The sequence below is a fragment of the Melitaea cinxia genome, chromosome 2 (assembly GCF_905220565.1).
Source record: "Melitaea cinxia chromosome 2, ilMelCinx1.1, whole genome shotgun sequence".
Classification (NCBI taxonomy): domain Eukaryota; kingdom Metazoa; phylum Arthropoda; class Insecta; order Lepidoptera; family Nymphalidae; genus Melitaea; species Melitaea cinxia.
Window position 1 is genome coordinate 14,186,953 of NC_059395.1, and position 141,524 is coordinate 14,328,476.

The 141,524-nt window shown below is 32.4% G+C and overlaps 5 protein-coding genes and 1 long non-coding RNA gene across 6 annotated transcripts; all 6 read right to left on the bottom strand.

The window, feature by feature from the left end:
• Positions 1-3,234: 3,234 nt before the first annotated feature.
• LOC123661854 (protein obstructor-E-like) lies at positions 3,235-6,247 on the bottom strand. The gene is made up of 6 exons (XM_045596796.1): positions 6,187-6,247; positions 4,208-4,305; positions 4,010-4,130; positions 3,718-3,918; positions 3,567-3,636; positions 3,235-3,454 (listed from the first exon to the last, which is right to left on the bottom strand). Exons 1-6 carry the CDS (start codon positions 6,245-6,247, stop codon positions 3,295-3,297), a joined length of 711 nt encoding a protein of 236 aa, XP_045452752.1. The 3' UTR covers positions 3,235-3,294.
• Positions 6,248-7,603: 1,356 nt separating this feature from the next.
• On the bottom strand, positions 7,604-9,082 carry LOC123661862 (protein obstructor-E-like). The gene is made up of 6 exons (XM_045596804.1): positions 9,037-9,082; positions 8,616-8,707; positions 8,419-8,539; positions 8,072-8,272; positions 7,923-7,992; positions 7,604-7,805 (listed from the first exon to the last, which is right to left on the bottom strand). Exons 1-6 carry the CDS (start codon positions 9,080-9,082, stop codon positions 7,640-7,642), a joined length of 696 nt encoding a protein of 231 aa, XP_045452760.1. The 3' UTR covers positions 7,604-7,639.
• Positions 9,083-9,269: 187 nt separating this feature from the next.
• Positions 9,270-19,309, bottom strand: LOC123665388 (protein obstructor-E-like). Its single transcript, XM_045599704.1, has 6 exons — positions 19,133-19,309; positions 16,140-16,465; positions 15,850-15,970; positions 13,446-13,640; positions 11,763-11,838; positions 9,270-9,759 (listed from the first exon to the last, which is right to left on the bottom strand). The coding sequence occupies exons 1-6, from the start codon at positions 19,170-19,172 to the stop codon at positions 9,432-9,434; spliced, it is 1,086 nt and encodes a 361-aa protein (XP_045455660.1). The 5' UTR covers positions 19,173-19,309; the 3' UTR covers positions 9,270-9,431.
• A 3,234-nt stretch (positions 19,310-22,543) lies between these two features.
• On the bottom strand, positions 22,544-27,858 carry LOC123660836 (protein obstructor-E-like). The gene is made up of 6 exons (XM_045595870.1): positions 27,773-27,858; positions 27,038-27,447; positions 26,836-26,956; positions 26,406-26,600; positions 23,005-23,071; positions 22,544-22,912 (listed from the first exon to the last, which is right to left on the bottom strand). The coding sequence occupies exons 1-6, from the start codon at positions 27,819-27,821 to the stop codon at positions 22,642-22,644; spliced, it is 1,113 nt and encodes a 370-aa protein (XP_045451826.1). The 5' UTR covers positions 27,822-27,858; the 3' UTR covers positions 22,544-22,641.
• Positions 27,859-29,265: 1,407 nt separating this feature from the next.
• LOC123660847 lies at positions 29,266-29,686 on the bottom strand. Its single transcript, XR_006744258.1, has 2 exons — positions 29,649-29,686; positions 29,266-29,574 (listed from the first exon to the last, which is right to left on the bottom strand). It is a non-coding gene; the product is annotated as an uncharacterized LOC123660847 (long non-coding RNA).
• Positions 29,687-40,269: 10,583 nt separating this feature from the next.
• Positions 40,270-52,259, bottom strand: LOC123665405 (beta-1,4-glucuronyltransferase 1). Its single transcript, XM_045599721.1, has 5 exons — positions 52,095-52,259; positions 44,860-45,168; positions 44,581-44,713; positions 42,603-42,736; positions 40,270-42,474 (listed from the first exon to the last, which is right to left on the bottom strand). Exons 1-5 carry the CDS (start codon positions 52,248-52,250, stop codon positions 42,277-42,279), a joined length of 930 nt encoding a protein of 309 aa, XP_045455677.1. The 5' UTR covers positions 52,251-52,259; the 3' UTR covers positions 40,270-42,276.
• Between the last annotated feature and the right edge of the window lie 89,265 nt (positions 52,260-141,524).

Sequence of the window (141,524 nt, forward strand, 5' to 3'; positions counted from 1 at the left end):
TAACAGCATCCTGAAGTTATTTGCAGAAAGACTGGATGGGCCGACCATGGCGAGGTTTATCAAGTTACATGTACATGATGTGAATCAATCTCCCTGTGGTACAATTTATTTCTATTTTTTAATTTTAATTTTTTGTTTGTATTTTGTTTTACGTTAGTAAACAAAATACAAACATAGTTCTTAACATCATAGAACATAGTTCTTAAGTTGTACTAACCAACTATGAGCCTATGTTGCTTGACAATATGAGATTTTTATTATTTTTTTATTTTATTTAATTAGTTTAAAGCCACTTTGCACTTATAAGTAACACATTTAATAATTTAAATAATTAAACAATACAATAATTTCATAACTAAAAATTTACTAATACTACTTCATTTAATAAGTAATTAGAATTACTAAATAATGAGGAACTTAAATGCCTAACTTATATTGTGTTCAGTGCGTGTTAACTACGAGTAAGTTTTAAAATTCTTACTAACTGTGCCCGCGACTTCGTACGCGTGGAATTAAAAAGAAAAATATTTTTTAGTTCGCGGGATTACAAAATAACTAAATTTCTAAAATAAAAGTACCATGAGTACGTCCATATGCATTTAGTAAGTAGCGGCTATTTTAATATTATAAACAGACAGCGATACAGACGACAGATTAGCGATGCTTATTAAGTCAAAAGATATCAAATATCTAAACTAAATAAGATAATTCGAGCTTACTAGAACCTAAAAAAGTTCTCGGGACTGAATAAGGTTTAGGAAAATAGTATGTAGTTATAAGGAAACCTAGATCAGACTCTATACATTTAATTATAATTTAATTATAAATTTTACATACTAAAAAAAAATAGTCGGATTTAAATTGTGAGAGTTTTAATAATTCATTTATCAATGGCAGTATGTTTGAAAATAATAAAATGTAATACCAAGTTACTAATCAATTAGATTGTAATTAACATTAACAGAAAATTCATTAAATATGCAAACTTTCGTCTAACTTTTAAATATGGCTTATGAAACTGTTAAATTTTTAATATAATATTTATAAGTGTAAAGTTTAGTTGATTTTGTGAGTTTACGTAATGCTGTGTATTTCTATAAGATAGGATATAAATAATGAATAAATATCTAAAACATACATATACCCATTATTTTCGTGAATAATGTGGATTATTTTTATTTTTCATATTAAAATCTAAAATGTCTTTTATATTATTTTTGAGTCTGGGTACGGGAAATGCGCCACTATGGATGCGATCAAATACATACCTATACCTAATCTTGAACCGACCAATTCTTTCAGCTAAGCCTATACTTTTAATATGACGATTGAATTTATTTATAGGCAATTGAAAACCGTTTGTGAAAAGAGAAATACTTGCAATGAAAGATTAGACTTACGATGATAGATTAAAGAATCTACAACAGTAAATAACACTCTCTACATCACATTACGATACCTTTCTACTTAATTATAATATGATTCCAATACATTAAGAAAGAGGCATAATATGCCGAGCAGTACGAAGTTACAGGTTGAATCTGATCATGATAATATGAATTACACCTAAAGTAGTCATCATCATTACAGCCTATCACAGTCCACTGCTGGACATAGGCCTCCATAAGTTTACGCCAAAAATAGCGTGAACTCATGTGTTTTGCCCATAGTCACCACGCTGGGCAGGCGGGTTGGTGAGCGCAGTACTGGCTTTGTCGCACCGAAGACGCTGCTGCCCGTCTTCGGCCTGTGTATTTCAAAGCTAGCAGTTGGATGGTTATCCCGCCACCGGTCGGCCTTTTAAGTTCCAATGTGGTAGTGAAACTGTGATGTCCCTTAGTCGCCTCTTACGACACCCACGGGAAGAGAGGGGGTGGCTAAATTCTTTAGTACCGTAGCCACACAGTACCCTAAAAGTAGTATAAGTAAAGTAGTATAAGTAGTTAATTTTAGGTCTTTCCAACCAACATTATAAGGCTTTCTGTCAGTTAGCAGGCAGCAAAAAATATGATTAAAAAATAATAATGTATTATTTTAATATGTCAAACTTTTTTACGCATTTTATTTATTTTACAAATAATTGTGTTTGCTCGCAAACGAAAAAAAAACCGACTTCAATTACATCGCCGAGTAATACAACGTAGAACGACGAAAAAATAGTCAAGTAACAACGCATTATCAAAGATTACTCAAAAAGTAGTTATCAGATCTCGATGAAATTTAAATGTGACCACATGATAAACATCTGCTTTCGATTAAATTAAAAATCATTAAAATCGGTACACCTAATAAACAGTTATTGCGGATTTTCAAGAAGTTCCCTCGATTTCTCTGGGATCCCATCATCAGATCCTGGTTTCCTTATCATGGTACTAAACTAGGGATATCTTCTTTCCAACAAAAAAGAATTATCAAAATCAGTATACCTAGTAAAAAGTTATTGCGGATTTTCAAGAGTTTCCCTCGATTTCTCTAGGATCCCATTATCAGATCCTAGTTTCCTTATCATGGTACTAAACTTGGGATATCTCCTTTCCAACAAAAAAAGAATTATCAAAATCGGTACATCCAGTAGAAAGTTATGCGGTATAATACAACGTAGGTCGACGAAAAAAGCGTCAAGTAAAAACGCATTATTAGATATAGCTCGAAAAGTAGTTGTTAGATCTCAAATAAATTTAAATGGGACCAATTGGCACTCACCACCTTTCGATTAAAAGAAAATTTGTCGAAATCGCTCCACCCAGTCAAAAGTTCTAATGTAACATACATAAAAAATAAAAATACAGTCGAATTGAGAACCTCCTCCTTTTTTGGAAGTCGGTTAGAAATAATTGTGTTTGCTTGCAAACGAAAAAATCGACTTCAATTACATCGACAAATAATACAACGTAAGTAGACGAAAAAAATTAAGAAACGCACTAGTCGTCACTACGATTATCTCTCGATTTTTCTGGGATTCCATCATCAGATCCTAGTTTTCTTATCATGGTACACACTTGGAATATCTCCTATCCAACAAAAAAAGAAGTGTCAAAATCGGTTCATAAGCGACGAAGTTATCCCCGAACGGACGAATTGAGGAACCTCCTCCTTTTTTGAAGTCGGTTAAAAAACAAATAATATGTATTTTGTGATTATGTCCCAGTTTTTAATATCTAATTATTATTATTTTATTTTTGTTTATTTACGCTAATAATAATGAATTGAAACAGGTTGAGAAAAACATTGTAATAAATTTTACACTTTATTTACAAAAAAGTTGTAATACATTAAGAAGTAAGTATTAATTATTCAGAAAACTTGACTTCTAGCAAAACGCGCGTCGCAATTAACGCGTTCTTCGATATCACAGTGACCCTTGACAGCATCAAATGCGAATCCATCATCACAGGAAAGGACGCGAGCGTGTCCGTTCATACAAGAGTAGAATACGTTGCAACTACCCTCGTATCTAAATAAAAGAAAATTTACAATGAATTTTTATAGAAAAAGTGAGAAAATGATTATATTTTTCTAGGCATTTTTTTAAAAAATGAACATTGTTTTGGTACTCTTTATCTTACTTGTGATTGGTGACCATAGCGTTGCCCGATTTATCAACTGCAGATGGAGGACATTTGAATGAAACGTATTCTGAAATTAAACATTTACATTAAGATGATATTGTTTATACACAATTATATATTACATATTAACAATTAACATATGTATTACTTTCAGCGTTACATGATGGCACAAGTTCAAGCCAGTCGCAGCGGCCGGTATCAGGATTGAAGGCCAAACCATTGGGGCAGAACATTTCAAAGGGTTCACCACCACTACATAGACGGTAATGTCCACAGTCATTTTCTTTAGCTAAAGGTGATTTGAAGTAGCCGTTTTGACGTGGGCAGTTAGCGGTAGGCTTTGCTGGTTCTGGTAAAGAAAACAAATAATCATTCATAAAAAAAACCTATTCCTTTAGAATAATCGAGGACAGAAAGAAGCGATGTGCATTTAAACTCACGTCTTGATTTACGTCCTTCACAAGGGACGTCTTGAGGGTAACTGCAAGCGTAATTAGGCCATTTTGCTTCAGGATTGTAGTTGAGACCGTCGGGGCAGTCCATTTCATTTGGCTGATAATCCTGATGTGAAAAACATGTTAGTATCTTGACACAAATAAAAGGAAACTTCTTATTGCAAATAGTGTTATGTAACTTACCCGGCATTCAATGTAAGAATCACATTTTCCTTCCACAACTAAATACGCATTTCGTAATTTGCAAACAGGATTTCTCTCATTGTCATATTGTGGACTACCTAAAATTTGAAATCCAGTTAAATACATATAATAATAATAATAATTTACTCTTTATTGCACACATCAACAATTGTTGTCTATTAATAGACAAAGTAACATATTATAAATAAAGATCAGTGTACAAAGGCGGTCTTATCGCTAGAAGAGTGATATATACACATACATTTTTGACTACGATCAAAAAAGTAGTTGAAATAAATTGTTTAAGAACTTTAAAGTATTTGATTTAGTGCCAAAGTTTTCCATTAAAAATGATTAAAGTAATTAAAACTGTGTTGTATTATACTCACATGTTGCAGAAATAAGCAAAAATGCGAAGCAAACAAAGAATTTCATTGTGGTGAGCGTAGAGGCTACTGGAATTTACTACTTCAAATGCGACGAATATCATTATATTCGTGGATTTTATACGTTAACTAATTACGTTTAAATGTATAAATAATTATAATATAATATTTTGATATAAAATAATGAAAGTATTTGTTTTAGTACGTTAAGAGTATAATAGTCTAGTCAAACAAGATGTAAAGTGAAGCAGTTTTGTTCTTTATGAACTTCAAAAATAATTAAAACTCAAGATTAGCGCAGTAAGTTAATTCTTCAAGTACTGTTAACTGAAACAAAAGACAGATTGTTAGTTATGGTACTATAAAACTGGATCAATGCATAATATATTTAAAAATGTATTATAATTTATAAAACTTTAACGCTAGAAATTATTTTACCGAAGAACGAATCTAATAATATATTCTCAATCAGGTTTATTTTAGTTCAAAGGTGACAAACAAACGTATGGTCTGGCTCATGGTAAGCGGATACCGTAGTTTTTGGACGCGAGCAACACCAGGGGCACTGCCAGTGTGTCGCCCACCCTATTCCTCCCTTTCCAGGAGCGCTACCTCAACACAGGAACACTGCACTACTTGAGAGCGGCGGTATTTAGCTGTAATCTTCTATAAGGTTAAGGCGCTTTCCCAGTCGGGCTGCTCCAAATTTCAACTAAGATAAATATCCGACACGGTAAGTCGGAGACGCGGGTTCGAACCCCGCTGGAGCGGTCAATTTTTGATATGATATTCAAAATGCTTAGAATTCCTAATGTGGGTAACACAAAAATAAAAATCTTAGATATTAAGATAAATATGTCATGCTGTGCTCTACCTCAATAAAAATCATATAAGGATATCTGGATATTTTTGAGGAGAATATAAGGATATCCCTTACATTATTTTTTTTTTGTTTTTACTACCCAGTGGTCGAAATTCAACCATAATTAAAATTATAAGTTTGTATAATAATAAAAAATTATGTGGTGTCATGGGACACCAGGTAGGAACAAAGTTCCTTCGGATAGTATAGAAGCAACACAATTTGAAAAAAAAAATGATGAAATTTATATATATTTTCTAGTTCTTGATTTTTAACCGACTTCCAAAAAAGGAGGAGGTTCTCAATTCGACTGTTTTTTTTTTTTTATGTAATCATGGTACTAAACTAGGGATATCTCCTTTCCAACAAAAAAAGAATTATCAAAATCCGTACATCCAGTAGAAAGTTATGCGGTATAATACAACGTAGGTCGACGAAAAAAGCGTCAAGTAAAAACGCATTATTAGATATAGCTCGAAAAGTAGTTGTTAGATCTCAAATAAATTTAAATGGGACCAATTGGCACACACCACCTTTCGATTAAAAGAAAATTTGTCGAAATCGCTCCACCGAGTCAAAAGTTCTGATGTAACATACATAAAAAAAATACAGTCGAATTGAGAACCTCCTCCTTTTTTGGAAGTCGGTTAAAAAATAGGGTAAGTAATCAATTTGTATCCCTGTCAGGAAATAATTTTAGCATTGATGCTATATAATTTTGGTAGATTAACCTGTCACATTGCGCAGGTTTTGTGCACTACTTAATGGAACATTATTATTATTTAAAATCATTGCTTCTTTTACTAGTACCAAGACAATATTCGATGGGATATTTCTATTTCTATTCTATAAGAAGCATGTTTAAGTTATTTGTTAGAACATCTTTACTTGTAAAGAATATCAATCACTTTCCGTTCAAATTACAAATTATTAAAGTTAAATTTTAAGTAAATTATTCTTAATATTTCTATAATTTCTAAGATTTCCATAAAGTTAACGTCCTTATCCCTCCCTACCTATACCCTCGTACAGGGTTGGAATCTTTTATATCTTAGTTAATCTATACTTAAGCATGTTAATGTTTATGTATAGATATCTATAGATAGATATCTGACTGGGTTGTCTGGAAGAAATGGCTAATAAGCCATAAGTCCGCCCATTGGACGTCGCTGTCTATAACTATCTTTATGTTTTGTTTGTAGCATATTTGTGGTGTACAATAAAGTATAAATTAATAAAATAAATAAATGTAACATCATAAAACAGCAGGCACGCAAAGGTTTATCTTCAATATGTACGATTTTATTTTTGTGTTACCCTCATATTAGGAATTCTAAACATTTTTTTTTTTTTTTGAATATCATATCAAAAATTAAAAATAAAAATCATCATATCAAAAATTTCGCTCTAGCGGGTACATCGTTCCATAGCTTAATTGGCTAGAGCGCCGACACGGTTTATCTTCACTTTAAGAATAATTTTTCTAATAATATTTTTGGGAATCATAAATTGAAAAAAAGCCATACATTAAAACCACTTAAACTAGGACACGATGGAGAGGAACTTATGAGTCAGTCAGTGTAACATGTCTTTATACGTACGTATGTACCTACCTATATACTAATTATTTGTTCTCTTATCTTCTCTAAATTAATAAGCGTAGACAGCAAAGTTATCCGGAGATGATTTTTTACCACGCAAATGAAACTGTTTTAACATTTACTACTTTCTTTTTCGTACTATATTAACATTAAGTTTGGGATAGTACCAAGCTAAAATCTAAAAATAACTTATATTCTATATTATGTAGAACAGTTAAAATGAAATTAGCATGTTGTTACACTTTTATAATTGGAGAGAATTAACCATAGTAAGCAGTCTTTCGGGTCTCCCTGTCAAACTGCACCACTACAGTATCATATCTTACAGTATCATATACAGTAAGACAGACATCAGAAGACGCGCCCAAGCGACGATGTCATCGCATTAACACGTATCATCGACACCAAGTCCAACGCATATGCATGAGAGTACGCAACGATACCTCGCGGCGACCACTCACCTCGTATATGTCTGACGATGAAATTGAGGTTCCATGTAGGATACTTAGCTTTAATATATTAGGATAAATAATAATAATTTCACTTCGTAGTTACATTTTTATTTATTTTTAATTACAATGGATTAAAGTAATGCAACTGATTTTTTAGACACTTGAGCATCACAGTTAACGCGATCCTCGATTTCACAGCGGCCGCTGGTGACGTCGAACGCGAACCCTTCATCACAGGAAAGGACGCGAGCGTGTCCCTTTATACAGGAGTAGAAGACGTAGCAACTACCCTCGTATCTGAAAAAAAATAAGCATATTATTTCCATATCAACATGATCTAGCAGTATAGCTTGTTTAAATGGGTTGTGATTATAAGTATAAAGATTTAAAAAATTACATTATAGTAGATCTTACTTATGGTTGGTGACGATAGCGTTGCCTGATACATCGTAGGTAGGTGGAGGACACTTGAAACCAATGTAATCTGAAAAAAAAAATTGTTGTTCACATGTGACATAGATACATAATTTATAATATTTTAGATTCAAATTTGTGTATATTACTTTCGGCATTGCACGATGACACAAGTTCGGGCCAGTCACAGCGTGCATTTTCAGGATTAAAGGCCAAGCCAGCGGGGCAGTACATCTCAAAGGCTTCACCGCCATGACATAGCCGGTAATGTCCACAGTCGTTTTCGTTGGCTAGAGGAGACTTGAAGTATCCGTACTGACGAGGACAGTTAGCGTTAGGCTTCGCTGGTTCTGATAAAGGGAAGGAATTATAAGATAAGTAAATATAATATACATTAAGATATTTGAAGTTATTGACATAAACATTGTTGAACTAAATGTACAAATTGAGTATACGATTATGTCACACATATGGTTATATAATAAGATAAACTTACGGTTGGGTCTACGTCCCGCACAAGGAACATCTTGAGGATAGCTGCATGGATAAGCAGGCCATACCGCGGCAGGGTTATAGTTCAGACCATCTGGACAACTCGTTTCAATCGCTCGATAATCCTATTATATTAACTATGTTAGTACCCATTCGATGTAAAAAAATAAAACTTTGAAACAATATAACAATTTAACTTACCCGACATTCAATGTAAGCGTCGCATTTTTCTTCAATATTTACGTACTCGTTTCGCAATTTGCAAAGAGGACTTTTTTCAGATTGCCCGTTGCCTAAAAATGAATGAAAAAGTTTATAGCATGGAATATTCTTTCAAAGGCCTCGTTTACCAGAAAAAATTAATTTTACGATTCATAACTTTTAGTTAATACATTTTACTACATAGTCATGTTGATATTGTCGAAAAAACAATTGTGTGGTTTTATGAAACCACGATGCAAGTGAAATTTTAGTGAATAAAAAATTTTACATTAATACAAATATCAAAACACACAAATACCGAGCAACACTTGCGACACGCGACATGCGATAGATTAACGAAAAATTTTGGGGCGATAGAATAAAAGTTTCACTTTAAAAATATATTTTTAAGTCTACTTACAGGTCGCAGAAATTAACAAAATAGCAAAGCAAACAACGAATTTCATTTTTATGAATGTAGTGACTGTCAGAAGTTAATGTTATGAATGTGATGAACATCATAGTACACCTCGATTTTATACTATAACTAATTATCTATAATTGAAAAAATGCATTGGAATTTCTTTTGTGTGGCATTACGAGATCCATTAACCAAATCATTAATATAATGGAAAATAATAAAATACAGATAAATGTATTTTAAAATCAATTTATTCAAATAATAGCGTTAACATAATCAACTATACATTAGACAAGTAATATGAAATGAGAGGAACGACTCAATCGGATGACTTAAAATTGTAAAAGTGTATTTTTATATACAGTTATTAAAAACAGTGTTATTTTAAGATTAAATTAATATATAAGTGGTTGCGGTGTTTGAGTTTCGTTCTCTATGTTGTCTTGTCCTGGGTCGAAAAATGGCTCTTGCGTTGTTGCGTATTCATAGGTGTTCTTAGGAGCAAATCTGAGTTTTTCAAAAGCAGCTTGAGCTGTTAGTCTCTGTTTTTCCGCATCTCTGGATTTCTTCGCCTCGTTTCTAAGTTCTGTTGGACAATCTGCTACTTCATCGGCCGCGACACAGGATTCAGTTAATTCGTCAAAGGCGGAGTAACCACCACAGGTTAGCCGACGAGGCTTGCCATCAATACAAAGGAAATATTTTTGACAGTCGCTTGGAGATCTAAGAAAAAATAAATAGATTTTTTTAGTTACCTTGAATTGTGTATTTTTTATCAAAAATTTAAAATTATTTTTGGTAACTAATACTGAAAGTTTCTTTTAAAAATCTTTGTACGAAAAGTAAAAGTAGTAAAATTAAAAAAAAACTAAACTTTTTTTTGAACTTTTAAAAATTTCAAAGGCGTTGGATCAATTTGTGGTATTTTTATATTTGTGTCGTTTATCTGATGGGACAACATAGATTACTAATGAAAAAAAAAAAAAAAAAAACTGCTATCTGAATCCAAATAGATCTATCTAGAATCCAGATAGCCCAGATAAAAAAAGACTAAAATTGTATGAAAATTATACGAAAATTTTGGAATCCCTACTTCAAACACACAATAGTCTACAATATCTTCCTATACAAATCTTCGTACAATCAACATTTATACATCCAATCCATTTTATCATACAATCATCATTTGGAATTTTCACACATTATAAACTAATCTGTGATATGATTCGCCATTGTTATCTCTAATAGGACAGAGGTAGTGCACAGCAGGAATTTCTTGTTCAAAATATGGAGCAGCCCGACTGGGGTTAGTACCTCGACCTTACAGAAGATCTCTAAAAGCTACGATAATATCTGACCATCAGATGCCATACGATTGTTTGCCGACCTAGTGATATAAAAAAAAATGACAATAAGCCTTAGTGATAAAGTACCAATATCTCTAGCTGTTAGCTGCACATTTTTAGTGGAGATTTAATATCCATAATTTCTGATTTAAAAAACAAAACAAAAAAAACTTGAAATGTTTACCAAACGAATCCTTAAAATATCTCCGTTTTACCAAGAAAAGGAAGGGTGAAGTGAAGGTAGCGTATTTCACGTTACAACTAAGTAGGCAATAAATAATACACATCGACCATCAAATAAGAGACAATCGGCTAATTTCGATTATAGTTACTAGTAGTAAAATGCGTGAAAACACATCTGTAACCAATCTATATTAAAAACAAAAAATAATAAACTACGCATTTTAATTTATTTTACAAAAATAAAAAGCTTCAATTATTTTTTTATTTCCATTTGAACACATTAAAATTTTCTTTAATTTAGTCTTTATTTTATAAAGCTGGGTCAGATACTTTTGAAGATACTGAAGATTTTTAAACCGACCCTTTTCTTGGCGGTGTATGTAAATTTATATACATATATATGTAAGATAAAACAATTTGTATTTCTGTATAAGAAATTGTATAATCCGAAGGTCGGGACAGATGACATTTAGCCACGACCTACCGCTTGACCGTGCGTTAGGTAACCTGTTTTCGGCTGTCGTCTTAGCACAGATACTATAAGGTATAAACGGTTACTAATACTTAAATAGTGTGTTACTTTAAGTATGCTGTAAATTTGTGAAATTTATTATTCTCATAAGCGACAATTTCTCATAATACAAAGTTAACTAAAGCGTAATTTATTTTCCTAAAAACATAATAAAGAATTAAGTCTCGTAATACCTACAAATAAAAACTTAAAAATTAATACTAGTAAATATTTTTTATTTTTTTAATAATCTCGTGTTTTTCTAACGAACAAGGCAAATGTTTTTAAGTATCATTGATCTAATTATTTTAATTGGTAACTTCCTATCAAATGAAGACAAAAAACTCCTGTTTTCGTTTATAATCAATGTGCACAAATACCATTAGATATAACTTATTAATTATTATTTTAATTATATATGAGTGATACCAAATTTTAATGTCTCTATCGTTTTTGTTTTATATTGTTTATTTTGACTTCAAGTTGCACTCGATGATTTACTTCAAAGGAGGTCAACGGATGCAAATTTGTTTTTATCGTAGTTATTTAAATTGTTTTTCGTAGTAATAATCTTGTCAATATGAAAAAAATATATTTCTAGAATGTTTTTTAAATATAAATATTATAAAGTTATTAGTAAATATTGCTATTTTTTTTTAATTCTTAAGTTTTTAGAAGTCTTTTACCTGTATGTTCTGAAGCCGACTGGAGGTCCAAGTTCTTTTGAAATTGGTATTTCGGGACACCGGAACCCGAGGAAAGCTAAAAATTTAAAATAAAAATATAAATTTAACAAATAAATAATTATTTATCTTTTTAATAATCGAACAGAGTTTAAAGATTTGGGGTCTCGTATGTAAATATGCACAGCTTGTGCTACGCAGTTTTACTTCCATATCTTCATATTCAGATAAACATTCTAAAGTTTCGTATAAAAAAAGCTAACGTTGCATTGCTTTTGCTTAGCTTAGTTCAACGATAAGGCTTCCCATTGATCTGTCATAAGTCAGAAGTCATGGAGATGGGTCAACAAGTACCAGCATAATAGCTATTTGGACCTATTAAATAAAAAAAGTGCGTGCGTATAAAATACATATGTCAGAAGTAAAACTTCTTTGGTAAACTAATTTTTAAGTCTCGTTTATATCTAGTCTATACAAATCTAAAGCTTGAGATTTCCGTTCCAGCGCCATCGACAAAAACTTTGCCGTTTCATCCGTAAAAAAAAATACCCTCATGCACCTGAGAAGTTTCCCTTCAAAAAATACTCACTACTTCTCTTTTTTTTAGGTCTAAATATCATTATCAGTTTGTATATAAGATTGTATTAGTTTTAGTTGTTAGGTACTTTTTTAAAAGAAAAACCGGGTTTCTTTCCGTTTCTATTTAGAAGAATCGTCATTTGAATTCCACTATAATTAGATATATCTATCTATTTTATTTTAATTGCTGTTATCCTTAATGACTCGAAAAATAATTAAGTACCTACTATGATATTTTTCACACTTATAAATAATATTTTATTTTCCTACTTTATTATTAATTCATAAATCCTAAATACTTTATTTACCTTAAGTATTAAAAAAGCTTATTAGGGTTAATATCGCAATATTTTCATTTCGTATTACTTGAACAACAAACATTTCGTATACGTAAAACAAATCGTTAAAATATTCAAGCAAACATTTAAGAATAACAAGATATAAACTTGTATATACTTAATATTTTTTGTAATTCTTGTTTGCTTATGAATGCTAGCAATATAATTTGATGACATACCCTGGTTGCACACAGACAAGTTTACACTTGTATGTAAAAGAAACAAACAAAATGACACATAGTTTTATAAGAATTGCATATATCTATTAATATCATAGTATTTTTAAATTTTATTTTATTAATCCTCTAAAAATCAATATAGTTATTTTTATTTTATTCCGTTCTTTACGTTTCGCTACGGTTTCAACTTTGATCGACACAACAGGAACTCTAAACGCTGTCTGTTTTTAAATTATGAAAATTTTGAACAAGAAAGAGATTTCAAATAAATGTGAACAGAGAACTTTGGTTCAAATAATTTAATAAATAATTAGGATTCGACTAGCCCGTTGGCCCCTGCTTTCTGCTCTGATGGTTGTGGGTTCGATTCCCACCCTAAGTCTGGGTGTAATATAAATATTTATTTATATATTTATATATGTATTATTTAAATATGTATTATTTATAGTATATTTATCGAAAAAAAAATTAGCTACATACCAGTCGGCTGTTACCTATAACACAAGCATTAAGTTGCTTACTTTAGGAACAGACGACCGTGTGTGTATTGTGTATTTATTTTATAATTAGGAATAGTTTTGGATTAATACCTTCAACATCACAGTCAGCGACTTCATCAGGCCATTCGCATCGGTAGGTTTCCGAACTGAAGGCGAGGCCCTCAGGGCATGTAAAATCGTAACCAACACCGTTCACACAATTTCTAAAGCCACTGCAGTTGCGAGCGTCGCCAGTCTTAAAGTAACCGAATTGGTGAGGGCAAGCGTCTGTAGGTTGTGCTGGCTCTGAAAAAAGATTACAATTAGGTTTTTAGCAAAATTATACCAAATGAATATACCTCCTTCCGCTACAAGGAGAGAGTACTGTTTCTCGTCAAGGGTAGAGTTCATAAGTGCTAAAATACGGTATTCATTATTTTTAATTACAAGTCAGAAATAAAGTTTTCACTTCTAAATTTAAAAACTACGAATTTTTCAAACTAAGTTTTAACCTCTATTTTATCCCCCAAGACTATAATTTATCAAAATTATTTTTTAGCAGACCAATTAACTATCACGTTTCTAGCACAAACAACGATGAATTTTATAAGAACATGTCGTAAGAAGTGAAGTCGAAGTATTCCCCTATCACATAATCCGTTTTTAGCGTCTACTCACTACCCCTCTGTTTAATTTTAAGTTTATATGCTAATAAAAAATGAAGGACTTCTGTAAAAAGTTTTGGGACCTTTAGACCTCATAAATCTGACCTTATCGAAAAATCTGTTCTTAGCGTACGCCTACTAACTAGAAACTACCCCCCTGCCCATCTTAATGCTTCATCATTCAGCGGTTTTTGAGATTTCGTGATGAGTGAATGACTCAACGATTTTAAGTGTGTATATCGAACATAGAAACAGTTCGAAATGTTACTAAAAGTCTATTTAAAAATAGTGTGTGTTATCTGTGATAATTTGCTAAAAGTTTCAATTACAATTGACAATTTAATACCTATATAAAATACGGCATACAAAATGAGCCATCTCCACAATTTAAATACAAAATAAAAGAACAAATCCTAATAATACAATACACAAACGTTTAGGATTATATTATTACTGTAAGCGTGATTAGCTATTAATTATTAATTCAGCTATGACAGATACTTATATCTTCAATTAGGTACACCTATTTTGAGCCTTTTTAATTTATTCATTCCTTCTAAGCGCATTACGTGTCGAACATGTAACGGCAAACCTTTGCTATTGACTTTATCTAATGATACTAAAAGAGAGAAAATAAATTGATGCAAACTTAAAAATAATATACCTATGGAATGTTCGTCGTATTATATAATGTTGCTATTGACATCATAACCTATACATTTCACTCATTCCAATAAATCAGAAAGTTAAATTATAAAAACAACTTGACACACAGCTATATTTTTAAATAAAAATCAATTAAAATCATCCGAGATCGTATATTAGTTTGACCTTAGTCATGTAATGTAAATGTTGTCTAACATAATGTATAATATAATTTATTCTCAAAGACTTTCTAAAAATTTTGTATATTCACATTTTTATTTTATAAATGTATAAGACAAACAATAGAAATAGTCTAGGGTAAATTAGTTTTTAATATAAATAACATACAACTTAACGCATCACAGTAACATTTCTTTTGACATCAAAATGTGTATGAATTATTTATACACATACAACAGAATGTAAATTATATTTAACGAGGATACTGCTGAGATTCAAATATTTTATTTAAGTTGATAGTCTAAAGTATTTTAAAAAATAAATATTGCAATATTTTTTAACATATCGAAAATCAAAATCGTAGAGTTCAAATCCTTAGGGATCTTATGCAAGTGGTTTGAACCATATTCTAGAATAAAAAATAGGGTCATAGAATTCGTTTTCAACAGCTTTGAAGTATGTATAATTAACTTGTGATTTGATAAAAATATTTTACATCAGTTTTAAGCGTTACGATAAAAACATTCATAAAATATTATGATAGTCTGTAATTAAAAGAGCATTAGCTCATTGTTGGCATCATATAATTATTATAAACCAGTTATTGCTTTCCCAATACCTATCGCAATCTTCGAAGCTACTATTTAGGTTTGAAAAGTAGTAACTCTAAATAAAATTCTTTTTGGATTATTCGATGACACGCAACTTTCACAGTACAGGCAGTTGCGTTGAGGGTCGCAGGTTTGATGCACTCTCATGGAAATGACGTTTATGATTTTTTATTTTGTGTTTTACCGGAAATCCGACATAGCAATAAATCCTGGTGGGGCCATTAAGTGTGAGTCGTATATTTATTAATTAAAAAGTCTGTTGTTAAGAAAGGTTATATGGGCAGTGATAAAACACCACAACGAGACGTATTGGAGGGATTAGTGGGCAGAAATGTCAGCAATATAAGTTGCATCGACAAAACCAAGTGTTTGCAAAGAACTTCTGGTAAATAGTGAATAAAATTTTCAACTTACGTAACGCTGATCTTGCAAGGCAAGGTACATCGATAGGGTACTGGCAGGGGTAAACGTTGAATTTCACATTTGGGTTGTATCGCAAGCCGTCTGGGCATTGCTTCTCTTCAGCTGTACCATTCTATTAATTTACACAAATTATATATTTATCAATAGTTTTTTTAACTGTCTATTTACGAGAATTATAAAATATTTAATTTATCTATAATAATTGTATATATTAAATATTTTATATATTAAAAGGTAAATTTAAAATTTGATTAATTATTTCAAATACAGATGTAACTCACAAGGCATTCGATATATTTGTCACAGCTACCAGGTACGGCGTATCTTTCATTTTTTTCTTTACAAGTTGTAGGCCCTACAACTCTGGGAGCAGATCCTTCGATTTCCTGATCACGGATCGATTGATACCTTCCTCTTCTTTCAGAAGTGACGCTGCCAGTTGTTACTGCTTCTGCGTTATCATCAACAACCGCATTTTGACCATCATAGTAAATGTAGAAAGGAGTAGTTTGTTCAGAGTTATCTAAATTGCTTGCACTTTCATATTTATAAGGGCTGTATACAGTTGAAGATTCCAAGTTCTCCGAAAACAGTGATTGCGCGTACGCTGCAACAAAATTATGTAATGATTTAGAAAATATTAGTCGAAAAAAGATGAGCATGTTTATGTTTTCATTCCTTGACATTATTCATAATCAAAGATAAAATATTATTCTGAAATGTTACTTCATTATATAAAATTGTTAAAAAATATTTTGTAATACTTTATTAATAATTAATAGAATTTATTTAGCGGATTTTGTTTACACTTTTTAACCGACTCAAAAAAAGGAGGAGGTTAATATTTTTTTTATGCATGTTCGGGGATAACTTTGTGGTTTATGAACCGATTTTGATATTTCTTTTTTTGTTGGAAAGGAGATATCCAAGGGTTGTACCATGATAAGGAAATCAGGATCTGTAATTGGATCCCAGAGAAATCGAGAGGAATCCTCGAAAATCGTAGTGACGACTAGTGCGTTTGTTAATTTTTTTCGTCTACTTACGTTGTATTCGTTTGCTAGCAAACACAATTATATTTATTTTACTTACTTATAGAGAATACCTTAAATTTATTGTAACTGATTGATATCGTAACAATTATAATACAACTAATTAATGAAGCTTCTAGATTAAATAAATTAATGTACATTAAAGAGATATTAAATAATTAGCATAGTATGAGCAATTTAAAGTTTACGGATGTTGACTGATGGATTGGTCGTTTTAAATATTAATGAATTGATCTAAAACGAAGATGACATCTGTATGCTGATTTTGGGTAGTTATAAGTAAAGTTCAAGGTCGAGTGTCATGCATTATATATATCTAATTAACATTTTAAATTTTTAACCTTCAATTTTTTAAGAAGTTTGATCAACAGATCAATGTATCATAATTTAGTCATGTCCAAGCAACTTTAACTAATATTTCCAGTAGAAACTTCGTATTATAATCGAGTTTATAAAATTAGTTTATATGTATACATACAAGTCTTTCAACTTTGGGAAACACTCAATTTTAACCTTTTTGCTAATCAAAAATCTCAACCTCATTTTATATCTCAATATTTTGCGTTTACGATAAAGGAATAAAAGTCCCAATTTTTTACTTTCTATAATTTTGGTTAGACGACGATGAAATCAACAAAATACTAAACTAACATTGCATTTCGCTTTCACACAGGTTTCAGAAAATATTACACGTTTTGGTTTACACGGTATGCCAGTTAAGCAACCACTCAACACGATTTTTTACAACATCTTCTTCAATAATACTCGTATCATAGGCAAATTTACATAAAACCGAACCTTACACCCAAATATTTTCTATGAAACGATTTAAATTGGTTGGTCCGATACACAATAGTTGTTGTCACTAAAGGCATTTTATAGTTCATCGCGCTCAGACAGACAGGCAGGGCTTTTATTTTATATTCTGTACTCGTAACATTCGAATTACATAATTATAGACTTGATTCTAATCCAATCTCTAAGAAATGGTCTGTTTAAAAGATGGCAGAAATAAATTATAATATATTTTATCACATATATATTATATTTTATCAGCTGTGTGGCTACTGCGGTTAAGAGTATAGATACCACTTCTTTTCCCGTGGGTGTCGTAAGAGGCAACTAAGGGATAACATAGTTCCACTACCACCTTGGAACTTATAAAGCCGACTGATGGTGGGATAGCCATCCAACTGCTGGCTTCGAAATATACAGGCCGAAGACGGTCAGCAGCGTCTTCGGTGCGACAAAGCTAGCCCTGCGGTCACCAACCCGCCTGCCCAGCATGGTGAGTATGGGCAACACACATCAGTTCACGCCATTTTTGGTGCGAATTTGTGGAGGCTTATGTCCAGCAGTGGACTGCGATAGGCTGAAGTAATGATGATTTATCACTTAATCCCATACTTGATTCCGGGACAAATGCTAATACAATTTTATTTTAAATCAAGGAAGTCGTTTTAATTTTTGAAATATTGCAAGGATTAGATATTTTAAGATCATATAAGTATAAAAGGTATAATATAGCTTAAAATGTCTAATCCTTGAGATAATGTAATAAGTAATCAAATAATTATACGACTAAGAAAAAAATATTGAATCTATTGTTTAAAGTAGACGATGCGAATCGTGGAATAAAGGCGCTAAATAAGCTGTAGAGCATAATTGTATTTGATATAAAAGGTATTATATTATTTACGTAAATAACTTTATACTGAATAACACAGGATGTGTAGCAGATTAATATCTTGACATATAATATATTATTACATAGATTGAATTACAATTACATGAGTCTGCCTATAAATATGTAAATGTATTGGCTTATGTACCTATTTGAACAAGATATTCGAAATATTGAAATGGAGCTGACCAATCCTTGTCACATTATGCATAGAAATGAACCTTTTTGTAAGTTTGAGTATTTTTAGTAACATCATTTTTTATAAGAAATAATTCCAGTGTTATATAGGTTTTTAATTTATGTAATCAGGAATTCGAATATAGTTGAATTTTTATTAAAATTGTTCATCAAATATTTTCCTATTATATTTTATATGGGCATACTACTTGTGTATTGAAAACGCGCGGAAACTAAGTCGCGGTTTTTTACAAAAAAAAAAAATATAAATAATAATAATTTTAGTATCAATTAAAGAACGATTTGAGCCCTTGACAAAGTTTAAAATCGGCAAAAAAATTTAAAATTTATCGCAACTCACCAGCGGCGCATATACACGCCAAAACGACTAGATTCTTCATATTGGACACAACACGACTTCACGAGCTTAACACATATAATGAATGGCCGGAGATGAGCCGACCTTGGGGACAGACCGTTGAGAAACTTTGTCTCCTGCCCCACCTTACGTGACAAGGATTAACAGTTCGTCATATTCGCGACCCGGTCAGGAGAAACATGCATGTAGATGTCGCAACCGTTGCACGCCATTGTCACATGCGATTGTCTCTCTTTTGTTTTTAATATTTGTTGAATTTTGTATGTCAACATAGTTCACGCTTATTTCGCTTCCGTAATACTTTTTAAAGCTTTGTTATTTTTAAATACACATGGCACACGTACGTAAACAAGTAGATTTGCATCATTTATTTATTTATTCGTCAGCTATGTCTTTGTGTAGACTTACTAATAGAAAGTAGAGGAGTCAGAGAAAAATTATTCACGAAAGTTTTACCAATTACTTACAATGTTATAAGCAGGTATGACATAATTTTATTCTATTTCATTATCATCCAAGTTAAGTTTTGTTACGTTTCTATACACAGGTACATGTTTTAAAAGGACATCAAAAAGAAATACACTCTGTATTCGACGTATATATAATTTGTTTTGTCGGATTCTGGGTCGGTTTGAAGAATTTTTAAATTGTTTGGAAATAAACAGAATCTACAAGATTCAATACAAACATTGAGACGGTGACATCGCTCTGGCGTAGGGGCGCGTGTTCCGTGTAGGCGCTCACACACCGGCGAATGAGTTCGATTCCCGCTCGGGATGTATCTAATAAACACAATAAATGTTTTTTTTTTTTATATATTTGTGCAAATATTTCTTTTCGATCTGGTTGTTTGTCCTTGTTGGTCTCTTCATCGAAGATCAAGTTAAGCAGTCGGTTCCGGTTGTTATCATACCTGATAGTGATCGTTACTCATAGTAGGGAATATATTCGCCAATTCGCAGTGGAGCAGCATGGTGGATTAAGTTCCAACCTCTCTCCTACAAGGAGAAAGAAGTCTATGCCCAGCAGTGTCATGTTACAGAGTGAATCAGTTAATCCAAAATAGAGATTGTGGTTGACTTAAAAGATATTCGACTGTGTTGTTGTTCATTCTTCTTTTATGTTGGAATTAATTTGTTGTTGTAGACGCTGGAAATAATATTCAAAAATACTATATTAAACTACAAATTAAGGTGAGGTTCAAACAAGTATGAAATGTATTGTCCTCAATTTAATTTATTGTATTATTCTTATATTCAAATATTATTTCTTAAACTCACAAGGCTCTTAGAAGCTTAAGTATTATTACTATTTAAATAAATTACACAAAAAGTGATATTTAACTGTAAATTTAATTCCAAAATTAAACTAACACAACTGTTTTTACGGTCATATAAAACAATATTTTGGAATGTATAATACTGACATTATTTAAAATCATTACATCACTTAAATTTTCTTACTAAAACTTGCAGCATTGTCACCTATATTACATAATTGAGTTTCAACACATATTACTTAACAGAAAATATAGGTGCGTATGGAAATGTAGCTACGCCGAGAGGTGGCTGACCGGATTTGAACCTGTGAACCTTTAATTCTTACCTTTTCTATTCATTCGGTTAATAGCGCTCTCTTATAACAACTTTACTTAATATCAAAGGATTAAGGAAATATAAGTGTTATAACAAATTTAATTTTTATATAGTTCGATCACGATCAATATTCAGCTTGTAACATCCCACTGCTGGGTATAGGCCTCCCTCCACCACGCTGCTCCATTGCGGGTTGACGGACAGATTTATACCTACGAGTAGTTCATTATATTGTAAGCATATTTTATACATATGTACATCTCACTTCTGGCCGCAGCATTACTGCGTGGTTTTCATATGTTTATTTATAGCTTTATATCGCTGGTAATACTATATCTTAAGAGACATTTTAACCAACTTCAAAGCAGGAGGAAGTTCTCATTTTTTGTGTAACACAGAACTTTTTACTGGGTGGACCGATGTTGATGATGATGATTTCGTTATAAATACAAAAAGTAGACAAAAAAAATATTTAGAATTTTTTTATAAAAATAGATATTTCATATTGACTGGCGATATATCGAGGTACTGAGATGTACTTACAACGTAGTGGAGTTGTGAAAACTGTTTACCACTGCGCTGGAGGAAATTTTTGAGACATTGGATGGGGGGAGGGGGCATCAACAATGGCGAATACGTATCTCACCTTCGTTTCGGCGACGGCGTCGTCATCTTGCGGGGATGTTGGAGGAGCCAGGTCAAATGCTGGGTAGCCCCAACGAATTCTCCTAACATATGAATAAAAATAAATCCGGACAAAACAAAAGTTATGTTTAACAACCAAGTCACACTGAGACTAGTATCGGTTAATGGCACCCTTTTTTAAGTTGTTTAGGATTATGTCTACCTAGGCCATATCAGCCAAATAGGCCGCAACAACTACGAGAAGGAAGGTGGTGGACGGTGGACGGTGTTTTGCAGGCTTCGTCGAGTCTTCACTTCAAAGATTCCACAATGCCCGAAGACAAAAATCTTTGAGTAATAATACGTTCTGCCTGTTTTAACATACAGTGTCGAGACGTGGATACTGACGAAGGGACTAGTCTCAAAGTTTCAAGTCACTCAACGTGCAATGTAACGGGCTATGCTTGAGGTATCTCTCTAAGATAGGATCAGAAATGAGACTATCCACGAAAGAACGAAAATACCGACATAGCCTACAGAATGAATGAATGAATTTTAAATGAACTTAATATAATTATTTAATCCCAAATTAATTTTTAATTTGAATTGATTGTTTTTGCAATTATAGGATAAGGCAAACAAGTAAGTAAGCTTTTCCGTTGAATAACAATACCTAGTATCTGTTTGTGATTCATACATAAGTGTTAGTAATTTATTCGTTTCATTGGAATTTCTGACCGCTAGGAGCGCCTGAGGTTATTGTGGTATCGCTGTAGAAAACCTAAATAATTTCTGACGGACTAAAACTAAATGAAGTGTTTATTATTGTTTTTAAGTTTTAATTAGACTTAGATATTACGATTCACAATTCGCACTTAACGCCCCCCATTAGGTTTTGCTCCTGTGTCGGGATTCCGGACACACACACAATACACAACGCCCACACCGCGGTCAACATCTGTATGGTCAATACAAATGTATGATAATTGCGGTGATCAAAATCACAACCGCAAGCGCAACGGTCAACGGCCAGTCTTTGACCGTTGCGCTAACGCGTCGTCGAATGTACATATATGTATATTAGGTAGCGTCAAATTGACTAAAATCTGGCACGCGTTTGTAATTTTGGTGTAATAAATTATTATTGTGCCAAATAAAAAGTGAAACGATAAAGGAATCCTTACATAGCATTTTTAATCTCTGATACATATTTATTTTATGACTTCGATTTTTTTATTTATGAGTCCAGAGATTAGAGTTTTTAAGCTGTTTTTAAGTTTTTCTTGGGAATTTCGGCTCAAAGCTGAGGTCTTCAAATCTGTTTGCCACATAATCGTCTCTACCAAGTATTACATATTCTCCATTTGAATTAAGTGCTATAAATTGGCCAGCTTCATCTCTTTGCTGGTCTGAACACTCTCTCACTTTAAAAGCCGGAACACAAGTTTGAGCCATCTCGTCGTAAGCAAAATATTCATCACAAAATAAACGACGAGGTTTGTTATTTTTACAAGAGAAATAAATTCTGCAATCTGTTGGAGATCTGAAAAAAATGTTTAAATGTTTAACTAAGCACTAGTTCGTAATTAGTAGTAGTTAATCCATTACTTGCTTAATTCGTCTTTTTTATGTTACCTGTAGCCTTTTGAAATGTTCATGTTATTTGATTTCGGCTCTTCTGGACAACCATAATTGAGGAAGTCTGAAATTATGTAAATTGTTTTCGTTATTTCGTATGGTTACAATTATTTATATGTTGCATAATTTTGGTAAATATTTTATGTCACATAATATATATATATATATATATATATATATATATATATATATATATACAGGGTTATTTGTAAAACACCAGCATCCTTGCAGGACAAGATAGCTAACATCATAAGTAACAACATTTGTTCTATGACTTTTGATAATTTGTTAGATTTTACTTTCATACAAAAAAAATATTAATTTAATTTCCCGTTTGAATGTTATAAACTCTACGCGCATCCCAAATATTAGGTAAACAGTTACTACTTGCGGGCGTGAATGTGAGGGGGGAAGGAAGGGCCGGAGCGGCGCTAGTGCCCTTGAACTTGAACTATTTCGCTAGCCGAAGCAGTCGGTGCGGCGACTTTGATGCGCCCGCGTCATATGATTTTGTGTGCCACTCGTATTTATTTTACTCGTATCGATCGATCGAAAGTAATTTTATAACCATGGCGTACTGCTATTCTAATGTCGAATACACGGAAATGGTGAGGAATGAGGATGATTATTATCAAATGAAAACGAATTCGGAAGTGTTAGCACGTGTTTGTGAACAGCTGATTTTTAGGTGTGGTCTGTGTGTTGGTTGTGATGGTGACTATTTTGAACGCTATGTGCGCGATGTAGAGGTAATAGGAATTTAGTTTGTAAATATTATTTTATTGTCAATTATTTTTTTATTTTTAATTATTGTAAATACGCTGATTCCACTTTTTTAATTCGCCTGCATTAAACAATGAAAAGTGAATAATACCCAGCTACCAATATTTAATATTAATTTGGTTTAATTAAACTTTAGTAAACGGTAAAGAATAATAATAAGCTAAGTTAATAATTTTCACATATTTTGGATGTTCAGAATTCAGATAGCTAACTTACATACACATTTACCTAAGTCACTGCGACATACATACTGTGATACTGCCTACAAACCCACCAAGCAATTTATATTATTAACTTGAATTATTTTATTAACTAGAATTATCGGGCAGAGAAAGTGTTATTTATTATTATTATTAGCAGTGCATGCGCGCGCGAGCGTCGCGTCGTCCTTTCGATAATGAACGAATCAATGAAACATAGACTTACAAATGTTAGGACAGTACAGTAAAAGCTTAAAAAATTATTTTTAATTAATGTATTGAGTTATGTCAAAAGTCGTAGAACAAATGTTGTTGTACATAATGTTAGCTATCTTGTCCTGCAAGGATGCTGGTGTTTTACAAGTAACCCTGTATATATATATATAAATATGTTATGACATACACACACGGTCGTCTGTTCCTAAGGTAAGAAACTTAACGCTTGTATTATAAGTAATAGCCGACTGTTATAGCTATTTTGTTATTATACATAGAAATAATACGTATATAAATAAAATAATAATTAAAAAAAAAAAACAAAAAACCCGCCTGCGTGAAGAACAACTAATAAAAAATCAACTGAAAAAGCTGGAACAAGATAAAAATTCAATATGCACACAAAGTCAGCGAAATAAATAGAAACAATATCAAACATTTTGTGCTGTACATTTAAAATATATTAATACGGTAGTCTTTCGTAACTTTATGCAACGTCGTACATAACATGCAGTCGGAGACATGCACAAAGAGAGAATGATTTGACTTATCCTTCAATTTCATGCCTCCGACTGCATATTATCTACGACGTCGCATAAAGTTTCGAAGGACTACCGTATTAATATATTTTAAATGTACAGCACAAAATGTTTGATATTGTTTCTATTTATTTCGCTGACTTTGTGTGCATATTGAATTTTTATCTTGTTCCAGCTTTTTCAGTTGATTTTTTATTAGTTGTTCTTCACGCAGGCGGGTTTTTTGTTTTTTTTTTAATTATTATTTTATTTATGTCTTTTTAGTCAGACAAATTACGTAATCGGTTCAATTCATTAAAACAGTTTACATCATGTGGTTGATTAAGTAATTTTTTAGGGTCAAGAGAACTGATAGCAAGCCCGGAGAAAGATCTCACTCTGCTCAAAGCAATGTAAGCCTGACCTTTAGCAAATAGGTGACTGCTTCAGTCAACAACTATTAGTTTTAATATAATGAAATTATTATTAAAATTATTTGTTTGTATATGGTATTATGTATTTGTTATTGATTTTATTAATGTAATTGTAAATTGGTGTGACATTTATTAATTTTTATTTGTAATTTTAATTGTATGTTTTTTTTAACCACTGTATTTTATTAGAAAGGCTACACCCCGAAGTTGATCGTCGCCTAGGAGGCGAGTTTGGCATGGTATAGGCGTGGGAAATAGCAAAGTCCACATTTTTTAAACTTTGATATTGTATTTCTTTATTAGTATTACGGTAATAATAATCATGATATACCTTTTTAAAATCCTTGTATTGTGCCCTTCAATTTGATACCCATGTTGTAGTATTCGAGAAAAAAAATTTTTTTTTCATTAACTACAATGGCTTCGCGCAGCCTCCATGTTTGATTTTTTTTAATGTCACCTATCTAAGAACACTTGGGCAGCTAAGACGAACCTAACGATACCTCAATTATGTAAATCCGTTCAGTGGTTCTGTAAATATGAGGTAGTAAAGAATATTACATACAAATATACATACATACAAGATACGCGCGAAAAACATAACCCTTCCTTGGCAGTCGGGTAATAAATACAAATACTACACCTAGACTCGGGTGGGAACCAGCAATCCGGAGCAGAAAGCAGAGCCTACAAACTACGCCAACGAGCTAGTCAATTTAATATAAATCAAAGTTAATAATTGAATTAATAAGTTAATAATTTAATTTACGCCAGCTTATGGAGGCCTATGTCCAGCAGTGGACTGCGATAGGATCAAGTGTCGTATAAGTATCAAGTTAATAAGAATCGTATTTGTCACTATTTTGTTTTGGGCAGACGCAGTTAAAAGAGTACTGTATAAAATATTATTTGGTGTCTATTTTAGAAATTATGATTCTTTAACGCACTCCGTGTTTCCACTTACGTGGAGCTGGGCGGAGTAGAGCGGAGAAGAGCTGTAAAAAGTGGGAGACGCACGTTGAGTTAGCTATAAGCGTTAAGGTCAACCGGAAATGTTACCTGTGCAGATTGGCCTGCGCAGGTCAATTAAAAAGAATACATTTTCGATTTTGAGTCGTTCGCCTGCGCCGATCCAAAAAAGATGCATAGAACTATTCCCACGCACAAACTGATCAATCTCGACAAGCAAACCTCTCCGGTGGACTGTAGTGTATGGTTTCCATTAATGATGAAGTATAAAAAAATACCTTCGACGTCACAATCCGGTACTATATCAGGCCACTCACAACGGTAATTCAAAGTATTGAATGCGAGTCCATCAGGACAGTTGTACTCGTAAGAAATACCATTTTCACAAATCACAAAACTGCTGCAGCTATAGCTGTTTTTATTTTTAAAGTATCCAAACTGATTTGGGCAGTTTTTAGTTGGTTTCGGTGATTCTGAAAACAAAGGTTTGCGTTTTGACTTATGTCTTATACTAAGTGGTGTAGTAATATACTTTAAAACATTAAAAAACTCTTTACTCTTTTTTACTTTACTCTTTTAAGTAATGTATAAATGCCAGACACTTAAAGTATGCATACTTATATTTATATTAAGTCAAATAAATAATTTAAACAAATGTATAAACAGCTATTTGCATTTTTTCAAACTCAAGTCAAAACATCAACTTACGTAAAGTAGACCCTGGAAGACAATGGACGTCGACGGGATATTGACAAGGGTAAGCACCTAGCTTAACGTTATGATTGTAAAGCAAGCCGTCGGGACATTGCTTTTCTTCTGCTGTGCCATTCTGTAAGTATATTTAATATTATTTTTATAATATTGAGGTATTTTAATAACAGTATTATTTAACTGCAGTTCTTGAACTTACTTTGCATTCAAAATATCTATCGCAGCTACCTGGAAATGGATATCGTTCATTGTTTTCTGTACATGTTTTATTGCTCTTTTCATCTGGTTGATCACTGGATTTATTAGAACTTGTTATATCACTGTCAGTGTTTTCTGTAGTAGACCTTTTAATTTCAATATTACCTTCCTTACTGATTTCCTTATTAGTTATATTATTGTGTATAGTCGTATTATTGTAGCTTTCTTTACTGCTCATGATGTCATTATATATACTTTGTGTTTCTTTATGAACTTTATAAGAATCGGCAGGGGAGCTGATGTCAACAAAAACTATAATTTTGTCTGAATCTTCACTTACCAACTTTTTGACGAAACCAATGATATTAAGATAGCTTGTCGTTTGAATAGAAAACTGACCATTTACAAAGGCTGTAAATATATTAAAAAATATGGCAGAATATATAGAATATTTACTAATTAATTTAATTGATTTTCTAATCTTAAAACAATTACGAGGAAATTAGTACAAATATAAGCCTTGTGATAGCAATTAAATATAAATTGTAGTTCAAAAGATTGTTAACAAAAAAAGTTTGCATATTTTTGTTGCAAAACTTTGTATGGTTTTTCCTTTTTGTTAAGTACAACATTGATTGAAGTATTTATATTAACAAATCCTATCTAAGGTTTATAATTACGAGTATGACAGTTAACAAATAGTACGTAAGTATAAATAACAAATATTATTACTTACTAAATAGACAAATACAAATCAGTGACAATGAATTCAACATTTTGCACATAACGCGTCTTTACTCGCTCAAGGTTATACACCGACTGAAGGAATAAATAATTTTATTTTTAACTTAATCAGAAACTAGTTAAAAAGGATCACTAAGGTTGAATATAATTTTATTATGTTCGCTTAGTGATTCGCTTGTTTGGTCTTCGCTTTATTTGAAAAGAAAAAATATGTAGCATAAACTGCTTTTGCATGTAGGAAAAGCTGATTTAATTACCGTGGAAAGTGTCAAGGCATTTATTTGTTACGCTTATGCATAACAATTAAACGTCCATGATACAATATTACTCATGAGTCATTAACTTCTTAGCACTAAATACCACTTTTCGCTTAACTCACTCGCTGTCGATTCATATACATAAATTTTTAGTATTTAAGACATGTGAAGCTTGGGTTGTTGAGCTCCATCGAATCGAAGTGTGTCATTTTATAACCTTACTTATAAAAGAATACCAATCGAATTTAGAACCTCCACCTTTAAATTGGTTAAAATGTAATAAAATAGGCACTTAATTAATGCATAAATAGATAATACTTAAAAAAATATCTGTGCTAATATAAAGCGTCATCCATTACAAGTTTAAATAATTGTACTTGAAGTTGAGTAGATAAATAAAATTATTCTATTAACGATGGATAGATGGCTACTCGTAGTTATATCCTACTCCTACACGGAGGAAGAGGTCTATGCTTAGCAGTGGGATGTTACAGGCTGAATAGTGACTCGTATTATCATTCAGTAAGGAAACAATTACTGAGCTGAGTAATAGTGTATATTCATTTGTATACTACATGTGTAAACAAATGACTATACACTTGTACATTTCCATCAATATTGAATGAATTTTGAATACGTTCTGTGGACATCTCTAATAGTAGTAGCATTGCAAACTACCACAGATTCTCCTGAGGAGCTACTTGAGTTTGCTGAGTGTCATTTTCAGTCAAGCAGAATATTTTCTCCTGTTTCGTGCTTCAATCAAATTTAATAATTTTGTCTTTGATTACAAATAATAATAAAACAAACTTACTTAATTTTGCTTGAATCATTCTGATAAGGAATGTCTATTGACTGACGACTGACGCAGCTAGAAAATGTCAATTACGTGAACTATTCTATATTATACACGGGAGATTGGGCGAATAGTCATATAAAGAATTTGTAGAAAAAAGATCTACGAACTTTAATATTTAAGATTATACCACTAACATGATTAGACAATATGTATATATACGTTTTATATAAACAACGGTATATAAACCGGTATATAAAACAACGTTTTACAAGGTTTTGAAAACATGATTGTAAAGAATAATCTTAGCCCTAAACATAAATGGTACATCCTTCCATTTTCCTTTTTTTAAAAACAATAATAAATTTACATCATAATTACCTATTACATTACTTAGAACATATTTGAAACAAGGGAAAAAGGTAAAGCAAATTTCACTTATTGTTTGTTTATTTTATATTTTATTTTTTGATGAAGAATAATATCAAATTACAGAATTACTTTAGGTCGGTCCTTAAATTCAGTAAATATAATAGGTTGATCTCTTGTAAGGTATTCTCCGTTAGCTTTTCGTCTTATAACACTGAAAGCTATAATTTTTGTGTTTTAGTACAAGACATTACAAAATGTGCCGGAATGCAAGACTGAGTGCCCTCGTCAAAAGCGAAATACTCATCGCATTGTAAACGACGAGGTTTGTTGTTCATACATGAATAAAATATATTGCAGTCAGTATAAAATCTAAAACAAATTGTTTGAATTAAATTTGAGTTACAAGTGATGAATAAATTGACTAGGTTAATCTGAATAATTACACGTATCCTCTTAGAACATCGATATTTTTCAAGCCCGGCGGCATCTCCGGACACCGATAGTCGAGGTACGCTGAAAAATTCGAGTGTAAAAAATAATACAAATCACATGTTTTTAATTTTTGTTATTTATCTACCTTTACTATATAATCTAATTATATAAGGTCTTAGAGAGGAATATGTAGCAAATTACATAACTAGTAATACTATTTATAGAACATTTTTATTTTTTAAATACATTACATGTTTAATATTTGTGTGGTAGATATAACTGGATATAACTGGATTAGTAACCTCTGTCGTAAAAAGAAGGTTGTTATAAATTTGATGCCAATGTCTGTCTTTGTGTCTGTCTGTAGCTTCTCAGCTCTCGAGTGTATGGACCGATTTTGACGAGGTTTTTTATATGGAAGCAAGTCTCTTATTAGCTACGTTTGTTAAGAATCGATCTAGGTATTCGAACTAAGTATTTAAAGAGTATCAACACTTTTCCAAAATGATGTAAGGTGTTTTTGGCATAAAAAATACTACCATTTTATGGTATTCGTTTTTATTTCCATATGGTTATATGACTAAACGCTTCCTATAATTATGATACAATAATCAGTAAAATGATTATTTTAGAGAAACCTTGACCTGATGCTGCAACCAGGTTTACAAAATCTTTTAGACATATACCTCGGTTCATTAAGTTAGTTTCAAAGAGTAGTTTACCTAGTAGGTTACCTAGACCTGGTGCGGCAACCAGAAATATGGTCTGCAGATAAACCAAATTAGTATTTTTTGCGTAGGCCTTTTTCAAACTTTTAATAAAATTTATTTGCATTATTATATAACTTTTAAATAAACATCTTAAAAGTCACATAAAAATACAAGTGAATTTTATATTTTTTAGGAAGAGGAATTCTTTCTGTAGGTTTTTTTCGCATAAAAGTAAAATATTTACCGTAATTTTCGATCATTAACCTTTTGACCGCCACGCCTCAAAACCATTCCCGTGCCCTGTACGCCAAGGCATAAAATAAACAAAAATACCTACGAAAAAAATAGTGCTGCCAAGAGTCGTTATCGAGTACCACACAGTGACTTGTTTTTGTATGTTTTTATGCAATAAATGACTACTTATATAATCTAGGAAGGTTTATTTTTTAATATTTTTCTTGTGTTATCTTGCACTCGTTATATATACTTACAACAACATAAATAAAAAACAAACATTACAAAAATAATCGTAGTAAAGCACAACACTATTTTCTATCGCCATGACGTCATTGTCACGACTGGACGACAACGGCGCAGCTGACCTACGGTTATGAAACTCTCTTTAGAGACGTGCTGTGTCGCACGCAAGGAAGCCGCAGGCTATATATCGATTTCGAATCGAATCGATATATACATGAAAAGTAATTTAGAAAAAAATTAACCTAATTCAAATTTGTAATTTTTTAACCGACTTCAAAAAAGGAGGAGGTTACTCAATTCGACCGATTCGATATATATTTTATATTTTTTTTATTTATGTTCGGGGATAACTTTGTCGTTTATGAAACGATTTTGATAATTCTTTTTTTGTTGGAAAGGAGATAACCCCGGTATAGTACCATGCTAAGGAAACCAGGATTTTATAATGAGATCTCGAAAATCTGCATAACTTTTACTGGGTGCACCGATTTTGATGATTTTTAATTTAATCGAAAGCCGATGTTTATCATGTAGTCACATTTAAATTTCATCCAAACCCGATTACAACTTTTTGATTGATCTTTGATAATGCGTATTTACTTGACTATTTTTTCGTCTACCTACGTTATATTACTTGTCGATATAATTGAAGTTAGTTTTTTTGGTTTGCCTGCAAACACAATTATTATCTTATTAGATAATAGTTTATTATTTAAGGTTCATTAAAACAGTATTCCACTGTGCCCCGTTCCATAGTACCCCATAAGGCCAACGTTTTAAACGAGTTTTATAAAAACTTAGGTTATTTTTTTAACTTTCCACACAATTGTCTCAAATGATTAAAATTAATGAAAAAAAAAATATCATTTACCTATTCTTTAAACTTTTTTACTAAAAATAAAGTACTTTGACAAGAAATCTCAACTTTTGAACAAGAATAATTGTGTTTGCTCGAATACAACGTAGATCGACGAAAAAATAGTCAAGTAACTACGCGTTATCAAAGATTACTCAAAAAGTAGATATCAGATCTCAATGAAATTTATATGTGACCACATGATAAACATTAATAATAATAGTTAATAATAAATAGTTTTTTATATTAGCTTTCGATAAAATTAAAAATTATCAAAATCGGTACACCCAGTAAAAAGTTATTACGGATTTTCAAGAGTCCCTACGCGCTGTCATTGGTCGAAGCGTTACCACACGGATTAGTTTAGAATTCAAATTTTTATCGACACTGTTCCATAGTTCCACTGATCCCCAACTCAGTAGTTGATCCGATGAAGCAAATTAATATAATCGGTGCGGTCGATGCCAGCCTTAGTTTAAAAGAAATATTTACATGCGTTAAATATTTTTTTGCTTAGGTAGCAAATAGTACTAAAACAGTACTGAGTAAGTAGCAATATTTCAAATCAAATATTTCACGACACACGACACGACATGGGTCTTAGAAAAAAAGCTTTTATGAGAGTGGGGGTTAGAGATGATATTGATACTGCCAGATGATTTTGAGAATGAGAAAGAAAATCGTAATTTCGCTCTTAACCTTAGATTAAAAAAAAAAATTTTTTTTTTTTATTGTATATTATTAAAATCATCGACGCCTTCCAAAATGCGACGATGTTCTAAGGTATCGCTCGTCTTGCACTTCACTAGTTTTCTCGCTATTCGCTTATGACGTCATCAGCGTGTCGTCTATACTTGACAACGGCGTGTAGAGAACGGATTAATGACTACGCGCTAGAGATGCGCCAGATTTGAGATATCAGATTTATTATGGCGATTTGATTGATTTTAGTTGATTTGATTTTTTATTCCTTTGCTATTTATGTGTTAGCTGATGATAGTTTTATGTTTTTTACCTTTTGTTTTATTCAAATATTAAATAATTTATAGAAAATATAACACGTTTGAGTTGAATTTTGAATAGCTAATTTCAAAAATGACTTGTAATTATGATTTTTTTTAAAGTGCAATAAAGAATATATAAATCATCTATACCATTTTGACTAGCCCGTTGGCGCAGTTTGTAGTGACTACAGGTCAGCGGTGCTTTCTGCTCCGGAGGTTATGGGTTTGATTCCCACCCCGAGTCTGGGTATAATATATATTTATCTATATGTGTATTATTTATATGTATGCTTCTCAAAAAAAAAAAATAGCTATACCAGTCAGCTGTTACCTATAACACAAGCATTAAGTTGCTTACTTTAGGAACAGATGACCGTGTGTGTATGTTGTAAATATTTATTTATTTATTATTTATTTATACCTCTTGCGTCACATCCCTAGCGGTCAACTATAGACGACTTCGGCGTTCTGGACATATCATTTACGTGGAATAAAAATGCATGTTTTTATTTCAATGTTTCTCATTACGTGTAGCTCTAAAAGACTTGTTTTTTATACTCAAATGTTGCGGGGATATTCTATTTTCATAAATGTTGAATTAAAATACTAGAAATATTTTTTTAATAATTTTATTTAATATTTTTGTGGTCCGGGTTTTTTGTCACCTATAGACGTCGCTGGCGCACAAGACTCGCGAGCCCTTGTCAAGTATAGGTGACTACGGCGGTCAAAAGGTTAAAAGTTACTTTTTAATAGTTGTTTTCTTAAATAACACACTTTTAATTAACTGCATTATATGTCTACCCACACATTTATGTGTTAATATAGTTATTCATACATTTCAACCTGATTTTTTTATACTGTAATATATTTAGAATAAAATAGCAATGGCAAAGTATTAATACAAGGTTTTCAGTAAATCGATTAAAATACCTTCAACATTACACTCAGGCACTCTGTCAGGAAACTCGCAACGAAATGTCAAAGAACTAAAAGCAAGTCCATTAGGGCAAGTGTGGTCGTATCCAATGCCATTTTCACAGATTCTGTAACTGCTGCAGTTAAAACAATCGACAGTTTTAAAGTATCCGAATCTATAAGGACATATTTCGTTAAGTTGTGGTGGTTCTGAAAGAGACGTCATTGTTGTTATTTGCTTAATTGTATTATAAATATAGTGTAAAATTGTGAGCCACTGTTATACAAATATTAATTTGAAAACATCAAAATAATTTTTAAGATGCTTTTTATTTCAAATATATTTGTTTATGAAGATAATTTTATAGCTTATTCCTGGCAGAGAGACGCTGATAGAGCCTATCCACAGTCTTCGAAAAATAACGTTTGAGAGCGAACATTATTATGATTACATTTATTTATATGAATAGTATATTTATAGTAACCTAGTTAACTTACGTAAGGATGATCCTGGCGAACATTTTACGTTGGGTGGATATTGACAAGGATATTCATCTTATTTTACGTTATGATTGTAACGCAAACCATTTGGACATTGTTTGACTACTTTTTTTCCATTCTGGAATTGATATTGATAAAAATAAATTTAAAGAACCGAACTAAACTACATCTGTATAAATGTCAGTTGGAAAGCTGGTTAAGTCTGTATTTTCACATCGGAGAAACAATGAAGTTTAAACTTTCAAGCTGTTCCACTGGGTAGTGGTGGATAGTTCATCTCCCTCCTATTTTTACATATATCGCACACATGACAGAGAGCATCTATATAAAATAAAAATAATATTACATAAATCGACTAAATTAGGGTGGTTGCTAAACTGAGTCCGCTTCGATAACGTGGTCAGATGTATCTAAATCTGTTTTTTAACCATGCCCAGTATAATATAGTATTCGTACAAATATTAGTCAAGTACTTTTACTACTCATACACTACTGTAATACTTTTTTCGGGCGATTATCCAATTCACTATTTTCATCACCACAACATCAAAACGATCACAACGATAAGTGATGGATATATTGAAATCGAATAGTAATAATAAGATGCATTTCATTACTTACATAAAAGAGATAGTTCAAAGTTAGTTTAATTTGAATTTTACAATTTCACTTATACCGTTAAACGCAAATCGTTTCGACCTATTTCAGTTCACAGTTAAACATACTCGTAGACCTCATCAAATTCATTCTCGCCAAACATATAAGGTAAACGCAATTTTTAATTAAAATGGTATTCATTTCATAAGTTATAAGTTGAATCAATTATAATAGAACAATTTTGAGGGATAAAAGGTGATTAATTTGATTTGATTTGAAAAGCTGGGACTTAGATTACTTGTAAATTTCATGACAAGTTTTCCGTAAGATTGTTATTGTAATCGCTTCATTTACTCCGAAATAGACAATAATTAAACTTTGTTAGTTATAATACTAATACTGTTTTGTCCATAACATGAAATTGTTTGTTATTAAACTTACCTGGCATCTAATGTAATTGTCGCAGCTTCCAGGTATTGGATAGTGTTCACTAGTTTCTGTAAATATTATATTAACTATTTCATTAGATTGATCACTGGATTTGTTGGAAATAATTACATTAGTTTTATTTTTTTCTTTAGTCTTTATTATATCTTCAATAACGCTTTTGTTATTCGCTCCACTGTTTGAGTTATCGTCAGAAATGGGTGAAGTATGATTTGATTCGTCATTACTCATTACGTCATGTTTGTTTTCTATGTGCTCATTTTTAAATAAACAATTAACAATAGAATATATTTTATATATTAATGTACTAAAGTTAATCTTTTTCGGACCTTCTTTCATCTGGTCTTTGTTTAAATCTGAACTAAAAGAGCCCAAGGTGTGAATTTCATGCTGATCGCGGGCAAAGACTGCATTTTCTAAATTCGTGCAAAAAAAAACAAAGTTAATAATAGGATTTCTTTGGTGATTACTAAACTTATTGACGCCATTATTATTTGCTTTTGCATGTCTTATTATGTAATAAATTTTTAAGTCCTAAATAGTTATATTTATCATAGACTCGATGCTATTACTACTACAAATAGACCACAGGTAGGAACATATTTGAGTAATTTATCCTAAATAAAAAATAACTCTTAAAATCTAAATATAAAAGACAATTTTCTTACACAATTTAAAGCTATAGACTATTTTAACTCTATTAAGCTTTATTAGCTCTTCCACTCCTATGGCACGTTAAATAAAACGATTAAATATCAAGTCGTAACGATTGAGGAAAAATATCAGCTTAAATTAAAAGTTATGTTATAAATTCAAGTTCTCGAAGATTGAGACAAAAAAAACAACACTATAGGTACTTGCTTATAAACAGATAAAACAGAAAAATCGTTACTTCTTTTCGTTTAAAATATAGATTAAAATTCTAGATCATTTTTATTAAGATTATTGGTACTTGCGAAATACACCAAAGAAAACTAATGAAAATACAACTCTCATTTTAAATACGACGCTTCAACATGAATTTTTCATTGGTACTAAATGATAAAGCATTTTGGAAGAAGAGTCATTCAAGGAAAAAATTAAAGTTTATTTGTTTTTTTTAAGATGTTTGATCTTATATAAAACATTAATAAAAAAAAGTAGTAGTTACTATTGATTTTTTTATTTACATTGTTTTCTGTTTGAAAATAAATTATAGTTTTCAAATTTAGTTTAGATACATTTTATCAGTATTAAAAGTCGGTGCTTAGCCCAACTTAGGCTGCTCCAGATTTTGAGCAGGACATTTCTTTATGAGAGATATTTATTGGAACGAAATTCCTTACGGCAGGCTTGACATTTGGCTGGGCGACCGAACTGAGAAAAATGTGATACTAAAACCGTAAGAAAAATATATAACGGAAGTGACGTAATATCTGTCACACGACTGTATAATATGACGTTTGTCACACACTTCAGCCTATCGCAGTCCACTGCTGGACATAGGCCTCCCCAAGTTCGCGCCACACATGACGTTTGTAAAACTAGAATATTACTAGTAAACTTTTTTTAAATTATTTATGTAATTTTATACTGTCGACAAAAATAAATAAATAAAGACATGTTTTTTTATTTCACTTAATAGTTTGAATTATTATTATTATTATTATTTTGTTTGATTTATTTTATTTTACGATATTTTTTATTTTCTAAAATACTAAATTTCCTAAATACCTTTTTTCAACTAGCTGACCTGGCGAACTTCGTACCACGATTTATATTTTTCTTGATAATGATATAGACTTTTTGAAGTTTTCGTTTATCCAAACCTTGTCCTGACAATAACGGACACATAAAGTATTAAGCATATTTTTAACCGACTTAAAAAGGGTGATGTTCTCAATTCGATTATATTTGTTTCAAGTGTTACCTCATAACTTTTTACTGGGTGTAGCAATTATAATGATTCTTTTTTTCTATCGAAAGCGTGTGTTTGTTATGTGGTCCCACTTTTATTTGATCGAGATATTTTTTGAGTTATTTCTAATAATGCACATTTACTTGACTATTTTTCGTCGACACTACTTCTATTACTTGTCGATGTAATTGAAGTCCACCAGCTGACAACCTTTCCACCGAGATACAGTGAGCTGACATTAATAGTTTCATTCATAGTAACAAATAAACTATCACCAGGTAAATTTTGAGTTGAGAAGAAACCATTGCAAAAAAAAAAAATTTAATGTTCAAGCAACCAGGTGACGTATAATCCACCATTGTTAGCTGACTTTATTTTTCCTTCAAGATATTGGGTAAACTATAATTCGATAAATTTTAAAGTGGGAGGAAATTACTAAAAAAAACTTTTTTTTTCTCTTCATGCGTGGGAAGTTGCCACTGCCCACTTCACCCACGGAGTCAAAGCTGACGGTCGCCAATATTTATAATATAAAACCCTAATGCATTTTACAGTTTCGATTGGGGGGAAATAATTGAGCGAATTTGTACCTGGCTCTCGGACCATATATGTCGTTTAATAAAAAAATGTCTATAATTTGAACAAAAGTCTTGCGCTACATATTTTATAATATCCATTTTTAAGTTTGCGTCAATCATCCTGAAGGTTTATACAATATCTATTCTATCCACAACTGGAAAACCACAAAAAACATCATGCTATTGTTATATGTAGCATTATATAGAATGTAACTTCTTTGTTATTATTAAAGAAAATCTACATACATCTACATTTGTTACATATTTAACTTATAGTATGTGCAAAACTAGTACAAAACGCAACAAACGCTAAATAGTTTAATTATACTTTTGAGCTATAAATATCGCATAAATGTGTGAAACCGTATCTCGAGGAGAATGCGGCACACGTAATGTGCAGATCAACTTCCTTATCTCCACCGTGCCGCTATCTCATCTGTATTCAACTGCTGTACTGTCTGGAATGTTAGCGTAATTTGGGATTTCCAATTTTGTATCTGTTGATTGGTTAGATTTAATTTTTTTATGGTTCAAATTTCTTAGTACCTATCGTTTGAGTTTTCAATTACCTTAATTAAATTCTTCGTTTTATGAAACTATAATACTAATTTACTTAAGTACTAAATTACTTTAAATTTTTGTTAACACTAAAGTAAATTTTGTAATCTAGTTTAAAAAAAAAGGTAGTCTTATGTGAAGCTTGGTTGACTAATTGACAAAAAAATCTCTAAATTAATAGAAAAAAAACAAGACTTTTTGCATTATAAGTGTATAAGTTGAGTTATTAACTTAGTTATAAGCGAGAAAATGTTAAAATATTACGTAGAATTTTTTTTGTATTATTTTATTTCAATACTAATATTTTGATGAATTTTATTGATTTAGCAATAAATCGTCTTACATATTATATACAGAAGCTATTTGTATAAAATGATACGTAGGTCAGGGCAAATAAAATAGTGTGCGATAGATGCAATAGGGTAACACAAAGCAACACGAGTCAAACTAACTGGAATAACTACATTTTCTTTGAAGGTAACAATAATGATGATGATACAAATAGTGTTGAACAAAGTAAAACAAAAATTACAGAAGGAAAATTTACAATAGAAAAAGAACCTAAAACATCAAACGGTAAAAATATATGTGAGATGAATTCAGAGACTACGATATAAGTAGTTAAATAAAAAATAACGAGTGCAATTAGAAAAAAAAAAAGAAAAAATAATAATCGATATGGAAATTTTAGATTTTCCACCTGAGCTATTACATTACATTACTATTATTACTATTATAATTATTACATTACTTTATTAAGTGCGAAATTTATCTTCGTATTCTAACGATATTGTAGCCATTTTTTTCATTGTCTAAAACCTGGGATAGAACGACATCTTCTAAAAATAAATCCTAGCTAGATTTATTTATCTCCCCAAAAATCCCCTGCATGCTAAATTTCATGAAAATAGTTGGAGGCGTTTCCGAGATTCAGATTATATATATATTTCAGTATTTTTTTTCAGTAGATTATATATATACATAAGAATAGGTCGTTTAATAGTATTAGATATCATATATATTAATACGCTAAGGTTTAAGACGTTTGCCTCCCTTTTTAGAAAAAGCCTCACAATAATTCCACATAAATTATATGTCATTTTATAGATAATTGCTTGCTTTACCGGCGATAACAACTAAACAAAAAAATGTTATTGGTTCTGTTTATAAGAAAATTTTAATTTTGTAAAGTGATAATTATTATACTTCGCTTCAGCCTGTAATATCGCACTACTGTGCATAGGCCTCTTTCTTCATGTAGGAGAAGGATCAGAGCTTAATCCACCACGCTCCTCCAATGCGGGTTGGCGGATATATTCCCTACTATGAGTAACGATCGCTATCAGGTGTACATGATAACAACCGGGACCGACGGCTTAACGTGCTCTCCGAGGCACGGTGGGGAGACCCACAAGGACTGTACAAACACCCAGACCACGGTAAACACCTGTATGACCAATACAAATGTTTGTCATGTGTGGGGATCGAACCCGCAACCGCCAACGCGACAGGTACAATCTATGGCTGTAACCGTTGCGCCAACGCGGCGTCCTATATACGTATTATACTTATTTAGTGCGAATTATTCGCACAGGTATTGCTAGTAATTATATTAACACGCTAAGGTTAAAGATGTTTGCCTGCTTTTTTAGAAAAAACGTCACAATTAATCCACATAAATTATATATCATTTTACAGACAATAAAAATTTATAATTGCTTTTGTTTTTGTAAATTAATTATTAAAATTATCTATATAGATATAGAGACACAATACAGCAATGCTGCCATCTGACGGCTTTAATTTGAAAACGTCTACATGATTGATGGTGGGTAAATTTTTTGTTCAATTTCAAATCAACTAACGTCTACTTTTTTTTTCATTTTGTAAAGTGATAATTATTATACTTGTTTTGTGCGAATTATTCGCACGGCTATAGCTTTTAAATAGCATTCACTGTTTTTTTAAATTCTTTTAACGAAAAAACGAAATTTCGCATTAGCTTTTAGCATTTACATACACAAAAGTCAGTATATTTAATAGTAATATAAGTGAAAAAAGGTTTGTTGTAATAATAAGATTAGGACAATTTTAGATTCTTTATTTCCAATTATAATTATGTTACCTGTAGATTTTTATGAAAAAATTTCGCATACAAGGTAAATTCTTAGACGCTTATTTTAATAACTAGTACATGTCGATAAATAAATTTTCATAAATGATCACATTGAGAGACTGTATATAGGTTATTGCACTTAACCTAGTTGGCTAATATAAGCCTTGCAAGTGAAAACTCACCACATGCGTTTACCGAAACCAAACCCCATTTTTATATAACTAATAATGAATACTAGACAGAATAAAATATAATTTTAGGAGGCTATTCGTAATATATGTCACGCAAATAAGTTTAATCAACTCTTTCCTCTCTCTTAGTCACAAAATTGTAAAATCCTCGTTCTTATACTCTTTGCAATTTTTATTTGAACAAATAAAATCTCAATAGGTTTTCTTACAACTTTCATACCTCATTTCTGGATGGTCTCATATAGTATGGTCATATCGTAGAAATAGCACTCAAATCCTAGCACTAGTATTTGATATAAAGCTTTGCCTAGATATAATAAGTAGACTAAACCGCATACAAGAAGCACACATAAAATGATAGCAGTACTAATTTAATTAATACATTTATCACAATATTAGAGAAAATTCTTTAAAATTATATTCACGTTTTGAAAAAGTAATGATTAACTTTATTTGACTATCCGTTGCATTAATTTACAGTAAACTTACTCTATTTAATTAAGTAGAAATATCAACTCAATAATTGGTGACTTATAAATGACATACAGATGAACATAGAATTATTTCTTTTTAGAAACGGTCTATTAAAAAAATATTGATTACTTGTATTGTTCTTAATTTTAGATACACAGTGACAATTTACTCATTTTGTATTTCAAATACTTCGTTAATGACAGAGAAAATTTAGTAAGTTCGAATGTAAGATATATCGATAAAAGATCTTTACCAAGAACCAAGAAAAACGAAAAGTTATACTTACGGAGATTAAAATAAAAACTAACTACAACTAATGCATAAGCAAATATTTCGAACGTGGTGAGTTTCATCACTATTATTTATAATTATCACCAGTACCATAAGGCCCGTAGTCTTAATAAAACTAGTTTTAGGCTGTATATAAACTTTGAATAGGCATATCAAAGTTGCCTAATTACTACGTAATTATATCAGGCATAGAACAACTTACACCAGTATACATTAAATGTTGACTTACATGGATATATATATTTGGAACCACATTGCAAGCTTTTACAGTGACTTATATCATTAAAATGGTTATTTATGTATCTAATAGTAACTAGTTAATAAATATCGTTTAAAACAAAATGCATTTCAGGAATCGTTTTTATATAAATGATAATTCAAATGATTGTCTACCAAAAATAAAAATACAAGTCAACTAAAATAAAATAGCTTTAGGTACTAAACATTTTTTAAATTACATTTCTACAAATTATCAAAGAAACTAGAATAAAATAGAAAAAAAAGCATTAGACGACGTGTAACGTAAACTGGTTTCTGTAAAGAAGCACTTAAATATGAAAGTCAAGTGCATTCTTCACTTGCACCGAATGAAATAAAATAAAAGCAACTTAAAAGAACATAATTATATACACAATTTAATATTAAATATCATAACATTTTCATTTCGCGTTCACACAATTTCCATATAGACCTTTCGCAGGGAGAAAAGTGTAGGAAATTCGGTTTTACCACTTATTTTGGATTCATTGTCAGTATAGCGTTCAGTTTATACGAAAACACAGTTACAAAATATAATTTTAATAATAACAACGTCCAGGCACTGTGTTACTTACTAGCTTTAAAAGTCAAAGTGACACGGATTCAAATTCACTGAATTATGTCTTAATTTATATTAATAACAAAGTATGATATGTTTCGTTCCAAGTCGACCACATCGGTAAAGTTATATAAAAGTCAGGCGGATAACCACACTCGGATTTGAAGATGTTGCCAACTTTTGTTGAGTTTTCCCCTTTTCAAATTATATCGCACAGCCATTTCGTGTTCCAAAAAGAGCTTTCAGTTGGGGCATTATAACATTTTTTACGAATAGCGACTGTCTTCCAGCGATCGCGTCTCTTTTAGGATTCTTCACGTAGTGTTTTATACCAGGTTTGTGTATAAGAAACGCGTTATTTAGTATCATGAAGTCATAGTCCTTTACGCATAAGATATATCCCTGTAAAATTATTAGTATTAATCATACAGTCTATGATATTTCGTATTAAGTGAAAAGAAAAAAATAGACATTTTTGTTCTTTAAAATATTTTTTTTATACAAGAAAAATAGTAAAATTATAGTTATACCTGTGTCATCTTATCTTTTTTGCCTTCCCAGCTGAGACGTTCATCGTAGTACGGATCTTGATGAGTCCCGATAAATATTGGTTCCCAATGAACAAATTTTCCGCGTCGCTTGCCCACATGGAACACGTCCATTTCTAGAAAAGTAAAAAAAAAAACGCTATAATGTTTGATTCTGTAACAAGAATGTTATTCTAATATTGGGATTATCTTTAAATTAAGATCTACATTTATTTTAATACTAGCTGTACACTGCACGCGATGCTACGCTTTTTTCTTTTTATTTTTCGGTCGTACCAACTCAAAAACCTTTGTGGGCTCATGCACAACAGTTTGCTGAAAAGCGTGACATGTTCAAATGCATAATTTACGATTCAATAAAGGACACACAGACAAAAATTAATTATATATATAGATTTAATTTGTACGCGAATAGATTTGCACGCTGGTTTTTCATGATTGATGAATTTAAAATTGATCAAAAAAAAACATGAGTATGGCGAATCACTTTTGTTAATTATGTTTTTGGAACGAAGTTCCTTACGGCAGGCTTGATATTTGGCTGGGCGACCGAACTGAAAAAAATGTGATACTAAAACCGTAAGAAAAATTTATAACGGAAGTGACGTAATATCAGTCACACGACCGTATAATATGACGTTTGTAAAACTAAAATATTACAAGTAAACTTTTTTTTTAAAATAATTTATGTAATTTTATACTGTCAACAAAAATAAATAAAGACATGTTTTTTTATTTCAATTAATAGTTTGAATTATTATTATTATTATTTTGTTTGATTTATTTTATTTTGCGGTATTTGTTATTTTCTAAAATACTATATTCCCTAAATACTTTTATGTACTTAATTAAAAACTAATCAACAAAAAAAAAAAAACAAATCAAGAACTAGAAAATATACATAAAATTCAACATTTTTTTTTTCAAATTGTGTTGCTTCTATACTATCCGAAGGAACTTCGTTTCTAGTGTCCCATGCTTGTTTATTTGTCATTATAGCTGTCATAGAGAAAAAAGTAAACAATACTTTTCTAAAGATTGGAATAGGCAACCTTTGTGTACGCAACACTAATGTCATATATAATTAAAATCGTTGAAAAATCGAAAAGTTATCGATTGCATGTGCAAATATTTTATGTAACCATTTTGTTAACTAGTAGCTTATGAAAGTTTACAAATTGGCGTAAGAATCAATCCGTCCAGCGTACGAGGCGGTCATTGAACCATAATACGCAATTAGAATGCGCTTTACGACCACGCTATGCTCTTTACGGCATAAATAGCTCACGATCGACACTACGAGATTAATTGACGATGCATCGTAATTAGACACGCGAAAACGGGATCAAACTGATTTTGCGTCATATGAAAGCATCTGATTTTACGTATACATACACATTCGTATTCAATCGTGTGAACTAATTTACATGTATGTTTACGTCGCGACCGTGTTACACCGAAGTAATCACACGAAATCATGATTTTCTGTTATTTTTGCGAAAGAATTTGAATACGAAACGGCGTACTGAAATAAAAAGTATTTACATACGAATGTTCTGCTTCAAGCTTTAATCGAGTATTTAGAAAAAAATTGCTTGACAAGACAAACAAGACTTCTTTATCTTTAAGTTTTGAAATTTAAAAATAATAAAATATAAAAAATACGGTAATTTTATAGTTTTTAAAAACACGTTTATAGCGTGAGTACACTATTACTATTATATTATTAATATTCTCAGTGAAGTGGATAGCTTAGCTTAGTATTACGGACTAGAACATAATGACTTTTAGCTTGTTACTGCCCACAAGGTTGATTTTTTATTATTTTTATACCCACAGTGAGTCTTAAACTTTTATCTTTTGATAATGTGTCTTGTGTATGAAGAAAGAAGTAGAAATATATAAAAAATACTAATTGTATTTTTTACAATAACAAAATTAATGTTATCTGAATCCTTACGAGTGGTTTCTGATGCATTCATCCATTGTTGTCCTTGAGGTATATTGTGACAGTTAGGACAGACAAACTTATGGAACGGAATAGCAGTCTTATTAGCCAACATCCCCTGCAGTTCGGTTTTTGTCGTAGGCACCTGAAATTCAACAATTTAAAAATTAGATATTCAATATATATATATTTTTCAAATCATCAAATATCATTAAAAATAATAATTATAAACACGATATACAAGGAACGAAAAGTGTAGAAAAAAAGTTTAGCAAACTACAAAAAACTTACGTGTACTTTGGCATCGACTTCAAATATGCTTATTGGGAAGACTCTAGGTCTAGTGGAAGTGCTTAATGGCTTAGCGTTTCTGGCAATCATGTTTAGGAACCTGGGTACTAAATTAGGACTAGGATATAGCTCTATATCGGAAGGCAGTATAAAGTGGGTTACAGCAGCGTCCCTGGCGATGTTACGAGCAACGTTCACGGGGTAGAGAAGACTTTTCGCTTTCATAAACGTTGAGTTACTGTTCACATCGTACGGAGGCTTCAACGAGCAGTTGTACGGCGTTTGAAGAAACGTATCAGGATTTGGTATCTGCAATTAGTAAAGACATGATTAGACTCTCTTGTTGTTATTGTATAAGATAATAAAGATAAATCTTTATTATCCTTTATTATCATATCTTATAATCAAAATACATAAAATAATAATCTTATTTACATATATCTCGTATTAACTAAAATTTCGTATTTTTCGGCAAATTTTTAAATTGGTTAAGAGAAAAGTATTCAATAAAATTTTCATTACGAAATTTCATAGCCCGCGAATTTCTTCCGGAGGTTTTGGTATGAAATTAGATTCGATTGCTTGGTTTTGTTTATAAATAACTTCGCTTGGTGAGAAAATAGCAAATAAAATAGGTATATATTTTATATCATACGGGATATTCGAACAAAAACAAAAAAGGACGCTTATGCCTATGTCCAACTAAGTTCAAAATATTTAACACTTTCGGACAGCAAGCCCGCTCCGTTCACTCGATTCATGCATGCTAAAGACTAAAGTAATGTAACCTAAATAACGTCTTTTTTAGATCTCACTCCGATTAACTGTCATTACCAGAAAAGCACACATGCGTTAGGTTAGTCCGCGTGGAATTAAACAAAAAAGTTGTGTTCAGTTTTAACATCGAAAATACTGTTGAATAATGTATTTTAAAGTGAGCTGTAAAAAATTATTGTGCAAAACATCTTAGTCTTTCAGTGTGACCTAGACCTCGCATTTGCGCAATACGTTTGAGCATAGTTTACAACGCATTACGATTTCGCGACATTCGTTTTTTTTTTGTTTTTAATACAACTGGTACAAAAAGAAGTACACCTTCCTACTATACAATATACATACATACAAGACACTGCTACATACTAAGTATAACATACATAAATACAACCCATACATGATATGTACATGTACTAAACGACCAGAATAGATTTCAATTTGTTTATGTTGACTACTTTGTATGTTTTATCATATTTCCTGATAGTTCGTCGGTTTTACAGGAAACGAATTGGGAACGTCAAAATCATTATTATGTATATTATATTCATGGTAGGTGTGATCAATAAAAAAATCTTACATTTTATTATATTCAAAGACGCGTTGATGCAGCAATCACGACAGTAAAGTAAGGTTCTAGCAGTGCGGGTTCGATCCCTGCAGATAATAAACACGTATACAATATACTTGTATACGCGTTTGTGCTTAATTATTCTTTTCCCGAAATGGTCCAAGATCCCGAGATAGAAAACAAGTAACGTATGGAGGGCATAGCTCTTATTCTAAATCCCTGACAAAAGAGTCTCGTTCTACTACAGGTTGCTGAGGGTGAAGCGTTTATTATTAGCGTTTGATATAAATAATATTCATTACAGATTTAAATTAACAAAAGATGAAAACTATTTGTTTAAAATGTAAAAAAAATAAAAATAAATAGCGGACTTAACATATATAGTATAAATCATTTATATAATTATAATAATAGCAAATCAAATTCTAATTTAAATAATATCACCGAAAATATAAAAATTCTAATTTAAATTAACTGAAAAGACAAAACCTAAGTCTCGTTACATAAATATAATTCATCAAAATATACAGGTGTACGGTTGGTGGCTAGGCGCATGAAAATTAATTATTTTCTGATATTTATAAAATACATTCATTTTATATTTCCGAACATTGATTGAAGATACTAGCCGACCCGTGCCCACTTCGTTGGGCATTAATTATTATTGTTGTGATGCAAATATATGGTAAAGTTTTCATCTCGCTCGCATTTCTCCGACTTGATTTACATATACTATTATTTTTCACTGACTTTTATTTTCAAAAACAATAAAATATAGCCTATATCACTCCTAAACAGTTTAGCTTTCTGTTAGTGAAAGAATTTTTATGATCGGATTAGTATTTACGATCATCACTCCCTCCAAACAAAAAAAAAAAAAAACTAAAAACTTTACCTCCTTATAACATTAGTATAGAAGTAAAGATTTTTGAATTAATTTTAAAACGACATCTAATAACCATAAATACAATAACTATATTACTTTATTTCATTTATGGTTTTTTTTCGAATCGCTGTTACGAGATAATTCAGCTTCATTACTTAGTATAAAACAAAGTCGCTTCCCGCCGTCTGTATGTTTAGATCTTTAAAACTTCGCAACGGATTTTGATGCGGTTTTCTTTAGTAAATAGACTGATTCCAGGGGAAGGTTTATATGTATAATACATGTATAATATAGTAGAGGAACACTGATAGTTTTTGCAACCTTGCGAAGTCGGGGCGGGTCGCTAGTTTTATAATAAAACAACTTTTTCGGATTTAATCGCGGTTTATTAAGTTTTTTAAATGCCCGACGATTCCGATACTTTACAGCAGCCATGGGCACAGGAGGACTAATTTAGATTTATTTTACAAAGTATAAATTTCTCTTTTATTTTTGTATGAATGTGCTTGTACCCCACAATTACGCCTATATTGTGTCTCTCTCTTAATAAGATAATTGTGATAATAATTAATTTGTCTCACTTAAGTCTGTGATAAAATGAGACGCATTATTACAATGATGACGAAGATTATCTTTACCATTGACACGTCAGTTATTCGTAGTAATTTCTGCGAATGTGCAATGAAACCAGTATTGTTTTTGTAAGAGTAAAATACTAACAATGAGCGGCACAGGCGTGTTAAATCTCTCATTGGCTTTGGCTAGACGTAAGAACTGAAATCATAATAGTTAAATACTATAAGACTATGTAAAAAAAATGTATGCTATTAGAACTCTCTACGTGCCTTTTCATGGCCAAATGTACCATCACAAATTACCATGAAATAGGTCATTTTAACAAGAATGAACTGAATATGGGTTTAAGCATTTTACTTTAAAATGATAACATATAAATTTCACACTATTAGTTACACCTTTTTCTTATCAAAGATAAGAGTTAAGGTATAAACTACCACGTGAATTGACAGAGAATAATTTTATAATTGTGTTGGCTAGCAAACGAGAAAAACCGACCTAATTACATCGACAAGTAATATAACGTAAGTAGACGAAAAAACGTGCTGTGTGGTTTCGGGTGCTGTGTGGTTTCGGCACTAAAGAATTTAGCCACCCCATCTCTTCCCGTGGGTGTCGTAAGAGGCGACTAAGGGATAGCACAGTTCCACTACCACCTTGGAACTTAAAAGGCCGACCGATGGCGGGATAGCCATCCAACTGCTGGCTTTTTAAATGCACAGACCGAGGACGGGCAGCAGCGTCTTCGGTGCGACAAAGTCAGCCCTGCGGTCACCAACCCGCCTGCCCAGCGTGGTGACTATGGGCAAAAACCCCCATGAGTTCGAACCTAAAAATAAGGCCCTCAGTTCCCGGCAGCCCCACTATTCCCGGCTACGGCAGCGGCCGTGGTAACGGTGGGGTAGAGGGTGCTAAGAATCACCGGGGTACGGGAGGCTGCCATAGAAAAATATTCCTGGCTACGTATAATGGACGCACGCTACGGTTGGACCATCACCTCACCGAACTTGAGGTAGAACTTAGTCACATTAAGTGGAGCATACTGGGGTTGTCTGAAGTCCGAAGAGAGGGAGAGGACACGATGATCCTGGACTCCGGGCACTTGTTCTACTTCCGTGAAGGTGATGGGCTTTCCCAAGGTGGCGTCGGTTTTCTGGTTCACAAGACTCTCACTAACAACGTTGTGGAAGTCAGTAGTGTGTCGACCCGGGTAGCGTACCTTGTACTTAAGCTCACCGACAGGTACTCCCTGAAAGTGATACAGGTATATGCGCCGACCTCGGCACACTCTGACGATGAAGTCGAAGCCTTGTATGAAGATATCACAAGGGCCATACATGGCACTACTTCGACCTTCTACAGCGTTGTTATGGGAGACTTCAACGCTAAAGTGGGAGTACAAGGCCGCGACGGATCGAGCATCGGACCACACGGATTGGGGCACAGGAATCACAGGGGGCAGACGCTTGTCAACTTCCTCGAATCGGAGGGGCTCTTCTTGATGAACTCATTTTTTGAGAAGAAGCCCCAAAGGAGGTGGACATGGCAAAGCCCCGATACTGTGACGAGGAACGAGATAGATTTCATCATAGCGGATAAAAGGCATATATTCAGAGATATCTCAGTGGTTAACAGGTTTAACACCGGCAGCGACCACCGGCTAGTACGGGGCACTCTGAATATATGTCTCCGAAAGGAGCGGACCCGCTTGATGAAATCTACTCTCCGACCTACGCTGCCCCAAATACTATGTGGCTCCGAGCAGTTTCAGTTGGAACTCCAAAACCGATTCGATTCGCTGGAAACTACTAGCGACGTGGACGAGATAACCGACAACGTGGTGAAGACGGTGTGTACACTGGGTCGCAGGCACTTTCCACCAACAAAGCCAACGAAGCAGTCCAAACTTTCTCCCGAAGCCTTGGATCTGATGCGGCAGAGGCGCGAGTTGCCGGCTGCTTCGCCAGAACAGAGGGCTCTTTCCAAGAGGGTACGGAAAATTATTCGCCGAGACCTCCGCTGCTCAAATACGAGAGAGGTTGCTACTCTGATTGAGCAGAATAGGGGGTCCAAAGTTTTCCAAAGACCATTGGGGAGAAGCCTTCTTGCGAAGCTTAAAACAGCAGATGGCAGAACCGTCTGCTCTCGCCCTCAGGTCCGAGAAGAGGTTGAGAATTTTTATGGACAGCTGTACTCGTCGAGCGCACGCAAGCCTGCGACTTGGGACACCGAAGATCCACGGGCACCATTGTTGCGCCATTATTCGGAGTGTATCCCGGACTTCGAAGAGGATGAGATTGGTGCAGCGCTCGGGCAGCTTAAAAACGGAAGGGCCCCGGGGGATGACGGAGTTACCACTGAACTCCTTAAAGCCGCAGGGCGACCTGTCCTGAAAGCCTTGGCAAGACTATTTAACGCCGTCATCCACCGAGGTACCACGCCGGAGGCGTGGTCCAGGAGTGTGGTGGTGCTGTTATTTAAGAGAGGCGATAAGTCTCTGTTAAAGAATTACAGACCGATCTCACTTCTGAGCCACGTCTATAAGCTGTTTTCGAGGGTTGTTACGAATCGTCTCGCCAGAAGACTCGACGAATTCCAACCACCAGAGCAGGCTGGGTTTCGAAATGGCTACAGCACCGTGGACCACATCCATACTGTTCGGCAGATTATCCAAAAGACGGAAGAATATAATCAACCGCTGTGTATGGCATTTGTGGACTACGAGAAAGCCTTCGACTCCGTCGAGACCTGGGCTGTCCTGGACTCTCTGCAGAGATGTCATATCGACTGGCGATATATCGAGGTACTAAAATCTATGTACGACGCGGCGACGATGACCGTTCATGTCAATGACCAAAGAACAAGACCTATTTCCCTCCGGCGCGGGGTAAGACAGGGGGATGTAATATCACCGAAACTGTTTACCACTGCGCTAGAGGATGTTTTTAAGACCTTGGATTGGGGGGAACGGGGCATCAACGTCAACGGTGAATTCATCTCTCACCTTCGTTTCGCCGACGATATTGTCATCTTTGCGGAGACGCTGGATGAGTTAGGCCAAATGCTGGCCGGCCTAAACGAGTCCTCCCGACGTGTCGGTCTCTGTATGAACTTGGATAAGACGAAAGTTATGTTTAACAACCAAGTCATACCGATACCGGTATCGGTCGATGGTACCCTTCTCGAAGTTGTTCAGGATTATATTTACCTAGGCCATACTATCCAACTAGGCCGCAACAACTTCGAGAAGGAGGCCGATAGGAGGATTCGGTTGGGCTGGGCGGCGTTTGGCAGGCTCCGTCGAGTCTTCACTTCGAAGATTCCGCAATGCTTGAAGACAAAAGTTTTCGAGCAATGCGTCCTGCCTGTGTTAACATACGGAGCCGAGACGTGGACACTGACCAAGGGACTGGTCCACAAGTTTAAAGTCGCTCAACGTGCAATGGAACGGGCCATGCTTGGGGTCTCTCTCAAAGACAGGATTAGAAATGAGACTATCCGCGGGAGAACGAAAGTAACCGACATAGCCCACAGAATTAGCAAGTTGAAGTGGCAGTGGGCTGGTCATCTGTGTCGCAGGACCGATGGCCGTTGGAGTAGACGGGTCCTAGAGTGGAGACCGCGTCTTGGCAAACGCAGTGTGGGACGTCCTCCGGCCCGTTGGACCGACGATCTACGTAAGATTGCCGGTGTAGGCTGGATGAGGATTGCGGAAGACCGGGATGTGTGGCGCGAACTTGGGGAGGCCTATGTCCAGCAGTGGACTGCGATAGGCTGAAGTGAGTGAGTGAGACGAAAAAAATTAACAAATGCACTTGCCATCATACGATTTTCGAGGGTTCACCTTGATATCCTTGGAATTCCATAATCAGATCCTGGTTTCCTTATCATGATACCACCCTTAGGATCCTCTCCAACAAAAAAGAATTATCAAAATCGGTTCCTATACAACGAAGTTATCCCCGAACATACATAAAAAATATATACGACCGAATTGAGTAACCTCCTCCATTTTTGAAGTCGAGTAAAAATAGATTTATTAGGATTCCCATAATTGTTTTCAATGAAATAAAGTGATAAAAAGCATTTATACAGTTTAGCGATGATAACAGACTGTGTTTAACGGGTTTTCAAGTAAGGTCAATGTTTTTTATATAATGTGTAATCTCAATTATTATGCTATAGAATTATTTTTTAAATATGAATTCTAGTATCTTCTACGTTAGTCTAGTTTTAGAAATGAGACGAGTGTACTTTGATTACACGTTGTATTGGTATCATAGTATTTTATTCTTGATCGCACCGATCAATCGTCTTCTTGTGCACTCCATTGTACGTGACATTTTCGGAATTATCCTTACCAATTTGACATTAATATAAAGAATTCATCCCAATGAACGAGTGGATGGGTTTATATCACATAATACTTACTGTACTAGGTATATGTTTGTGTGCGAAGAAAATGTGGAAGGTAACGTACTGCTTGATAAGTTCGTTACCAAGGCAATCACGTAAGTATCTGATGCTGTTCACGGTTGGGGCCATGTCGGACCCGGGGGCGTGAATGGCGAGACTCACTGGAGCCATCCATCTGTAAAAAGAATAATGTAAAATTATAGTAATTAATAAAGAATTATAGAATAGTTAATAAATATTAACATTATAAGCTGTAATTATAACGGACTGAAAATATTCTTTTGTTAGACAAAGTTTTCCTTTGCCATGATATGGTGAAATAGAGTTAGAACCAAATCCATTATGCTGCTTAAATGTACATAAGTAGGCGAATATACGATGTAGGTACTTGTTTCTAGAACTTCATACACATGGAATGTAGCTTATATTCTCCTCAAATTATTTCTTTCTTAGCGACGACTAAGGATGGATTTGATAAATAAAATAAGCTTTAAAAGGTTATCAATGCTAATGGAATCCATCCACTACATCTGACTATTATTATGGTCAGTAATATTTTGCAAACCAGTACGTTATACACAGTAAAGTCAGATTCGCTTTTTTCTTACTGTATTTAATAGTAATAATTTATATTCGGCAGACTTACTGGGTATTAAAAATATTCAACTTTGGTTATAACCTAGTTAGAATAAAAATAATTATGTGTCTAGAAAATAATCAATTTTGTTTTAATCAATATAATGTTTTCAGTCCCAGGCTTGCGTGCCTAACGACATTCACGCCTGTTTTAGGTCGCTTGAACATCGCCAACACTAAGTACGCCCACAAATCCACCTGATTAGTTTATCAAATTACACTAATGCCCGATGACGGATAACGGATGTTGGATGACGCTACTTTTATTAAAATTTCTTAACCTTTTAGTGAAGAATTACAAAATATTGCAATAATTGTCGCATTATTTGACATTTTTGGTTATTTTTTCGCTCCTATAATGGGGCGAAAATATTCTTCCCTATAGACAAATAAACACAAAAAGTTAAACATTTAGTGCTAGATATAATTTATAGTAATGTTTATCTAGTGAATGCCCTGCGTTTTTCTATGTCACACCATAATTCTGTACTTTAGAACTAGAATGATCACCAGTTGACGGAAACTTAGCTTTGTGTTGTTATATGTAGCGTAATCGTCAAAATGCTTTGCATTATGATAGGTATATTAAGTATGGTTTCAACTGACCCATACAAATGTAATCAATAAGTTTTTACAAAGGAATTGTTATTGAAACTTCTTAAGGTTTTAGGTCAGGTGTTTGCAAGTCATTGATTAGTAGTAAATTAAAGTAGCATCGTGAAATATAAAGGCTTTTATTTTTTTATAATATTCCAGATTACTTCAATAATTATGAAAAATAAGCTATTATAATAAAATTTCAGTTTTTATTGTCAACGAATATAATCACTTTTAATTGCAATCCTTAAACTTTTAGTTCAGATAATGAGTCGTGTCACCGAAATGTGTATACGCGCGTAAAATCTAAGCGATTGCAACAAATTGAATCATTCTTCTTGTGTTCGTTATTATTAGGATAATTTTTTTTTGTAAAAAAAATCGATATATGAATCAAAAAATACGTAATTACGTAAGTACGTAATTACGTAAAGCTTAAGCCTGAATGAAACATTACACGAATAGTAAAATAATATATTCATAGGATTAAAATTAGTTTCATGACTAATATGCTTCTACTTTGTATTAATCATGAGTTCTACCTCATAATGTAATCCGTACCTATAATTACACGTATATACAACCTAACGACCCTTTTCATGTCTACAGCAACGCGAAGAAAAGTGTTTGTCGATGGAATAGCTAATGTAAATGTATAATGAAATACATATTACACACTTACGTATTTACTTTATTTTATATTGCACTCACTTTTTTACAAAGCCTGTGGCTAACAAAGTATCGAGTAGAATTTTTGTTACAATTAAAATTTCAAATAAAAATCTTCCATAATTCAACTTCGTCAAAAATAATGTCTAATGTAAATAATAATAGATTAAAAAAAAAAGATTTAAAAGCTTTTATATGAGCTTTTGTATCCTAATATTAACTCAATTCAAGTATAATTTCTTAGAAATATTGATTACGTTTTATGCAGACATTAACCAACATATTTTTGGAATAACAATAAACAGTTTTAAATTCCCAGTAACTCAGTGCTACTTCATTTTCTGGTTGTATTCGTATAATTCAATATGTCATTGCAAGGCATACAAAATAAATGTTAATTGCAATTCATTAGAAAATCGTGGGTGGATCTATTTGTTGCGTACAACTAATCGATATCAAAAGATGATTGTTAATCGCCAGATACAAAAGAAATTAATTATTATATACCTATCGTTTAAACGTCTAAGCCGATTATTCCATTCGAAGTTTGTGAATCATACATCAAATATTTTTTACATACATACTTTCCGAGTCCAAGTATGAATAGTCTTTGACAATAAACCATAATTATATTGCAAGTACATTCCACAAACAGTTAACTATACAGATACTCAAGTATATACTATGTACGTGCATTGTATTTATAATTAGTATGTCTGGAAAAAAGTCAAAATAAATTTTCCTGTTTTGAAACTTTAGCACAAAACATTTGAGTAAGAATCCTTGTGATGATGATTTTCCTTAAAACTTATAAATAACGCGCTTATCGTTTGTCCCTACTACAAACATGAGTCTCATGGAATTAATATTTCCCTGCTATAATTAATTCTATATAAGATATTATTATTAAAATAATATTCCGAAAAAGTTACCGATTCACTTCACTTATCTTCATCAGAAAGTTTTATACCTATATATTTTTATATAACGGCAAAAAAAAACGATAATAAACACGTAATCAAAAATTTAATTAACTTATACCTATATTAAATTTTATAGCGAATACATATTTATTAATACTTAAAATAAGCTATTTTTAACCTACTTCAAAAAAGGAGGAGGTTACTCAATTCGACCGCATATATATATATATATATATATATATATATATATATATATATATTTGTTTAAATGTATGTTCGGGGATAACTTTGTCGTTTATGAACCGATTTTGATATATTTTTTGTTGGAAAGAAGATATCCCCGGTACCATGATAAGGAAACCAGGATCTGATGAAGGGATCCCAGAGAAATCGAGGGAAGTTCTCGAAAATCTGCATAACTTTTTACTGGGTGTACCGAGTTTAATGATTTTTAATTTAATCGAAAGCCGATGTTTATCATGTGGTCACATTTAAATTTCATCGAGATCTGACTACAACTTTTGGAGTAATCTTTGATAATGCGTATTTACTTGACTATTTTTTCATCTACCTACGTTGTATTACTCATCGATATAATTGAAGTCGGTTTTTTTTTCGTTTGCGAGCAAACAATTATGTTTCTTATAGCCTTTGATTCTGTTGTCAGTTAGGTTCAAACTTTTAATTTAAATTAATTATGGTTGAATTTCGACCTCTGAGCGACCAATAGTTAGATTAACTACGTGCTATAAATTAATGTTTTATCAAATACTTGTCGTTATGATTGAAGTCGGTTTTTTTTCGTTTGCCTGCAAAAACAATTATTATTAAAATAAAGAACACTAAGTTTACGTAAGTTAATATTAAACAATTTCACATGTGTCTGCTAAAGTAATAACATCTGTGAATTGATATTTCACTTTCGCTTAAATTACCTTTATAGCTTTTAGTATTTGAGATAAGGTTATAAAATCATAAAAGTTAGGTTTTTCCACAACTTAGTATTAGTGAGAACATTTATGTTTTCATGAACTGAGGGAACGCAATGATACTCTTGCTAACTACCTTCTTTTTAATTAATTTTAGCGCTCCTCTTGATTACTGCATAATAAGATTTTTTTATAGTAATTATTTTAGTTAAAAGTATCATTGAAGGACATTATTTACAAATTTTTTTTCGAACAAAATGTAGGTATTTTCATATTAAACTATAGCAAAGCTAAGAAGCAATTATTTTGAAACTGTAATAAAACTTAAAATAAAAGAGAAAATTTTAGGCCTTTCACTGTATGTACCTTTACGTGTGTATGTTTATCCCTTAAAAGGTATTCTATTCTAGATATATATATAAAGTATACACATAACCATGTTACAGATAAACCACAACAGTTGCTTTGTAATGAAAATGCTAAAAATTTGTTGTCAGGTTGCTAATGGTTACAAGAATATGTAGGTGTATAATCGTTAATTAAAAACAGCACCTGAGTGATTCAAAAGTAGAGCAAAAGCAAGTTTAGTCGATTAAGCTATTGACTGCGCTCTAGTTCGCTACGTAATATCGTCGCTCGCGTGTCTTGACCGCACTTGGTCTACGATCTAATTCGGTACTTTGACTTAAGCAAATTCAGTTAACACGAACAGAGAAATACGAATTTTCATCCTTTTAGCTTTAACTTAATGTAAATGCAAATTGAGCATGCTCAAAATGGTATGTTTAAACATTAGTTGTGATTAGTTTAAAAAAGTTTACCGATATTTTTACACGTTTTTTGGCGTTTTGCTTCCAGTTGTACATGTTTTAATAATACGTAGTTACAATAGGAAACAAATATTTGATAACACACAGTAGTTATATGTAATAATTAATTAGTTTCATGTAATATGATAGAGCTTATCAAGTATAAATTGATATTTTAGAATACGAAGCACAACCTATACTAAAATCGTAAAGCGAAAGAGCTTGTTTGTTTGCTAGTAGGCTTAAGTATCAATGTATAACAGCGAGGAGTCAATAAGTAATAATAAATTAAATATATTGAAATTCCGAGTAGTAAAACCCGCGCGTTTCTATAAGTAATTTGTATGTATACAGTTTCTATTAATTAGCAGTCTGTAGCAGGTGGGGTGACTGTCGACCAGACGTCGCTATAGCTGCCTATAATGCTTTCGGGTATATTGTATGGAGTCTAGCTGTTAGATCAATAATCCGCACCTAGTTAATATCTTTTCATGAGGGTCGTTATTTTGTTGATACTTTTTAGAGTTCCAATTCAAACGTTGCTAACGAGACTCTTTAACCAAGTTTATCATCTATCTTTATTATTCTGTACTGGCTGTGCTCGCGACTTCGTCCGCGTGGAATAGTGACTTTACACGCACAACGTGATTTTTAAATTGGGATAACTTTTTTATTTATGAACCGATTGACAGAAAGCATACACAAAATTTTTAGCTTGCCACAATATATTAAAGTAGTAAAGACCACATCTAAATCGGATAAGCCGTTTCTGAGATTAGACAAAAATTCTGGCAATCATTGTTGTGGGTGCTATTTGTGTTGATAATGGTCCCAATAATATTTTTTCTCGTATATCTTAAAGGTGCAGACAGCGACCCGTTACTTTTATTATATGTATTGACAGATATACATAATTCACATTGATGAAACGATTTAGTATAAATAAATTTGGTATGGGTACATTTTTTTTCTGTGTTAACAGAACCTTTGTCTGATGCAGCAAATTTGTTAGTTAATATGATCTTACATCATCAATGATTCTTTCTCCAGTTCTTAGACATAGTGAGAATTAGGATATGATGGGGCTGGCATGTCTGTGTAGACATAAGTCCCTAAAAAAAATAAAGATTTAAAAAAAATAATTCACATTACTATGGCTGATGTAATTACTAAGAAAAAGGTGAAAAATTCAAGAGGATTTCCGTATATTTAAGTGTTTTTCGGTATTTTAGCGCATGTTAAAAATGTGTGTTATATGGTGAAGCTCGTTTGGTTGGGTTCTTACAAGTAGATTTTAACAAGATTAGATAAAGTCTGTAATAGTTGAAGCTTTTTGAATAATTAAAAAAAAAATACGTTTATTGCGACAATTATAAAAAGTTAATTAACAAAAAGGTTTTATTTTTTTGTTTTAAACGAAATTTATTTTTGCTATCGATGTCACACATGTACACATGTATGAAATTAACGTAATTATGAAGACAATAAAGTAGGCAAAGTATCAAGGACGCGTTATCTGTAGAAATTATTTACATAGATGAATTTCTTAAGCGAATATAATAAACGAATATTTAGGCGTGTTTTGTGCTTTTATATTTTTTCAATAGATTTTTTTGGAGTATATATTCTACTTATGATTTTTTTTAGTTTAAAATGGTTTTAACAATATATTTAGACTCTCCTTATTAATACATACTTATTTACATCCTTAGATTTGCGCATCCAAAAAATCTTCACATTTATAATACTAATAAAGATAACTAAAAAAACTATATTATAGTAAACGATGATAAATAAATGCCTCATAGTCGGCGGATTTTGGTAAATACTCATATATAGTATACGATATATAGTCAAGGAAAACATCCTCAACACAAACATTAACGGCAAAAGTTTTATAAATATGAAAAAATAAACGTCTGAGTCTCAATCGATTTCAGATTTTTGCTAGAATGTGAATTGTGTCTAGAAAATACGTGTTGGCAGTTCCGTCTCTATCATAAGGACACACGTGGCCCAGGACCCATGACCTTACGGGAGCCCCGGAAGGCTGATAAATTTACTTTTATACCTCAAACTTATAATACGTGTAAAAATCAAAACTTGATCCTAAAAGACAGCATTAATTTTTCAGAAATTCCGTTTATACTTAACATACGTAGTATATGTGTTATTATCAGAACGTCAATTTTTTTTAATGAAAAAGTTACAGGCACACATACGAAGGAGTTTAATTAAAAATAATTTGAAACAAAGGTCTAACTATCTACTGTATTCAACTCTTATCGTAAATTATAACATTTTGTCAATGATTAAACAATAAGGTGCATTTAGTGAACTTAGATTCACATCGTTAATCAATCGCAATAATCGCTCACACCCGTCTTATTGTTTGTTCGTAGTTGGTTATAGTTTGCTACTTATTGCTTTCTGGCAGGGCCCCAAATTTATGTGAGCCCAAGGGCCCCGACGTGCTCTTGCACGGCTCTGCGTGTCAAGTTCTCCTAGATACATGATTTGCACAACACTAATGCCAAGACTACGGCACACATCTGCGTGACCTTTTCAAACATTACATGTACGATACTTTTGATTATATTTATTTTTAATCTTTTGCATGTACCAACTACTGGTACGTCTCGAATTAAATCTAAATTTAGATCGGTACCTTTTCTTTTGTTCGTTAATTTTCTATCTAACCACGACAAAATTGTATCGATTATAAATTGACATGCTTAAAATTAATTTCAGGATAAGCACACAATTAATGTGCACGCGATACTCGTTCGAGTGATCTTATCAAAAAAATAATTGTTGTAATTAAAGTTAAGTTGTAATTTTAGTCGATTGTTTTCGCAAACGAAAAAAATCTACTTTAATTTACATCAAAAATTATTATAACTTAGGTTTTATATCACTAGGTCGGCAAACAAGCGTACGGCTCACCGGATGGTAAGAGATTACCGTAGCTTATAGACGCCTGAAACACCAGAAGCATCGCAAGCGCGTTGCCGAGACCCAATCCCCAATCCACCCCAGGAGCTCTGTTCACCTTACTCACCAACAGGAACACAATACTGCTTGAAATCAGTATTATTTAGCTGTGATCTTCTGTAAGGTCGAGATACTACCCCAATCAGGCTGCTCCAGATTTTGAGCAGGATATTCCTGCTGTGCCCTACCTCAGGTATAAGTACCTAAATTAAATACGCATTATTAGAGATAACTCAAAAAATACTCGTTAAATTTTGATCAACTTTAAATAGGAACACACGTCAAGCACCAGCTTTCGATTAAAAAAAGAATAATCAATATTAGTACACACAATAAAAAGTTTTGAGGTAACACAGAAAATATAGTCGAATTGGGAAACTCCACCTTTTTTGAGGTCGGTTAAAAAAAAGGCGACTCGCCATAAAAATCATTTAGATGTTTGTGAGAAAGAATAGATGATTGAATCAGTGTTTGTTATCCTTCACGATAAGGGAATTAGAATACTTATAATGAATATTTATCACAACAAATATATATAATTTATAACAAATTACTCTTGACCATGTTTTGAAGAACAAAAAATCATTAAGTATAGTAAATACCACTCTCGTCAAAAATATAATCTATACATAATACATGAAGCAAAAACCTTGTACCCTTTTTACGAAAATTGCGCGAACGGAGCAGTATGAAATTTCTCACATTTATAGTTTATATAGAGGAGAGCACAATGCAAAAAAAAAAATGACGTATAAAAATACATTGAATCAATAATAATAATAAAAACATTACACACACCACCACGTATTCGACACACACACATGCATATACATACATATATTCTTTTGTTTATTGTTAAAGTCTGTGGTTAAATTATGAACAATTTCGACCACTGGGCGACCACTAGTACACATATAAAGCGTAAATAAGAACTTACACGCTATTTGAAGTATTAAAAATACTCCAATAAAATACTACAATGAAGCGTATTTAAAAGAAGACAGACTGTAACCTGTCCTTATTCTATAAAAACTTCACACGACCCTTAGTTAGCGCTTCGAAACGGTCGTGGGATCGATGGAAAAATCAACAAGGCTATGTTTGTAAAGATTCAAGCATTGTTTCAACATTTAACTCCTCATAACATTTGTAACGTCACGAGACATGATGGATGTAGAGCTCTTTTACGATCTTGATGTGTTGTTAAAAAAATACAGACTATAAAAATTTACTGACGTTAACTTAAAATTACTTTAGAACTTATTTTTCTGTCAAATTTCAAGCTTGTTGTACAAAAAATGAAGGACGTCTACTAATTATAAGCTACCTCCATGCCAAATTTCATCTTTATGCGTCCTGCGGTTTTAGGTATTTCGTGACGAGTGGAAGACTCACCCGATTTCGCCGGATTTTTAAGATGAAAAGTAGCCTGTATGTTGCTCTACAACCTCCTCTATCTTCTAGTGAAAGTTCCGTAAAAATCGGTTCAGCTGTTCCAAAGATTAGCCAGGACAAACAGAAAGACAGACAGATAGAAAAAAAAATTAAATCGTTTGTTTGTGTTTAGTATTATGTAAATAATTATATGCACTTGAAAAAGCACAGTAATTCTGAAATCATAGACAGACACTTCGATTTTATTTATATGTATAGAAGATGAGCTTATGTGTATCTACCGCTTTATTTACCGTGCGATTTTTACGATAATATAAACTATTACAAATGCATTTAGCACGCAAATTTATTATTCAAGACGATGCAGCTATAAATCCATTTAACACCGATGAAGGTTCGATATATAGTTATTGTCAATGCCATCACGTAAGTCGGTAATAGCAAACATGCTTTTCGCGGCGTAGCCGTGGCGCCTAAATCGAATATTTTAAAGCGAAATTTCAGCAAAAATGTAAGCGAAATAAACATTATGAATTCACGAGTAGCTTGTTGTAATTTTTTTTAAATACTATTAAGCTGAGATTGACATTACAATATGTATGTATATTATTAATACTAATATTATGTAAAGAGCGTATTTTAGTAAGCTTATTTAAAAAACAAGTATATCTAAAAAAAAACGCGGTATAGTTGCAGAACTCAATCTTCTTTAATGTAACATGATACATAAATCTGGTACGCGCACGTTTAAGTACACGCTTACACATATTTGCTCTACTAATATGTCAATTAAAGTTTTTTCGTAATGAATTAAGATAATATTTATTTTTAATACAAATAAATTGGTGTTGACGCAAGGGGACTAAAAAAACGAAAATTAAAATTCGATAAATGTCAATGTCAATTTAATAATAATTAGTAAGCCTGTCATCCTCCAATCCCTCCAATCCAAGCCTGTCATCCTCCAATCCCTTATTAATTTATAAAATAGGTGTTATACCTGAACAGTAAATAATAATATCACGAGGAAACAGTGTAGTAAAAATTACTTGACTTTTACTAGAGATTATTTTCATTTACTCCTAAATTTAATGTGTTACAATTTATGGAATTGAAGTAAAAGATGGAAATGCGTTTCTGGCTAAAGCAATTAGCAGTAGAGAAGAAGTTAAAGATCTAAACGAGAATGTATGGTGGCTTCCACTTCTCTCACTCTCTGCTACGGGACATTTTTTATTATGAGTATGGTAATACTCTAGTTGACTTAACTGCGGTAAGCTCAAATACATGACACATGTTACTCTATATATATAAAAAAACTAAATTAATAAAAACTTTCAAACGACTGCTCTAAATTGGGTAATTCTTTTTGTTGTGTTCGTTTGTTGACAGAACATGTTTTGTAAAAAATATCGATATATATACACACTATGTGTGTACATATGTGCGTGTGTACATACACACACACGCACATATGTACATACACACACACACACACAAAATAAAAAGAAGACCGTACGATGTTTGCCGAATCAGCTAGTTTAATATAAAAATAAATGAAATTAAAATTTAGGTACATTATTTTTATGGAATCGTCGCTTTTTGCTCGATTTTTTTTTTGGTAATTTGTGTTTTGTTTGTTTTTACCCGACTGCCAAGGAAGGGTTAGGTTTTTCGCGCGTATCTTGTATGTATGTTTGTATGTAATATTCTTTACTACCTCATATTTCCAGAACCACTGAACGGATTTAAATAATTGAGGTATCGTTAGGTTCGTCTTAGCTGCCCAAGTGTTCTTCGATAGGTGACATTAAAAAAAAAATCAAACATGGCGGCTGCGCGAAGCCGTTGTTGTTAATGAAAAAAAATTTTTTTTCTCAAATACTACAATATGGGTATCAAATTGAAGGGCACAATACAAGGATTTTAAAAAGGTATATCATGATTATTATTACCGTAACACTAATAAAGAAATACAATATTAAAATTTAAAAAATGTGGACTTTGCTCTTTCCCACGCCTATGCCATGCCAAACTCGCCTCCTAGGCGACGATCAACTTCGGAGTGTAGCCTTTCTAATAAAATACAATGGTTAAAAAAACATACAATTAAAATTACAAATAAAAATTAATAAATGTCACACCAATTTACAATTACATTAATAAAATCAATAACAAATACATAATACCAAATACAAACAAATAATTTTAATAATAATTTCATTATATTAAAACTAATAGTTGTTGACTTAAGCAGTCACCTATTTGCTAAAGGTCAGGCTTACGTTGCTTTGAGCAGAGTGAGATCTCTCTCCGGGCTTGCTATCAGTTCTCTTGACCCTAAAAAATTACTTAATCAACCACATGATGTAAGCTGTTTTAATGAATTGAACCGATTACGTAATTTGTCTGACTAAAAAGACATAAATAAAATAATAATTAAAAAAAAAACAAAAAGCCCGCCTGCGTGAAGAACAACTAATAGAAAATCAACTGAAAAAGCTGGAACAAGATAAAAATTATATAAATAGAAACAATATCAAAATTTTTGATATTGTTTCTATTTATTTCGCTGACTTTGTGTGCATATTGAATTTTTATCTTGTTGGAAATCTAATTTAAATACGAATTACATATTGATGAAATATGAATTATATTTATGTGTTGTAACATTATTTTGAGAGCTAATCAAAGTAATTTTAGTTTGTATATTAAAACATGTTTATCGTATGCATTTGTTTAGTATTGTAATTATGTGTATATAAGCTATGAATATATATTATTAATATTTTAATTACGTTTTTCGACTTTCGTTTTTAAAATTAGTCTAGAACTAGACAAACAATATTAAAATTTTGAAATAACTATAAAATTATTATTTCTTTGAATTTAAATGTTATAAAAATTATTATTGTGTTGGAAAAAAAACAGAAATAAAAACAAGTATACTCTTGGGTTAAGCAATCTTACAACAACAACAATTTATACTCTTTTTTTTTAATTTACCGATATAAAAACGTTTACATACAGAGTCGTACTAGGACCGAGTATTATTATTTTCAAAAGTTCGTGCAGAAACAGGGGTCCACAAATCAATAGCAAAACTGATTACAATACTGAGTAGGTATAAGTGATGGATGGGGTCGAACCCTCTAAGCTTCAATACCTATGGGAATGCGGTCTTATGTATAAGTGACGTGTAATTAATATTTATCAGTCTGTCGTTCGTCTGTCACCGAAGCCGACCCGTAAAATTGGCAAAGAAACCTGTAACCATATTTGGTTTGAAAGACTTGCATCTAAAAATTATTTTCTTAAATAAGTGAATAATGTATTTACCTCATTTTAAATTTATCAAATAAGAAAAACATACGTCATATGTCCAAATTAATTACGTACGTAATCTATATTAATATTTTTAAGCTGAGTCGTTTGTTTCTGTGTTTGTTTAAACGCGCTAATCTCAGGAACTACTGGTTCGATTTAAACTGGTTCATTTAACGAGATAAGAACGACTATATTTTAATATGAATTTAAATCATAAAAGTCTAGCTTAAATCATTTCAATAATTAAACAAATCAGGAAAATGGAAGTCCGGACAGGCGTAATTGCATTTGTAATTTAAAACGCAATAAGCTAATTGTTCTGGACAAATGAAGAAGGTAATTTCATGTTCTCTAATAACAAAGCATGCGATATCTCAAAACGTCGCAATTAAGAGCGGAATTCTCACAAACGATAAATTTAATTTCACGTTCAAGTGTCCGACCTACATGAGAGACCGCAGTCTCTATGCGGATAACTGTACAGACATACTGAGATAGTGATTCCGTAATGGGAGCCTGCACTTGGCCGCGACTCATCTGGGTTGACCGCAAGGCCTTTCGCCCTCCTCTGTACACCTGCTCTTATGCATGTACGAAACGAACATCGCTCAACGGCTCAATATTCATCGGCCGTGTTGTCGAACTTGTCGACACGCATTTCGTCAGTTTCGTAAACATTTTATTAAGGTCAAAGGTTATTCATCTTCCGGTTATAGACGAGTCAACTTAAGGTGTAATCGTTTCGTAATTAATTTATTCATATATACCTGTACAAAAATATAAATTTCAAGGTTGATTCCATTTTTTTGTGAGTTAAAATTTCATAAAAGTTACATACCTACTAATTATTAAAACATGAAGTATTTACGTAATAAATGAGATCGTTTATTAGTGAGCCTAACTAACCCGCCTGGCCAGCGTGGTGACTATGAGCAAAACACATGAGTTCATGCCACTTTTGGCGCGAACTTGTGGAGGCCTATGTCCAGTAGTGGACTGCGATAGGTTGAAATGATGATGAAATGATGATTAGTGAGCCTGAATGTCGTAAAACAAATATATTTCCAACTCATCTTTCCAAATAACTTTTTGTAATCTCGTCTGTACAATAAAGACTTATTTAACCAACACCTATTATTATTATTATATAAAATATTTTATGATGTAGTGACACACATAAAACATAAAACAATTTAATTAAATTTTATTGTAAAAGAATCGAGCGAATCTAATATCACCCCGAGGTGTTTATTATTTATAATACTACTGTAATTCAAATAACCGTTAAACTTCATTTTCTTCGCAAGTATAGCAATGGTAGTTTGAAATATCTTGTCGAACAACGCTCGAAGCAATAGACACACGCGGTACCTTGTAATAGTTTCCTGTATCCTAAAATCAATCAAGTTTATTTCAGGTAATGTTGCGTCATTAGTAATCAATTATGGCGCATACAATGGTTGGCCCACATTGAGTTCATTAAAATAAAATATACATACATACCTACTTCAATTTCGAGCCATCTCTGGCGTCTCATTACTCAAAGTCAGTTAAGAGCTCACGCGAACCGCTCCTTAGCTTTCGTATTGCGGTTAGTTTCAATTCGTATCGTCTATTTCAGTGAACCAGTTTTTTTTTGCCGCCGATATCGATGTTAACTTACGCATGTTAACATACATCTTTCTGTGTCATGATAATGTACACAATTTTATTATTATTTTTTTATTATAATAACAACATTAACAACAATACCTTTTATTGTAGGTATACCAAAACAGTAATATTTCATAGCAAATTGATTTTAACAATATATCATAAGGTACAAAGGGCGGCCTTATCGCTGAAAAGCGATCTAGTCCCTGCAACCTAGGGGCAGAAGAGATGGTATTGTGTCAGTGAAGGTGTGTAATTATATTTAAAGCGAGACAAATGTGTAAACAAACTTACATGTCAGAAACATTTTTGAATATCATATCAAAAATTGACCGCTCCAGCGGGATTCGAACCCGCGTCTCCGACTGACCGTGTCGGCGGTAACACAAAAATAAAATCGTAGGTATTAATAATAGCATGGTGTCGTCTCCTGTCAAAGATTTTCATTGTAATATGAAACTTTGAATAGTTACGGGTCTCTGTAAAGAACTCACTATAGACGGCGCCACGGTTCGCTTAAACCGAAAATAAAAATCATCATATCAAAAATTTCGCTCTAGCGGGTACATCGTTCCATAGCTTAATTGGCTAGAGCGCCGACACGGTCAGTCGGAGACGCGGGTTCGAATCCCGCTGGAGCGGTCAATTTTTGATATGATATTCAAAAATGTTTAGAATTCCTAATGTGGGGGTAACACAAAAATAAAATCGTAGGTATTAATAATAGCATGGTGTCGTCTCCTGTCAAAGATTTTCATTGTAATATGAAACTTTGAATAGTTACGGGTCTCTGTAAAGAACTCACTATAGACGGCGCCACGGTTCGCTTAAACCGAAAATAAAAATCATCATATCAAAAATTTCGCTCTAGCGGGTACATCGTTCCATAGCTTAATTGGCTAGAGCGCCGACACGGTCAGTCGGAGACGCGGGTTCGAATCCCGCTGGAGCGGTCAATTTTTGATATGATATTCAAAAATGTTTAGAATTCCTAATGTGGGGGTAACACAAAAATAAAATCGTAGGTATTAATAATAGCATGGTGTCGTCTCCTGTCAAAGATTTTCATTGTAATATGAAACTTTGAATAGTTACGGGTCTCTGTAAAGAACTCACTATAGACGGCGCCACGGTTCGCTTAAACCGAAAATAAAAATCATCATATCAAAAATTTCGCTCTAGCGGGTACATCGTTCCATAGCTTAATTGGCTAGAGCGCCGACACGGTCAGTCGGAGACGCGGGTTCGAATCCCGCTGGAGCGGTCAATTTTTGATATGATATTCAAAAATGTTTAGAATTCCTAATGTGGGGGTAACACAAAAATAAAATCGTAGGTATGTCAGAAACAGTCGACAAGCTTGAAAAGTGAAAGATATAGTAAAAAAGGAAGAGGAATGAGAGGAAATTTCAAGAAGTAGGTAAGCTATCCTCAGAACGAAGACTACGATCATGGGAATTACTAAGGAATATAAATAGTTGCTTTATATAAGCGGGTGCAACAGGGTTAAATAGAATAAAGTGGGTTAACAATATGCGTATTCCTGCGAAAGAGAATTGGGAGCCACTTGAGTTTTTTACGGAATTCAGAAACATAAATTCTGGATGCGCTCAAGTTTACTAATCTGCTCCTCAGTAATGTAAAGATAACATATATCCACATAATCAATAATTGGTAAAAGAAGACTTTGTGCAAGAGCATTTTTAATGGAAGTAGGAAATAGATTAGGTACGCAGCATGCGAAGAGATCCAGCCAAAGCAAAAACCTAGGTGATTTCACATATCTGCGGGCCCCATGATAGATGTTGATCAAAAATAACGCCTAGATTCTTTACATTTTCCTTTTGAGTCAAGTCACTTATAATAGAGTTAAAATATATTTGAAGATAATCTGCATAGTGGTAGAGAGAAGATATAACATTACAAATGGAATTATAGAATGAACCTTTTGAAGTTGTCGAAGTCAGCGGCCAATAGTGGTAGTCGCCGGAGGAGAAGTCTTCCTCAAATCTTGCTGAAATTCACACATAGATACTTGGAATACACATTCACAGATAGATATTTCAGTCATAGATGACACTGTGTCCTTCAAGGAATCCAAATTGTCAGAGATGTTCTAAGAGTGATTTTTATTGAATTACTTGCTGGTAGGTAGCGGAGCTAAAATATCACAAATAAGCATAAGATGTGATGATAATGTGCTGTGTGGCTACGGCACTAAAGAATTTAGCCACCCCCTCTCTTCCCGTGGGTGTCGTAAGAGGCGACTAAGGGATAATAAGGTTCCACAACCACCTTGGAACTTAAGAAACCGACCGATGGCGGGATAACCATCCAACTGCTGGCTTTGAAATACACAGGCTGAAGACGGGCAGCAGCGTCTTCGGTGCGACAAAGCCAGTACTGCGGTCACCAACCCGCCTGCCCAGCGTGGTGACTATGGGCAAAACACATGAGTTCACATTATTTTTGGCGTAAACTTGTGGAGGCCTATGTCCAGCAGTGGACTGTATAGGCTGTAATGATGATGATGATGATGAAGCATAAGATTTTCAGTAATAATAAAAATCAATCAATCAATCATTACAGCGTTTAATAAAAATAACTTTTCTTAAATAATAAAAATAACTATTCTTAAATAATAAAATTCGCAGCATAAATTTTTGTCGTTGCTATTTATTTAGCACCTACATACGTAAAAAAAACTAATTTTTAAATGTAATTAACGTCCTTTAATTAATCAATAGTGGAAAATAACTGCAAATAAAAACTGATACTTAATTACTATTAGTTAACAAGTCGAATTAAGAAAAAGAAACAACTTTTAATTTATCACAAAACACAAGCGTTTAAATGACTAACAATTTAATTGTAGTCGAAATTATTCTGTTTATTTTCCATTTAGAACGTACCAACATACATATTCGATGCCAAGATAATCAATGTGAATTTTATTAGACTAGTGGTGAGACCATTTGGGCGTGCAATGCAATCGTGATTGTGAGAAAGCATAATAACATAGTCGTGGCGTTGCATTATTACATATAATTCGAAGCATCTGCTTGGTTCATTCTTTCTTAGAAAATACCTTTCTCTTTTACTCCTTTGCTATTAAATTGCACTTTGAATAAAACTGAATTAGATTTAAGGCTAATATGTTCTCTAATCTACTTCTCCACTTTGTCCTCTCGTTTTCTATCTCAGAGCTAATAGAAAGAATATCTAAGTATGATTCTTTTATACGAGTGTTGAAAAATATGAATTAGTATTGTTCCACTAATTTTTACTGTGCCGACACAATAAAATGACATGATACTTTAAAGCTTATATTACTTCTGCATAATGTAGCTTTATAATAGTGAAAGAATTATTTAAAAAATCTCGTTAAGCAGGTCCTTTCAAAATTAAATGAATACAAACAAACAACTATCTCTATAAAATTAATTCAATAATGTAAATAACTTACATAGATTGAGTTGTTTGTTTTAGTCGAATACAATAAAAGTCTTAGCGAAATTTATCTTTGCCGTATACATTTTAGCGCAGAGGTTAGCACAGTGGCATTTATATCCACTTCCCCGCTATTACACTGATTGAATGTAACAATTGGAACGTGGACAAATAGCCTCGAGCACGTGGCGTCATCATGGCCTAAACTAAATTCACTAATACTGCTATTTTTTCACCTGCTAAATATCACTAAACGATTAAAACAAATGATAATATATTTACTATAACTGGTACACGGTTATAGAATCATCAAATCGTAATTATAAAAATAACATATCGAATCGTTAGTCATGCAAATTAAAAAATCAATAAGAGACTTAAATTTTAATTTTATTTAGATTTAAATTTATATTGATTATATTTTTGTTTGTATTTAAGTTATGTAAGTTTGTGTTAAGACTTTACGTGTGTAAGTGATAATAGAACTATGTGTGCTGGATTGGATGTTGAAGGTGATGTAGCGAAAGTAGTTGATGCAGCGTTGTCAGACCTAGCATTTATATTGTTACATCACTTCGAATTGCCTTTCAACTAAGCTTTAGATTATGAAATAGGTGATTTCAAATGTAAGTGCAATATGTATCGTATCTATTGTGTGGATATATAATTTGATAAGTACAATACGAAAAATAAAATTATAGACAATTATCTAATATCTCTATAGAGCACGACAATGATTATGTTTTATTGTATTATTTGATATTTCACCTTTTAGCTCTATGTCTTTTATTTATAAATTACTATCTACAAGTTATGCTATTATTTTTAAAATAAGTGATAAAATCAAAAAACACGTAGATATTTTTTGCTGAAATACGGATGTAACAACGTAAGTTGGTCTTATAATGATTTAAAAAAATCTAAATTTGACATTAAATGTGAAAATAAGTTTTACGTAATAGGAACAAAGCGAAAAGAGGGCGTTTGCAAGAGATAACCAGACAGTTGATAGTGAGAACAATCCGGGCGCGCTAGACTCTTGTTTATTCTAACTGTATATATATAATGGTCGAAGCGTCGATGCAGGCATTTTCACTTTTCGTAGATAAATTCAAAGAATCTCACTCGAAAGCCGGTTTGGCCACCTTCATAGCTATTATGGTTTTTTCATAAAAAAGATACGCTTGCATATAATGCCCTCGATCGCCTGTTAATTAAATGATTCTAGATAGTAATACCTTTAGGGTATAGTAATTTAGTTGGAAACGCTTTTTAGTTACTTCACAAAGATGGATATAAATCTATTGAAAATAAAAGCTACATTAACTATTGCCGCATTACAGTCTATTTTGTCATATTACTCAAATAGTTGGTAAATGAGGCATCAAACCTGATGGCGCCTAACACTGCCAAACACCATTATCACCTTTGCAGTATTTTAATGATATTATCGACTTCAGTAGCAATGAACTAAATAGAATATAGTACTAGTATAGATGAAATTTAATAGATAGTTTTCTTATCTGTTACTCGCTGTTTTTTTTTTTTTATATCATTAGGCTATATAGGAGCCATCATCAGGCGAATCTTAAGCGTTTTGCCAACCCTACTCCCATTGTCAACACTGAGAGGAGTTATATTTGGATGTGCTCGTCTGTAAGGCGTTGTTCTTTAGTAAGCTACTTCTCCAGTTGTGCTACTTTTAATTTGAGATTTGGAACGAGACATCATCAAAAGCTAAAGTCACAGCTAAATAATACTGCTATCGAGTAATGTTGTGTTCCAGCGGTAAGTAAGGTAGCCAGAGGTCCTGTGGTCGGTGATGCGCTTGCGATGCTTCTGTTCTGGCGTCCATAGGAATACCATCAGGTGGGCTGTGCGCTTGTTTACCACTCTAGTTATATTTTTTTTAAAAATTATCCTGACAAACAACGAACAAAGAAACTAATCAGAAAAATTACGAACATCCATTTTCTAGAATTAGCCAGTTACAAAATATTGACTGATTCATATCGGAGTAGTCATGCATGAATCCGTTGTATGACGGCGCGGCGTGTTCAATGCAGCATTAAAAGGGGAACATTGTGCGCACGCGCATGACGTCCGTCGGGAGCCTGTCGTGTGTTTCCTAGTACTAGCATTCGACAACGATTATTAACACTGTTTTTAATTATGCTCATTACTAATGACGATAGAAAATAGTAACGGTTATGTTTTTAATAGTCGACTTCTGTTTGGTCAATACTGTATATTTAAATACTTACCAACAGAATATAATATTATAATTTTATTCTGTATAATTTCTAGATATACGTGCATACACTAATTACAGGTATATACATCAATTTTAATTAAAAAGGTTATTGACTGAGGTAGGGCACAACAGGAAATTTCCTACTCTTAATGTGGAGCAAACCGACTGGGATAGTACCTCGACCTTGCAGAAGATTATAGATAAATAATACCGTTTTTAAGAAATGCTGTGTTTCTGTAAATAATGTGACCAGAGCTCCAGGGGGAAATTGGGGATAGCGTCGGCAACGCTCTTGCAATGCTTCTAGTCTTGCAGATGTCTATAAGCTACGTTAATCGCTTACCACCAAGTGAGCCGTACGCTTGTTTGCCGAGATGTACAAAAAAATAATAATAAGAAAGATTGATTTTTAATCCACTAAAATGTACGAGTAAGTAGATTAGTCTTGTTTAGTAATTATATTTTAACAAAATGATATATTAATGCATAGATAAAATAAAGTGAAATATGTGGTACAAATTAAATATGCTTATACATAATACGTATAACCTCGAGAAACACTATTTTTAACCGACTTCCAAAAAAAGGAGGTTTTCAATTTGATTGTTTGTTTTTTTTTTTGGATGGTACCTCAGAACTTTTGACGGCGTGGGCCGATTTCATAGATTTTTTTAATCGAAAGGTGTTGCGTGTAAGTGGTCACATTCAAATTTCATCGATATCAGATGACCAAATTTTGATTCATCTTTGATAACGCGTATTTACTTGACTATTTTTTTCATCTACCTACGTTGTATCACTTGTCGATGTATTAGAAGTCGGGTTTGTTTTCGTTAGCGACCAAACACAATTATTTATCTAAATTAAGTATCGTTAATAATAAGAATTTTCTATTATCGGTTATTATCAATACATGATTATAATAAACATTAATTTAATAAAACGAAAAAAAATTAAATTCTGCTAATAATGACATAAGATAATATTTAAATAAAGTGAAAATTTTAAATCTCCGTGTCATATCTATTATATTATTTCCTCGTAATTATGTTTTACGAACGTGTTAGTTTGTTGTCACAGATGTAATCAGAGGTTGCGTTTATTACCGCAATGAGATTATTCGATAGACCCTTTGTTACGAACTGATGACCTTTCGATCGACAAGCGAGTGACCATCACCGTGTGGTACAAAGTTGAAATATAAAGACGTCCAAAGAACACCATATTGGATGTACACATACTCGTATATTACTGTGCTCATATTGCTTAAATCTAATAATGTTTAGTTATATGTTTAATTATTTCTAGATTTATTGTACTACGTTATAATAAATCTATATATATAATATAAAAATAAATGTTGGTCCTGATGAATGTCCTTTATAGAATCGTTAAACTATTGCATTTGATCATGCCGTGATCTTCAGCAAAGTGTTGTGCAAACAAACAAATCAAAGGTTTTTGAGTTGGTAGGACCAAAAAAAAGCGTAGCTACGCGCGCAGTGTACAGCTAATCAATAATAAATAAATATCTTATAACATTTACACATCGTCTGTTCCCAAGATAAGTAACTTAATGCTTGTGTTATAGGTACAGCCAGCTGATATAGCTAAATTTCATTGACTTCTTGAATATAACTTAATATTATTCCTTATATATCTCAAAAGTTATTTTGTTCTAAAATAGTGTGACAATTTTTTACATATATTGTTAATTAAATATGCGAATTTTATAGTTTTCAGAATATAATACAAATTATAAATATAATTAAAAAATATTTTTTTATAAGTTTGACTTAACTTATTACAGAATTAGCACAATGGACTACGTCTACGATTAGATTATTATTATATTCTAACAACAATTATGATTTATCAAAAATTTTAATATTTTAAATATTCTTTCTACATATTGAAAATATTGGCTTGTATGGAATATAAAGTTACTTGTTAAAATAGCAAAGGAACTATTTATGTTGACGGCCAACAACTTTTACCTTTGTAACTCAATCGACTTAGTTCAGTACAAGTCTTTACCGTTTGAATGATATAGTAACTTAGACGTTTTAAACTAGAAACTATAAAACATTTAACTTAAAAGCATTTTGAACTATTATCGCGTGTTTCCGAAACAAAAGCACTACATTAAATTCATATCTATATATTATTACGTGAATCAAAAACTTTGTACCCCTTTTTAGGAAAAATGCACGGACGGAGGAGTATGAAATTTCGCACACTTATAGTTTATATAGAGAAGGAATGCAAAATGATAATATTTTTTAATTAGCATTAAAAATATATTAAATGAATAAAAACACATTACAAACACTACCATGTATTTGACACACACACACACACGAATATATACTCTTTTGTTTATTATTATAGTAGTTATAGCCCTTGATTCTGTTGTCAGTTAGTTTCAAACTTTTAATTTAAATTAATTATGGTTGAATTTCGACCTCTGAGCGACCACTAGTTAGATTAACTACGTGCTATAAATTAATGTTTTATCAAATATCATTATTTTAAATAATAATAAAACTAATTACAATTTTATCGCTAACTATTATAATACATGTGTTGATATGTATAGTTTTTTTAGTCGTATGTAGATTGTGAGTTTGGACGATTAGCGGACATTTTTGGTCACTACTATATATTATTTATTGTAATTGTTAGTTACCGTGAAGTAGTTATTATAACTAATGTATAGGTTTATAGCCTTAGTTATTTAATATCCTTAGTTGGTTTAATTGTATTTAAGCTTTAAAAATCGTTTTTTCCTTTTTATTGAAAGACCAAATTATATTGTTACTATTTAAAAATGCTTAAACACCTAATATTTTTGCAAGTTTTAATTCTGTCAGGATTTCACAAAACTTTTATAATATGTAAATTTCACCTAATTTAAGGTACAGTTTTTAAATCCGTTCACTTTATCTATATATTCCTACTTGAAGAAAAAACTTTTTAAAAAAATTGCGCGAATGGAGACGTATGAAATTTCGCACACTTATATATATAGTTTATAGAGAGGAGTGCAGAATACTAATATTATTTTTAATTGTGCATAAAAATACATTAAATAAATAAATAAAAGCATTACACATACTACTGTATTTGACAATGACAACTGTGGTAAAATTAAGAATAAATTATAGATTAAAAAATGTATTTTTTATTTTAATAGTTTTTTGGTATTTTTATTTCACTTTTGTATAATTTGTTTGAAAAAAAAAAGAAAATTAGCAGTGTAGCCTTGGCGAAATCTCTGATTATAGAAGTATAGTCTTTGACAACAGTACCTTAATAATGCTCAAACTTATAATTTAAATTAATTGTCGAATTCGAATCTCGACCACTGGACAACCACCAGTTTTTAAGTTTCCAATTATATGTATAAATCGTACTCAATATGGCGAGTAATGTAATATGATATACCAAGTCAATTTGTATCTATACCGGAATATTCGGTATATTTTTTATGATTAAAATGTTGATATAAATTTAAAACATCCTCTCTTACATATGTGTGTTGAGTTCTGTAATAAATCTGCGCAGGTCATTACAATGAATATAATTTTAAAGTTAAGAAAAAATCAGTTATGTAATTAAATAAATTTAAATTAATATCTTATAACATACACTCACGGTCATCTGTTCTTACAGTAAGCATCTTAATGCTTGTGATATAGGTAACAGCCTATAGCTAAATAGTTTTTTTTGTGTGGTAAATATACATACAAATATTATACATATAAATACAAATATTACAACTAGACTCAGGCGGGAATCGAACCCGCAACTCGCGTAATATTTCCTAATTGTGTATGATAAAAAGTATATATTCAATAATATTAAAGCTAAACTAATTAATTTTTTTTTCTTTTATGTCTAAATCCCACTTCGTTAAAATTTTAGAATAAAATTAAACTTTGAGTTAGACAGTAATAAAAATGAATGTTGCTAAGCGCATAACTCGAGAATAGCTCGAGTAATTCGGCTTCTTTATTATTGGTATGTTTCGTAAGGGCCACGGAAGGTTTTAATATTAAAAAAATTAAAAAATAATCCGTACAGCTAGTACTAAATATTAAGAAGTCATTTTATCGTAAAACAAAAGTGAACGCCATAAAAATATATATAACATTTAATTCTTTAAATTTTAGATCAAAGTCAAGCTTAATTTACAGAATATAATTATGCTTATATGTACTGTTACCAGTTATTTTGAAATTTTTTATTTAGAGAATTTATTTCATCTTGTGTCAACCTAAAAGATAGGGTTTGCAACCAAATATTAAAATTAAAGAATCTTTTAAATCGGGACAATAACTTTCAAAATGTAGTGTTTCTGATGTATGATTTTAAACTTCATGAAAAAATCAATATGTTTCGAAAAATACAAAATTAATTCGACCTTTCACCGAGGGCATACTTGTTAACGTATTTGAAATGCTGTCGTTTGTAATAAAAACGTAATACGAGCGTATAGATGTTGCAAAAACGTCGCAAGCGATGTTTTAAGCTAACTCATGCTATATGTTATAATGATTGATTTCCTAATAATATGTAGACTCTTTCATGTAGGTACATCACGATAGTAGCCGCCATTATCAATAAAACCATTAAATACCTATAAGTATATATTTTATAGGCATGTATTATTATATTAACTAATAAAGTGAGAAATTGTAATTAATGAACTGAGCGTTTGTAACCCAAAAGCGGGTTGGGTTTGTGTTCCGGGCTCTAAACACGGGATTCACATACTGCGATGGCTATTGAATATAAAAAGTATATTTTTTTATTTAGTTTCAAATAAATTAAAACGTAACATATGAATTTTTGCTTAAATTCGATTTTGTTGATAGGAATATTAAGATATTGTCTTCATTTTACAATCTAAGATACTTTTATTCGAAGAAAATATTATTAAAAGAACATAATTGTGTTTGCTTGCAAACAAAAAAAACCGACTTCAATTACATCGACAAGTATACAACGTAAGTAGACGAAAAAATAGTCGAGTAAATACGCATTATTAGATATAACTGGAAAGTATTTGTTAGATTTCAATTACATTTAAATAGGACCAGATGACATGCACTACTTTTCAATAAATATATATATGTATATATATCGAATAGTGTTCTGAGGTAACTTAAAAAAGATACATTCGAACGTCATACACGTTATGTATCATACATGAGTTAATATACTACATTACATACCGTAGAAAGGCAAACACTACAAAAAATATACAATTACAACGATAAAAGCCAAGAGTTAATAGAGAGTACAGTAGAGTTAGGAGTTCAGTACTCTCCGATAATGATAGTATGTGGTTTGTTATGACTAATGACACGGCGAAGGAAACAAAGCTTAATTAGGTACCTTGGATTGCAATCTTAATGATACTTTGAACGTGTCGCAATAGCAAAACAAAAAAAAAATATCAACGAAGCCTTAACCGTATTTACATTTTTCTATTTCTGCAAAGAGGTTACAGTGTTTAAGCTTTTTAATCCTTAAACTATTCAAGTCTTATATTACTGATATTATAACAAATTATTTTAGTATTTTTACTAAGTAATATGTATGTGTAAATGTACTATTGACTTCACGTGCAAAAAGTCTTTAATTATGAGTAAGGTTCCATATAAATAAATAAAGAATAAAAGATCTATACAAATAAATAAAATTGGAGTGTCTGTTTGTAATTTTAAAAGAACCGCTTTTTACTAAATGCATGAGTTTGTTCCGGCTAATCTCTGAAACGTCTGGAACAATTATGACGGGACTTCCACTGACAGATAGCTGATGTAATAAGGAGTAACTTAGGCCACTTTTATTTTAGAAATTCAATTGTTTTATTACTCTGCAAATTGAGCAATAACTTTTTGGTTCAATTTCACGCGGACGAAGTCGCGGGCACAGCTATTTATAAATAAAAAATGAACAGCAAAACAATAAAAAAATGTTTTTTTGCAAATATTACTATTCAATAATAGTATAGCATTTATAAAATAATTCATCATTCTTATTCTATTAAATAATCGAAAAACACGTTTGAGAGTAAAGTACGCCATTAAATAATTCCTGCATTTAAACGACTTTGTGAACGACAAACAAGACGAAATAATTCGCGATTGAAGCTTTGAATTAAAATGAACCATTTAAATACTTATTGAGCAATCACCTACATACCGCCAACAGTAACCGATAAACTGATCTTGTTGACATTGTAAACGTACAATATAAAAATTTAGAACATGCCAATTGCTTGACTGTAATTCGCCTCAACTACATATTATAAAACTATGTTTCGATCGCAGAGAGGTTAATTGAGTAATGTAGCATATTTTGTTAACCAATTAAAAAAAAAGTAGGAGCTTCTCAATTCCACTGCATTTTTTATGTATGTTACTTTAGAACTTTTTACTTTGTAGGCCGATTTCGACGATTTAAAATTAATTACATAAATATTAATAAATAATAAATAAATAAACGAAGCATTATGGTCAGTATATTGAATTAACGTTTATCGACTTAATCGAATAAGAAATCTTTAATCATACAACTGTCTGGAAAGAGATAGTGAAGAATGTAGATGAAATTTTAATCAACCTTCGAAGATAATGTAATCTAACGAAATTAACGATAAGTTTTATACTCATGCTCGTAGGCATTGTGCACGTAGCTTGTCTTGAATAGTTAGACAAACCGACCGAGCAGTTAGTGACATTGAGTTTTATACATTGCTAGCCTATTTGTTGCTTAATTTTTTTTAATACAATTCTTATAATTTAACATAAAGTGAAGCTGGCTTATAGCATGGTTATTTACATAATAACAACAACATTCAAATATGCGTCGTTATATTACACGTTGTTACAGAATACGTTGAATAAATAAAGGTTCACTGCTCGTTCCCCGTAGGTGATAGCGTGATAATATGTAGCCTGTATGTTGACCCGACTTCTTAATAATATTCGTGCCAAATTTGAAGTAAATCCATGCAGTACTTTTTGAGTTTATTCCGGACATACATACAGACAAACAGACAAACAGACAAAAATTCTAAAAACTATATTTTTGGCTTCGGTATCGATTGTAGATCACGCCCCAAATATTCTTTAAAAAAAATATTTAATGTACAGTTTTGACTTTCCTACCATTTTATATATGTATAGATTATAAATGCGTTTCTTAAAAATTAAGTATACATTTACCCACTAAAACATTCACAAAACGATAATAAAAACTGTATCATCATCATTGCGTAAGTTATACACAATGTTAGAAGTTTATTGGCTGTGGTGAACCACAACGATTTTATTGATAAATAACTGCCCGGACAGACTTAGTTCTGTCAAAAGTTAATAGTAAAAATTATTTTTTTTTATTTTTTATTTTTTAATAAAACCTTCCGTAGGCCTTAAGGAACATACACAAAAATAAATAAGCCGAATTAGTCGAGCCATTCTCGAGTTATGCGCTTAGCAACATTCATTTTTATTTAAATAGATAAAGATAAAGACAATATATCGCTTCATATGAAGACTTTTTTATATCTTAATAGTTTATTTAGTTAATGGACTGATTTCTAATTAAATAAAATATTACTTTGCGGTATTATAACCTTGACTTACGATTCTTATCCAGTCTCCACTTTTGTTTACTATATTTATATATAGTTTTATATTATTTTGTTTAAAATATAATATAAACATTGAATTTTATAATTATGTTAGCTTATATATGAATATAGTATTTTTTTTAATCCGAGCTAAATCCTTTTTTTAATTCAGCTAAATCCTTCTAGAAAGTCCATATTTTATTTCTGTCAATAGCGGTTCTTGTAATTTTTCCTAACAAGTTTACAATCTAATACTAAATAAAATAAGCAAAAATTTTGCATTACTCAAGTGTAATGAATATACTTGAAATACAGATTTAAATTAACATAACGTCAAAGATTAACATTAAATTATAATTAGAATGTCTGCATGTAAACAGAACAAGTGAAGAGTATTCTCCATTTTGTGAAAGTTAATGACATACCTATTACGTCTTTATGACTTATCTTGAATTAAATTTTCTTTGTCATTAGACGATTCACCCAATTTACTCAAATTTATGTTTATTGTTTAACCATATATGTATATCATTCGGTCATAGATCGGTGATATTACTGTATATCGCTTCATTGCTGTGTGGGCGAGAAGAGTATGTCTTAGGAGATGAAAAATGCATTACTTAGGGTATAAAACTTTACATAAAACCCATTTATATTGCAAGAGGCATGCGTCGTCACTAACACAGTAAATACGAAAATGTAATGAAGCCACTTAAGTAAAAAATCTTAAAAGCCATTCGAATTCTTTACACATTAGAAGTCATATGTATACATATAAATACATGCAGAAACACACAACAGATGTACGCACACACACCAAACTTTACACAAGTGCTTCTAGAGTAAATATAGGATTACTTCGGGTATTAAGGTAATGGAGCTATTTAGCTTTTTAGATAAAATTCGCCATCAAGGTAAGGTTATAATAAAATTAAGGAGGTTATAAAAGTGGTACGCATCCGTATAATCATCATTCGACGGCGACATCTCGTTCAATAACTAGATGCTCATAAAATGTCTGAGGAGGTCAATCCGTGACAGTATGAACATATTATCTCTGCGATTTGATTCAAGTCGGTCACTATGCTGCGTAATGATTGTAGAGTGTACGATCATTGATGACTTGTAGTACATTAATGTTTGACAACCAATAATCTAGATGACTTTACAGTTCAAAGAAGCTCAAGAAATGCATGTTCGACTACTAGGCGTTACTTTTTATCCAGTTGTAATTATCATTACATAGTGTATATATATATGTATGTATATATATATATATATAAAACAAAGTCACTTCCCGCTGTCTGTATGTTTAGATCTTTAAAAAGGACTTTTAAACTTTACGTAACGGATTTTGATGCAGTTTTACAATATATAGAATAAAAGAATATATTCCAGAGGAATTTTTATATGTATAATACATGCATAATATAGGAACACTGATAGTTTTTCCACCCGTGCGATGCCGGATTAGGTCACTAGTTCAAATATATATATTATTATTCACACGTCGGACGATTATTGAAACTGCATCAAACACAAATGTCATGTTTTGTTATTAATTAAAAAGTAAATTGTTAACAAATAAAGGTCAAAATTCTATAATGAAAAAAAAACTTACGAGAAAATAAAGGTTAATTACAAATTGGACAATATTCACTTTCATTAATGATCGTAATAAATGAGCATCATGATGCTTCATTCGTCGACACGTTGACCTTTTATCTTAATTGAATTCGACGCTTATGTCTAAACCCATAAGGACTACGATAAGAAAACGTATGAGCTATGGCAAAAGTCAAGCATTCTTGTAGACGCGCTTTTGTCTCGAGTTTATTACTTCAGAGCTTGATGGAAAACGCTAGTTGTTTTTTAGTCTCCAAGCCATGTCTGAGTGTAATAAAGCTAATGAGTAAAAGCATATTCATTATTGTAAAAACTCTTTAACTTGTCTTAAAGACATATCTTACAGGCATATGCAACATTTTTAATATTCTTTGTTGCCGCTTGACTTGTAATTATAATTAAATTGAGATCAATATAATACTAAAAATAAAAAATAAGACAAAATAAAAGTTTTGTATCGTAAAATTGGTCTTTAAGTATTCTTCCTTCATTATTTTTTATGGTAGAGAATCCAATGAGCTACCTCATGCTAAGTGTTCTGTGCTAGTCATAAACACAGGAGTTGTAGAGAGTAATATATTATTAGCCATGGGATCTCAGTTTTTATAGTCCTCACAGGCCATTTATATTATTTCAAACAATTTTTAGATCCAACTGGAAAGTAACAATTAGCGACTAATTTTATTTTACAGCCAAAACAGTCACATTATTGCTAAAAAATATAGTTAAAATTGTTTTGAATACTTCATTATGTACCAGTAATATTTAAAAAATTCTAGTGAAAATACATTTTCCAAAACAAACTCTTGTAAGACATAAGTAAGTACAAAAGTTTCATAATGTTTAAATATAAATATGCAACGAAATTTATTGTAAAACATTAATGACTTCTGCATCGTATTGTATCAACTCGTCGTTATATTGGCTTTTAAAGAGCAATAGTCGTTATTTTTATGGAAGGTCGTTATTTTTTATGAACAGAAACGATTTATAGGTGTATTTGTTTTGTTGCTTTACATGCATTAATTCTTGTTATAAAGACATACGCAATGCATCGCAATCACTACCCGCAACTGGTCTCGTGTTACGTGTTACGCTAGCGTTTATGCTTGACCGGCCTCCACTTTATACTGATCAGTATCTACGATGAGACAAGATAATAAATCCAACTAAAAACCGTTGTTGTAAAGGAAACACGTTTAGTTTTAAATGAAAGTATCTTCGTTCACCAAGTTCTGTTTTACAAACAGTGTAACATTACTTACATTTTTATGTTAACTCCAGTTTTGTACGGCTATATGAATATTAGATGAGATAAACTACGGTCAATGGCCTTTAAAAGAATAAAATTTTTATGCTTCAAGTCAAATCATGATTCATGCTTTTTTTGTACAAAATGATATGAGGAATAAAAACAAAAAAATAAGAATGTGCTTTAGACTACAAGACTGAAGTAAAACTTTTTTAGCTCCATCTAACTTCTATCTCTCTTTCAACTTCCGTTCGTCTTGCCCGATCAAACTTTTCGCAACGCACTTGTCACGTATTCACCAGCTTACTCCCCAAGTAAAGCGTGCGTAAAGAGCTTCACTTCAAAAAAGTAATATTAGATATATGAAGGAATTAATGTAGTCAGGTATAATTTTATAACAAGATTTTTGTTTTAATTACAAATTTTAAATAAACAATAAAATACGGGTTGAGAACGCTAAAAAAACAGCTTTATTCAAATAGGCTCCAAGAGCACTTTCGAATCGTCATTTTACAAATTAAAACTTTAAAAATAAATTATTATTTTTGTAAAAGTAAAGCTACCACCGATTCGGAATACACAGACGAGATACATATATGTAGACGTTACATACACAATTTTTTTTGTTATTAGGTACTTTGATATGGTGTATTTCCTTATTCTTTACATATTTAATGGTTTTTATTTGTGTAAATGAAAATGAGCGCAGACTAATCTCTCTGATGTCATATGGAAAAAAAATTTAGCCATCAACTAAAGGAAGTGAAAACGTCAATCAAGTTGTTTGCATTTAAAAGTAGTTAGTCAAGTTTTAATGAGAAAGTTATGTATTTATAAACTGGCGTACATTTTACAACTGCTAAACCATGATTTTTATAAATTAACTATAGACCCGGAAAAGTATTATAAAAAAAGGTATAGTATTTTTAAATCTTATACAATATATATCGTGGTTGAGCCTTTCCAGTGAGTAGTCGTAGACACTCGTTTGGGAAATGTTTCGTTACTTTCTATCATAACAAAGATTATTAATTTTAATTTTGATACATTGCTAAGGGGTTCTTTAAAACGAAACGTAACAGCGGTAAATAATAATAATAACCTATACAGTCGGCTAGACAGACTTCAAGTACCTACTGTTGGTCGACAGATGGTACAAAAAGAGCGTCCGGTTATTCGGAAGGCCATAAAATAAAAATAAGCGTATGCGTATAAAACTGCCACATCGGAATCAACTGGCGGAAAATAGAGATTACGGAGATTATTATAGGCATGAAGGTAAACAAGTTACCGAATAAATGGTAGTTAAAGTGACTGCATTATACTCCGGTAAACTTGACATAATTCCATAGCTAAAAAAAAAAAACAGATTTGTAATGATTTATTTCCTTGAAAAATGGAATTGGAAATTCTCCTTACCTTTCAACAAGAGGCTGGACGTTGTCGAGAAACTCAAAACCGGCGTGAGTTGTGTAGGTGATGGATTCGTGGCACTGTATAAAACCGTGATCAGCACGAACGAAGTTTTTCAACACCCAATACTCTCCACGCTGAAGCGTTTGCGGCAACATATCTTTATCGTTGCACGCTAATAACGTGCGGAGGTACGCTAACGTCGCAGGATTCAATGCGTCCTCGTCATCAATTTCGAGCACTGAACTGTTAGCTGTTTCTAATTCAGGTAAAGAGCTAATTACTTTTTTTTCTAAATCAGGTATCGATGCCGTACTTGACGCAGTTTTATTCGTTGTTGGCATCGTTGATGGAGTTTTCTGCGATGTAGACTCTTCGAAATTTCGAACACTCGATTCCGGTGGCCTGGTATCCGTGTCGTTACGAATATCTTCTCTATTTACATATCTATATTCGGCACTTCTCTCTGAACCGTACACTGTCATCGGCACCCATTCTACACCCGGTGTACTACTACTCGATAAGTGCATCGCCGCGTACAATAGTACGACGATATTTATTACGATACTCACTCTAAAGATAAAATTGCGACGGTTATTCAGCATTATTATAGCAATTTAGGCACTTGTTCTTAGAAATACAAGTCGTTCACTAGAACGTCCTTCGTCGTCCTCTAGGACGCAGTTTTCTGTAGGGACCTGTGCGCGTCAGCATCACAATTTATTGTGTCATCAGCAACCGTGTGTATGTTGGCGCCGAGCCAGCGCCACGTAGTTTTTCCGCTCCTGTAACAAAAGTATTCGTTTTTAAACAACCTATAGATACAGCGATACTTTGTTAATATTTTACACATCAATACTGTCAGTTCAGCCTATCGCAGTAATAATAATATTAATACATATTTAAATAATTAAAACTTAGGTTCGTCGCTTGAATGTATGTACAAATTTTACTAACAGAACTGATGTTTGTTAGTCTATTAAAGTATTTATAGTATTGTTTTATAGTATATTAGTGTAATTGCGATGGTTTAAGAGTGTATTCTGTTGGTGACCGAATAAATGAAATAAAAATAAAATCAATTATAAAATAAACATTTACTATACAAGTATAAAATTTAAATAAGGATAGTTAATCAAGATGACTATCACAAAAAACGTTTTACACCAAAACGTTAAAAAGTATAAAAACACTATCGGGACTTACGCAAGGAAAAAAGCGAAGCACATCATGTTCATATGCTAATCATTATTTACGAGTTTTTTCCTATTTCACAGCTTGAATCGTACACGATAATAGAAACATGATTAGGTATTAAACTGTTTACGACCAGGTCACCTTGGACGCTTAAATGGTTAACTAATAGTTTGTTATTACATAACATAAAGAAATAAAGCATATAACAACTAAGAGAATATGATTAGGCTTGCTAATTTCCAACTGAATATTTTTTTCCCGTAAACGTAACTATTATTTTTTATTTATATATAACACTAAATAATAAAAATGTATAATCATAATAAAATAAATTACCACTCGGGTAGAGTCCGTATTGTTTCACATATTGTTTTCTAATGTTTACGCGAATTTCATTCATTATAATGAAACAACTTTTTCGGATTTTATCTCAGTTTATTAAGTTTTTAAATGTGACTATTGAAATTTAAAAAAACATCCAAATTTTAATAGAGATGAATGCTGGCGATTACCACCTCCTTGGGACCCCTTAATTAATAAAATTAAATCAAAAACCAAGCATAATATGCCAAAGATGAAAGACCCAGTTAGCACTTTCTGCATATAGAGGAATAATTAAAATATTGATGTATCATAGGGTAGTTTCGAATAACTTTGTAACGTTAGGACGTCTAACGCCTCAGCCCTCCCGTGACCATGGTTGCTGTAAAGTATCCAAACCCTAAAGAAGAAGTATCCGAAACCGAAAGTTGCTTCATTTTAATATGGGTAAAGTACAAGTTTCGTAATTAATGCATAATGGCATAAAAGGCTTACAACTCTTGATATTTAATTAGCGGCCCGTGTTGTGATAACCGCTTATCAGAGATACATACTTGTTACGCGATGAATAATCATCAAGTGGGCAAGTATGCAATGATTTACGGTCGGATTAAATTCCCGCCTAGACTCAACGCGCTCTGTAATTCCTTTAAACTGATCACATTGATAAAACCTGCCTTTGCACTCTTTAATAGACAATTATATCCCAAGTCGGCATATCTAATGACTATTCAGACTTATTTTTTAATTTCTTTAATTGGTATCTATACTCTATATCCCCTCGCTTCTTATATTTTTAACAGAAAAAAACCCCACACATCATAAGGTAAAATAGAAATAAATATGTAGGTACACATTAAGGAACATATTTTTAATTTGTTAGACAAGTTTAAATCTAAAAACGTTGCTAAAAATGTGTCTGTTTTGAAAATAGGCCTAATTTTATTATTCCCCAAAAACTTATTTTAGGTTGTTTTTCTTGTTTACTTCTTTTTTGATCACTAAAAGACGCAATGAAATATATTATTTAGTCTTATTTAACTTTATACTACACGAAGATTGAATAAAATATTTTATAGAATATCTAATAGAGGATAGACTTATGGTTTATCAGGATAATTCATTTTACAGTTGTTACAATTTATTTATACTGTCTGCCAGCTACGCCTTTTACTTGATTTAATAGCAATTCCCTCATAAAAGGCTTCTATCAGGCATCAAACATTATTATTCTCGGGATAGAATTTGTTTTAATACTACTTTTTTAAGTTATTAATATAGTTATATTATATACTATAGCTAAAAATTCTAAACATATATGTCGGATAAGGGTAGATCTCTTTCGCTCATCGTCTCTGAGTACTCGGTCCACTGTGAGTTTCAGTGGTCAATGTTGGCACAAGTAAACACTATTTATGATTTCACCAATTTTTTATAGCACAGGAATCAGTTAGCAGAAAGGTAGTTATTTTAGTGGAAAGATACGCAGCACGGAACGCGGGATAGTTATTAGTTAACAGGGCGGAGACTAACTACTTAGTATTCGATGGATACACCGTGCGGATGCAGTCCCTCGCGCGGAAGAGGGAGTAACTCAGAGCAGTGCCTAGGACATTGCGACCTAGGTGTAGGTTTAAGGAGATCCCCTTTGAGATGCGCATCAACGCTCACCTTCAGTGCTCGAGTTGTCCGCCCTGCCTAGCCAAATTATAGATCGTTATGTAACAATTAATTCGTTTGCACAAATTAATTATTGAAAGACTCTAGGTTAAGCTGAAGACTGCCTTAGCCGCGGTTGCACCGTTTGTTTTATACATGTCAGGAAAACTCGAGTAATAAAATGCGTGAGGATAGGTGACTATCGAACGATGTGCTAGGTGGCGTGATCCGTGCATCTGTTATTTATAAATTCCTTGCTAATTACGTACGACAGCGCAAGTGCCGACATATATATTACAGTTAAATAATTACTATTCCAATTGTTTTAACATTAAAATAACCAAAAATCTGAAAATATAATTTCCTGTAAATATAAATATCCCTCCTAACGAAGAGGTAAAAAGAACCCGCCTTTTTTGTTAATTATTATTGACTAGCTTCCCACCCCGGCTTCGTACGGGTATTTAACAAAAATTTCCAATTCCTAATTTTTTTTAAATAACTTCTTTCCTGTTTCGAAATCGCTTGTTTCGCTGTTCAAATCGAACTAACTCTGGCGGGCGACACCGGGCTCTTATATATTCAGAGAGCTAGGCTCTAGGATATTCGAGAAAGTTTGCGAATATTTTCTTTCTCACACCTTCTAGAATGTTCTCGATATTATCGTCCGCCGTAACAATAGGTTCTGCAGCTGTAGCATACGTAGTAAAGGCGTGAAATTTAAAAACTTAAATTTTAAAAAAAATTCAGGATATAATTTGAAAAACTAAAATTATGTCGCTTTAGCTCCAAAATATAAGTTAGCTAAAGCTGTATAAATACATAAAATCTAATAACTTTATTATAGTAACAAATGTAATTTAAGACTTTATTGAAATTGGAATTTTCAATTTCGCGCCATTACTACACATGCTGCAATTGCTCGCAGCGCCTTTCGAAATGCAACCCAAATAATCGTTGTTCTAAATGAAGTTCAAATACTCGACAACAGATGGCGCCACTACACTTACTTTCCAAGTCGAAGGGTTGGAAAAACCCTTATATCTTTAAAAACACGCCCTTTAGGTTAAAACGGGAACTTCCTTGTTCGAGGGGGGATAAAGGGCTATCACAGTATATAAGTCCCTTTATCGTGCCGGGACTCCTTTTTAAGTTTTATCGGCACGCACATTTTATCAACTTAGTTTTATTATATATAAATATAATGATATTTCTTGTTACAAATCGTTACTTTCTCATTTCCTGTAATTTATGTATACATTTGTAATCAGTACATTAGTGATAATCTAATTTATTGGCGATTCACTGAAAATTAAATTATCGTGGTAATGCAATGTTACGTAAAATTATCGTTTCTCGTTATTTGGTTAATATACTCGTATTAAATCCTAAAATCTATAACTAATTTCATAATCAGACTGCTAAGTCTTCAGTATTTATCAATAAATGTGTGTATTTTTTTAAACGCAATAATAAAAATATAAGTAAAATACTAACAACCTCATAAATAATCTTCAAAAGATTTTCACTCACAAAAAACCCAATAACTCATTGAACCAACCAACGTGTAATAGCCGAATATAAAAACAGGATGACGAGTCGAAATCTAAACTATGAAAGTGTAATACAATACTTTATCAAAAGCGTTAATCGAAGAGTCCAGTCACGTTCAAAGTTTAGTAAATTGATATATTTTTTTTTTCGTTTTTAATATTTAGAAATTTTATAGGATTACGTTATATATGACGTTAAACACTTTATATACGTTATATACTTTATATACGACTTATTAAGTGGTACTTACAAATTAATGTTTCCTATCTTTTCTCTATTTCTCTTTCTTATCTTTCTATTTCTTTTTCCTTTTTTAACTAAGATCTATCATTCAAAGTTTCGCTTCAAAAATTTTATGTCAATAAAGCTCTGTTTACAAGTAGTATTTTAATAGTACATCTCTATTATTAATATAATTCGAAGGTAATATTAAATTTCACCGCAGATTGTACGTAATGTTTGCAAGTCAATATCAAGAAGCGACCTTGAACAGTGGTAATGCCATCGATCCGTGAAGATACTGTGAGCAATATGACGGCTATTAAGTAACCGCAAGCCGCAAGACAGGTTAGAGTAATTGACACTTAATCTGCAGTAAGCTCAGCCGAGAACTACGATTCATGCTCAAAAAACCCTGTATAGATATATTACAAGGAAATCAAACGAGGCTGAACTCGAAGGATTTACTTTATAAACCATTGACTTATTTAAATCAATACTTACTGTCTACACTCTGGGTACCTTCATCACCTCGGCGTAACAAATTTTTTATAACTTTTTCATATATTTGTAAAATTACCAAAAAAAAAAATATTTATTAACACATTTAGCTCGTCTGTCAGAATATTTTTAGTAATCTTTTGAGTAGAACGTGAAATTAAATTTGACATTTCTTTGATAAGTTTTTATTATTTGTACGCTTCATAAATACTTTTTGTACTTGAAGTGTGACATACATAATATTATGATTAAATGAGTGTGTCGATAGTAAATTATAACGCTGACTTCAATTAGTCTTTTTAGCGATATATATAAAATTTCTCGACGTCACACTCAATAAGGACTTGATACACCTAATACCTATACGTGAACTAAATAAAAGTTAATAAAACATGGATGCAAGGATGTAATAATAAAAAATCGGTTATTAAACAGAATTCAATTCCCTCAGGCTAATGTACACACTCCTAAAAAGACTTAAAGGATTTGTTGAAGGCGAAAATGTACCTATATACCTAAACTTAAATATATTCAAAATGTATAATAAATAAGATATACTAAATATCAACTTAATATTTACGTATAAAATACTAACTAGCGAGAAAAAACTAGCTTATAGGTTTCCTCGGTAAATTTGCTAAAGAACACAATTTATTTTTTAATTCGAAGTAGTAGTAGTAGAGATTAGCGCGTTTAAACAAAAAAAAAAAAAAAATATTTAAACGTATTTTTTCATACACGATTTCATTAAGTGTAGTTTGTATTTACAGTCGTGATTTTTTTTATATAACAAGAGTCTTGTTATATCATACTGATAGTATTTCATTCTATTATCATATTAATCTGTTAAAGTGAACATTATTTTATTATTTGTGTTTGTATATATAATTTTCTTTTAAGATCAGAATCATAAATCAGAAAACAAATAAAGTATTTAAAACTCTGTCGCCACTATCAATCGCTCTTACAATCGGTTGTTTGGCAGCTATCAAAACGAGTGTGGAGGTCCTAGGTTACTTTGTCGCGTCGACCACAATGGGTCGTAAGTCGCCACACGACATTCAAGAATTCGCTTACAGTGAATTTAACTATTCTGTTTTCCGTTCAATACAAATGTACTTGTTGTTTATAGGAAAACATCAACGAGTTTTAGCTTCGACTTACAAGTAATCGTATAATATATTGCAGTTTCTCAATCTACCTTCAAAACTGTTTTATTTTCTAGAATCGAAAGTATCCTTAACCTAAATGAGGTTAAATAAAATATTTCCATTGTTTCCGTTCAATGATTAAATCAACAGTTTGAATATTTTAAAATAAATATAATAACCGCTCTGGTGTAGTGGTGCGAGTAGTTGGATGGATATTTGTATTTGTACAAATATTTTTCCGATTTGGATGCCTTGTGGGTCTCCCCACCGTGCCGTAGCGATCGTTATTCGTAGTAGGGAACATATTCGTCAACCCGCAGTGGAGCAGCGTGGTGGCTTAAACTCTAATCCTTCTCCTACATGGAGAAATAGGCCTATGCCCGACAGTGGGACGTTACAGACTGAATACATGCAAAATAAACATTCTTCAAAAAATTATGTACCTACTGATAAAGTATTATACTCGACCTTGTAACTGTTAAAATATAAATTAAAAAAGATTATTTTTTGTGTGATAAAAATTATCACGGAGATATAAAATTGTCAAATATCGTTATTCTTGTAAAGGAGAACAAATTAACTATTCACGTACACTTATGTAAATAAGCAATTTAATAATATTTCACTTAGCATGTCTTATTGCTGCAAGTTTGTAGGTTCCAAAATCACAAATTATTTAATGTACGTTCCAAAATCACAAATTATTTAATGTACGTACATTAAATAATTTGTGATTTTGGAACCTTACGTACCAAAATAAAACAGCTGTGCGCTCTTTGGTAATTTTAGGCGTTTTAATTAACATAAATAAAATGTATAATAATCGAAATGGTCCACTGTGCTCCCCACTATGCTTCGGAAAGCACGTTAAGCTTTTGGTCCCGGTTGTTATCATAGATACATGATAGCGATCGTTACTCGTAGTGGAACAGGGTGGTAGATTGATCGTATAACATACAAAGCTCCAATCCTTAGAATAAATATACGGAATTTTACAAATGCTTACCAAACTAAACGCACGCACGCATACGTTGCGACTATTGTCCTTACATTATTATAAAACTACATTTTAAACTGAACTACAAAAAAAAAATTGTGTCCATATGTTAAGGCATAATAATGATTTTGTTACGGATAACAGAAGAATCAAATTGCAATAAACCGAGTCGTGTGACATGTTACTCATAATATACCCGACTAGAAAAAAGTTCAGGCTCAACCAGATCATGTATCTGGACCGGATCAGGATAGAATGAGGCATGCTAGGTCCGGCAAGCTCTATCAGTACCAGGTCTGGTTCAGACAAGGATTGCCTGATGTAAAATATAATCAAGTATGGTAAGTCATACTAGATCAGGACCCGGTCCGGTCCAGATCAGGATAGCCTGAAAGAAATTACGCAAACTGAGCCTGAATCGCGCTATTAATGTTTTTAAGCGCACTTAGTATATATACAGTTATCAGGACAGTCTAGCAGGGAGTCCATTTCTACACAGTGGAGCAGTCGTAAGTAATAGGAAATAGTTAATTAGTAGTTAATTATTAGAAGTTTATAAATAAAATTTAATTAATAATAATAATTAATTATAACATAAAAATAAATAAAAATAATTAATATTTAAAGTAAAAACATAAATAAATAATACATTGGAAATGATAAACAGAAATAAATATTATAATAATTATGTTAAGTAACCTATTTATAATATCAATTCGCTTTTTTTTTTGTTAAACAATTTTTTCAAGAATATACATTCGTGTTTTTTAAAAGGACCGGACCGAACCGGCTGATCAGGATGAGATGAGATTTCCTGATCTGGACCCGATCAGGAAATCTCATCTCATCCTGATCAGGTCCAGAGCAATCTTCTGCGTTACATGCCTTATCTAGTCCTGATCAGGCATGCCTGGTCCGGTCCTTCTAAGGAAGACGAAAAAATTTCTACTCGGGTATAAGTACATGTATAGTAAATATAAGCGTATATTGGTTTGCTTCTTATATTGTCAAGATTACAACAGTCTTCATATCATTATCTCTACCAGGAACTTTGTGAAGTAAGAGATTATAGTATGAGTCAGAATGCTTTAAAATGTCTCTTAATATTTTCTTAGTTATTTTCACTAGTAATTACAATTTTCAGGAGTAAGTACGACATTTGTAGTTTCAAACAAAATTTGAATAAAAACTGTCAATCTATATTTAAAAAAAAAACCTTTTAAATATAGAAGGACTAGCAGTTGCCCACGGTTTCGCTCGAGTAGAAATTGATATAATTTACATAGAGGGGTTAAAGTAGTATATAATCATTATTTTACAACAATTCATGACGTCTTTGTATCACATTTATGGTTCATCTTTCGTACGTTAGAACTGCCAGACTACGCTACTTGGAACAGTCGTGTTTCGAAAAAAAGTCTCCCTTAGGTTTTTCGAGCCATTTTTAGATAATTTCAGTAATACGAACTAATCTCCTACTTTAGCATACAGTATTTCCGTAAACGCTGGAATACTTATTCATGTTAAATGCAATCAAAACCCTAAAACTAAAATTTCATGCATCTTAAATTTCTATTTCTGATATGACAGAAAAACGTTTAAGATACATATATATATTATTCAGACGTAAAATTACATCAAGACTAAAAAAATTACATTTAATTATTTATTTAGTTTTTACCAATACCTAATCGCGTCGAAAAATAAAGGGTAAAATAATTTTAAATCATTTTAAATTAGTAGTCGAGAACTAAAATGTGATGTTGTCATCTCAAAAATGATGAATTTCTCATTAAAATTTTTAATCCCTATTTCATCTCTTTAAGGGTAGATTGTTCACTAACTTTAAAGTGCATATTTTTTTGATTTATTCAACAATTCAAAATAATAAAAACTAATATATATATATATAATAAAAACTCTTTATTGTACACCAAGAGTGAGCAAAATTACAAAAATAAAAACAGGAGATAAGTACAAAAGGCATATATATATTTAAACTATATAATATGAGGGCACTTACTTTAGTCCAGTCATTAAATCTGACATTTACATGACATCACTGAATCATTATCAAAGTACATTTTTCTAAAAAGATAGCTGCTAATATATCAAAACACATAAACAAAGACCCTTGTTTAAAATAAATTCACGAATACTCACCACTCTACGTGAGGTCAAAAAGAATTATTTCCAACATAAATATTCCAAAACAATAACTAGATTTCATCAGTAAAGTAACACATGACAAAACCCATTGTATATTACTTTAATTCTTTATGTAACAGTTGAATATATTATGTATTACTTATAAATATTGTCTTTACAAATGAATGGGAAACTATAATTAGTCGTAACTTTGACATGCTTATTAATTTTTTGACAAGGTACTGTGAGAACACGTTCCAACCACGTGCTTAAATATACTCATTTTATTATGACAGAATAGCCAAGCATTCACCTAACTACTTAACAGTTACCACGCGCGCGCAGACAATATTCAAGGCACAGTAGCGACCTTCAGGAGGGAAAGTGTTTCACTTAAATCACATTACGGTCATTATGCTACCGTTACACTATTCTCAAGATGCATTTTAGGCAATTCATTATTGTTAAACCCATTGTTTATTGTGTGTGACTTTCTTAACACTTCTTTGTAATAACAAATGTAATAATTATATTATCGAATAAGCAAAACGGTGACTAAAATAATTTACTTACGTAACAACAAGCTTTGAAGTAAAATGTTTGAAATGAATGTAGTGCAGCGCAGTGTAGTAGTTCTTATTTCTTTTAAGAATTTGCAAAATATATTGTAAAAAAGTTTTTGTGTTTTCACGATCACGGTTATAAAGATTTTTAAAAATAAGTAACGAAACACTTTATCTAGGAAGCAGATTTTTTTTTACATAATGTTAAATATGTAAATTTTTTAATTTGTTTGCGAATACATTAAAAGCTAATTACCTATAAAGTCAAGGCTGGTCAATAATAAATAATGCAATACCGCGACCTATTGCTGAAGATGAGCTATTTTAAATACGAATAACATATTTCGTTAATGATCTGGTTATAAATTAATAGATAAATATGATCTTGACAAATGAGATTAAAAAAATATTCAAATTAATCGAGGACAGTGAGTAAACAAGTTTTCGGGCGTTCAGCTTTAAGAAAAACGTTTTTTAGTTTAAGAAGATAGGATATTTTTCCATTGCCATTCACAACACAATACATTTCAACACACAGAAATTTCAATAAAGAAATTTGAATATTCTAAATAGTGTTTTCTAGATTAAATGCGTTGCAGGTCACACCTGCATTGCGGTGAACTAGTTCGTTTTGACTAATACATATATGTAGTGGATTCGATAGCAAAAGCACTTTAAACAATATTGTTTAGTCGATGGCATAAGTTTATTTTAATAAATTGTTACAATTTCAGTACGAACTTTCAAAACATCCTATGATAACGGATACTCAAACTATTAATATAACGAACTCTCAAACTATTAATATCCATCAACTTAATTGACATGATATTCAATATTTGAGGTTTCATTGCAACGTGTTACTAAAAGATAGTGTTACTAAAGTTATTCATAAGCCTTCATTAAAAATTAAGTCTCTTTTTATAAAATTTTTCATGTTTCAAAAACGTTAAATCCAATAATTCTTTATTTAAATACCACGACGTCGAATTGGTCAAAGGTCAGATAACTCATATGTCAGAATTATTAATTTTAAATGAAGAATTTATGCGAACTTGGAATTTATAATGACATTTGTAGGTATTATCTGGGGGCACGGTAGTGTCCCCGCCAAGACGAGCCAAAAAAAAAAAAAAAACGAAAAGCACTACCTATCTTTTCTCGAAGCGCTTCGTCGTTTTTTTGAACCCTCATAACTTGGGTTTGGATTATACCAGATAAACAAAATTCTCGGGATATGATGTCAATAGTGGACTTATTAAACATATAAAGTTTCAATTGCATAGCTCTTATATTTTAGATTTTATTGATATCTAAAAAACCCCGATTTCGTCACTCACTGATGATCATTAAAATTATTAGAGTACTTCCTGAAGTCCCAGAAAGCTGAAATTTGGTACGTAAGCTAGTATTAGTACACCAACAATAGAAAAATTCTAAAACTTGGAACTTTTACCCCCCAACCCCTTAAACTAGGGATGGAAGTTTGTATGAGACTTCCGCAAATTTTGATGCTAGAGGTCTGAAAATTGATATAGGGACTCTTTGTTACTCCTTATTATAAATAATAATAATAAAATACATAAAAATTAAAAATCGGTTATAAGTTTATGTCGAAAATTTACATTTTGTAATTTTGGTATTTAAATTTTGGCGGAGGTCACCGTTTGCATATCAGTTCAACATAAAATCAAAAACAGCGTGTTTAAACCGAATATGGTGAAGATTGGATGATATTTATCGTATAAAATGTGTCGGAGGTAAAATGCAGTTATAATATTGTCATAAGCAGCTTACAAAAATAAGGGGATATATATTTAATAGAGATACATATATTGTATGAGTGTTTTAATTATCATACATTGTACATTGAATACTTCATTTGGTTATAGTTCTCGGTGACTAGACTGGCGGCCGCTCCATTAACAGGAAGCCCCATACATGCTGCGCATACGCAATCTTGCTGAAATGGTTTCCATTATACTTACGTATAACTAAAATTTATACGTTATATCCAGACTTACTTCTATTTAGATTTATATAATAGAGAAAAGAAAGTAACAGCATTATATTTTGGAATTTATACAGTACAAAATCTGAATACCTACGCTTTTTTATTATTTTCTTATCTTACTTCGTTTTTAAGTGCTTTATATATATACTAGCTGTGCCCGCGGCTTCGCCCGCGTTGAAATCAGTGTGACACAAAGTTTTCCCGGCAAACTTCCAGTGAAACTCTCATCATAATCGGCTTAGCCGTTCCGCAAGCTTATCTCTTAAAGACCTCTCTCCATTGGTGAAACCGCATGAAAATCCGTTCCGTAGATTTTGAGGGAATCGATCGTATAACGATAAAACATAAACGTAATCGATCATACAATTTTGGGGACTTTGTTTTATAATACACTTACTGTTGCCCGCGACTACGTCCGCGCGAAGCGCGCGTAGCGTTTAACAAAATGGTTCGTTGAATTCGTCAGAATTGTGGTATGAAATAATGTAGTAATCATATAGTATTGTAGTGTAAATGTGTTTAAAATATACTGCATGCAATTTAGTTTTTAATATGGTTCTACGTAACTATATATGCCACGGAATAGTGTAACGCACTCTCCTCCGTGACTCCGTGACGACACCGGTAAATAAAAAGTATTCTAGTGACGTAAAGGTTAGATATTGTAAAAAATATATATATATATATTTACTACTTATAAGTGATCAATATAAATGTTCCTTGAACACATAGGGTTGCAACGCGTTTATTTTGTTTTAAACCGACACTGCTGTATATGTTTCGAACAAACTATCAACCCCAATTAAACCCCCTTAGCGATGGAATATCGCAAAATCCGTTCTTAGCAGATGCCTACTAATTATAATCTACCTCCTTGCCAAATTTCATCTTTGTCCATCCTGCATGAATGGACCATCCAGCAGTTTTTGAGTTCTCGTGGTGAGTGACCTTTCTCTTTTATATATATATAGATTACGATGCATTATTTGGACACCTTTTCACTATCTATAGAGCATACATTTTAAATTTCAAGTCTCTTAATTCAAAAACATAGGACTTGTATACAAACTTCCAACCCCCCTTTGATCCCCTTAGGGGTCGAGTTTCATAAAATTCGTTCCTAGCGGATGTCTACGCCTTATAAGGAACTTACCTGCCAAATTTCAAGTTTATAGCTGTTATAGTTTCGGAGATTTTGTGATAAGTAAGTCAACCTACCATCCCCCGTTTTAACCCCAAAAAGAAATGGATTTTTAAAGATACGTTACTTGGACACCTTTTCACTATCTATAGAGCATACATTTTAAATTTCAAGTCTCTAACGTCAAAAACATAGGACTTTCATACAAACTTCCCACCCCCATTTTACCCCCTTAGGGGTCCAGTTTCGTAGAATCCATTCTTAGCGGATGTTTTCGCTATGTAAGGAGCCTATCTGCCAAATTTCAAGCTTGCAAGTGTTATAGCTTCGGAGATTTCGTGATGAGTGAGTCAACCTACCATCCCCCCGTTTTAACTCCAAAAGGGAGTTGATTTTTAAAGATACGTTATTTGGACACTTTCTCACCATCTATAGAGCATACACTTTAAATTTCAAGTCCCTTACTTCAAAAACATACGACTTTCATACAAACTTCCAACCCCCGTTTTATCCCTTTAGGGATCCAGTATCGTAAGATCCGTTATAAGCGGATGACTACACACTATAAGAAACCCACCTGCCAAATTTCAAGTTTATAGCTGTTATAGTTTCGGAGGTTTTGTGATAAGTAAGTCAACCTACCATCCCCCGTTTTAACGCCAAAAAGAAATGGATTTTTAAAGATACATTATTTGGACACCTTTTCACTATCTATAGAGCTTACATTTTAAATTTCAAGTCTGTTACTTCAAAAACATAGGACTTTCATACAAACTCACAACCCCCGTTTTACCTCCTTCGGGGTCGAGTTTCATAAAATCCATTCTTAGCGGTAGTTTACGCCCTATAAGGAGCCTACCTGCTAAATTTCAAATTTGTGAGTGTTATACTTTCGGAGATTTCGTGATCAGTGAGTCAACCTACCATCCCCCGTTTTAACCCCAAAAAGGAGTTGATTTCTAAAGATACATTATTTGGACACCTTTTCACTATCTATAGAGCTTACATTTTAAATTTCAAGTCTCTTACTTCAAAAACATAGGACTTTCATACAAACTTCCCACCCCCATTTTACCCCCTTAGGGGTCCAGTTTCGTAGAATCCATTCTTAGCGGATGTTCACGCTCTGTAAGAAGCCTATCTGCCAAATTTCAAGCTTGTAAGTGTTATAGCTTCGGAGATTTTGTGATGTGTGACTCAACCTACCATCCCCCCGTTTTAACTCCAAAAGGGAGTTGATTTCTAAAGATACATTATTTGGACACCTTTTCACCATCTATAGAGCTTACATTTTAAATTTAAAGTCTGTTACTTCAAAAACATAGGACTTTCATACAAACTCACAACCCCCGTTTTACCCCCTTAGGGGTCGAGTTTCATAAAATCCATTCTTAGCGGTAGTTTACGCCCTATAAGGAGCCTACCTGCTAAATTTCAAATTTGTGAGTGTTATACTTTCGGAGATTTCGTGATTAGTGAGTCAACCTACCATCCCCCGTTTTAACCCCAAAAAGGAGTTGATTTCTAAAGATACATTATTTGGACACCTTTTCACTATCTATAGAGCTTACATTTTAAATTTCAAGTCTCTTACTTCAAAAACATAGGACTTTCATACAAACTTTCAACCCCTATTTTACCCCCTTAGGGGTCGAGTTTCGCAAAATCCGTTCTTAGCGGATGCCTACGTCTTATAAGGAGCCTACTTGCCAAATTTCAAGTTTGTAGGTGTTATAGTTTCGGAGATTTCGTGATGAGTGAGTGACCTTTCGCTTTTATATATATTATTATAGATATATATATATATATCCTTAACAAAAAGTACTATTTCTAAACGAACTTATATATGTTGCAGTTGTAACACAACAGTGAAAGCAACAAAATTACGACTTAATTATAATACATTAAATTATATTAAAGTACAGTGACTGCCTTATATATCCTGTTAGGTATTTAATTACTTTAGAAATACAATTACACATGTATTCAACTGCCGATCTGTGATATTTTTAAATTTTGAAGTTAGACCAATTTTTAAAAAATGGGTAATATATTCATACAATCCATTAGCTCTACCGGAAACTTCGATTATAATTTAACTATTTAATTTAAGTCCTTGATTGAGTTTATAAGATAAATTATATCAGCTAAAGATGGGCTGTTCTTCAAAGATATCTATCTGTACATCAGGAGTTTCAAATTGTTTAACATGTCTATAATTTCTGAAGCGCTGAGCAGCTTTTAATACTTATGAGAGACATCACTGATAAAGATTGGTTTTAAATATTTCTTTGCAAAAAAAAAAAAACAGAAAAAGGGTTGAATGAAAATGCACATTTTGAGTATCATTCTTTCTCCACAAAAGACAACCCTGTCCGTGTCCATGGTTGTGATATTAAATTAAATGTTAATCAGATTCGTTTAAATCCATTCAGTAGTTTGAGCGTGACGCGCGTTAAGATAGAGGAAGACATTTTTTTTTCAAAATATTTTTAAATTCTGTTGTATAATTTGGATCTTTTATTTCTTTATAAGAGTATTTAGATAATGGAATAATTTGCAAAAATCGTCTATTATATAAGAATTGCATAATCTAAAGAGAATTTTGTAATTTTGTGAGACTTATTAATAAACAAGAACGATGTCATAATAAAATGTAATCGAAGTACCTTTGCCAAGGACAACTTCATTGTCTGACTGAGGACGTGTCTCGTTGGTGATGTATTTAAAAAGCATGAAATTGATACACATAGGGGACAATAAGTGGTATTTTAATGCATTCATTGTCAGTTCGAAGACCTGTATCTTGATGATGGTATCTTCTACTCTCTTGAGTTAGCCACAAGTGGGTTTGAACGCAGAAATCAATCATGGAGTCGTGAGCGATCAATCGCAGGAGGCATTGTATTATCTTTTATGACTTCCGTCAATTCTATTTCTTCTTCTTTTTTAGGTTGAATGGCTTTCAATAGTGCCAACTGAACACAGGTGGTTTTGCCAATTTTGTGACATTATATTTTAGTACAATTCTGTTTCATTACAACATTCATAGCTGCCATGTGTCGTCAGATACACGGTTTTGTAAGATGGCTGATTAAGCAAATCTTAAACACGCTGAACGCCATCTCGCTCGTTGCACAATCAAAAGTATCACATAATAGAGATGGCTATTAAATGTTGATATTATAGAGAATTTATTATAATTGTTCCAAAATTTTCTAAATCATTTTGACATCTTAAACTTATACACTTTCATTGTAGAAATTATTTGGGCTACAAATAATATAAAAATTAGTTTCCAGCATCCAAATCATAGAATAACATTAAAATATCATAGTATGAAATAGTTTATAGTTATTACTATCAGTTTTAATACTCATTTTATGTTAGCGTAAAATTAAATAAGCATTTAATTTACAAAACACAAACAACTTTGCGAAAGCAATTTCCGACTGTAGTTCTGCCTTCCATTTTTCCATCGCATGTGCAGTTGAAAGTACATTGTACTCTTTAAACTTAAACTAATGTGTTTACGAAATTATTACTTTACTACCGGTATATCACCGGTTATTGGTTACCGGATAAGTGCATGCGGGTTTACTTTTCTGGTTTCTTTATTTAATATTCATGCGTAAAATATTGAAACTAAATGCCACATAATACATTGTAGTTCGAAAATGAACTGCCACTTTTAGATATTCTTATTATGTTTCAGTTAAATTAAATAAATATCTGCATAAATTTTTTTATTCTGCGTAAGAAAAGCAGTATTTACTATAGGACTTTCCAAGTTGTTCCTTACTTCCATCTTTTCCGTAAAAGAAAACAAACTACTTAACCGCAAAGCGAGAGCTGTCAAAAACATGGATTGTTTAAATCTAGGATGCCACAATAGTTTCAAGCAGAGAGCGTGCTAGTTAACAAAGGTCGCAGGTTGTAATTTGTGGCCCACGCGTTATTGCAGCAACATTTCGCGGTTTGTTATTACTTTCAATGACATCTGAAAACACTTTTAAGCTAGAGCTTCAGTTCGCACAGACAATAATTTCTACCGCAAGACTTCTTAACCACTTTAGAAGATTTTATTTGTTTCCCTTATACTCAAAACACGTTTATAATGTTTAAGGGGCTACATTACCTCAGCTCGAATTCAGATTTCACCCGTACCTACTAAATACACATGAGAATTGAGAGCGCATCATTCGGTTGTTCACCGGGCGAATTATATGTATTTTCTCCCCACAAACATTATCAATAGTTATTTTTAAAAAAAACGCAAAATATAAAATGTTCTTCATACTTATTTCAATTATCATGCTTAATCTCATAACTTCTATATTTACTGAGATATTAAGGTTTTAATACAAAAATAGAGGTAACTTTGCGATTTTTTTGTATCGACAAAATTTTATGGAATCGTGTTTTCGAAACATATGAAAGATAGTTTATGTCCTGAACTTTATCATACATAAATTTCAAACTTAAATATTCAATAGTTTGTAAGATATGGACATCCTGCCGAGTGGAAAATAAGCAATTTGAGGTAGCATACACTCTTAACAATTCTGAAATAGTCGAAAAATATTTATTATGAAATACAGTTTTAATGAAATTAGCATTAAGTATTTTCTATTAAGTAACATTAATATCATAAATAAGACAATAACCCCGTCGCTACTGTTGCGAATAGTCTATTGTCGTAAGGTTAACTACCATAAACACATATTCTTCAACGTCTACTACAGTTAATTTAAAATTAAACACAAAATGTGAGACACACTTATTTGTATTGTAATTGAAATCGTGATGTTGGTTCAACATTTTTTATGTCTTATTGTGATCTTGGCACTTCCTGTAAAAAGCATCAATTTGCCGCGGTATCGCTTTAAAACGGACCCAGGCCGACGACCTTCATTACAGTGAGTCATTTGCACTGTGTGTCGCTTAATATTCTGAAATCCTCATGATCGTACAGCCGTATTTAACGATCAATTATCATGACTAAGGAAATGCACACATTTATCTAAATACTATATGGAAATTTGCGAGTAAAGTGAATGACCGTATATTTGAGAAATAGTAGTCTGACATTTTATATTAGTAATTTTATAAGACATGTGATATGGGTGTTTAAATTGATAATATTGGTAAATAAATAAAAATGAATGTTGCTAAGCGCATAACTCGAGAATGGCTCGACCAATTCGGCTAATTTATTTTTTGTATGTTCCTTAAGGCTCACTGAAGATTTTAATATAAAAAAAATTAAAAAAAATATATTAAATTAATTAATTTTGACAGAACCAAAGTCTGTCCGGGTAGCTGATAAATAAAAAATAATTTGTGACAACCATAAATTGTTTTTCTTGGTTGAAAATTTAACTGAATAAACAGTAAAATGATTCTTGTTACAACACAACTTTGATCAAAATGGGCGTCGTGCTGATATAAAATAATTTAAGTATAACTGTGTCAATTGATACATTCGCTATGTAAACCATGAATACGTATTTTACCAAGGGCAATCTCGGCAAAATTACGATTAACACACGGTATGCGAAAATGGTCTATTAATAAATAGGGACCTGCACAATTAATTTTATACGAGACAGGAATGTTTGTGACGCAAAACTATTTATGAGTTCTGTAACCTTAACTTTTTAAATGTACACAAAATGAGCGTTTCAAAATAAGCTGTTTCTCGAATGACTTACAGTAATATGTATGCGTTGACGGTAGTAAATATTTATGACGTTTACAGAACGGTAAAATGCACTTGATGAATATCGAGAAATCAAGACGTCCCGTTTTAGATAGAATAATTTGTTTGTATAGATAATAATTTATTTTATTTTTATTAACAAAAAACAGGTGTCTCATTAATTTGAGCCATATATTTATTTATTGTAAGGTTTTCATCAATTGCTAACCGATATTAACGATACTTATTTATTAAGTCGATTGAACCTTGAGAATATAAATATTCCTATTACTGTACTCGTGTCGCTAGATACGTAACAGGCGACCGTTTCTAACCGCTTTGTGTTAATTTATGAAACGAAAGTTTCAGTGAATAATTGTGTTTGCTCGCAAACGAAAAAAAACCGACTTCAATTTCATCGACGAGTAATACAACGTAGATCGACGAAAAAAATAGTTAAGTAACTACGCGTTATCAAAGATTACTCAAAAAGTAGTGATCAGATCTCGATAAAATTTATATGTGACCACATGATAAACATCAGTTTTCGATTAAATTAAAAATTATCAAAATCGGTACACCCAGTAAAAAGTTATTGCGGATTTTCGAGAGTTTCCCTCGATTTCTCTGGGATCCCATCATCAGATCCTGGTTTCCTTATCATGGTACCAAACTAGGGATATCCCCTTTCCAACAAAAAAAAAAAGAATTATCAAAATCAGTACATCCAGTAGAAAGTTATGCGGTATAATACAACGTAGGTCGACGAAAAAAGCGTCAAGGAAAAACATATTATTAGATATAACTAGAAAAGTAGTTGTTAGATCTCAAATAAATTTAAATGGGACCAATTGACACACACCACCTTTCGATCAAAAACAATTTGTCGAAATCGGTCCACCCGGTCAAAAGTTCTGATGTAACATACATAAAAAAAAATACAGTCGAATTGAGAACCTTCTCCTTTTTTTGGAAGTCGGTTAAAAACAAAGACAGCAACACTGTAACAATTTGACCTTTTAGAAATATATTTATTTTGAGTTATTTGTCTTACAAGCTATTTTTTAGCTGTTAAAAACGAGTGACCTACATGGAAGAGAAGGTTAAAAAGCGATTATAGCCAATTACTCTTCAAAAATGGTTTATTTAATTATAGCAAGCGCTCCATAGCGACCAATAAAATTTGTACCATAATATTGTGTGCTGTGTGGCTACGGCAGTGCTGTGTGGCTACGGCACTAAAGAATTTAGCCACCCCCTCTCTTCCCGTGGGTGTCGTAAGAGGCGACTAAGGGATAACAAGGTTCCACAACCATCTTGGAACTTAAGAAGCCGACCGATGGCGGGATAACCATCCAACTGCTGGCTTTGAAATACACAGGCCGAAGACGGGCAGCAGCGTCTTTGGTACGACAAAGCCAGTACTGCGGTCACCAACCCGCCTGCCCAGCGTGGTGACTATGGGCAAAACACATGAGTTCACGTTATTTTTGACGTGAACTTGTGGAGGCCTATGTCCAGCAGTGGACTGTATAGGCTGTAATGATGATTGTGATTAGAACATATTATTGTGGATAGTTCTGTATAGACCAAAGTGTGAGAATTAAATTAATTAAATCATAGAAATATATAATATTTACAAATTATGATTAGTGCAATTGATATGGACAGGATAAATAATAAGGATGATCGCAAATAATATGTATTTTATATAGGTTTCCTCGTTAATAGCAGTTGAACGATTTCTTTAGTAATGGAATATTCTAAGGCTATTTGATCACAGCAAAGATTGAATTGAATTTTATGTTTAGTATTTAAATCGTTACAGCTTTAAAAGTTCCATCAATTTATTAGCTTATTCAACTTAATACATTTAAAACTCGAAATTATTACAAGATCATTCACGATGGTTTTCTTCACAACATACTAAATGGATTGTGAATATTCAAGATTTGCTGTAATGTATTTACTAAAGTAACATAATTATTAATTATATTATATAAACTACTATAATTATTATATTTAATGTTTTATATTTAATGTTTATTTTGTACTTTTATTTACATGGGACTTAATATGTCTGTGATAAATTTTGCGCTATGGACACTGTCTATTTTTAGTAGTTTTTTAGCTAAAAATTCAGGGTTATCTTATTTAATAATGAGGAAGCTTTAAGCGATAATTGATACCCGTGACTTTGTCTTTATCTTTTACATATTTCAGTAACTTCCTGTGATCATATCGTCATTAAATCTACAAAGCAGTAATGCCGCATGTTGATATCTTCATTTGTTTTTACGCAAATCGCGCAAGCACGAAGCGAGTTACGGTTTTATTTATACAGATCATCTCGATTCGAGGAATATTTAAAGATGATTCTTCTCAATACAATTAAACCTACAATCAATAAAAACTAACCGTTTCCTATACCGGTAAAAAGCATATCCGTAGAATTTTAACCTAACTTTACCTAACAATAATGAAATTTTATAAAATTATCATGGCCATGTAATAGTAGCTAACACTGCAAAAAGTTAATGCTATAAAAGCGGGTTAATGTCGTAAATATATATAATAAGTTGTTTAACAATCATCGAAGCTTTTAAATTAACCTTCTTCTGCCTCTTAATGGGTTTCAATAATGCCAAAAAATGAACCTTGTGCTTCGAAACTCGGTAGACGGCTATCAGTCGAATCGCCATATTGAATGTCATTGTCTGTTGTATCAATTCGTAAAACAATTGGCAATCACCCTCGTTTATTAACGCTTGATAACTTGACGTGCTTATGACGTATATTTTGTAATTTATAAACTCAAATAATTTTTATTTTTATTTTGAATGCATATTAGTCAACAAACGAATGGAAGATCGTTAAGACGCGACATATAAAGAAAGAATCAGAGATTATTTTATAATGTACAAAAGTGGTATCGGGAGTAGAATCATAATAGGTACTTATGGTTTTAAGAAATTAAACTTTTATTAGTTTAGTATAACTTATTATTATATTTAGATAAGTGTTTATTACAATTACTATTTAACTCTTGTCGATTATCTTATCTGATCAATGAGACGAACGCGAGTCTAATCTCATGTAATATAAATGGCCTTATTAGGTAGCAGTCGCCTTTACATCTCCGAACAAAGATAAAATAAATGGCTATACATTAATAAAAAAATATATTATTAATGATGTTTTGTTGAAGTGTTTTATAAATTTAACCCTAGAATAAGAAAACTAAAGAAAATGTATATTTACTTATACTAACTACTAAGTAAGTTAAATACAAAACATTGTGTTAGTTGGCCACTAACTCTATGGCGTAAGGAACTAAGAATTATTCCAAAATGACAACCAAACTGACTAAAAATAAAATATTTTCGACACCGTCTAACCCTAACATCTAGTCTGACGTCTGAGATTTGTCTGATATCATTTTTATTAAACTCTGTTCTGAGAGGAATAATACCTGCACACAATCCTCGGCTTCCAATGACGCATGCTCTAAGTTCAACTTATAATGGCATGTATGAATCACGTCTTTTTCCTTTTTAACATTCCCTGGGTATTCCCACGGTTATATGGGGTCGATATCAAGTTTAAAGCAAAACCAATAGAGAACAATTTTTATTTTAATTCTTGCGGTTTTTGTCGTATATTCTACTTAGAATTGTAATAAAATAGCTTTTGTACTTCCTAATTTACACTTATTTAATTGAATATATACAAAATTAAACTGATTTATGTATTAAATTTTAAGATACATTACAGGAAATCAACTGTTCAACACCAGTCAGACTATATTTCTATTTAAAAATTATTTATTCCTATATAGCTCTTATGACGAACCATAAAATTTATTAGAAGTCTCTTTTATAAAAAACTTCGCCCCGTTACAATTGTAATATATATAATTGTAACATAATATATTTGTAGACTTCATCTTTATCTACACAATAAGCTCGGTAGCAGTATTTTTTTTTTTTTTATGTTATTAGGTCGGCAAACAAGCGTACGGCTCACCTGATGGTAAGCGATTACCGTAGCTTATAGACGCCTGCAACACCAGAAGCATCGCAAGCGCGTTGCCGACCCAATCCCCAATCCCCCAGGAGCTCTGGTCACCTTACTCACCAACAGGAACACAATACTGCTTGAAAACAGTATTATTTTGCTGTGATCTTCTGTAAGGTCGAGGTACTACCCCAGTCGGGCTGCTCCATATTTTGAGCAGGAAATTCCTGCTGTGCCCTACCTCAGTTAAGTTAAATTAAGGAATTAGAAATAAAAATAAATATATAGCACATAATAATTAAAATATTTATCGCTATAACTTTGCGTTTAAGAACTTATACTGTCTTGTGTATCATAGGTACAGATTGTTAAAAAAAAGTAATATAATATATAATAATAATAAATAATGTTTGTATTTCTTATACACTTTTAACTTGGAGACAATATTAATTAAAAAAGGATATAAAAGTTAATCATTGCTCATAATTAGTAATGAAATATACGTATTTTGTAGATTTCGTTAATGATCATTATAACTGAATAGCCTTCGACATATTCGGTCTTACGTATAAACGTTTCTTAATATTTAATCAATTGCTTAACAACGGATTAGCAAAAACCTCACAAACACTATTTAGCGTTAAGAAGTCGTTAAGTAGTGTTTATATAGCCGTCAAAATTAAACACTGCCGAGACATAGTTTAACTCTCGCTAAGCGGCAAGATGGCGGATTTCACATACATCAGCTGTTCTATTGTGACGTCTGATCTATTTAATTGCGTTTGTTTGTTAGAAAAAAATATTATACTTATTTGTGCTTAAAGCATGGATGGATTGGAAGATCTTCGTGATTTCCAAAATGACGTAGTTGATTTAAGCTAGATAGATAATAGCTGATTTTGAGGAGAAAAAAATTATAAAAAATGTTATTTTGGTATATGTACCGTGTATGCATAAATATGAATAAAAAAGCGGTTATTTTAATATTACAAACAGCCACACCAATTTTATTTAGATGTATAGACGACAATTTAATTACAATATAATAATCACAATAAAACTTGTTCTTTTTTTTTAATTTTTAATTTTAATTTTCCAATTATTTTAATATTACAAACAGATACTCCAATCTTATTTATTTGTATAGATGAAAATTTAATTAGAATACAATAATCACACTAACACTCAATAACATGTTTACAATAAAACTCATTCATTTTTTTTAATTTTAATAAATTAAATGAAAATGTTGAAAATTAAATAAGTACTACTATTAAAAATGAAAGATAAAAAATTATTAAGATAGAAATTCCCGCTATAAAATATACCTACTAAATGAGCGTTATCTGTCAAATTCACGACACTCGGACGTTGTCATAGATGATATAATATGGAAAAAATAGAACTTTTAACAATTTCGTTCATTCAATTACTCTATCTAATCGATTATTTTAGGTATAATTTGTGCCAACCATCTGTGTATCGATCTTTGTTCGTTTCTTAACTAAGTAACAGCTAATCAACGTTTATAAGTAAACAAAAGTTAAACATGGATTTATAGCTTAAGAGCGGTTTAACTAAGCGGTGGCTAAGTATTACTTAGCGAGATTTTTATAAGTAAGACCGATTATTTCTTAATACCAAAAACAACACTTAATGATATACATAATGAATAATTTAGTCCAGTATATTTATTGTTGCAAAATTTTATTACGATATACAAAAAAGGTAAACGTAGAAAATGTTTATATATTCAATTATATTTGTTCAAACGGTTGAATTAAGAATATTAGATTCTTATAATACACACAAAGGGCAGAATACTTATCACACCTGGTTTCCGCATCATAATTTAATATCTATATATAAATACGTGAAGCAAAAACTTTGTATCCCTTTTAACGAAAATTGCGCGGACGGAGGAGTATGAAATTTGGCATACCTACTTATAGTTTATATAGAGGAGTGCGTAATGTTAATTATTTTTTTAAATTACGCATAAAAATACATTAAATCAATAAAAAACCATTACACACACCCCCATGTATTTGACACACACACGCATATACTTAGATTCTTTTGTTTATTATTGTAGAAGTATATATAGTGTTTGACAACAGAAACTATTACTTATGTTCAAACTTATAATTTAAATATATTATGGTCGAATTTCGACCACTGGGCCACCACTACGTGAATAAAAACCTTGTATTTATTTTACAACTGCGATAATACATTTTTTGTGTACATAAATATGTAGTCACAGGAAACTAGCCACAGTTTTATCTGTGGCAGTGTGGATGTTGATAAAATGTTGAGTAAATTCGCTCTATGATCCAAATGTTTTGACAATTTTTCGTTGAATACATTAAAATACATAACAGTTCACTGGAGGTTGTGGCACGATAAATAGTTACGTAAAAATATAATTTGACAAAGGTCACGTTGCCTCATTTTATATTATAATTTTTAGAAAGTGAAAACGGAAGACACCCAAATATGAAAGGGACTCGGTAAAATGTCGTATGAATATAATATTAAATATAATAGGATGATATATTATTCAATAATTATGTGAGTTGTATTTCCTAATTTCATTTGTCGCCCTTCGTCCTCATTGGGCTTTAAGGACATTTCTATTTCTTTATTTATATAACAATATAAAAAATAAATAAAATTGGAGTGTCTGTTTATAATATTAAAATAACCGCTTTTTATTAAATTCATATGTATACACGGTACATATACCAAAATAACTTTTTTATAATTTTTGTCTGTCTGTCTGTCTGTTTGTTCCGGCTAATCTCTGAAACCGCTGGACTGATTTTGACGGGACTTTCACTGGCAGATAGCTGATGTAATAAGGAGTAACTTAGGCTACTTTTGTTTTAGTTTTTTTTTTATTTTATAACTGCAAACTGAACAAGAACTATTTGTTAAATTCGATGCGGACGAAGTCGCGGGTACAGCTAGTTTCATATAAAATATAGCCTAAAGTAGGATGGGACCTTACATGACACATACAAAATCTTAATTAAGAGAACAAATTTGTATTCATATTTATTATACGTAAAGCTCGTGTAGCTTAAAGTAACTCTTTAAATTAAAAATGTATATGTATAGTTTTCAACTATATTTTTCTTAACTTTTAACACGAATTTGAGCTCACGTTATTAATGGATATCGCTAAGGTTGTGTAATAACTAAATCATATTTGTAATAATTGTATTCCATTCAATTAGTTATTAGTGCAATAAAGATTATATATCGAAATGTTTTGCATAGCAAGAAACGCAGGAGGTACTTGGAACGATTCCCACAGCAAAAGTACAAATTCAATCAATGAATTCAACCTAATTAATACTGATTAAGGACGCACATTAGCACTTTTACTACGTCCAGGAAATGAACGGGACTACATTTAAAATGTTAACTTGGCTAGCAACCAAATGACATACGTTGAAAGCGTTTCATTAAATTGTAGTGCTTAAAGTAAATGTTTCAGGAATTATTCATGTTTAATAATCGTATCTACTTAATTTAATCGTATTATTTATAAAGTATACAATAAAGTTTATTTTATTATTATCCATAACATACACACACATCCATCTGTTCCTACGGTAAGCAACTTAATGTTTACTACGTTTGTTTTACAACTAAACTGTAAGTTTTTTTTTTGTTAAAAATTATTTTATAAGACACTTGTCTTTACAATTATCATTGATTTAAATAAAATGCTCATTTGTGGGGGAAGGTTTAGGCTATCTACTATCATACGACGATTTATAGAAGTACAATAAATGTATTTTTTTTTTATATCAATTCAGTTGAAACCGTCATGTTTACGAATAATAATGTCATGTTGAGAAAAATAAAAAGTACCCCTAACACTTTAATTCTGTAACTATATAACACATATCCTTTTTTCATATTATTTGTGAGGAGCAAATATAATCGTTTAATTGAATTTGTAGGAAGTGTCAATATTAATACCACGCAGCAGTTTTCCGGTAATAGAATTCTGACACTCTGGATTATAAACGGAAACACAACTGTAAAGGATTATATACTTTACACTTGATGAAATAAGACAGTATGTCTTTGAATGCTATGTGTTGATACATTCAACACCACATTGCATTGTACTTGATATTATTGTCTTCAAACGTTTGTGCAAGCTCGAGCTTACAGTGCCCACTGGTATAACTACTCGGAATCCAACATATCGGTACCGTTATTCTTAACTATCACTTCGAAAATGCAATAAAAAGGGTATGTAATGCTTTTCGAACGAACGAACATAATTACTACTCTCCGACGAACAGCCCGAAAGGCTAGAATTATTCCATCAATTGTCAAAGTTTTTATACTGACCGATTAATGCTTACGGCTTTTAGAAATTACATTCTATATAAGATTTTATTGACAATTAAATTAAATCTTTTCGTTGTATTTATGAAACAGTGGCTATCTGTTGCACTAGCATCCATATAAGTTTGGATGATCATGCAGGTTTGTCTTATCGTTTTGCTTTTTAAAACTATTTCATACACTATTTTACTGTACACATATTTAAATCTTAGAAGATAATAAAATCGGCCAAGTGCGAGTCGAACTTGCGCACGAAGGGTTCCGTACCATTGACTAAACTAAATATGAGTAAATTTTTGTAAAATGTTTAATTATTAACTAAAACTAAATATTTTGTGAATATTTCAAGCGTTTACCTAGTGCTCATTTTAATACCGGGCTAAAAGCAGCAAAAAAATCACTTTTGTTGTATGAGAGCCCCCTTATATATTTATTTTATTTTTAGTATTTGTTGTTATAGCGGCAACAGAAATACAAAATTTGTGAAAATTCAACTGTCTAGCTATCGCGATTCTTGTGATATGGCCTGGTGACAGACAGATGGACGGACGGACGGACAGACAACGAAGTCTTGGTAATAGGGTCTCGTTTTTATTCTTTGGGTACGGAACCCTAAAAATAAATAAATATCTCACCAGCGAGTGCGTTCCTATGAAACGAAGTTTAGTACGATCTCTAGCACTGTATTCAATGAGTGCGAAAGAGAAACATCGGCCGACGAGTGAAACAAAAGATTTCGTATGAGAAATAAGCCTAATCTTGAGCGCCGCTCACGCGCAACGTATACGTACTACTATAAATAGTAATATTAATTTATACAGTTACGAGCTAAAGTTCTAGTTTTTCGTTTATTTTTTTTATTTATTTTTTTCGTAAATTCCTACCAAAAAAATGGCACGAGCCGCCTCTGCATACGTGTACACGGTCGTATGTTCCTATGGTAAACAACTTAATGCGTGCGTTAAAGATAACAGCTGACTGTTATAGCTAAATATTTTTTTATAAATATAAATAGAAACAATACATAGATATATGATTACAAATACTAATATTACACCCAGATTCTGGCGAGAATCGAACATACTGCTTGCGGAACAGAAAGCAGGGCCACTACAAACTGCGCCAACGGGCTAGGTCATCAGCACCTTTTAAAAACGTATATCCCATTAAAAGCAAGACGGAAATGTTTGAAAACATTATGTAATTAGCGAGGAGTGGCTACTAGCGACACGCTATATAACTCTCGCTTCAACATTTTTTGCTTCTTTAGATTTTCAGATTAAGAATTCCGAGTTGATCTTTTAATTGAAATTAATGAAGCGAAAAATACCCTGTCATTGACATATTAGACGCTTATAGATATAATTTATAGAAGATCGACCATGACAGCAGATTAATAGGTATGATATTTTTAGGCTTCATTGTAAGTACATTTTTTTTATTTGTTCAAAAATACAAAAAACACATACTTAACACTTATTCATAAACCTGCCACGAAAACTCACAAGAGCTTATCTGGACAAACCGCCGCATCGTATCGACCATATTATCATATAATATCTATACCGTACCGTACCATATTATAGCAATTAAATTTAAACTAAGATAATTACCAAAATTTTGTGACTATTAAACGCTTAAAGATTTCAATAAATGTTCTTTTAGTGATCTTCTATATTTGCGTTTGTCCAGGTATAACTCTTGTAGGCTTTTGGGTAGTTCACTAACAAATGCGGGTATAATGGTGTTTAACATTCCAGCTCCGTAAAAAAATTCTAGGATTCGGTTTTTTTTTAGTTTTTAATATTTCTTAGGGTATTGGGTCTACATTTTTTGATTAATAAAGAAGGATTATTAATAATAAATTTTATAATACCGAAAAAAAAAATCAACAAACTCTACGATTATTCTCTCAAAAGCTCTCTAAAGTAGCGTAAATCACATGAAACAGTAGAAAAATAGAAGTACCATGAGATAAAATATTACTTCATCGACATTATTACTGTGACTAAAACTTTGACCATAAAAATAATCTCAAAAGGAACGGTCTTCTCAGAAATATTTTCAATTCTTATCGAGTGTTCACATGCCTCTACGACTCTACGTGGTTGCACTTAAGGTTTTAAAATAATTTATGGCTAATTCTTAAGTTTACTGGGTGCCGTGGAATGCAGTTGGTATTGTTCGGTTATCTAAACATTACAAACCAGCGTACAATATACGTATTGGCCAGTTATGTATTACTTACTATAAAGCTTTAGCACTTTAATAACTTATTGTGTGACTAGTCATAGGATGATTGGTATTTCCTTATCTAATACTATTAAACGAGCAATTCTTGTATATATATACGAGGTGAACCGACGATCTGGTCAGGGTCGCGGGAAGCTGCTGGATGCGTGCTGCGCGGAACCGATCGTCGTGGAAAGCTTTAGGGGAGGCTTATGCCCAGCAGTGGGCGTCCGTGAGCTGATGATATATATATTCAGATTATATATATATATATATATATATATATATATATATATATATATATATATAATCTGAATCTCGGAAACGGCTTGTCGTTTATCCCTGTTTTAGGCATTGAAAAAATGGGTGCAATCATTAGGATACGAAGGTAAATTTCGCAACTGATAATAAAGTTGTAGCTCATAGTAATAGCTCAAGTGGGAAATCGGCTGGTAGGGATCGACCGAGAAGACCATGGTTCAAATCCCCATGTCTCCAGATCGATTAAATTTTTCCTTTTTTTTTCTAATTGCACTCATGATTTTTATTCAAATAATAAGTTCATATTTTTTATTATTATGTTGGTAAAACCGGAAATTATTATTCATATTTTATCAATATGTAATTCGTATTTAAATATGATTTCCAAATAACACTATTTACTAAAAATACCGAGGTTAGCTCGGTCACCCAGGTTCTTTATATTAACTCATTAATTAAATTCAAATCATACTAATTTGAAAGGTATTAATTGCAGTGAATAAAAAGTCTCTTTTAAATGAGAATGTATTATTATAAGTCTAAGGAGTTTTCAATCCCGTTATAAGCTTACTTACTGCTTTTGGAAATTAATCCTTGAGTTTTTTTTTCGGTTTTATAACGATGGCTACTTAAGTATCATTACTCAATGTTGTAGTTGTTGCTTTTTATTTTATAAATATATATTTTGTTTTAAATAATTGTAATGACATCGTAAATTAAAAAAATATTTCACGACTAGTTTTTCTATATTGGATTTAATTGTATATGTGTCTGTTTTGTAATAAATTCGCCAAGAGTTATTTTGATTAAAAAGGTCACACATATATGTATACTAGCTGACCCCGCAAACATTGTTTTGCCATATATGTATTAACACCCTTAATCCCCCCCTTATAACTTAGGGGTATGAAAAATAGATGTTGGCCGATTCTCAGACCTACCCGATATGCCCACAAAATTTCATTAAAATCGGTCGAGCCGTTTCGGAGGAGTTCAATGTTTAACACTATGACACGAGAATTTGATATATTAGAAGATAGTATAAACTCTTACGTTTTTATACACTTAGAAGGCATAGTAAACTCACCCCATTTCTAAGTGTAAGAATACAAAAATACAATTATGTAGACTATGGTGTTATAGATAGCTGGATAAAAAATCTCTTTTGTCGTTTTATTAATTCATATAGGACGTCTTTATCTTATACCGTCGTTTGCATATCTGGCAGTGCAGTTTTAAGTTCGATGTATGGTTAACAACAGGACAAAAAAAATTAGAAACGGCTGTGAGATCGCCGGTAACGTTATTTACTCGTAAATTTGTCTGAAGGTAGGGGTTCATTGACCAGCGTAACGCAAACTTTTAAACTTCTTAACGAAAAAAATGCATACTGGTTCATTGGTTCCTGTTAAATATTTTAACTTATAATATTTGAAAATAGAAGCTTTATGTACCCACAGTTAGTGATTTTTTTTTGTTACTTTTATCAGTATCAGTTTAAGAATAAATTTTGTTAATTGTATTTCAAATAATTAATTAAAGGATATAAAATATGATGATTCGGTCAAGAACAACTGAATTGTGTATATAGTTTCATAATATTGTTTAATTTATAAAATATAATTAGCTTGGAATCCTTCCAGCCATTGTTAGTGACTGCGTGTAGGTACCTATATTTACTTAGAGTCCGTCTGGTCCAAGTGGTGTGTATGTACCGGTCTATTGATTTGAAACAGCGACAGAGGGGCGTGATTCGTCCGTAGCTGGGTATATACATACATATGTACGCAGAAATACCGTGTTGAAACGCAGTCTCGTTAAAATTCACAACTTCGTTTTTAACGCAAACTTTAGCTAATAATGTTTCATCAAACGCTTGCAGTTAAATATACAAATTTTAATATCCAGATAAAGCATTTTGTATATAAATCTGTAATAATAATTTTTACTGTATTAAGCAATGTATAACTATGAAAGTGAGATTATATTAAAATAAGACGTGAACTTAGACGCGCCAGATAATGTATTATGACAAGATTTCGCAAAAGTTGTGGAGCAAACGTGTTGGGTCAACCATTATGGATGGGTATTTTAGATGTCTCACAAAGATTGTTGCGGTGTTTCATCAATCAAAAATATTATCTGGATAACGAAACACGAGCAAGAATTTTTAGAACGAGAAAGGTTAAGTTTTAATGCTCATATTTGGCAGCAAATCTAAGTGGCTTTAATAACTATTATGTACCATTGCATGCCGGTACTTCAACATAAACAGAATTAACCAGTTTTTATTTGGTTAAGTAACGTACGATTTTGAACCATATACATGTAATTGCTTCATTTTTTGTGTCAGTGATACAAAAAAAAAGTAATCTTCAATGTTTTATCATTAAAATTTAGATGCTTTAAATAACAATGAATAAGTCTCAAGGTTCAACCTCAATAAAATGTATACCATTAAAGATTTAACAATACTCTTGCCAAATCCAGCGTAATAACCGTTTAGTGTTTTAGTCGAAGACGCACATCTATTTTTAAATTAGTATAAGGATGCCTTACTCGTATCCGTTGGATGTCTGGATTATATAAATATTAACTGTAATATTTACAAAGTTACGCAAACATTTAGAGTTATTTTATAAAAAGTGTTTTGTAATTTTATAGATTTTTATAAAAATTACACTTTCAAATACCTACTACCTACTCGATATTTTGTAAGTCATAAAAAATGAATGGAATCTGACCGTCGATACCCAGAAATTTCGCTTTCGCTGGATTGTTAGCGTATTTTGTGAAACTATTAGCGAGTCTCGTTAGCATAGTACTTTGAAAATTTGCACATTTTTAACTAAAGCACTTGCAGCATCCATCCAACAAACGACGAACATAGAATAAACGATAGGAATGAAGAATGATAATAACATTAAACACGGCCAACGGATAACTTACCGGAGTGCTATGTTTATTTTTCTTTCTCTTGAGGATCCAAAGCCACATTTGCAAAAAGGACGAGCCAGGATGCTCACTATCGTATTTCACGTTATAAATAGTAGCACTCTCCGAAAATAACCTTATAATAACGATGTTATACACTTGTGTCCGTTGTAATATCGTAAGAGTCCGTGACGCGACACACGAGCACACCGAGTAGCGGCGCGCAGTGAACTGAACTGTTAGGACTTGGGACTGTGGGTAAAGCTATACGTACTAGCGCGGTCGGGTAGGAAGCACGCGGTGCGCTTCGGGACGAGGGCCGAAAGAAGGGCCACAACCCGACGCGGTTTTTTGTCCCATCTAATATTAGCAACAAATATACGCCTGGCTTACTTCTCTAAAGGAACTGAATTAAACTTTGTTGCCTTCCGACGAGAGTCGAATATGTTGTTAACTGAATGAAAGTAAAACCGATAAGATAACTGCCTAACTGGTAATGCATTAGAGGATTTATTTTTTAATCTGTTTGTAAAGATAATACTTAAAAATTTGTGGCTATATGTTACAAACTAGAATCTTTACTAGCTGTTACCTGCGGCAGTGCTCGTGGATATTGATTATACCTGTCAATAAAAGATACATATGTTTTTACGTTTTTTAGGTTTAAAGCTCTATATTTGATTTTTTATATATATTTAAGCTAAAAACTTTTAAAATTTATGTTAACAAAGTTCTTATATTTTATTATATAGGTATTTGATAAGAAACAAGATAAGAATATATTCTTTGACGCCCGGGAGGTATTGTTCCATGGATAGACATGTCAAACCAATTTCTTCGGGTATTCCACCCCAGGCGCGGCTGTTGTAGCTTGTCTGTGATGTCACAGAACTCGAGACTTCCTCGGAGAGTTACAGATACCGCCTCAGGTTCCTATCTGAATCGTGCTAGGATTCGGACTACCGTAAAGCATATACTCGGTCTTTATTTCATTGAACTTGAGATCGCTAATCAAGCGCACCTTTCTATAGACCCGTTCACCCTTACGTGGGGAAAAACCTCATGGATACGAGAGCACCGGAGAGGTTATGTCAGACTTCTACTTACCAAAAATCACCACGTGTGAGCAGACCTCTGCCTGAGTGCGGCGAGATGGAGTCGCGCTAGCATGCATCACCTCACCCTTGAGGTTGGCCTGAATAAGAACACCCGTGCCCCGGCACCTAGAGGGGCGGCACCCACAAGACCACGGCTCCCAACGTGTGGAGTCTCAAATCAGCTGAAGGTCCCCGACCCCCATCGGCCACCCGACTTGAGGGATGGGACCAGTCTACCATCTGCAGAATGGGAACATAGGGTTTAGGAGCGTCCCACCTACGAGCCAGACCGAGCAAAGCTCCAGGGAGCCCAACACGACCCGGCAACCACCCCACAGGTCCGCCAGACTACACCAACAACCGAGCAAGCTCCAGGGAGCCAGTACAACCCGGCTGGCACACCGCGCTTTCACGCTACAGAGTGGGTAAGTGAACCCACCCGCCCAATCCCTCTGCTGGTTTTGGTTCGCGGGAGTCCAAAGACCCCTACAACTCGTAAATAAGTGGCGTTCCCCTATCCGCCACCTGAGGACGCGCCCAGTAGGAGATCCAACAACTCTCTTGGGATAGGTTTAGCCTATGATCCAGCTCCAACCAACCCTGGTATTGACGAGACCACTATATCATTGGCATACACCATAAGTCATAAAGATTTTCGATGGGTATGTGCCGAGACAACATCAAGTAGTGCATTAAGCAAAAACGAGCTAAAAGCCAAACCTTGGTGTACCCCAACAGTGATTGAAAAGAAATAGCTTTCGCCAACAGCGGTTCTAAACACGGAAGCGGAATTGCGGTACATATCTTTAACAATGTCAATATAGACTTCAAGAACAGTTATGCTCAGTTTCATATTAATTTAATATAATTTCAGTCTTGTATTTCATATTGTGTAATAATTATAATAATGCTCCAATCATAAATTGTATATCATAGTCTAGTTTTATACTGCGCGAGCAAAGTCGCAAGTAATAGTTTATGTCAAGCAAAAAGTTTAAAGCAACATTATGGTTGTGTGAGTTATTTTGAAGAAGTAATAAGAATCAACATTTTTATATAGGTGAAACATTATTAACCGACTTCAAAAAAGGAGGAGGTTACTTAATTCGACCGTATATTTTATGTATTTTCGGGGATAACTTCGTCGTTTATGAACCGATTTTGATAATTCTTTTTTTTTTTGTTGGAAAGGAAATATCCCAAGGGTACCATGATAAAAAAACCAGAATCTAGTGATGGAATCCTAGAGAAATCGAGGGGAACCCTCAAAAAACGTAGTGACGACTAGTGCATTTGTAAATTTTTTTCGTCTACTTATGTTGTATTACTTATCGATGCAATTGTAGTTGTATTTTTCGTTTGCTAGCAAAAACAATTATTCTATATATAATGATTGAAGTAGTGCACCCAATATAACGCTTATATATTTCACGGTGTCGGCATACTTAAAACTTAACCGTCTCGCTACAATTCTTTAATACATTATTTTTATGGTCTACTGTGTCTGCATATCAATAACTAAAAGAAAATAGTTCAGAAATACAATTTTTTAAATTTATAATTTGTATTTATAACCTAGTCTTTTAAAATTATAATATTTACACAATCAAATATGTAGCTTCCTGTTGGAAGACGAACTGTTAGATCTTGGTAATCCAGCCAAATTATTAATAGTGTAAATACATAAATAATACTAAGAAACATGCGAAAAATTCCCAGCGGTTTTTAAATATTTAGCTAGTCAAGTTCTAGAAAATTATATTTAAAAAGTTCCATATTTTGTGATTATGTCAAGATTATAAACATTTTATGTGTTTTAACAGGTCATTCGTTGAAATCTATAAAAAGATTGTCTATATTTGTATGGTTCATACGTAGGCCACTATCACACTTCCGGGAGCAGTTTGTTGGCACAAGGAAGCGATGTAATGTATGTAATAGAAGACGAATTGCACAATTTCCTGACCAACGCGGGTTACTAGTTTGATCATTGATTACTCTACTTGTCGACTTTTAAGTACTTATTACTTAGATCGCAGCCAGGAAACATTTTTATGAGAACTAGCTACTCTTAAAAGAATTTTAGTGTATTTGGTCACCATAATAACCACTATGTCCAGCAGTGCGATAGGCTGATGTGTGTGTGTGTATGTGTGTGTGTGTGTGTGTGTGTGTGTGTGTGCGTGTGTGTGTGCACTTAACTTTACCAAGTTCATTTAACAAAGTCAAGTAAATGTCGAGCTTTTATAATACGATTACAACAAAATATAAGACTTTCTGTTAAATGTGCTTTACGTAAAATAAAATAGATTACAATATAAACAAAAAACTTCAGGATCTGTATTTTAGACAGGTTGTTTTTGTTATATTAGTAACCTCGCCTTTTGTGTAAACGATCATACTTTGCGATATTACGCAGCTTACGCTATTACTATATATTTATTTACTTTATTATTATATAAGCTGCGCGCGTGACTTCTTCCGCGTGGAATAGTGACTTTACATACTCAACGTGATTCTTTAAATTGACATAACCTTTTTATTTATGAATCTTTTGACATGAAACAAACACTAAATGTTAAGCTAAGCTAGCCACAGTATATTAGTAAAAACCACGTCTAAATCGGATAAGCCGTTTCTGATATTAGCGTGCACAAACGCACAGACAAACAGACAAAAATGCTGACAATTATTGTTTTGGGTCCTGTTTGCCTTGATAAGGTCCCAATAATGTATTTTCTCATAGATCTTAAATGTACAGACAGCGACCCGTTACATTTTTATTATTAACCCCCGACGCAAAAAGAGGGGTGTTATAAGTTTGACGTGTCTGTCTGTCTGTCTGTGACTCCGTAGCTCGCGAACGGATCGAAGAAAGCGATTTCAATTTAGTTTGTTTTGTATGAAAAGTGAGTTACGAGCGAGTGTTTTTAGATATGTTTTATAAAATCGGTTGAGTCGTTTAAAAGTTGTGGGGGGTGAAAGTGGGGAAGAATAACCGAATGTCTGCAAATATAATCTAGTGGGCTCACAAATGAAAGCGCATCACGTGCACATTACAAAATAATGTATTCAATGAAAATCGGTTGAGCCCTGAAAAAACTCTGGGGTAAAAGTGGGGACAATACCCAATATCTGCAAATATATGTGGTGAGGAGAAAACGAGGATGGAAATCTGAATGTCAGTAAATTTACCTAAGTACCAGATGAAATAGCATCACATGCACTTTACGAAATTAATAATAAAAATAAATTAAAAATATTTAAAAAAAATTGGTTGAGCTGTTTGAAGTTAATGGGGCTAAAAGTGGGGACGGAAAACAGAATGCCTGTGAATCTATCCCAATGTTGTATCAAAAACTTAACAAAATCTACATTATAATAAGTGTACCTATAAAAAGTATAAAATAAAATTTACACTAAAAATTTAAAAAAAAAACCCGACACAATAACATGAGTTGCCTTTAAAAAGTAAAAAATAATTAAAGAAACTCAATCTTAAAGTACCTAAGTATGTACACTTCAGCCTATCGCAGTCCACTGCTGGACGTAGGCCTCCCCAAGTTCGCGCCACACATCCCGGTCTTCCGCAATCCCCATCCAGCCTACACCAGCAATCTTACGTAGATCGTCGGTCCAACGGGCCGGAGGACGTCCCACACTGCGTTTGCCAAGACGCGGTCTCTACTCTAGGACCCGTCTACTCCAACGGCCATCGGTCCTGCGACACAGATGACCAGCCCACTGCCACTTCAACTTGCTAATTCTGTGGGTTATGTCGGTTACTTTCGTTCTCTCATGGATAGTCTCATTTCTAATCCTGTCTTTGAGAGAGACCCCAAGCATAGTCCGTTCCATTGCACGTTGATCGACTTTAAGCTTGTGGACCAGTCCCTTCGTCAGTGTCCACGTCTCGGCTCCGTATGTTAACACAGGCAGGACGCATTGCTCGAAAACTTTTGTCTTCAAGCATTGCGGAATCTTCGAAGTGAAGACTCGACGGAACCTGCCAAACGCCGCCCAGCCCAACCGAATTCTCCTATCGGCCTCCTTCTCGAAGTTGTTGCGGCCTAGTTGGATAGTATGGCCTAGGTAAATATAATCCTGAACAACTTCGAGAAGGGTACCATCGACCGATACCGGTATCGGTATGACTTGGTTGTTAAACATAACTTTCGTCTTATCCAAGTTCATACAGAGACCGACACGTCAGGAGGACTCGTTTAGGCCGGCCAGCATTTGGCCTAACTCATCCAGCGTCTCCGCAAAGATGACAATATCGTCGGCGAAACGAAGGTATATGTACGAGTATTAATAATTCTAAAAAAATACATCGCGTTGGGGGACCGCTCCTACTTATTTATTACCTACTATTAATTAACGTATGGTTTTAGTTACACTCATAGTATCATATCTTATCTTTGGCTAAATATCACAGACATTGAATCAATATGTTGATATTAAATTTTGCATATACTTACAAAAAAGAATAAAAATAGACCATTGCCGAGTAGCAAATAATATTTTACGACACGCTCAAGTTTTTTGTAATATTTAACTGTTTATTAATTGTTGCGAAATTTACTTTCGTACTCAAACGATATTGTAGCCATTATATCATTGCCTAAAAACAGGGATAAAACGCCATTTTCTAAAAATGAATCCTAGTTATATCGATTTATCGCCCCCGAAATCCCCTGCATACTAAATTTGATGAAAATCAATATATTTATATATATATATATATATAAGAATTGCTCCTTTAATAGTATTAGATATGGGGACCTTCATAAATATAATACGCATCATGCTCTTTCCTCTCTTTAACAGATTACGATTATCAAGTACCTTTTCAAAAACGTGTTAAGTTAGGTTTAGCGTAGATAGATACACCTTACACTTTTATTTTTACGATGAAACTGTAGGAATTCCTAAAATGATAACAATTTAAACGTGTTTGATAAACAGAAATGTACAATTTTTGATTTCTAAATATGAGCATTTGCGAATTTCGCACATTATAAAAGTGTAATCCTAGCCGACTGCAGATTCATTTCAATTAAAAATGCCTTATAAATTGACGTTTATTGCTTAGTGTAGAGGCACAGATAAGTGTATTTTTTAATTTAATTTAATATACAAAGATCAGTATCATAGGTGCAATCGAGCTAGTAAGATTTAAAAATAGATTTATAAATCTGATTAAATACATAAATACGTGACAAACAAGCCCTTCGGCATTTAAATGTAACGTCTCATAGGTACAATTGACGTCAGTATTATATTTTTAAATCTTTTAATCATAAGGTTAATTCTTAAAATGTTAACAAGGTAATCATTTAGTTTATTTGTATTTCTTATTACTATATCGTGAGTTTAAAGATAATATGAATAGTTAAATGTTTCCGGTACATTTAATTGTGATGAAGCGTTATTAAATAACAATCTTATAAACCTTTTATACTGGTAGTAATAACCATAAAAAAATTCTACATGAACATTTAGATGTTCAATATAATTAATAAAGTCAATTATGTTTAATTGATGCATCACACTCTAATAGGATTATATTTTTAATTTTAAAATAAAAACAAATTTCGTTTTCGTTCATGTTATTTGGAATATCTTCTGGAAAATAGACTGCAGACGTTCAATAAATTTCAATAAATCTAAACCGCTAAGTTATTACTTTTATATTAGTGTGACAGCAATAGAATAGTTTATACGTGAATATGTAGATCTCCCGAACTTTTAACTATACGAAGAAGCCGGAGGAGGGGAATTGGAGGTTCGTGTTACATAAAAATTGAATTAAAATTTAAAATTAAGTCAATAGCAACCCTTCGTCAATTTTTTCATCGACTATTTTTTGTTTTTGTCAGACAAATGTGTATGACTGTTTTGGGCCAAGAAAAAATTAGTCCATAACATATGTATTATATAATTATGTTTGCTGGTAAACGAAAAAAAAAAACGACATCATTCACATTACAAGTAATACGACGGAGGAATTCGACAAAATAGTCAATTAAATACGCATTATTAGGGATAACTCAAAAAGCACTTGTAAAATCTCGATGAAATTTAAATGGGACCATATGAAAAGCACCAGATTTCGAATAAAAAGAATCATCGAAATTGGTACATCTAGTAAAAAGCAATAAGGGAGCATACATGTAAAAAAGACACTCAGTACACAGTTTTGAAGTCGATTAAAATAATTATTATTCCTTTACGAGTATAATATCCGGTGATATAACTTATCGCAATAACTTCTATCCCTAAACAATTATTATCAGCAATGATGAAAGTGGTAAAGCAAGGCCCAAGTGGTATTTTCTATCGTAAAAGTACCTCTAGTTAGAGTTATATAATTTTACAATGATTTAATTTCATTACTCTTTTAACTTGAAATGTATAATCTATTCGAAAGATTCAAGTCGTAATAACGATGTAAAAATTTTCATCAGCTTATTTTGACATAGTTAGTATAAAAAATAACTCTTTGAAGTTTAGCATTGTTTCAGAGTAAGACATGTTTACTAAAAATGAATGATTGAGTTATTCAAGCATTTTTTAAATACTAGCGACCCGCCCCGGCTTTGCACGGGCGCAATGCTGATACTAAATATACTGCAGAATATCTTTATTTATAGTGTGAAGCTAGCTTATAGCATGGTTATCAACATAATAACAACAACATTCAAATATGCTTCGTTAGATTACACGTTGTCACAGAATGCGTTGAAGAAATAAAAGCTCACTGCTCGTTCCCCGTAGGTGATAGCGTGATAATATGTAGCCTATATGTTGACCCGACTTCTTAATAATATTCGTGCCAAATTTGAAGTAAATCCATGCAGTACTTTTTGAGTTTATCCCGGACATACATACAGACAAACAGACAAACAGACAAAAATTCTAAAAACCATTTTTTGGCTTCGGTATCGATTGTAGATCACACCCCAAGTATTTGATTTTTATTTAAAAAAAATATTCAATGTACAGTTTTGACTTTCCTACCATTTTATTATATGTATAGAGATATGTGTATACCAAAATTACAATTTAGTGCGTTAAAGTGTGAGTAATTGTAAGTAATCATTGTATTTTGAGTGTGATTTAATAAAATACATTTTGTAAATTTGCCTTTATTTTTCACCATAAAATGTTGATACCAAGGTTGAATATTAATAGAATACTCATGTCCCCAGTAACAAAACCGTGTGAACAATGCCTATTATAAAGTTTTTATTTATTTTTAAATGTGATGGTAATTTATTATTTTAATTATTGAAGACCCAATTAAATTAAATTGTGATTCAGATGGATTATAGATCCATTTGTTTTGTAAGTTGTCCCTGTCTTAAGATGAATAAGAAAGTGGATAGCAGTGAATAATAAACCATAATTCATATTTATTGTTTTCTACAACAACGGTTCTTATGAACATATTTCTTTAACAAATTGCCCTCCACGGGTTTATCCGAGGAAGTTCCGCACCAATTCCATGGAATTTTTTTATTCTGTTCAGTAATTTTAAAGAGTGACTGAACATCTATACATTTACACACAACTTCCAAATTTATATTAATATGAGTAGGATATATAAAATAATTTTTTAATGTAAACAATTTTCTATATTAATACTATCATAATCATCATCATCATCATCATTACAGCCTATACAGTCCACTGCTGGACATAGGCCTCCACAAGTTTACGCCAAAAATAACGTGAACTCATGTGTTTTGCTCATAGTCACCACGCTGGGCAGGCGGGTTGGTGATATTAATACTATAAATCTGAACAATTTGTTTACTTGTTTGAACGCACTAATCTCAGGAACTATTAGATTGATTGGATCGATGATTTACTGAGGAAGGCTGAATAATATTTTAATATGTTTTTTTTTCCTTAATTTAACGTTGGTGAAATCGCTGGGCACGGGTAGTCTTTTACATAAATACAAATAAATCGTTAAATGTGTTCAGCTATGCTTTTCAAAGTATTCTGAATGCTTTGTAGAAAGTTTGTGTATGAGGGCAATTGCGCAGAAAAATAGAAAATATCAAACAACGTCACGATTATTTAAATTTTATGCGTTTGACAGTTCACAAGATATATATAATATATATCTACAAAAATAAATAAAATTGGAGTGTCTGTTTGTAATATCAAAATAACCGCTTTTTGTTAAATGCATATGGATTTATACACGGTACATATACCAAAATAACATTTTTTACAATTTTTGTCTGTTTGACTTTCTGTCTGTTTGTTCCGACTAATGTCTTTAACGGCTGGACCAATTTTGGCGGGACTTTCACTGGCAGATAGCTGATGTAATAAGGAGTAACTTAGTCTACTTTTATTTCAGAAATTTATTTATTTTATAACTTTGCGAATTGAAAATAACTTTTTTTTTTAATTCCACGCGGACGAGTTCGTGGGCACAGCTAGTAGTATAATATAATTATAAAATGTCAGCTCGAAATATCATCGTTTATTTCAAAAATAAATATTAAAAGAGAGAGGAAAATAAGACACTTACAAGATTGTAATAAACCTTTAGTACCCACTGTCATTGACAGTAATTGCATTGAATTCATATTTATATTCGAAGGTAGCACTTACTATTAACAAGGATTCCCTTTATAATTCTATTTTATTATTGTAAATGATGAATAACTATTAAGTAATTTCATTATAAATTAATACCTAACTTAAAACATTATCTGTAATATCACTTTGTTAAATAATTTAATAAGTGTCGTGTTTTTGATGTGTTATCATTCAAACATTTAGGTTTCTTTTAGTATTGATGGTATCATTAAATTGGTTAAATTACTGATATAAATTTATTTCGTAAATGATCGTTAAATGTGGTTATTCTGCTCACGATTTCATATAACGTGATATCATCCTCTAACGTCACCCTTTCTACGTCTTATGCACGCTTTAAGTAGTCTTGAATGGGTAATTCAAGTTCTGAGCAGCGCATAATAATTTGTGATAATGCAATTACATACTCGAGTTTACACGAGTTTCAACTATATATAGTTACATACAAACAACGGAATATTCTTATTCGTGGGCACATACTATTTTATTTGCTGTGTAATATGTAGAGATGTGTTTTGTTAAATATACATAAATATTAAATTAGCAAGTTTGTTCGTTAATATTGATAATTTTCTAATACAAAGTTTATTTTATTTGCTTTAATTTTATCACAAAATATTTCAAAGACGACAAAATAATTAATGGTTACCACACATTTCAGTGACCAGTCAGTATTTTCATAAAGACATCTACGTACATATGGTCGTTTCCTTGATAACACAATCATGGTAAGAAATACCTTCGGCGAGTGTAATACTTATCTAATAAGCGTAGCCTAGTAGCAAAACCAGTAAATTGTTCGCCGTTATAAAGGAACATCTCGTTAGAATCTGGACGCTTATTCGCTCATATATGTGTTAAAGCGCCGTGTAACTGTACTTACAATGAATTTATGTCTAATAAATAATATATAAGTGTTAATCTTCGATATAAAGTCTCGTGCACTTTTAATTAAATTCTCACAATGTAAACGGCGTGAAACTTTCTTAAAATTAGGCGTGTGCAAATTGTTCTTTCAGTATTAATATTTCGTATTGTTAGTTCAAATAAAAAGATATTTAATTCTAGTCAATAACACAATTTGAATAATAAAAACCTTCCAGTCACACAAAACACCAACCATAGGTACTATTCAACGAAGCATAGAAAGTAGATATTGGTAAGTGTGCTGCACAATGTTCGAATTACGTATCAATCAATTGAAAAATGTCTTTTTTAGAATTAATTAAAAATTTATAGGCTGACTTTCAAAGTCTATAAAGTGTAAATCCGTTGTTGGATTAAATATCAATCGTTTCATAATTTTATAGATAATGTGACACAAAATATTGTAAAGAAAGCTCAGACACGGAAAGATATTACATAGTATGCTTCTATGTCACATGTCATCGTTACGTTAATAAGCTATCATCGTCGATATCCTAATGTCGTCACGCTTAATGGAAATATCTATACTATCTTATTTATTTATTTATTTATTTTATTTAATGGTTTACCAACAGATATACATCAAATATAGTATTAAGAGTACAGTATATAAAAATCGTCATGTTAGGATGTAGATCCAATTACAGGCAAACACAGCTTCCTCATTTAGTCATTAAGTCAAAATAATGAAAGCGAGAGAATAATAATTATAGGATAAGTTTAGAGAATAATTTTTTAGGTTAAGTTACGAGCTTTAAAATGTTTAATTGTAAACAAATATGGCCGGACAGAGGTAGGAGGAGTAATAAATAAATCTGAACCCCAAGCAATCCACGACGTCGCCAATACTGGCTGTTTTATTATTTTCTCTTATAATCTTTACTAAGTTTTTTTTTTTTATCAGAAATCGAAATTGAAATAATAATGATATAGGTTATATTTCTGTAATATAAAACTAATTAGATACTATTATTAAAAAGTTGTTGATGTTTTTTAAGGACAGCTATTGTGCCTAGTCATGGACCTCTTTCCGAGAAAGAAGAAGCGACCGGTCCTTTAATATTTTTCCCTGATACCCGATTCTCTAGATTAACGTCTACGACCAATTTTTTTATTATGTTGAAATGGAATGGTTATATAAAATATTAGGCATGGCATTGAAAAAAATAGTAGGTGTAGTAAAGAGTACTAGGTATCCAGTACTAATCAATAATATTTCACCAGTACGTACACGGCAAAAAAATTGCTAAAAAAATTAATTTACACAAGGCGACAGTATTAAGTAAGAATTTTTTGTTAAATTAAAGTTTGTCTAATTTGTATTCACATAAGAAGCATTGGATCATTTCAATTGGTATTGGTATTAATAATATAATTCATTACCGTGTCTAGCATCAACTATATAAATGGCAATGTCAAATGCTTAAATACCATTAAACATTATTAGTTTTATGTATATTATTACGACTTATGTATGTTAGTTATATCGTAAATTCATACCAAACGTGTTCAAGACGCGTGAACGACTTTTTGTTAATATCTTGACGTCACACGGTGCTTATACTATGATAAATAAATGATAAAGTAGTGAAACCCGTGATGAGGCAATTATAGTAAATTGCATTGACCGCCTTAGTCAGCAAACCATGGAATTTATATGATAAAAACGTTATCTATAAAAAGCTTGACTTACTTCATCGTTTTATCCGTTAAAATTATCTGTGTTTCGGTTATTTTTATTATTATTATTTTTTTTATTTTATACTTTATTGTACACCACAAATATATTACAGACAAATCATAAAGATAGTTAGTTACAGGCAGTGAAGTACAATGTGCGGACTTATGGCTAATTAGCCATTTCTTCCAGACAATCCAGACATAAAAAAGAAACTTATTATCAAAATTGGGTAGGTGGTGTAGATGTATAATAAACTTGCATACAAATGTCTACATTCTAATACTTAAATAAATAAAGAGAAGAATAAATAAAGAGAAGAAAATATATATAATATATAATCTATCATAAACTAATAAAGTATGTAAGCAATGAACGTAAATTGAAGATAACAATTAAGTGAAATGGTAAAAACACATTATAACATATATTATTGCAAAAAGAGAAAAAAAGAGAAAAGAAATTGCAACATATTACACTAAATCGTCTCCATCTTAAAATGATAATCCTTAACGTGTTTTTTAAAAGTCAACAGTGATTTAGCCTTCCTTATGGGTAAGGGCAGACTATTCCATAATTTAATAGCCCGAACGTTACGCCTTTTCGAAAGTCTTCTCAATTAACAAACATAAATCAATCATACTTTTTCGTATTTTACCTTTATTGATTGGTAAATAAAAATAAGAACGATTTAATCTTCCTTATATATTTACCTGAGAACAATTTATCTCTACCTTGAAAAAAATGAAACATAAAGTGAAAATCATAAATACAGGCTTAAAAGACAAATAAGACGCCATAACATATTCACCCTACTAATATTTGTAAATAAAATAAGCTGTGTGGCTACAGCAATATAGCCACCCCCTTTCTTCATCTTAAAACGCCGGCTGATGGCAGGATAACAATCCAACTGCTGGCTTTGAAATACACAGGTCGAAGACGGGCAGCAGCATCTTCGCGTTTTCGGTGCGACAAAGCCAGCCCTGCGGTCACATTTTTGGCGCGAACTTATGGAGGCCTATATCCAGCAGTGGACTGCAATAGGCTGAAATGAATGATGAATATTTCTAAATGAGAAAGCTTGTGAACGTATGATTGTGACTCTTCAACGCAAAACTACTGAACGGATTTCAATGAAACTTGGTACGTAGATAGCCTGAGAACCAAAAAAAACATAGGGAACTTTTAGGCCCCGACTACATCCTACGAGATCAGAAAAGTACGCAGGTGAAACCTCGAGGTACATACAGTCATTTATAAAATCATCTACGATATTCTGTATCTTACAAAAACAATCACTGGTACCTATTTGGGAACCTTGAACTTTGAAAATGAATCATGATTTCTTTTTTAACACATTTCCCAGTGTGAATCAATTTGTTTTTTAACCTCAGAGTTCCAGTGCTACCAGTTTTTGTCCAGGGCAATAGCCAATTGACCTTTAAAACCACTAAAGGACGAATCATTTACGTAATAGAGAATGGTGATAAAAAGCCGACCGGTGGCGGGATAACCACCCAACTGCTGGCTTTGAAATACACAGGCCGAAGACGGGCAGCAGCGTCTTCGGTGCGACAAAGCCAGTACTGCGGTCACCAACCCGCCTGCCCAGCGTGGTGACTATGGGCAACACACATGAGTTCACGCTATTTTTGGCGTAAACTTGTGGAGGCCTGTGTCCAGCAGTGGACTGTATAGGCTGTAATGATGAATGATGATGTAAAAGGGATAAAAATGAGAGAATATTATATAGGTTCTATAATTAAGGTTGACAAATCTTATTTGCCTAAAATAATATAAATTATAACAACAATGTGAGGACGCTTTTTAAAATTAATAATAAGGTAAAAAAAATCCAATGCACTTTACACGTTTAGTTTCTTAACGCTACGTGTCCTGAGATTAATACATCTTATCAGTTCGTATATCCGCTGCTTCGTGGGAGCAAAGTAAGCACTGAGTAAGTATTACTAACCTATCTTGGAAAGAGTTTTTTGAGATTTATATTTTCTCTAATATTTCATTACTTGTTTAATGATTATTATTATTTAAAAATTGATTCGATTAAAAATATTATCACCGTATGGTACTGGTTCTTTTTAATAGGATTTTAAAAATGTTCAATGAATTGTTATTAGAAAAATAAAGCGGAAATAGTTATTTAAGTAAAAAAAAAAAAGAAATAGACAATGCGCAACAATTTTTTCGATTTTTATTCAATATAAATGCTAATTTGGTAGTAGATACTATTCTGTATTCCAATGCATGCAGAGATATATTCGTAGGTATAAAGATTTCGTGTGCTATTCGCATGTAGTAGTTTTCGTAAGCCCCAGCCTGTCAGGTTGTATTCAGTCATTACTTATTACGCTATCACGATCTTATTGCTAATTGTTAACATTGCAGGATAAGCATAAATAAGTTATAAGAGACATTATTTATGGCTTTAGACGTTATAGTCTTGTTAATCTTTATCGGGAAATTCTGTTAAATTAATACGTGAAGCAAAAACTAGGTACCCCTTTTTACGAAAATTGCACGGATGGAGTAGTATGAAATTTCGTACACTTATATTTTATATAAAAAAGGAGTGCACAATGTTAATATTTTTTTAAAATTGTGCATAAAAATATATTAAATCAATGAATAAACATTACACATACTACGTATTTGACACACACACGCATATTATAGGTACTCTTTTGTTGTCAAAGTCTGTATCCAAATTGAAAATTAAAAAAAATATCTTTATTTTCATTATTTTTTTTTAAATCTAAATTTTTAATTACGGTTGAACTTCGACCACTGGGCGACTACTAGTTCTGTTACATAGCTATGTTAGGTTTTCATTACTTTTTAATTTTTATGAGAAATTGATAAAGCACAAGTTGCGTTTTACATGTAATGTATAAATACATATTCTGTTTTGTGTTTATGCTGTACTCACTCTAAGAATCGATACCTAGTATTTTTTGTATTTTTGGCTATTTAATTAAGGAAGTTATTTATTTTATTTTTTTGATGAATTTGGAACAGGTTTTAATGTTTCTTATTTATTGGAACGAAGTTCCATACGGCAGGCTTGACATTTGGCTGGGCGACCAAACTGAAAAAAATGTGATACTAAGACCGTAAGAAAAATATATAACGGAAGTGACGTAATATCAGTCATACACGACTGTATAATATGACGTTTGTAAAACTAAAATATTACTAGTAAACTTTTTTTTTAAATAATTTATGTAATTTAATACTGTCGACAAAAATAAATAAAGACATATGTTTTTTTTATTTCACTTAATACTTTGAATTATTTGTATTATTATTATTGGAACGAAGTTCCTTACAACAGGCTTGACATTTGGCTTACAGGCGGAGATCCTCGCCGAAATTTACCACTTCGTGGCGGCGAGGAGATCCCGGGGGGAGCCCCCAACGTTGGAGGAGGTCGCACCCATGCGGAGGCAGGCGCAGGACACCCTGTTGCGGCGGTGGACGGAGGACCTGGCCCCACCGGTCCCCGGGCAGTGGACGGTGGACGCGATCAGGCCGGTCCTTCAAAAGTGGGTGAGGCGGCGGTTCGGGCCGCTGACCTTCCGTTTGGTGCAGGTATTTTCCGGACACGGGTGCTTCGGCCAGTACCTGCACCAAATCGCGAGACGGGAGGCGACTCCAGCCTGCCACGAGTGTGGGGCACCAGAGGATACGGCGCTCCACACGCTGGAGGTGTGCGCCGCGTGGGAGTCACAGCGGCGCGCGCTTTCGGCGGTCCTCGGACGGGATCTCTCACTGCCAAGCGTCGTAAAAGCCATGCTCGACAGTGAGAGATCGTGGCAGGCGGCGGTCTCCTTCTGCGAAGAGGTAATGACGCAGAAGGAGACCGCGGAGCGGGCCAGGGAGAATGACGTCTCCGCTGACCCACTCCGGCGCAGACGTACGGGGGCAAGGAGGAGACGGTTTGCCCACCTCCTCCCCTCCTCGTAATAGTGGGGTCGCCGGCCGATAGTCGGGGGACTTCGGCCGGCCGGGCGACACGGCCCCACACTTCTGAGGGGTGGCCTTGTTGTGAGCGAGGCCACCCAACCATTGTGCCGGGGCCCGGAGGCTTTATCCGGGCCTACCGCCGGGGTGAGATGGCGAATGCTAACGCGACCCCATCTCGCCCCACTCAGGCGGACGACTGCTCACACGTGGTGGTTTTTAGTCAGTAGGAGTCTGACATAACCCTCTGGCGCCCCCGTGCTGGAGGGTATCCATGATGGATTTTCCCCACGTATAAAAAAAAAAAAAAAAGGCTTGACATTTGGCTGGGCGACCGAACTGAAAAAAATGTGATACTAAAACCGTAAGAAAAATTTGTAACGGAAGTGACGTAATATCAGTCACACGGTTGTATAATATGACGTTTGTAAAACTAAAATATTACTAGTAAACTTTTTTTAAAATAATTTATGTAATTTTATACTGTCGACAAAAATAAATAAAGACATGTTTTTTATTTCACTTAATACTTTGAATTATTATTATTATTTCTTTTATTCAATATATTTTCTTATGATTACATTTTTAAATATATTTATAAAAAAGACTAATAAAAATATTTAAAAACATAAAAATAGCAGTCCTCCGGTGGGGCAGGTTGAGGCCCAGGCCACCGGCAGTTAAGTTCCAGGCTGAGGAGGAGGACCTCCTCACAATGCGGGCCGTTTCAAGCAACACTGCCTTTTGAATCCGACCCTTGATCCAACAGTCAAGTGAGAATTTCTTAAGGTGTTGGTCGAAACTCTTCGCTAATAGACCATTAACCGATACAACAATAGGAACAATTATTGTTGAGTCTACATTCCACATGCCACATGCACACAATCTTGTGGGCAAGGTCTAAATATTTACTTAATTTTTCTTTTTCGGCCTTTACGAGATTATCGTCATGTGGAACTGTAATGTCAACAATAATTGCTCGGCGCGTTGATCGGTCTACTAGCACTATATCAGGTTTATTGGCTGCAATATACCTGTCAGTGACAATAGATCGATCCCAGTAGAGCAATGCATGACCATTTTCAAGAAATGGCGTTGGGTTATACCTATCATAAGGCAACTCATTTTCAACGAGGCCGTATCGAACAGCAAGTTGTTGGTGTATAATCCTGATTACTTGGTTATGTCTGTGCAAGTACTCACCGTTAGCAAGATGACTACAACCGGAAACAACATGTCTAATGGATTCTCCAGGCTTATGGCAAGCTCGGCATATGTCTGGAGTTCCGTCTTTCATGATATGTTTCCGGTAGTTATTCATCTTGATAACTTCGTCCATAATTGCACAGACAAAACCTTCGGTTTCTCCGAAGAGGTTCCCGTGTTGTAACCAGGATATAGAGCTAGGTTGGTCTACATCTGGGTCTGTCAGAACTTTGTAGAACCGGCCATGTAATTCCTTGCTCTTCCATACGGCCACGCGGTCAACGGTACGCATTATTATAGGCTTACGCCATTTCTCTTTGCCTAAGGACAACGGAGTAAAGCCCCTATCAACCGCAACAACGTCCATGTGCATATCGCTCTTCATATTTAAAAAGTACTCTCTGAGATTATACACCTCACGATTGTGGAGATTTTTAGCGTTTAAAAAGCCACGACCCCACATTTTCGTGGGATGTATAATCTCATCACAGACGATCGAGGATGGTGTATTCGGTACGTTGTTAACAGTTTACGGATTTGGCGATCAAGGGTATCTAATTCCGTTTGAGTCCATCTCAAAATGCCAAAGGTATAGACGATTAAGGGCTATTATTATTTTAGATTATTATTATTATTATTACTTTGTTTGATTTATTTTATTTTACGATATTTGTTATTTTCTAAACTACTAAATTTCCTAAATACTTTTATGTACTTAATTATAAACCAAACAACAAAATTAAAAAAAAATCAAGAACTAGAAAATATATATAAAATTCAACTTTTTTTTTTCAAATTGTTTGCTTCTATACTATCCGAAGGAACTTCGTTCCTACCTGGTGTCCCATGACACCATATAATTTTTTTTTTTATTTTATTTAACAATTTATGTACACTAGGAGAGCAATAGGAAATAGCTCTTATAAACAATGCTGCTACAAAGGAACTACTTATCCCATGATAGAATCTCTTCGACTAGTCCTGCCACAGAAAAATTATAAAACAGTCACAAAATAAGCGTGTACAATCTAAACATATTGAGAATAAAAATATAATATATATTAAATACATAATTATACAATATATAAATGCCGGGACCGACGGCTTAACGTGTTCTCCGCAAATTTTATATTTCTTTCATATTCATAATAATTTTTTGTTATAGCAAGTTATCAAACAACTTTTTAACCGAATTCAAAAAAAGGTGGAGGTTCTCAATTTGATTGTATTTTGTTATTTTTTTTAATGTAACATACATTCTTCAGAATTTTTGACTGGGTAGACCGATTTCGATAGAATCGAAATGTGGTGCGTATCGTTTAGTCCCATTTAAATTTATTTGAGATCCAACAACTACTTTTTGAGCTATATCTAATAATGCGTTTTTACTTGACTATTTTTTCGTCGACCTACGTTGTATTATACCGCATAACTTTTTACTGGGTCTGAGTAGTCTTTGATAACGCGTATTTACTTGACTATTTTTTCGTCTACCTACGTTATATTACTTTGTTGATGTAATTGAAGTCGGTTTTTTTTTCGTTTACGAGCAAGCACAATTATAAATGGCATCTTATAGAATTTTGAAGTCATAATTTATTTTATAATCCTGTGTGTGTGACGCCGCGTTGGCGCAACGGTTACAGCCATGGATTGTACCTGTTGCGCTGGCGGTTGCGGGTTCGATCCCCGCTCATGACAAACGTTTGTATTGGCCATACAGGTGTTTGCCGTGGTCTGGGTGTTTGTGCAGTCCTTGTGGGTCTCCCCACCGTGCCTCGGAGAGCACGTTAAGCCGTCGGTCCCGGTTGTTATCATGTACACCTGATAGCGGTCGTTACTCATAGTAGGGAATATATCCGCCAACCCGCATTGGAGCAGCGTGGTGGCCGGCACCTGTATGGCCAATACAAATGTTTGTCATGTGCGGGGATCGAACCCACAACCACCAGCGCAACAGGCAGGTAGCGCCAACGCGGCGTCTGACAACTGATTTAGGATACAGCAGGAAATATGCGACCAGAGGTCAGTTTTGGAGATAGAGTCGACAACACGGTTGATCAACATAGAAGATAACAGTTAAATAATACTGCTTTCAAGCAGTGTTGTGTTACTGTTAGTTAGTAAGCTGACCAGAGTTTCTGGAGGGGATAGGTTCGGCAACGTACATGCGAGCTTCTGTTTTTGCAGGCGTCTAAGCTACGGTAATTGGTCATCATCAAGTGAGCTGTACGCTTGTTTGCCGACTTAATTGTATAAAAAAATTACTTGACTATTTTTCGTTTACCTAAGTAGTATTACTGGCCCATGTAATTAAAGTCGGTTTTTTTTCGCTTGCAAGCAAACACAATTATATTAATTGACTGTTTACGTAACAGTTTAACTAGTGAATATTTGCAATTTGCAAGCAATAGGTAGGTACTGAAAATTTTTTTGGCTGACAGTTCACGATAGTGTTTGTCGAAACATTTTGTTAAATAGCAAGCAATTTTTCTATTTTAAGTAATAGAGGTACTGGGCTTTGAGGGGAAGGGAGCAGAACATTTTTTGAAACTTTATTTTGACATTATTTTTATATTATTACGGTTTATCTTATCGAGATTATAGACTGTATATTCTTTTAAACGCAACTAAATGTTTAAGGCTTTTGCAAACTTACTTTAAACCTCAGTTTCACTTAAATGAAAACAATCAAAGTTTGTCTTAGATCTTAGCAGATAGCTCTGGGAAATCTATTAATTACAATCAATATTCGTAATAGAATTATATTTAGGTATAATGATTCGACAATATATATAATTGTAATAGATTTTGTAATAAACAATGTCGTAGATATAAACCAAATACATTTGAGTAAACATATTTGCTTCGATATAACATTTGCTGTTATACAAGTATTTGATTAAATTTAGAACAGCTAGTTATAGTGCCTGCGTAATTACCTGCGACCTTATCTACTTATTTGACAAATCAAGGTCACTGATTCATCATTGAATAACACATTTTTGCATACATTCCAAAGCAAATTTATTACGAAATAGTTCATTTAAACTTGTTTAACGGTGTTTAAACGGTTATGCTAATTAACAATCTTGGAACGTTTTACAAACATATATGTGCTACACTGAAATTACAAAATATTTTTAAAAACGTGTCCGTACTCATAAGTGTTTAGCATGAACCTTTACATGAAGTTGTATGTAAATCCGTGGTGTTTAGTAGTCACGCATGTTGTATATTATATAGTATCCATTAAACCATCTCTGTTTTTGGTGTATAGTTATAGTTCATAACACTAGACTTGCTAGGCCAGTTGGCACAATCTGAACTATTGCAGACCTGCTTTCTGCTGCGTGTGTTGTGGTTTCCGAGTCTGAGTCTACTATAATATGTCTATTTTATATATATTTTTATGTATACGTTTATTACAAAAAATGCATGTATATTGACTTTCTGTTATTTAAATAGAGACATTAAGTGGCCTATCTTACCGCAGGAGGGCGATAGTGTGTACATGTTTAACATATTAAAAAGCAATAAAAACAATTTCCACTGCCGTTATATTTGTTCAAAACTTATAAAAAAATCTTTATTGTTTAGATAGCAAAATTGCTAGAATACACTTTTTTTAAACTGAATTTCTTTGTAGTTTTAATATTATTACATATTGTATAAAGTTATATATTTTTTAATCTCTTTTAAAAACGTTAAGTTAACTTTCTTGCTGGTTGTAACAGCCCAATTTGCATTATGAACCGGTAATATGACGACTCAAAAGTGCTTGTAAAATACTTAGTTGAGCAAAATATGCTTATTTCATTTTTTTCATCTTATAAAAGCCAGTTTTATGAAAGACACCAAAATTATTATGTTGTCGCTTAAATAAATCTGAACAGCTAACGGTAAAACCTCGTACATAGTTTATTAACATTGGTTTCTTCATTTAAAGGTTAAAAAATTAGCATTTCAATGCTGTTTACAATTTCTTTATTCTCAAATAACATAGTCATGACTGTAAATCTTTTATGCTACAGAGATATGAGTAAAACAATGCGCAAATGTGAGATCATCTTCATATTTCTTTGATAAAGCGTTTCGTGACCGGCGGGTGCCTAGGCCTCCGCCATCACGATAAAACCTTATTATAAATCGAATAATGTATACACTTGTAATACATGTCCTTCATGATGACGCAGTATTTTCGTATGTTCCGTTTAATTGTAACTTATCTCGTGATGTTTTTTTTCTCGTTTCCGTTTAATACTATGGATTTATTTAATTGTGTTGTAAATCCACACACTAGTTTTGTTATATATATATATATATATATATATATATATGTAAACACTCAGTTGAATTATTGTCAGTAATAAAAAGTGGGATATATTTAGAAGAAGGCTTTATGAATTCACTATCTTATACATGTATGACGTAATAAAAAGCGTCAAATTTATGTCAAATAATTACTATTAAGTGATTCAAAACTTACTTTTTTAAGCGACTTCTAAAAAGGAGGAAGTTACTCGATTCGACCGGATATAGTTTTTTTGTATATTCGGGGATAACTTCGTCGTTTATGAACCGATATTGATAATTCTTTGTTTGTTGGAAAGGATATATCCTAAGTGTGGTACCATGATAAGAAAATCAGGATTTGGTGATGGAATCCCAGAGATATCGAGGGAAACCCTCGAAAATCGTGACGACTAGTGCGTTTGTTAATTTTTTTCGTCTACTTACGTTGTATTACTTGTCGAAGTAATTGAAGTCGGTATTTTTCGTTTGTGAGCAAACAAAATTATTATTAAAGTAGTTTAGTTGACCAGGACGCATTATAGTAATTTTTGTCCACCTCGTTGTGTTGCTTTCATCTGTGGCTATAGTTGTCAGCCTGTCAGTTCTCAGCTCTGTATCTTAAAACTTCATAACAATATGGAAATATGTATGCGTACCTATGTTAATAATCACGTTTTTGGTAATCACGTTGATTAAACATTTCATTATATTTATTTGATATACGTTTCAAAAGCGAAAATACAGTTTTTCATACTTAATGTCAATACATAAATACAACTATGTTACCAATTAAAGATTCACACAGTTCGATTATTGAAATTAGAGTTCTTATCATATGAATAATGTTTAAAGCAAATGTACACAAGATGAGGACTGGGAATTAAGGAGAATATTAAAAAGTCTTATGGTTTTTTTTTGTAAAATATAAGTTTGGGATATATTTTTATTTACCTTACTATGTATACAGGTTATTGGATATCTTATGCAAAATATTTTAGGTTTCCACAACGGATGTTTTTTAGAATAATTTACCCGGTTATTGATATATATTATTGATGTATATTGATAGACCCGGTTATAAATATTATAATAATCATCTAAAAATTGACTTAAGAATGAATTTTATCTTTTTTTTTTGTAATCAACAAAAAATGGTAAAATTCATTCTGTAGTCTAAAACATCTTATAAATCCTCGGGTTTTATTAAGCTAACCTTCACAATCTAACGTTTAATAATAGGCAGACGTCCTCGAAACGTATGCGAGATGTTTACACATAATGGTGTTTGCTCGAAAACGACAAAAAAGAAAACGAAAATATAAACCATTAAATACACATTATTAGATGACCGGATGGTAAGCGATTACCGTAGCCTATAGACTCCTGCAAAACCAGAAAGAAGCATCGCAAGCGAATTGCAGACCTTACTCTTCAATCGCCCCCAGGAGCTGGTCTCGTTACTCACCACAGGTACACAACACTCCTGTATGAAATTAGTGTTATTTAGCTGTGATCTTCTGTATGGTCGAGGTACTTACTGCTCCAGATTTTGAACAGTATATTTCCTGCTGTGCTCTCCCTTAGTATTAATATATGTATATAAATATAATTTTGAGCTCACACAGATAAATGTTATTGTTAATAAAAGGGAAATTATTGTTGAGACATATAGGCTAAAACAGCTAACAACGACTCTCTCACTATAATTAGATAATAACAGGAACCCGCATGTAACTTCGCCAGAGGTATTCTAATCGCACGAACATTACGACATACACAAATAACCCTGTTAAACGTATTATTTTTTATTATATAGCATTTCATGTGAACAGCTCCCTTTGCAACTGCATGATACAGCTTTAACGCAGCAAATTTTTTAAATACCGTAATAAAAATTGCATTTTATTCGAAAGTTCTTAAAAACGCAGTTCCTCCTTCGCCAAATTTTTGTTACGTGCCATAAGAGCTTAAAAATAATTGCAACTTTTATAATTTACGCGTTTCAATAAACAAACCTAATTATGTTGTTATTATTTAAAATCTATAACTCATTGCAAACTATTACATTAAATGTAATTATAATTGAAGCTTTATTAAAATAGGTTTTTAAAAATAACTAAACAAAAAATCCACTTACTCTTTTAAAAATCAATTAGGCTATTAATGTCTCATTCATCTCAATTCTTCAATCATCTCAATTTTTTATTTTATAAATTCAGACAGTAAAAGTCGTGTGTCGAAAATAGTATACTCTATATAATTATCTTTTATTACGGAAGTTTACGGAAACCACCGATTAAATAACGCCTTGAGTGATCAAATAACACATACAAGCATATTACTTGATTAAGCATAGCGGATTAAATTTCAATACTCACGATTAAATGGTGGATATTTCACTAGAATGTCAAGATTAGTGTCTTATCTTGTTAATTACCCGTCAATGAAATATTTGTTTATGATTATTTCCAATTTCTCGATGGGTGTCCACCATTTCATCGTAGTAAGTTAAGCAATTGCGTTTTGATAAGCAAAAATTAATTAATTTCAGCAATAGTTTAGTGACAAATGGTACAAGCAGTGACTACTACTGCAGTATTACTGTAATATTATAATATTCATATTAGTACATCGTACAGGCTTTTGGACATCCTAGAGCATATCAAATTAACACCACGTAAAATACACTATAAAGTACCATTCGTTCAGTACAAATTTAAAATTTCTAGCGGAACGTATTAATTATATTTTTTTTTTATCAATATACTAACATTTATTTAGTATGTTTAATTTAAAGAAATGTATTTCGAACGAAATTATTCTCCAACATACCATTTTAATTTCGTACAGCCGCAAAAAATGTCATTAATATCGCCCACACTTGAAACTAGTGTAAAAAAATACCATGGCGCCGCACCCGCTACTTGATGTCGAGTGCTTATCGAGGTCTTCGGTATTTAGCAAAAAACTGTCCAGTTAGACGCCGAAGGCAACGAACTAGCGAACGGGGACAGGCCACAAAAACATTTGGGAGACGAAAATAATGTATCCACGTCGACTTTGATGTATCTAC

What these genes read in the sequence shown, in the direction of transcription:
- LOC123661862 (XM_045596804.1), bottom strand. Translation starts at nt 9,082, where the DNA reads ATGAAATTCGTTGTTTGCTTTGCTATTTTGTTAATTTCTGCGACCT. An exon ending in TGCGGGACGTAGACCCAACC is followed by an intron (nt 8,273 to 8,418) that starts GTAAGTTTATCT and finishes TCCCTTTATCAG; the next exon opens with AACCAGCGAAGCCTAACGCT. An exon ending in GCTATCGTCACCAACCATAA is followed by an intron (nt 7,806 to 7,922) that starts GTAAGATCTACT and finishes ATTTTTTTTCAG; the next exon opens with ATACGAGGGTAGTTGCTACG.
- LOC123665405 (XM_045599721.1), bottom strand. Translation starts at nt 52,250, where the DNA reads ATGGCTCCAGTGAGTCTCGCCATTCACGCCCCCGGGTCCGACATGGCC. An exon ending in AAGTCGATGCCAAAGTACAC is followed by an intron (nt 44,714 to 44,859) that starts GTAAGTTTTTTG and finishes GTTGAATTTCAG; the next exon opens with GTGCCTACGACAAAAACCGA. An exon ending in GAATGCATCAGAAACCACTC is followed by an intron (nt 42,737 to 44,580) that starts GTAAGGATTCAG and finishes TTACTTTTCTAG; the next exon opens with AAATGGACGTGTTCCATGTG.
- LOC123661854 (XM_045596796.1), bottom strand. Translation starts at nt 6,247, where the DNA reads ATGATTTTAAATAATAATAATGTTCCATTAAGTAGTGCACAAAACCTG. An exon ending in AAACCTGCGCAATGTGACAG is followed by an intron (nt 4,306 to 6,186) that starts GTTAATCTACCA and finishes TTCAAATTTTAG; the next exon opens with GTAGTCCACAATATGACAAT. An exon ending in ATTCTTACATTGAATGCCGG is followed by an intron (nt 4,131 to 4,207) that starts GTAAGTTACATA and finishes TTTTCACATCAG; the next exon opens with GATTATCAGCCAAATGAAAT.
- LOC123665388 (XM_045599704.1), bottom strand. Translation starts at nt 19,172, where the DNA reads ATGAAGAATCTAGTCGTTTTGGCGTGTATATGCGCCGCTG. An exon ending in CGCTGACTGTGATGTTGAAG is followed by an intron (nt 11,839 to 13,445) that starts GTATTAATCCAA and finishes TTAAATTTTTAG; the next exon opens with CTTTCCTCGGGTTCCGGTGT. An exon ending in GTCGGCTTCAGAACATACAG is followed by an intron (nt 9,760 to 11,762) that starts GTAAAAGACTTC and finishes ATTTTTTCTTAG; the next exon opens with ATCTCCAAGCGACTGTCAAA.
- LOC123660836 (XM_045595870.1), bottom strand. Translation starts at nt 27,821, where the DNA reads ATGTGCAAAATGTTGAATTCATTGTCACTGATTTGTATTTGTCTATTT. An exon ending in ACCGGATTGTGACGTCGAAG is followed by an intron (nt 23,072 to 26,405) that starts GTATTTTTTTAT and finishes ACATAATTTCAG; the next exon opens with ACTTCCTCAATTATGGTTGT. An exon ending in AACATTTCAAAAGGCTACAG is followed by an intron (nt 22,913 to 23,004) that starts GTAACATAAAAA and finishes CATTTTTTTCAG; the next exon opens with ATCTCCAACAGATTGCAGAA.